General features: G+C 35.0%; 1 protein-coding gene across 1 annotated transcript; it reads left to right on the top strand.

The window, feature by feature from the left end:
• Positions 1-60,535: 60,535 nt before the first annotated feature.
• Rspo3 (R-spondin 3) lies at positions 60,536-138,559 on the top strand. Its single transcript, XM_027947406.2, has 5 exons — positions 60,536-60,784; positions 90,457-90,648; positions 92,378-92,524; positions 97,073-97,270; positions 138,284-138,559. The coding sequence occupies exons 1-5, from the start codon at positions 60,688-60,690 to the stop codon at positions 138,475-138,477; spliced, it is 828 nt and encodes a 275-aa protein (XP_027803207.1). The 5' UTR covers positions 60,536-60,687; the 3' UTR covers positions 138,478-138,559.
• The last annotated feature ends 5,620 nt before the right edge of the window (positions 138,560-144,179 follow it).

The raw sequence follows: 144,179 nt of genomic DNA, 5'->3' as shown, positions 1-144,179 counted from the left end.
TAATTTTTGCATGGCTGAATATTCAATCCATAAATTTAAATGGTGTCACTGGGGCCCTGTTTCTGCCCCCTCCACCTCTCAACAATTCACTTCTGCTTGGCCTCATTTTCTATTACCTCCTGAATACCACATATGTCAAACATTCTGCCTAATGTGTTATATCTGACTATGCATTTAACTAGCTTGTAGTTTGGCCCAATCAAGAACTCAGTGTAGTGTTGCATTTGATTGCCCTTATATCAGTAATGGGGAAAACCACCATTTTTTATTTATTTATTTTTTCTTTAGAGTTATATATAACACCAGGTTACACCGAGACATAATCACAAAATCATGGAACACAACAGGCTCCAATTCAGTCCTGGGCACTATACTTCCTCCACTCCACAGATCCCTCTTCGATCCATTTACAGTTTACATTTTTTTTAAATTAGTGTCCTGAGCATACACAAAATGCCAGGACCCACTGGGCCACATTCATGCATTCACTGAACAAAGATCAGAAAACCATCTCTTATTAATAACTAGAAGTGCTCTTATTTGGACCTATCTGTGTTCTTGTAAAATAATGTTTATGCTTAAATATACAAGTGGGAAATTGAATAAAACTACCGAATGTGTTCTTTTGAAATTATTTTGGCAGTAATTTACTAAAAATATAGTTTAAAAATATGCTTCTTTGAACAAATAACTGAAATAAGTGTTTTTGGAATAGTAAATCATCAAACAGAAAAATCACTTAAGATTTATCAATAGTCAAAGGCTCTGTTATACTAAATCCATTTAATATAAAAACTTGATATCTGGAGAATAATTTTGCCTTACATCAGAGCATTCATATATAACCTCAAGTAGGTTCCTTACCAGCCATAAGTGTTTCTTTTTCAGCTGAGGCTGGATCTCCTACAATCATCATTCCCTAATACTGTCTTAAGACATTTCTTGTCAAAAGCAATCCTGTGGTGTCTCACAAAAAATGAAAGAAACCTGTAGTTTCATATTTTCTGGTTTTTAAAAATAAAAATATACTTTATCAAAAAATCTATTTCTTACACAGATAACAATATTTCAGTTCTTTAAGGCAATTGTGCATGTAACACCAATCTTTACTAAACTAAAAAGAAGTTTGACATTTTATTAGTTTACTGATTGCTAATTACATATCCAGAATTTTATGTATATTAGAAGGTTTTAATACAGAAAGGAGGAAAAAAGAGACTTTCAATAGCCAAAACAGATTTCCAAAGTTCTTTGGAGGAACCATAATCTTCTAAAGAAATACATTTTAATCACTATTTTATATTTAAAAAAAAAAAAAAAAAAAAAAAAACCTCTATCAAGTTTGACTGTATTATCCTCTAAAATTTGTTTGGCTGTACAGTTCATGTTTACTACCTAGCAAAATACACCAAATAGAGAAGAATTAGAGAAAGAAATGGTAAAACTATACAATTTGGGATATATATTCTAAAACATGGCAGGTTATCACTGTTTAATATAAAGACAAAAATCCTTGAAGAATTGTAAGGAACATCAATTCATCACAATAGTTGATATACATTAAGGGCATCCCACAGCACTAAAGAAAAGTTAAATTGAACTTGATACACTTATTTTGGAACAGAGATAATTAAATATTTAGGAAAGATTCATGTAAAACTGTTTGACTTTGGAAAACATTTTGTTGCACCTCAGAAAATCAAATTTCAGAAATATTATCTTTTAAAGATTTTTCTGAAATACCTCAAATCCCAATTATTGAAAAATAGTTGAATGGGCTCAGATCCGAGAAGGAACTGAAGTTTGGTATCAGAAAGACCCAAGTTTGAGTTCTGGTTTTGCTCTAAGTGTGTGTCATTTTCTAATTGATGATAATTTTGGTCCACTCTTTTTAGGTTATTCATCTCATGTGTTTCCACTTCTGAGAAATACTTCTCATACTCTTACTTGTCTTTTTTTATTGACTTGTAAGAGTTCTTTGTATATTCTTGATACCAATCATTTGTCAATTGTGTACACTGGAACTTATAAATACGTCAGTATGGATTTATAGTTTCCCTTAAAGGACAATTATATCATCTATAAATATATACAATTTTATTTATTTTTTTTCAATCTGATACTTTTTATTTCCTTTTTTGCCTTATTCCAGTGGTTAACACTGATACTGCCATTTTGAATAAAAGTAGTTTAAACAGACACCCTGACCTTTTTCCTAATCAAATGTTTGGTAGGATTATCCTCTAAAATTTGTTTTACAGATTTTTTTTCTGAGGATTTTTAAAGTATGACTTCAGTTTATCTATGGCTCTGAGTCTGTTCAGGGTGTCCACTTCTCCTCAGATGAAAAGAAATGATTAATTTCCTCTAATTTCTTGAATTTTTAAGATTATGCCTTCCATATCCCCTCAATAACTGCTGAGTCTATGGTAATCATTTTACTTCTAATACTGGTGATTTGTGTCTTTTAATTTTTGTCATTCTTGCTAGAGGTTTATTGATTATATTGAGTTTTTTAAACAGTCAGCTCTTTGCTGCATCCATTTTTCTCCATTTTTAAAAAATTTTCATTATCAAAGCTTCTGCCCTTTTCTTTATTTCCTTCCTTCTGCTTTCTTGGAATATGCTTTTCTTTTCCTACTCTCTTCAGGAAAGAATTTAGAGTATTGATTAGTGGACTTTCCTCTTCTTTAATGCAACAGTTTCGTACTATGAATTTCACTTTTCATGCAGCTTTAGCTCTATCCCACATATTTGGACAGTATTTCACTTTCATTTAGTTGTCCATTTACTTCCTCTCCATTGAGACACTAGGCATGTGAAAGCAGGTTGTTAAATTTTTATTTTAATTTCACTATGGTCAAAAAACATCACTACATTCATATTTTAATTATAATTTATTTTATGTTAATACAATTTATTTGTATGCTTTAAATTGTCATTTGTTGAGGTTTTTAAAAAATTAATTAAGGATGTGGATATCTTGATGTATATTCCATGGAGAGTTCAGAAAGAATGAGTATTCAGCTTGCTGAGGCATTCTATGTGTGCCAATTGGATCCTAATAGATATAATAGATATATGTCACTAAGATTTTCTATATTCTCTCTGAATTTGTCTAGCATTTCTATCAGATGCCAAGAAGAAGGTGTTGAAGTTCCCAACGACCACTGTAGATTTGTCTGTTTCTTGCTTCAGTTCTTTCAGGTTTTTTTTTTTTTCTTTTCTTTTTTTTTTTAATGGATTTCGAGGCTCTGTTACTTGTTGACTACACAGAACCATTGTGTCTTTTTGGTGGATTGATCACTTTGTCATTATGTAATATACCTCTTGTCTTTAGTAACTTTCACTTTCTTTGCTTTCAAGTTTAATTTATCTGATACTAATCTAGCTACTCCTGAGTTTTTAAAGAATGAGTATTTTTATAATATGTATTTTTTATCCCTTTATATTCACTATACCTATAGCATTGAATTTGAAGTTTAAAAAAGCGTAAAATTGGGTTGTGATTTTTGGTTCTTGATAATATTTGTTCAGACAATATCTGACTTCTAATTGATGTATTTTCACCATTTTAATTTAAAGTAGTTATTCACATGATAGAGGTTAAGTGTGTATTGTATTTGACTCATGTTTGTTTCCTTGGGTTCTTATTCCTCACTTTCTCTTGTTTCAATCTTCCTATCAGTTACACTAATACTTTTAGGATTCCATTTTTATTGACTTATAGTATTTTTGAGTATGTATATATCTTTGTGTCTTTTTTATTGGTTGTTTTACTGGTATCAACATTATACCTTAGACTGAAATATGGAAACCCTATTTCCATCTAGTTGTTTTTACCCTTCCCTCTGTTGAATATCATTGTCTTGAGTATCAGAAGATGTTCTCATTATTTTCGATCATCAAAAACAATAAATATAATTCACAAGGAGAGGATTCTTTTTATGTCCAATATTGTTTGCTCTTTATTTTATGTTTTATTCCTTCTTAAGTTCTAATATTATTTCCTTTCTCATCTAATTTTTGTTACTCTTGCCATTATTTAAGGATAGGTATTTCAATGATACATTCTCAGTTCTCCTTTGTCTGAGAAGGCCCTGCGTAATCTTCAGGACTGTGGAGCTGATGAATTTTACTGCCATGACAGGTTATATGGTATGTTACACACTTAAATTTAAGAAGGAAAAATTTATCTAAGTAAACCTGATGTAATTCAACAATTGAAAATTTTCTTCAGCTGGTTATGGAGATTTGAAACTTGAGAATGATAAAAGACACAGCACTGTTGGCTTGGAGGAGGGAGCCAAGTGTCAGAAAATGTAGGTAGTCTATAATAGCTGAGTGTGGTCACTGGCTGACATGAGCCTGAAACACCAACTGCAGTCCTACAACTACAGGAAATTAAATTCTGCAAACAATGTGCTTGGAAGGAGATATTTCCTCAGGACTTCAGACAACACTCAGCTCAGAAACACTTTGATTTTGATACCCTATGTCAACACATTTTAACATCCTAAGCAGAGAACAAGTTTATTTCAGTCCCCAATTTTTGAGTGTTTTGTGAGGAATGAATGTTGAATTTTGTCAATTTTTTTTTTAAATCTCTTACATGATCACTTTTTCTCTTTCCGAAAGCTAAATAAATCAAAAGTTAAGCTGTCCTAAAACTAGAGTGAATTCTTCTTAGGTCTTCAAAAGTAAGAATGTCTAAACTAAGGCAAGGATCTCCTTATCTTTTACCATTTCCTCAAGTAGCTTAGAAACATACCCATAACCTCTTTTTTGGGCTTCTTTAAACACGTATGAGCATTTGACCCCCTGGCAAGGTAACACTGGTAGGCTTTAAAAGGGACTAGAAAGATAGAGGAGATGGTTCTAATTTAACTATCATCCTCCTTCAGCTTTAAAGCACTGTGATTTAATAAAACGAAAAGCATATGCTAATGAGATTCACAATGAAGTCTGTGAAATAGGCCAAGTAACGGACGTACCATCCCATATGATATGTTTAATGTCATCAACATGTTGCACAATCATGAGTCAAGTCTTGGTCTCTCTAAAATGGGTAAATGTTTTTGATGCTTTTGAAGGAAATGTTTTTAAAGGAATGTTTTTAAAGAGATGTTTTTAAAGGAATGATCAGAGAGCATGAGCTGCTTTATGAGTGAATTAGTTTTTCTGATGTGGTCTTCAGCAGTAAACTAACTATATATTGAAAATGTGAAACAAATCATCTTACAGAATGGAAAAATCTTACACAGCAGTTATCTTTGGTAGAGAATTAAATAAAAGATAAAATTAACTTAATGATGTATTTTAATCCTCCCACCCCAAATTATCAAATACAATTCAGTTGAAATTAATATTGTGAAATTTAGGTAGTTTTTAATCATAGTATCCTAATAATTATTTTTCATTATACCATATATATATATATATATATATATATATATATATATATATATACACCCTAGTATTCATTTGATTAATTTTACCCTAGTATTCATTTGATTAAGTTTGTCTTTGTCATAATGTGTTTGGGAGAGTTCCAGAGAAATTCTCGTAGAATATTGTAGCCTTATCTGCTCTCTTCATTAACGACTGAATTTTTGTTTTATACATAACTGCCAGCCTAGTCTATCTGAAATGCATCTGTTAAGTTATTGTTGTTTTCCTTGAATCTTTTCAATATGTCCCATTGGGCACAGGATAAAGGCCAGAATAGTTAGTTTTATATCCAAGGCTCTTGAGGATCTCTTACTAAGCTACATTTCCTATCTTAACTTTTCAAGTTTGTTTGTTTTCTTTTTTAATTAACAACTCAATTCTAGATAAATTGGAAGAGGCATTGCATCTTTTGAGAACCACATTTTTCACAGATTAGTGCCTTTGATCCACTGTTCTTTCTTCCTGGAGTTCATTTATTTTCCATCATTTTATGACAAAAATCTATCTAGACTGCAGATCCTAGTTCAAATGATATGTCCTTCAAACACTTCCTACACAGAACTGCCTAAATATTTATTGGATAATTCCCCATCAGCTCACTGGGGCAGAGAACATTTCTGATTTGTCTTCACATTCAGAAGAGAATCTAAAATGAAAATTGCAGGTTATTAAATCCAATCAATGCTGCTATAGGGATATGTGCTTGAATATCTAGTACAAGAATTTATGGATTTCTATCTCAATAAACTTATCTCTAGCAATAAATTTTATGAAACCTAAGAAAGACATGTAAAGGAAAATTATGAAATTCTATTAATAAATAATAAAGAAATTTCTAGTTCTCTGCTAGATGGCATAATAGGAATGAATCAGATTTAACCTACCACCTGAAACCACCTAAATGTGAGCAAAGTATATGAAATGATGTTTTAAATACACAGATATCAGGCAAAAGAATGATGAAAGGCCAATTTCCTTTTTATCTAAGTATTCCAGCTAGTAAAAACAACCTTATTAGAAAAATCACCATTTTGTGACCCCCCTTCCCCCCAGTGAATTAATGGAGTAAGAAGACAATGTGCTTCTCCATCAGGTCTGGTTCTCACAAAATCGATTGATAAATTGAATCTTAATCTCATCAGTCTTCTAAAAATAAAGTACAATTTACAGGAAACACAGAGTACAGAGGAGATGAGAATATAAAACTGTGCAACTAGAGTATAATCATCAAACTTCAGACGAGGAAACCCTGGAAGATACTTTCTTCAAGGTATAAATTGCAAGGTGGAAAAAGAGAAACAGGAAGGAATTAAATGTCAAGTAGGCAAATCAACTCATCAGAACTTATATGCATCTTATTTAACAAAACACTAAAAATTAAATGAGTTTTCTGAGACATTTGGACTTTTTATGAAAATATAATTTGTGTTTAGATATTACTATTGTGTCCATAGTTATTTTTGTGTGCATGTGTCCTTATCTCTTAATGATTCATAGTGATATTGTTATGAGTAGGAACTATGGATTTTTATTTTTAAATAGTAGAGAAAAGAAGAAAATGGGTAAGAGTATGAATAAAACAAGATTGAACTTTGCCTTAGTCCTTTTTCCATTGTGGTAACAAAATAACTGAGACTGGGAAATTTATAAAGAAAAAATTTATTTCTCATAGTTCTGGACACTGGGAAATCTAAAAGTATGGCACTGATATCTGGCAAGAGCCTTTATGCCATATCATATTATGGCAGAGACCATCAAATGACATTAGAAGCATTCAAACTCAGGTCTTTCTCCTCTTCTTAGTACCAAGAAGAGCAAAGTCTACTGAAGATAAAAGTATCTAACTGGGAGGCAGTTACACAGATACATTCCAGCTATACAATCATATCCATAAATGTAAAGCTCTCTCAGGGTCTATCCAAAACAAGTACAAATCATAAATCACAAAATGGTTTTGACAGGCTGTCCTCAAACAATTCATGAACCCATGGTTACAGAACATAATTTATTATTGGTTAATATATTCTTTAGTATTGCCCAAAGTTGATTACAATAATCCAGGCAGTTCTGGATATAAATATAAAATCAATCTAAACTTGCTGAAATTATCCCATTCTTTACACTATCTCAAAGAACTTTTGTGATGTTTGAAGAACTTACTATAAGTAAAGCCCTAAGAAATGTGCTAATTCCTCAATAAATACTAGCCATTTTACTTATATTTAAGATGTGATTCCCATAAGTATAAATAATTTTGTTCTTTTTATTCTGATATTATTTACCTTTAACTAAAAAGTTTGTTCCATTTATATTTATTGGGATGACTAAAAATTTATGGTTTATTTTAACATTGTTGTCCTTTTATATACTATTTTTTTCTTCTCATTATTACTCTCCTCTCATTATTGTTTGTATTAGTTATACATTTTCATTTCATTTCTGTACCCCCCAAAATTTTTAATGGTTACACTAATATTTAACATAAACACATTTGCTTTAGTAATGTCTGCTATTAGTAAATAAGTGTGGAAATAGAAAATTATAAGCCCAAATCTTGCAATTAGCATTAGTTAAAATTGTAGTCAATTGCATTGAGATTGACTGAAAAATAAGATAATTTTAGAGAATATTTCTGTACCGGTTCTCAGAAGGGTATTAAAACTAAAAAGCATTTTCCAGGCAATGTAAAGTTTCTAGTTGAATAAAATCTTTTTATGTTCTATTTTAATATCATAAAATTAAATTTCTAAGTTCTTTCTTAAATGAAAAAAGTAAGACATCTTACTATGTTTGCTTGCTATTAACTATAAAGATTTTATCATAATTTTATGAGAATCTCAGAATTGAAAATGTTATTTGTTTGAAAATCAACTTCATGTTGACATCATATGTGTTGGGATAAAGCCAACTCTCTTACTTTGGCCAATATGTGTGGCAATATCAAGTCTGGTGTTTTTTTGAGTCAAAAATATTACACCAATCTTAACACTAATTGTCATGACAAAATAAAAAATCCTATCTGACCTCATAAAACTCAGCTTCCCAAATGTTGCCTTTCTAAAACACGAAATAACAAGATGGGAAAAATCAAGTTTATTCTAGCTTGAAATTCAATTTTTTTTCCTCATTGATATCTTTGGCTAATGTAAGCTTTATGTATGGGTGTGTGTGTGTGTGTGTGTGTGTGTGTGTGTGTGTATATATATATATATATATATATATATATATATATATATATATGCAAAACTTAGACTATTAATGTGTTTTCTCATCATATAATATCTAATTTGCTGCTTTCTATATTTCTGTTATGAAATGGTTGTAATAATACAGGTTGTAACACCTGACTAGAGCTTCTATTTAGACATTTGATGCCTTTAATTCACATGAAATGAGGAACTACTAAATTTTTAAATAAGAATTACTAAATAAAAATCTTCAAATACATATGGCTCCAGAGTGATGTGTTAGTCAGGCATATTCAATTATAATTTGAGTTATTGTTACCAAAAATAAAGGAACAATACCCAATACATACTCTAATACTATGGGCATCTTTGATACAACCCTGCTATATTCTATGAAGCTATTGTATCTTGAAGCATAGTTAACAAAGTCCTTATGTAACTTTTGGTATATTCATACATAAACTTTTTATAATCTTTCTTTGATTAGGCTACATATGTTAACACACACAAACACTGCTTTGGAGCATTTCTCTTCAACTTTATATTAGGTATGAATCTCTGTCTAGGTAATTAGCAAATTAATAAATAGCCCTCCTTAACTGTTGATTGGTCACTTTATATTGTTATGTTCTCTCATTCTCTATCTCTCTGTATATCTCAGAGATAGTTCTTGGCACATGAAACATACTCAATAAATAGGAAATAAACGAATCTGTCCCTTAAATACTTGTTTTTCTTTTTTAAAAACAATTGCCTGTATCACCACTATTCAAAATAAATACCTAGTTTGGACACTGAAAACTTGTTCATTATCAGGAAACATTCCTAAGTTAATACCATTAATCACCACCTGCTCCACATAGTAGCCAAGGTGGAGAACTATCTGATTTTGTATATTACCTGGCACCTTTAAAGGTTTTGAATAGTTGGAAATAAAAGTTTTCAATAACAGCAGGAATGGTAAGTAAACCCCAGCAAAATCCAAACTAGGTCTTGGATATCTATACACCTGGACCCTCCTGTCCTGGGTTTAGATCATTCAATGGGTTTTTGAGATATTTGTCTACAGGAAAGAGGACACCAATATCAGAATTCCCAATCTTAAATCTCAAATCTCCCACTTACTATCTGAACAACTCTAGAAGTTATTTAGCCACCCTATGTCCTCTTTTTCTCTTCTACAAAATTGGAATGTCCTGTGTGGAACTTCCTAATTGTAATTTCGCACTGAAGATCTTGTGAGGAATAAACAAATCATGTGAAGATTATCACAGTATCTATTCCTTAATGGTAACTCAACCGCTGAGTTTTGCTGAGCTAGTTTGTCTTCCTGGCTGATTCCTGATGATACTGTTCATTCAGGCAATTTTTCTCCAGTTTAGGTCCTGCTTTCCAGTTTTTTGTTGTTGTTGTTTTTTAGTGTTTTGTTGTTGTTGTTTGTTTGTTTGGGGTTTTGTTTTATTTTTATTTTTTTGCTTTGCCTGATCTAGAGTCTGCCTCAGACCCAGCTGGCCCAGTTCCCTTTATAAGTGCAATTCCTGTCTGAGCATCTCTTCCCCAAAACCTACTTCTTTGCCTGAGATGATGTGGTCTGCAGCAAAGTTCTTAAATTTTAATTTTTATCAAAATATATTTGATTCTATATTGAATGCTATTTCTTGACTATAAATATACCACTTTACGATAAATATACCAATTCTCATTCTCGAATTGCATGTTGAGTTTCTTCAGAATAAAAGTTCTCAAGTCTTTCTCCTGTTCTTTTCTTCTGTTCTGTAGTTATGATTGATAAATAACTATGGGTCAGTAGAACATTGCTTATATGAGGAAAGAGAAAGTTTTAATATTTTAAATAAAATCAGTCCTAAATTCTATGAATGCTGTTTGTCTTTGAACACCTTGAAAATATCTATGAATCTATTAGCACCAAAACCTGCCAAACTTGCCATTTTTTAACTTCCTGTCTAAAGGCCATACTTGTTGCCAATCATAAACCTAATCATCACCTCATAGGATAAGGCAGTCAAATGAACTTATGATACATGACTCGCTTTTAATTCAGGAACAAATAGAAGAAGAATGAATATAATACTAAAACTGAATTATTTGGGTCTAGTTCTACCTGGTATGTCCTCTTTTTATCTCAGTTAGTGAGTAGCTCTTTGTCTTTTTCCCCCTTCCTGGTAAAAGAGCTTATGTCTTAAACTTTGGAATGATGACAATAGCAGACAATAGCAGAATAAGGTGCTTCTCACTCAGATTCCACTATACATATATATATTTAAATATGTATTTAAATATATATTTAATTTATATAAATATATATTTAAATATATTTATATCTTAATATATATTTAAATATATTATATATTTAAATATATTATATATATTTAAATATATTATATATATGGTTTACATTACATATATTACTTAGCAATGACAGTCTTTTGTTGATTGGGACATTCATTGTCAGATAATGAACAAATTCATTAACAGATGAATCAAAATGATTTTAACTACTTATTGGTTTTTCTTGTTATTCAAATATATATATTTATATATACATACAAATATTTAAAATTATAGGATACATTATAAATTATATAGGCTGGGCCAACTACATAATTTGTAGACAATCAAAATGAAATTCCTTGTTCATTGGGCACTTGAAATGTCATTCATGGAGATGTGTCACACTAACAGGTAAGGCTATGGGAATGCACTGATTTTTTACCCTCATTCAAGAAAGACAATTTGTCCTTCTATATGTGGATGAAGGTAGGTTCACTCTCTTCCTGTTAACTGCAGCTGGACCAACATATGATTTAAATGAGTTGGTTTGTTCCCAAATTGGACATTCTTTTATATACCATGGACCAAAATCTGAAGATGTGTAAGTACAGAAAAGAGTCCTATTTCTTTCTGATTTTGTTCACTGCCTTATCCTTTGAGGTGGTGATTAGGTTTATGACTGACAACAAGTACGGCCTTTAGACACAAAGTTATAAAATGGCAAAACTGTCTGCTAGCCTTGCTTTGGTCTTCTCAGAACGTACTGTCAACGCCTTCAGTACCAGCCACTGGGCAACCAGTTCAGGTCTTCCAAGATCGCAGTAGTTCAAGTGAGGCCTTTTTGTCTTGCAGGTCTTGCTTTAGAATATAATATAGAGTTTGGGAATATAGACTAATATAGTCTAATATGAACTATTAGAAATTAATATAGTCATAAAATTTTGTGGTGTTGGAGGTCTTTAAGTGTCAGCATTGTGTAGCCAAGGTCTCACACTGCACACATGAAAGATAGAACTTGAAACAAACTTTTAATGATACCTCTTTTAATATCTATGGCTAGGGTCCTATTGTGAGGTGCTCATATTTAGTATTCTGGGTTCCTCCAGGTTCTATTAGTTTACTACCTACAACTGGAATATGTTTTTAATTGTTCCATTTTTCTAAAATTACCAAAGGAAATTTGCACTTCTTCCTGGTGAGTTCTCACTACTTCAGGGAAAATTTTTTCCTTTAAATTAAGCCTTCTTTAGAAATGCTCAAATCCAAGTATTCGTAACACATATGCATTCACTCAAAGCATTTTTTTCTACATGTCACTCAAATTATGCAACTCTGAAATACAACCTGAGTCCCACTCTCAAAAAAGGAAGACAACACACAAACTCAATATGACTAGACAACAACGTTAAATCCACATAAATATAAAAATAAGATAATATGCTAAATCTGGAATCAAAACAGAGGATTCATTTTCAGGAAACAAACTGAAGAAGGAGTACTAAGTGTTGTACAGGTCAATATTGGATAATATGAGAATTCAAGCACTCTGGGGAAGGAATCTATAAAAGGAAGGCAATGAATTATTTGTCATTGCAACCAAGGAGTGAAATGCAGGCTTCCACTTTACACTTGAAAAAAAAAATGAAATATTTCATTCATTAATATAAAATTCACCCAAATCAAGTTTTTAAACTCAGAAAATTACCACTGGTTTCAGAGTAGCTAGTGATGGTATCATTATAAAACACTAGAGGAAATATTTCATTACTTGGATTGCTGTAGACTACTCAGTACAATCTAATATAGAAAGTAATTTTAATCTTGTGAATGTTCTGAAAGGTTTAGGTGGTTGCAGATTCTTTATTATGTTAAAATATAACACTAGAAAAAATTTAATTTGTATATGTAATCCTGGAAATTACATATTAAGTGATACAAAACTAAATGTAAGATAAATGTTCCAGGACATGAAACTTAGGCAAGAAAATGAAGCTTTGGGCCAATAATCAGCAGTATCAATCAAATAAACAGAAGGCCCACTGTGGTAAAGCATAACTACTACTATTTTTGTAGATATAGCAACATGAATTGATTAACCTACCATCAAATTACTTCTAAATAGCAGTACTAAATAGCAAATTATTTCTAATAGCAATAGATAATGTATAAGGACTGATTTTAAAAATAATTGATATTTGAAGAGTTTTCCAAGCAGAAGCTAGTTTAAGCTCTGTTTCAATCTAGAAAAGTAGAAATCCAGAGTTCTGATAAGAGCCTGGGGAGAGTTGACATATCTTTGGAAAGTTTGCTAGCCCTTACTTTGACCTACTTGATTTAAGGTGCTACTATTTGAGATATTGATTCCTCACATCCTACAAAAATTACTGCTTCCACATTCCTCTTAGTAGGTGGCTTTTTGAGGGCTTTCCACCTTAATTCCCATCATTCCTACTACCTACCACCCAAGGAATAATTACTTCATCTCTGCTCCCCCTTAAATCCATCTCTATCATAATAGTATCACACACCAATACATATTAACAGTGAATACATAATGTTGGCAATAGATTTTTGAGCAATGATCATTATATCTCTATTTAATCTTAAATAATGTCTAGCATCTACTAGCCATGCAAAAACCTATTAATAAAGGAAAAAGGAAGTTTAAAGTTACTCTTGAAGGAGTATTAACAGTTCACATACAGTTTATTGAGATTCTTCATAGCATCTTGGATCTTCCTTTTTGTCCCTTAACTCCCTAACACATTTGTCATTGAATATTTACCAGTGTAAGAATTTATTTAATGAGCATTTACCCACATACTGAGATGCATGGGAACCATGATGCTCTACCTTGTATACTGTTGTGAATCTCTAGTTTCTAGGTCCATTTAATAGAAGCCCAATAAATAAATGAATAAAAGAACAAATTCATTAACAGATGAATTAAAATGATTTTAACTACTTATTGGTTTTTCTTGGTATTCATATATATATATATATATATATATATATATATATATATATATATATATATATACAATTATTTAAAATTATAGGATTCATTATAAATTATGTAGGCTGGGCCAACTACATAATTTGTAGACAATGAAAATGAAGTTCCTTATTCATTGAGCAGGAAAAAATGTGCCATTAAAATTGCTAAAGTAGAAAGCTTTTTTCTTTATCAGTGGTTTCCTTCTAAAATGTTCATGGAGTTTTATTTACTATTCAATGTACCCCTGAATAGAGAAAAACTAAAATTTTGAATTATCAGCATAAATATTACTTTTCATTTTTATTTTGTACCATGCCAGTTTTAGTGCAAATATTAAAAAATCTATTTTGTTTGCAGAAACATTGAAATAACACCATTTTTATTTTGTAACTCACACATATGTAGGTGTTTTTTCTTCTTAGAACCATGTAAACTGCCCAAACTAATTAACAAATTATTATCATTATATTTCTTGATACACATGTTGTAACAGCACACTCTACCTTCAGCTTACCAGATAAGGAAGAAAAGGAAAAGAAACTATGGGTTGCCCTCTCCCTCCCTTTCCTTGCACTATCTCTGTCTTGTTGAACCCCTCACATGACATGAGTCCAATGCAATTCTGTATTAATAGGGCATCAAAAAGCAATGTCCAAGTGGAATGACAAGGACTATGGACACTCATGCTGCTCGTACCTTCTCTGTTCATGTGCACATACATGTTTGTGTTTCACCTACAAGACACAAATCTAAGATAAAATTATTGGGAATTTCAAGACATTCACATCAGAGCATAAAGCTAAGCATCGTGACTGAGAACATGTGTGACATGCACAGGTCATATGCCCATGAAACCAGCCCTGTAAGGGCTCCCAGTTGCCTGTCACACAACAACTCTATCAATGTAAATAAACCAAGAGATCAAACACAATTGTCTTATAAATGTCACCAGCATCAGAGGGCAAGTGACTTAAGTTTTGCCTCAACTTGGAACTTGATGACTTTGTTTTTACTTTTTATAAGACTTAATTAGTTTGTGTCCAAAAACAATGGTCTCTGGCAGACTGTGGATTCTTCGGCATTTTCCAAAAATCTTGTAAATATGAAGCTTATATATTATTTTTGTCTTAACAATCAGAAAATAGGTTCTGTTACATATACATTAAAACCTGAAGTAGAGAAAGTTTTTCTAGATTCAAGATGGCTTCTTTAGTGGATTTATTCATTCATTAGTAGATCTGAATATCCAATTATAAGGTTTTACCCAGTATTTTTTAAAATAATTAAACAGACTAAACAATAGTAGAAAAGATGAGAATATTTCGCATATAGAAAATATATGTATGATTTTGTAAAATTTCTGTTACATGTATACATATGCATATAATATATACATGTGTACACACCTATATGTACACATTCATGAATGAACATACTTGGTTGCAAATTAAAATGTTTTTCATATTGTGTCATCATTAAAAAAGTTACTGCCATAAAAATCTATATTCTTGACTAATGTCTATGGTTTTTAAACTGAGCAAACATCTTTCCACAAGATACACAAATTAATTTCAGAAAAGGAAGAACATATTTACATAAGTCATCCTGACATTTTTAACAAAATATTGCCTTTACAAAATTAGCTTTCTGCAGATGGTTCTATTCTCCATGATTTTTTTGATAATGTGTCCAGCATTTCTTAACAATTTCAACATCCACCAAAGACTGAACATTTATAAGCAAAAAAAAAAAGGAAATCACATTTATTTATTCATTTCTATTATGTGATTCAATTGTCAAAAGAGGTTCTTAAATTATTATAATCAGCCCTCTTCTATAGGTGAGGAAGCTGAAATTCAAAGAATTGAAGCAATTTTCAGAAAGTCACAGATCATATTAGTGGCAAAATAGGGACTGGAACCTATGTTGTTGCTATCAAAGCCCAGCATGTAAATCTCCTGAGGTGTTATAATCTTATAAAAAATGCTGAAAAGATTAAAATTAAAAAGGGAAATAACATAACTGGTGCACAAAAATCAAGGTTTGATTGTGTTACAGTCTAGTGAAATATAATTTAATTTTAGACTCTATTTTCCCACTGAACCATACCGTAACTAATAGGCAATATTCTTTTGTGAATCAGAGCCTCAGCATTTGCGTTTTCTTGTGGTTACATTATAAGAAATAATGTGCAATGTTTTGATTTCTCTGTACCCACAATCTAAGCCATTCAAAAACAACAAAATTCCACAAAAGAGGAGGCAAAAATAAATCTTGGAGAATTTTGGAAAGAACAGTATCAACTTTTTATAGCAATCATAAGAAAATCATCTACATTCGTATCAAATATCAGGTTTCCAGCACAGGAAAAGAAAACTGCAGTACCTGCCATTTTAAATTACTCCCTGTCATGTTTTTATTCCTCCTCCTCCCCTGGGATGTTAACGTCTTGAAGAAATATGTGTGCACTCTGAAAATATTTCCTGAAGTCAGTGGATTCCATATGTTCCTAGGGAAACAAATTATTCACTCCGTGGGTCATTCCTGGCGACATTTAGTTCTAATCAGTACATTTAGGCCCTATGCACTTTGGATTTTCAGAGCTCTCTTATGTAGTCCTAGACAGAACTCAGACATTTCATTGATTCAAACCCTCCTTTAACCTAAAAGAACACAAAGGAACCTACACATGCATACACTCCCCAACATACACATATGCACATACAAAACATAGACACACACATATATAGCCCTTGTATTTTATATTTTAACTACATTGGACATTGGTATAAGAAAGATAAAACAACTATTTAAAACTATGTAAATGACTGTTCTAAATTCAAAGGAAAAATTTTAAATGTAAAAGAAAATTCACTGCATAGCCTTAATTATAGTCAGAGATGGTTAGAAAGGGGAGGGATGGTTTTTGTGTTTGTTTGTTTGTCCTACAAAAATAAAAATGAAGGATTGGAGAATTTTGCTTTCCTTGAACAACAACCACCAAAAAATACAATAAGAAAAAACAAAAGTGGTTCTTATACTACTTCCTTTCTTAGATTGCACTATTCTCTTTCTGTTCTCTGAAATACCTTTTAATAATTCTATTTTCTTACTTGATGTTAGAATGTCCCCAGACCGTTTCATTGATATTCTTCTGTGTTATATTTAGAAATTTCACTGGTATCCTGAACTTTAATTGCTAACATTATGCTGTAAACTCCTAAATATAGATCTCATTCACTTATACAAATTTGTTGATCAGTAACTATGTGCCAGGAACTTATGTTATTTAGTTAGGACAAAATAGTCATGGTCATCACCATTTAACTCACACAGGCTTCCCAGAGCTATGTACTAAATATGCAAATACAACAAACAAGTTAAATAACCAAATGAATAAGAATTAAATATCAATAGAAATGGAAAGAAACAAGATAGGATAAAAAGTAAGAGAATAAGGTAGAAAAGTCCCTGAGGAAGTGACAAATATTTAAGTTGTGATCAAAAGTAAAAGAAAGACTCAGTGTAGCAAGCATTTAGGAGAACACTGTTCCAGTGTTTCTGGCTTGAACACTCTCACACCCTAATCTCTCCATGAGCTCTGAACACACTCCAACAATTGACCACTACACAATCCTTTTGCGTAGGCTCTAAATTTCTATAATCTTAAGAGGTATACAACAGAACTCTAATTTCTCACAAAAACACAACTGCTCTGCTTCTCCTCACTGTTGTTTGTCTTGATTAAAGGACACCACCATTCACCAAAGCTAAATATGTCAAAAGTCCTTGCAAGAGTCTTCCTTCTTCTTCACATCTTACATTATCCCTCACCAAAACCTGCACATCTCACTCTACGCTGCAAGTGCTTACTAAATATTTTTTAATTTGAGAATCAACAAACCAATGAGTGGAAATATCACTGGGTTTCTGACAATTGAGAAAAATTTCTGGGTGTCACCAACAAACCTTAATAATACACATGTTTTCCTCATTGAGAATGTTAACTTTGACTTTTAAAGGAAATTAACTACTTTTGTTGAATTCATCACAATATTGAAGAACTGTGAATAGAAACAAATTCTCTCGTACTTTCTCACCCAATCTTACTCAGTCTGAAATCGGGTCTTGCTAAAGGGGATTTGGTTCATTTTTAGTGTAAGAAATATTGTTCCTGGGAAAGAACATTTGAGAGGGAGAGAGAAAGCAAAAATGTTCTTGCCTCATCTTTTACTACCTAAACATAGACAACTCACAGTTTTATATTCCTGCTCATCTCTCTTCCCTGAAATATTAACTATAGACATATATGTTCAACTACCTACTCAATATTTCCACATAGATGTCTAATTAACTTCTTAAATATAAATATCCAGAATGAATTCCAAGCCCAGCTCCTCTGAAAGTCTACATCTATGCTGACAACAATTTTTACCATTATGGTTTCTCAGGACAAAAAATTTGGAGTCTCCTTTCTGGAGGCATCCTCCCCTCCCTCCACTCCCTCCCCTCTCCTCCCCTCCTTCTTCTCCCCTCCTTCCCCTCCTTCTCCTCCCCTCCCTTCCCCTTCCTTTCCATTCTCTTTCCTTCCCCTCCCCCTTCCCCTCCCCTCTCCCCCCCCCCATCCTTTAAATATAACTTTTCGCTCCTGAAAAAAAATTAAAACACATTGGAGTCACACTTTTCTCTTTTCCTTATATCCTACATCCAATCCTGTGGAAAATATTTCCAGAATCTGACCAATTATAACCATTCTTGGGCTGGGGATGTGGCTCAAGTGGTAGTGTGCTTGCCTGGCATGCCTGCGGCCCTGGTTCGAGCCTCAGCACCACATACAAAGATGTTGTGTCCGCCGAAAACTGAAAAAAATAAATATTAAAATTCTCTCTCTCTCTCTCTCTCTCTCTCTCTCTCTCTCTCTCTCTCTCTCTTTCTCTCTCTCTCTCTCTCTTTAAAAAAAAAATAACCATTCTCACCACCATCCCTTGATCTATCAATATTGTCTCACTCTATAATTATTGCAAAATCTTCCTAAATGTTCTCATTTCCACTTTTTCATCCTTATATTTCCTTGTCCAGGCAGAGAAATATTTTTTGTCTACCACTTTCCAATAGTTCCATCTCAACTGAAGTAATATCTTAAATCCATACAATGGCCTAATGATCCCTCTCTGACCTACCCAGTTACTGCCTGGTTACTGACTATGCATCAGTTGGATTTGTACCCCAATTTGGATCTGTACCTCTCCCAATCTAACTCAAGCCTCCATACTTTGTCAACACTCTCAACTTTTACACTACACTATCTGGAACTCACAACTTATTATCTCAATAAATCCAATATTCACCACCTCTTTTATATAAATCCAGCATATTTTGTATACCCTTTAGTTGATGGCCTTTTCTTCCACTAACAGAGAGGAGGTAGATATTCTCTCTGCCCTTTATTGCCTCTTCTAAATTCCTCCTTCACATCTATATCACATAGTTACTTTTAAGTACATGCAAACAGACTCTGCTATGTGATAACCTCACCTCCTCACAGCTGTTGTTATTATGATTATACTAAGTTCTTAAATGGCAAGGTTGCTTCTTACTCATGGCGACGTGACTTGATGAATCTAAAATAGTTTTTTTTTCCCTTAAGTAGGTGCTCAATAATTCTTGTTGAATTGAAGAATTGTAACTTCTTAGTATTTATAACTTTTGTTGAATAAATGAATTCTGTTTTTGTAAGTCAGAGTTTTCTATATCTAACACATTCAAAGCAAGACATGCCTAAGCAAGAGACAAACAACGTACAAAAATCTTTCAATTTTGAAATAAATGTATTTATACACACATACATGCATACACACGCACACACTCGACAGAGAGACATACCTATGCCCCACCCAAGAAACCCTACTTAGAATTTCTGGAAGACAATTTTGAAAACTGTTCTTGTAGGAGATGTGGCTGAGAATTTTCTCCACTTCTTACCAGTAGACACAATTTTTATACTCCATCCATAGAGAGATATATGTAGATAATATTTGTAATCTTCTGCTTGAATTAATATTTAGGAAATATAATTCAAGAAGTAGAATTGGAAAAGCCTGCAGATCAGTGATAATTATAGAAAAAAATGTTTAGTAAAATGTTTTAAAAGAATATAATTTAATATGGATCTACTTTATTTAAAATTGATTTATATCATATATTTAATGTGATTTGGATATATGAAAAAAAATTTCCAATATAGTATTTTTCCTAAGATTGCTGAATACAAAAAGACCAGGAAATATTAGTATGTATTTGATATTGTTAGTTCTTGGCCCATCACATATATTGTGTCATATGAGTAAGTGCCAGCCAAATAAAGATAACTTAACAATGTAAAAGTAATATTACAGCTCTAGAAAGATTATTTAAGGTCACAAAAGATGTTCAAAATGAATTTTTGTTTGTCAATCTTGGTGTTAATCACAGTGGAATAGCACTAGTTTTACTTAGCTAATCCATGTCTCTTCCATTTTCAGAGAAAACTAAGAAACCACACCTTGTTCTCAGAAAAGATTTAATAACCAAGAACTGAAAAGAGATTGAAATGTCAAGTAATATTTTTCATATTAAAATGAAAAGCACTGGACAAGAGGCAAAAATACTGAGCACTGCTGAATCAACTTATTTAAGTTCTTGTATTAATTTTACCACTAAATTGCTATAGGGAAAATAAAAACTGTCTTTGTAAATAAGCCTATTCTGAATTTTGACAGAATTATCCAGCCAAATAATAATTAATAATAATAATAATTAAAGATGAGTGAATCCTTGCTTTGAATGTGTTATACATAAGAACTCTGGCCTATAAAGACAAAAAATAATTCACTCATTCAGCAAAAATAATTTTAATATCAAAACACTGTAATAGGTATTCAAGACTACTACCTAACCCCCCACACCAAAAAAATTATGTCACTCTAGTCCATTGGATTTATGGTCTAATAGAGAAGGCATGAACATTCAGAAACAAAGTGAATATATTTATTAAACATATTTTGAGTAAATCTCCAAAATCTCTTTGGGATATTTCTCTGTGTTTTTTTTTTTTTTTTTTTTGTAACTATAAGAAACTTTAAAGAAGAGATAGAATCTAGCTGGGCTTGAACAATAAATAAAAAAATAATGAAGCACAAGAATCATTCTTAGAAGTGTTCTGAAGTGAACAAGATAGTGTTTTTTTTTATATCAACCACAAGATTTCATATCATTGCATGTCATGTGATCCATGCAATTTTTAATATATGTTTACCTCAAGCTTTCTGAGTGAGAAATGGGGAAAGTATGATCTTATCTATCTGTTATAATTATAGATATGATCATATAAAATAATAAAAAGTAATGCCTACAGAAGTACTCTGGAAACTGCAAAGAACCATGAATATTCTCCAGGCACTTTTAGTGTGGAAAAATGATGTAAGTTAAGGTCCAGAGGCACCCATGAGCCCAGTGTAAGGAAGGGGTAGTGCTGACAGTAAAAACTTGAATTTAATTGTTATTAGAGTAACGTGAAATCAAGTTAGATAGATCTAACTGGAGTCAAATGATTTTGTTTTCCATCTTGGAAAAACAGTTGGAGTTATTTTAATAAGTAATATAAAAGTATGCTAAGCAGTTGCCGTTGAGAAAAAAGAGACAAGTCAAAGAACAATGTTTTTCTGCTAAAAAATATGCAGCTTAATGAAGGCAAGAAGAGATTGAATAGTAAATACTGTAAGATTTCAAAAATGATTTGCTAAAGATCTGTGCTGAAATACAGTCTATAGTAATGGAAAGGAAGTAAATTTGAGAGGTTTGTGATAACAAGATTAACTTGGCTGAATAGCTGCACTAATAAGTTCATATATTCCAAGAGGATATCCAAAACATCATACTGTTTTTATGCACTCGAGAACAAAAAAAATTACTTGAAACTTTTAAGGGAGTTTTATTAGTACATCTTCCACTGCTATAATGAAATACCTGAAACTGGGTGTTTTAGTATTTAAAAGAGTCCAAAATTAGGCAACTGTTAGAGTCTGTAAACAAGTCAGGATGGCACCTGGCATTTTGCCAGAGAAATGTTAGAGTCTGTAAACAAGTCTGGATGGTGCCTGGCAAAATGCCAGAGGGAGTGGTTTATTAAGTAATGCCAGCGAGCCATTAAGTGTGGAGATTCCTTATTGGTTGACTGATGTATCTAGTTTATGCTAATTAAGATAAGCTGTGCAAAATGTATAAATACCTCTGTTGTCCTACAATAAACGGCTTCCACTCCTGCTGTATCAATGTACACAAGTTGCTCGTCACCCCCCGGTTACTTTGCTGCAGCCGGCCTGTGGCAGGCAACCCCATTGATTTGTCCTCTGGTGAGGGGCCTACTTGCCCCATCATAACATGGCAGATGGCATCCTGGCAAGGGTACCTGCAAAAGGGAGCAACCCCATGCTGAAGCAGAAAGCCCTCAGAGACCAGAAGGGGCAGGTTTGTTCTTTTTCTGACAGCACACTTTAATAGGAACTAACTCACTCCTCAAGACCAGCCTCAATTCTTTCCTAGGGCAGCCTCCCCAGTGACATAATAGCCTGCCTTCCACTCGGTCTCACTTCTTTAAGGTTTCACCACTTCCTTGCATTTCTGAACTAAGGACAAAGTTTCCAACACCTGAGTCCTCAAGGGAAAAAATACATCCAAAGGACATTAAGAGTAGAAAGCCTAAGGAGATAGAAAATGAGAAGAGGTCTCAAAATGACAAAATTTGTTTCATCGCATTGATATGCTTGGAAAAATGAAGATAAAGTTTGAGTAAAATAAGAATATTGAAGGAATGAACATAGCATTATAATGGAAATGTTAAGACACTGTGAATTATTTGTGTGAGAAACAGAGGGAAAGGTTATTCCTACATGTTAGAGAGTTATTCAGAATAACAATAAGAAATAAGTGAAGAATGAGAAAAGGGACAGTAAGCAAAGCTACTGCTTCTCCTCTTTCAGTTATTTTAGTAATTTTAAACTTGAAATAATAAGACTATTGAAATAGCAATGATTAATATAAGGAAACTTTTGAATGAATCTTCAAAAGTATTCAGATAACAAATGAGAGTACCAATGTCCAGTGAAATGGTAAGCAAAAGAAAAGGAATCAAGGAAGAATTCTTTAAAGAAAGAGGGACTGATAGAAGGAATGAGATCAGTATTTTCTTTTCGTATTTTTTAGGATATAAAACTTCCTCTCTCTCTCTTTTGTACTACATGATGCACTTTTTCTGTTTTTCAATGTGGCACATTGAGGCTCAAGGAGGTACTTGAGCACAAATGAATAAATAAGTAAATAAATCCAGGAATTGCAATTCTTCTTAGAGAATAGACCAAACCTCCAACAGGCACAGGCACCATTGCTTACTGTGGATGTCAGAAGACCTTAGGGAACTTGGTGAGATGGAATTGGACACTTTCAGGAAGGATCAGATATGTAAGTGGGAGGAAAATTAATATTTATTAAATGCTCATTAGACTCCCTCTAGTTACTTTGTGTCTATCTTACTGAGATATATAGTGTAAAAAGCGAATCCAAAAATGTTTCAAAATATAAAATCTTTTCAGGGTCTACATGATGCTACCAGTGGAAAATTCTACACCTGACCTCATGTGCTGGATCACAATCAAAATGCACAAAAATATTAAAATTATTTTTTATTAGAATTTCGTTAAGGCTATGTGTATAAGGAATAAGTGAATATTTTCTTTAGACTATATCCCATCTCCCAAGATATCTCATTATGTATATGTAAATATTCTAAAATCTAAAAATTCTGAAATCTGAAACAGTTCTGGTCCCAAGCATTTCAGATAAGAAATATTCAACTTATACAACTCTCACTTTTTTAAAGAGTCCCAAACAAATAATTTTCTAAAAGAAAATGCTAATGTAGCAATGTAGGTATTTATATTTGGATATGAGAAACTCCAAAGCCTATGATCTTTCCTATTACATTTTTAAAAATCCTTTTCTCTAAAATAGAGCTATGGGAATAGATGTTCTTTAAATTTTCTTCTAACTCTAACATTCTTCATTGAGTGAGTACTGTATTGGTGAACTAACTTACTCTTTCATTGCTGGTAAAGTAGGGTTTTTAAATGAGCCTTTAGACCAGTACTAGCAATACCTGCTATTCTCCAAGTTCCGCTGCTTTCTAAACTCCCAAATACCCTATCCTTGAATTACTGTAAAGGAGTATTCTTAATTTCATATGTTTGTCATATTTCATTTTGGAAAAAAAACATCTTCCTTGTCTGAATATTTACTCTTTCTCTGAACAGTAGTAGCAGAATTTAGGCCTTCAATAAGTAATGATCCAGAAAACAATAAATATGCTTTGCAAAATTCAGGCAATATGATTCCACTACAGAGGTAAAAAACACCCAAACTGCAGCTTCATGAGTTCTATATTATACAAAAATTTAAAAAAGAAAGAAAGAGAGAAAGAAAGAAAGAGAGAGAGAGAGAGAAAGAATCAAACTACAAAATGATAGGGTTTCAAAAGCCCTTTTTAAAATATTATTTATTTATTCTAATTTGTTATATATGACAGCAGCATGCAATTCAATACATATACAATTCAATACACATATAGAGCACAATTTTTCAAGTCTCTGGTTGTACACAAAGTAGAGTCACACCATTTGTGTCTTCATACATGTACTTAGGATAACAATGTCCATCTTATTCCACTATCTTTCCTGCCTCCATGCCCTCTCCTTTTGCCTCCCTCCCCTTTGCCCTATCTAAAATTCCTCCATTCCTCCCATGTTCCCCTCATTCCCATTATGCATCAGCATCCGCATATCAAAGAAAATATTTGGCCTTTGGTTTTTGGGGATTGGCTAACTTCATTTAGCATAATATTCTCCATCTACATCCATTTGCCTGCAAATGCCATGGTTTTATTCTCTTTTAATGCTGAGTAATATTCCATTGTGTAAATATACCAGTTTCCCTAATCATTCATCTATAGAAGGGCATCTGAGTTGGTTTTACAATTTAGCTATTGTGAATTGTTCTGCTATAAACACTGATGTGGCTGTGTCCCTGTAGTATGCTGTTTTTAAGTCCTTTGGATATAAACCGAGAGAGGGATAGCTGGGTCAAATGGTGGTTTCATTCCAAGTTTTCCAAGGAATCTCTATAGTGCTTTCCAGATTGATTGCACCAATTTGCAGTCCCACCAAAAATGTATGAGTGTGTCTTTCTCCCCACATCCTTGCCAACACTTATTGTTGTTTGTATTCTTAATAAATAGCTGTCATTCTGACTAAAGTGAGATGAAATCTTAGAGTAATTTTGATTTACATTTCTCTGATTTCTAGAGATGTTGAACATTTTTATATCCTCTTCTCAGAAGTATCTGTTCAGTTCCTTGGTCCATTTATTGATTGGGTTATTTGGATTGTTTTTGTTTGTTTGTTTTATGTTAAGATTTTTTGATTGTTGAAAATCCCTTTTTGAGAATACTCACCAACCCTTGGACTGAAGTAGCCAAGGTAGAGGAACATTAGTCAGAGGACTGAGTAAATGCATGAGTTTGGAAATGAGGCTATCAGGACAAAACCTTGGCTCTTAATATCAATAATTTCAGGTCTTATTCTGAGTCTTCTCATCTGTAAAATGGGGATAATTATAACACAGTTATTGAAAGGACTTAATAATTTAATGCATATAAAGCACTTACCATACTGTCTGGCCCAGAGTAATTACTCAATAAGATCTTGTTGCTACTGCTGTTATCTTCACCGTTGTCAGTATTTTCCACACCATCATTATTGTCCTTCTTGTTATTCAGGGTTAGTCTGCAGGAACACTGGAACCTGGGACTCATGAGTCCCAATTCAATATTCTTTCACTTTCATATCAGGCACTCCACAGAACTTCAAGTTAATGTCAGTGAACCGGAGTGCAACTCAAAAAATATTCTCTCATTTCTTGGGGATGTCCCTCAACACCGGAAATTCTCTTTCAGTAAAAACCATCATATATGTACTTACACATCATATATGTACTGACATATATGTACCATCATATATGTACTTACACAGCCCTTAGGACAGTATTAGGATGAATGCTCTGAAAGAGAAGCAGTCATTACACCGCACTACAGATAGCAGTGTCACAGTGTTGAGATAGTCAGATACACAATCTCTTGGAAGCAAATTGAAATTGATATTTTTTAATCAGTCCAATTGCTTGTGGCACCAACTCTTTTTCAATTCTCCCACATTCTTCAGATGGTAATAATGAAAGCCTCCATTTCTATAGCACTATATGGTTTACAGAAAAATCTTCATGTACATTTTTCCATTTGATTCTCGCAGATTACTATTCAGCAGGCAGAGTATTATTGTACTTACTCAAGTGGGGGATATTGAACCCAAGAAGTGTCTTAGAGCAGCTGAATCTATATTCAGACTCCAAATTCTGATTACAAAATTCTGGTTCTAAGTACATATGTGCTCTTCCTACTATAAAAAGCTCCCCTGAGCTTGATTTCGTACATACATAGACAATCCATTATGAAATAGTCAAAATGATTTTTATTTTCAGATCGGGTCCAAGTGTGAAAGATTTGCTAAGTGAAGTCTTAGAGTGACTGACACATGTTAGCATCCTGTGAAATAAGTTAATAGACATACAGAGATAATCAGTCTGGTCTTCCGGAGGTCATTTAGTTGCACTCCTGCCAGACAGAACTAAACACCTGGGAAGATAGAGCTAGGACTCTTTCCTCAAGTCCTGGCAGTATAGATAGTAAACTTTCTAGTAAAAAAGAAACCTGACAGAGCAAGCAAGCAGTGATCATCTTTTTAACTTTTTATCAAGACTTCTGTGCAACATCTGATTCTGCAATCTGTCATTACCCAAAGCCAAAAAAGGAAGAGACAGTGGGAGTCAAATCCCTTGTAGAAAGCAGTGGAGTTGTTGGGGGCTTTGTTCCCTTCTTTGTGCCAAATGGGATGGGACTCTGGCAGCAACACTTTGAATAAATCGTGAAAACAGTTCTAAGGGCCAAGAAATTACTTCATACGGGAGAGGGAGGAAGAGAAGGAGGCGCTGGATCCCTGGGGCAATCAATTTATGTGCTGTGGTATGAGATTTGATTATCTTTATCTGATTTGTATAACTTCAAATGCTATTGGTCACAAAACACCCTGAATTTTTAAGATCTGTGACTCACTTTTTAACCTGGTGACCTGTCTCTACATACTGGTTATGAGTTCAATTTCCTCAAGCAATTCAGCATGAATTAGCTCCATATTCCCTGAGAACATTATCTTGTCTTTTCCTAAGTATCATTGGTTTTCATTCCTGAGTTCTGCAACATTAACTCATTTTCAAACAAGCCAAAATAATAACAGCAGGTTATAGTATAAAAAATGTTGAATTTGATATAGTGGGATGTAAGTTGAGGTCCTGGTTTTGTCATTAACCAATTGTATGGCATTGATCATGTTATTTTCATCTCCCTGGTGCTCAGGTTTTTTTTTTCTTTGTTCAAAAATGTTTAATTTCTAAGTCTTTAATACATTTTGAGATTCTACAAATTTATGACTGCCAAACAATCCACAGGATTTCTCCTAGTGTCAAACTCTGAGGTACTATTTCTAAGAGATAGCTCTTTGCATTCTGATAAAAGAGTGAAAGAATCCAGACTCTCTGAGAAATATAGTTAAGGCTATATTCTCTTCCAAAGTGTTTCATCTCTGGTGAATTGAATAAAGAGAAAATCAGTGAATATTTTATGTTTTTGTACCAAACTTGCTTTAATTCACAACTTATAAGAATAAACAAAATCACATAGTAAAATTGAAATATCAAAAAATCAAAATAAGAAAATTATTAATAAAATAGAATATTAAGACCATACAGGGAAATAGAACAAAGACATGTATAGATTGAAAATTCTTATGCAATCACTCACATTTGACATCATGTCAGTCCTCAGACTATGCTTTCCCCAGGCTTAAATATCACAAATTGTTATATGGAGGTATTTTTATGGGTTTTGTTGTTGTTGTTGTTATTTTTATGGTTTTCAATGTCATATATTTTCAAATATAGGTGGTCTTTTATTATCAAATATCTATCTAACTCAAGAAAAGGTTTTCAAAAACCTTCCTATTTCTAAGAACCCAAATAATAGTTGAAGCACTTAGGGTTGGGCAATTTGCATGTCTTATGAAAATAATAAATGTTTCATACCTTTTAATGCATCTCATCCATTAGAAAAGTTTCAAATCTATGGCCTGGGTCTTGGTCAAAATTGTTTTCAAAAATACACTTCCCAAGTGTATATTACAATTCAATATTTGTCACTATACTGTCAAACCAGAAGATACAAATCAAGTAAAAGCTCAATGGCCATCTGTTAGGAATCTTTATAGAGGATGTTCATGCTTTGGGAAAAGTTTTACTTCTTTTCATAAAAGCTAGTGAAAACAGTGTGAACTTCAACCCTGTGGAGCAGTTTTCAGGCCTGAGATAGAATCCAGGAGCCTGGCTCTTTCAGATTTGTTTTGCAGAGCACCGAACAACAGATACAAGCCAAGCAGCAAAAACACATATAATCCTGGGATTATCAGTCACTATCTGAGGAATATTATTGGGCAGAAGATGCAAGAAACAAAAGTGAAGACATAGACAGGAAACGATACAAAAGGTCAGAAGCTGAAGAGATCATGAAGAGGTCAGAAACCAGAATAATGAGTAGTGTGCCATGAAATGTTTATGATAGTGCTATATTGTCTGTGAATGGATGAAGCAAGGCTGCTAGAACCATTTGGGGGTTTTTGAATGGTAGGTAGATTGGTCATGTTAGAAGAGTATTAGGCTGGATATTACTACCACAGGTATTCAACAGGGACAGGTAGAACCACTTACCAAGAGAAATATCAAACCCTAGGGCCTTAGGAGGCCACCATAGCACTGCTGTTCTGTCAGACTATGTAATAAGCTTCTCAGACCACTCGATGACCTAAGTGTAGGATATCTAGAGGACAGGCTTTTCTTTAGAGAGTATTGTTTTAATTTTTATTTCTTATATTATATTCATGTACTCTGAGGCATGCTGGAGAAAGTTCACACTGACTTGTAATAATCCATGATGTACATCCCTTCCCAACTTTGTGTCTAATGACATCACATTGGTAGTTGGATATTGACTATGTTAGACAAGGGATTTACACAATTACAAAAGTTGGCAAATGCCAAAAATCAGGGCTTCTCATTTTTAAAATCAGGGGTTTTTTATGTTTTACTTTTTAGAGAAACAGTTTTAAACTTCTGTCAGCACATCACTCATTAATGAAGAGTTAAATAATTTTTTATGCTCTTTAACCCATAAATAACAGTCTAAAAGTAAAGAAAACCATGTAACTTCCAGTTATGTATGATGGATAGAAAATATGTATTTATCTTTTCTCCTGTATAAAATCATGCACACACACACACACACACACCCCACAGTAAAGGAATAAAAAGGACAAAAGAAAGGGAATAATTAAAGCCATAAGGAAGATCTCAAAAAACTTCCAAAAATACAAAACAGATGGATGGTAGTAACCTTCCTAGCTGAGTGGAGATGGCAAACTCAACCACACTCAGTCTTCCAGGTTGGCATCATTCTGCCGCCTGGAGTCCTACTGATAGTACACTTAATTTAATTCCTTATGAGACAAATTGAACAGATTTGTCTCAGCTTCTGTTGATCAGATTGATCAGAGGGGCCATTCAAGTCGCCTACTCATGAGAAAATTAAACAGAAGCCAAACTGGTGTCAAAAACAGTGTTTATATTATTGGAAGATAATTCACAACTGAGTTTCTTCCATTTTTTCACATCTGTGAGCAGAGTAATTTTTACAGACTATGATTTAAAAGATATTTGTAAAACAGGGAGCATTGGTATAGACAAACAATGTTTCCTTCTGACCAAAGGAGAGGGCAAGTTTGGTTATTGTCCTGTATGGCTACCTTCACAGCAGCCATTGTAGTACAGGGGAATAATTACTGCATATGATAAAAGATTCAGGTTCCCTAATCTCAGGACCCTTACCTTTAAATGTGTCACTGTATGTACAGGTATTACCTAACTCCTATTTGCACTGTCTTCTCAGGATTGGGGCATGGGAAACCAGCATGAAAAAATAAATGTTGATAATCTGTCTATTGCTTTTGCTAATAATCCAGTCCTTTGTCTCTGAAACAGGAATCCTACGTCTTCTGCCTACATCCATGAAACTGGCAAATTAACTTGTTAGCTTCTAAGTAGGGCAAAAATCTCCACAAGGATTTTAAAAATAATCAAAAATAGATTGCTTATAAAAACTATCATAACAGACTCACCTCTGTTCTTCCAAGTACCTTCAGGAGCTAAGTGATACTTAGACTTACAATAGATGTGAGAGAACTTAAAAGGGCAAACTAATCTATACAAGTGCTACAGGTAATGTTTTTCTATTATATTTTAGATACCAAAACATTGGCTATCTATGACTACTTTCAAAAACTTCTGCATATCTACTAAAAATAAACTCAGTCATACCTAAAGATACATTGAATACATTAACTCTATCCTAAACCAGATTTCCCTAGTTGATAGAACTTGGGTTTAGAATTCCTATGCTTTGTCCCCTTTGACTCAGTTTCACATCAGTTATACTGGATCTCTATTCCAATTTGCACTTGGTTTTTATTAATGTCCTTGGGATGTTCAGCAGAGTTGCAAATCTCAAAAGGTAATGATGTAAATCGGGTTGTATGGACATGTTGCTTTTCACTTATCACATCAGCAATACTCAATTCATTTATCCCGGTTAGTACTGTAAGCCTTTTAAAATAAATGTAGAGGGGCTAAGGTTCTGGCTCAGCAGTAGAGCACTTGCCTCGCATGTGAGAGGCCCTGGGTTCAATCCTCAGCACCACATAAATAAATAAAAAATAGAGATATTGTGTTCAATTACAACTAAAAAATAAATATTTTAAAATAAAATAAAATAAAATAAATGTAGAGACCATGAACCATGCTTATATGGCATTCCTCAAAGGGGTTCTTTGAAATATTTTCAAATCCCTTTTTAAAAGGTTATCAGCATTAAAATTAGCTTGGGGCTGCCATGCCAGAATATAGATGAAGAAAGACGCAGGGAGAGATGATGAAGTATCCTAACACAAAAATATTAGAAAAGAAACTAAATGTAGGGACTCTAGTTAAATATCAGGCAAAGAGGAAAGGAAGCCAATAAATTCCAGAGTCTGTAAGAGAGGAGACTGAGAGGCAAAGAGGAACAGTGCATGTGGTAGACTGAGACAAGAACCCTAATATTCACCAAATTTAAAGTATTATGTTTTATCACTTTCGTGTTCAATCAACCTGATCAGTACAAATGCACCACTCTATTCGCTTCAGCAAATCTCCGCCAATACTCAGCAAGCTTCAGCTTAAACACATCACGGAGATGTTTACATTCAGTAGGGAAACTTGAGAGTTTTCATCAGGATATACAAAACTTGAGCCTGGAAGTCTGTGGTCTAACAAGTCCTCCCACTCAAAAGCAAAAGCATTATTGGGAAGAGGCTGCTTAAGCAGGGACAAAAAGAACTGAGACACTTCAGAGACAAAGGGAAATGGCACACTCATCCAAACCAATCTATGTAATGCATCAAACCATCCTCCCGGCCACACCAAATTAGCCAAGACCAGATTTATATACTCACTTGACTCAGTGTCACAGAAAAAAGGAAATTGTTTATTTCAACAACTACATACTAGAATCGTGGTCATGGTATTATTCCGGGCTTCAAAATAGTATGATTATTACTATCAATAGAATTTTTTTCCTAGAATTTATGATATTTTAAATTGTAATTTTCTTTTTAGTTTATAGTATTTCCTTCTGTATTGTTTATGCTAGGAAAGTCATTGATCATCTTCTATATTTAAATCAGTGTTCTCTGCACGGCATACAAAGAGAATGAGTAACATAAAATTTCTGCCCTAAAGGAGCTCAGAGTGGGCAGTTATCTTTGGAAACAGACCATCACAGAAGCAAATAGATATTACCACTCCAAAAAAAATATTTAGGTTGTTAGTTGGTTTAATTTGCCATATTTATTAAGTGATTTGACCAACCTATCAGCATAAACGACATTTTATAAATATGTATGTACATGTATGATAAGTATACAATTGCTACATGTATAGTAAGTATATAATTACTACTATTCTTTTACAAGGTTGAAAGTAAAGCAAAATTACAAGTGGCTAAATTCATTCCTGTCATTCACTGTTATTAAATTGTAAACTTACAGACATATAAGAACTAGACTGGATTAAAAATTAATAGTAATAATAACTTGTGGTTTTTCTATAACTACTATAATCCTCTTCTCCAGTCATGCATCTACTTGGTCACTCACTTCCACCTATGCAAAGAAGCTGCTAAGTCAATCTCATTGTGAATCCATTGTCATCGTGAGATTAGCATTTTTTTAAAAAGTCTATCCAAGTAAAATTTCAACAGTATGGCCAGTGTAAAAGGATAATAATAGATGTTGAAGACCTGTCCTTGCAGTCACCACAAAACATCTGACAGTCATGTGATTTCTTTATTGTTGGGGTGTATCCTTAAGATAGCCATCTCTGTTGCTCACTAGATGGTTATTATATTGAGATATCAGGCCATAGACAAACTATGACTAAGAAATATACATCAGAGCTATATAGGTAGTCTTAGCAACATGAATACAAGTGGAAAGATCTTATCTAGAAGGCAGTAGACTTTTTTTCAGACAGTAAAGCCACTTTATGTTCATTCATATATGATCTGTACTTAATATTGAGAGCAGTCTGAGATGGGAAAGCAATAAGTGAAATCTAAATACAAGCAACAAATTTTCATAAATATTGCAAATTTTATGATTTCCAAACTTATTTGACAAAAGCTAAGACACCCAGTCTTCAGTCAAATTAAGGTCACTGATCCCTTTTTAAGATCACTGATCCCTTTACCCATCTTTTCTTTCCTTGAATGTTAACAACCCCACCCCACATGCATTGTTTCAGTTGCTGCTCTGCATAGCCTACACCTCTGTAGTCCAACACTTTTGTTGTTTTTGACAATTCCAAGTACCTGGTCTTTTTGCAGTATCTATTTAGAAAACCTCCCATCTTGTTGAGAGAGAGAGAGAGAGAGAGAGAGAGAGAGAGAGAGAGAGAGACTCAATCATGTGCTATTTATATTTTGAAAGTTGTTACCCTACAAATTTATGAATTCTGGTTTCTTGTCTCAACTGTGCCTGGTTCTTGTCCCCCACCATCACCATCCTTTGCTCATGTTAGCCATTCCAAATCTTTGCAACTTGCCTTGAGCTATGTGTTCAGTCCCACCTGTCACTTTCCAGCAGATGATTCTTCCTAACTACGTCCCTACCTTATTTTTGTCTGTGCATACATAGCAAGCTTTCTGAAATGTGAATCTTCCCTCCAATTGGTTTGTTACTACTGCTCTGGAGTAGTCAGTGATCATTTCTTCTGGATTATTATAATTTTCTACTGATCCACCTACCTATATTCTTGCTTTTTCCTGGCATCTGTCCCTTCATATGCAACATATCCATTCATTATTGCTGGTAACTCCCAAATCCATATCTCTTACCCTGACTGCTCTTCTAAATTACAGGTCCTTCATTGTAGTTATCTCCTGAATATCTCCAAATGGACATGCTGCAGACTCCACATGTCCAATATATCAAAATCTGAAAATTTTAATTTCCTGCACTATAACCTACTCCACCACTGCACTAAGTTATTGAATCAATAGTGCAAATTGGAATCTGTTAGTCATTGTAGGCTTTTTCCTCTTATTCATCAATCTCTCCTAGACATCATGCATAATTACTAAGCACTCCTATTTTATTTCGCAAATATCTATTGAATATCCTATTCTCCTCCAAAATCTCCTCTTTCCAATGTCCAAATCTTCATCACTTTGGGTTAAGATTGTTAATAAAACCTACTACACATTATTACTTTCTCAAGCTCAGTGCCTATTGGTGTATCTTTCCTGGCAACACCAGAGCAATACTTCTGAAACATATATACATGACTCAGTTAAAAAAAAAAAAAAAGGCTGGAAGTCTCTGATAAATCTTCTTGCTGATCTTCGTCAATTTAAAACTGAAAAAATGGGACTGGTAATTAAGACTGGCAGGAAACTAACACCACAATTTAGAATACATTTAGAAATAATTCTCAATAATGCACTCAACTGTACTACCAGAGTCCAAAAACTCCTGACCACCAGAAAGAAAAGGCCAGGATATGCATTTGTTGAGTACTTAACACATGTCAAGGAATGTACATATTAGGTAGAAAATGAATTCATCATTATTGGATCAAAAATGAATGATTAAGAGGATCAAATTATTGGATCAAAAATGAATGATTAAGAGGGTAATATACTATATCCCTGGTGTCAGGTGCTGGTTTTGTGATCAGACTGAAGCTTTCTCTCACATTCACTTCTCAACCCCACCATTAGGACATTCCTGTCCATTTCTTGTCTAAGTCTGCAAACTGTTGCAAACAAGGTAGAAATAGAGTATGAATGATGAGGTCACATTTATTTCTAAAAGCTATGCTTCTTTCAAGTGAGTCATTAGAGTTATAGGTAGATACAAGGTTTGTGGAAGAAGGGAATATTGAAGATTGTAGTATTTAATGTACTCATGTGCTCAAAATTACTTACAGCAGGCAATGTCATGTAAGAGTAGATTACATCTTAAATAGTGACACTAAACAGCTGCAGACAGTAAATATTGGGGACAACTCTGCACCAACCAATGATTATAGTTATGAGTCTGGGAATTGGAATTAATCATCACTAAATGAAATAAATTCTGAAGGCAAAAGGAAACACATACAGACAGTGCATTGCCAAACATCAAAAGTAGATAAAAAGAAAAAGAAAAAAAATCTTGAGCTCTGAAAAAATAAGTGATGTCAATGTGAGGAATGTTACATCGAATTAAATGTCCAATGAAAGAGATAGAACTTTGAAAAAAAAAATGTTTCAAATGTAAATATTTGGTATCTTAATTAGGACACAAGAAGTTACAACATTTATGAAACAGAAGAGAAAGCCATAAAATGAGATGAAAATCCAGCAGAATCACCAAAAAGGAGATACAGACGAAATTACGGAGGATTTCTTTCTTAAGTTAAACTGCTTTAAAAGACTTAAAATACACATCAGAGAGCATAAATGACATCTGTAACCCTGGAGGAATTCAAACTAATGATGCAGTGGACATGACTTGAAATATTCTCACAAAATACTGTGGAAAAGAAAAGAAGTAAATGCTAGATATGTAGGAGTGGTAATGAAGATCTAATAAGCAATGATAGTTGACAGAGACATCTTTCAAAGAACATTACAAACATTTGCATGTTTGACTTCCTAGATAATGCATGCTTTTATTTACAGATATGGCAGCTGAGTAGAAAAAGGTACAATGAGTAGTAAACCCAAGGTCACAAAGCTGGTAGAGAAAGAGAAGATTGCAAACTAGGTCAGTGAACTTCACAGTCTGCTTCACCACTATGCTGTAATGTCCCTCACAAAGAACTTCTAGGGGAAAAAAAGGAAAAAAGGAGGGAGAGAGAGAGAGAGAGAGGATTTAACTGAAAGGATTTGAAAAGTAAAATCAAATCAAATATCAGAATAAATCCATAAAAATAAACAAAAAAAATAGATAAAATTTTTTACATGATGAAAATAAAGAATAGCTTACATAAGCTTTCTTTCTGCAGTAACAATTGGCAAAAGCAATTGAGAGAAACTTTTTGACCCAATAATTTAATATTCAGCCAAGTTATTATTCATCCATGAAGACAACTGAAAAACATTCTTAAATAGTCAAGGGCTCAGAAATATACCACACTGAAACATTTATGAAAAAAGAAATATACTCAAAAATGTTTGAATTATACAGTTAAGTGGGAAAGTAGGTTGTAAATTAATAAGTATTAAAATATTACATTTTACCCCATGAATATGTACAATTATCATTTGTCTCTTAAGAACTTAAAAAATAAAACAACAGGTAGTAAGATATTTTAAAAGTACATTTGTATACTATAAAAATATGCAGAGAAAATATCTATAAAGCTACATGCCAAAACATCATTAAGTATGAAAATTTCTGTTTTTGCTTTTCTAATTTGGCTTCTTTTGTTCTTATGTTTTTCTAGGAACTAAGAATTAGTCAAAGTAAGAAACAAAAATTATGATAAAGGTTGAACTCTACTAAGCATAGAACCAAATTGAAATACTCATTTGATAATAAAACTAAGTGAAAAAAAATAAAAATTATGGTTATTATGTGCTACAAATGACCTCATATAACAATAAATTTCCAAAAATCAGTACATCAAATAGTACAAAAGGCTAAAGAGAGTAAAATATGCTCATGCATTTTATCATTCATTCATGTGAGCCCAAAGGGAAAGAATAAAAATGGGTACTTTTAGATGTCTTAGTACTCAGTAAACTTAGAATGCTGTTTGTCCTTCTCAGTTAAGGAAATACAAATTAAAACAATAAATGAAATGTCATTTTCACAGATGAACTGAGATTTATAATATTCAGTGCTCCTAGAAGTGTAGCTGAAATTGATCACAGAAAAAAAATGTGGATTTATAAGATACAGAACTTGGGAGTTTCCAGTAAAACAAATGTTAACATTATTCTCAGCAATGTTATTCATAGTATTTCTGTCCCAGGAAATATTTAAACATAGGTACATGAAACATTTACAAAAATATTTATTGCAGCCTTATTTGTACTGCAAAATACTGAAAACACATATTTTAAAGGAAATGGATTAAATCAGTCTGGTACACCCTCATGGTACCATCTTGGTAATCCGTAGTGTGGAATGCTGTGTTTAGAAGCAGGAGAGCACTCTGTTGTTATAGGGCAGTCTCCAAAATCCATAGCTTCCTGAAGAAATCAAATTACATGAAAAGGTGTACATGGCTATTCCATTTATAGAAAAACTCCTCAAAGCAAAATGATATGTATTATTATCTCTTCTAAATATATGAGAACATATATTAAACATCTTGAGTAAGTGAATGGAGAAAAGACAAAAGGAGAGCTTTTTTTTTAATTCCTACATTCTTATAATTCTAAATGGGATTCATTTAAAGATAAATCAATATTTGTCAAATTTTAACTTTCCTAGAAGGCAGAAACTAAGGTAAAGCTTGTATCTTCATCCTTTAATACAGGGCGGTGGCAGGTTGGAAAGAGGATGTGCAGTACTAGTGCAGTAAGTAAAATAACAAACGAAAGCCAAGGAGAACAAAAACAACATGGAGTGGTATAGAATTGGCAAAGCTGTAGGTGGAAACATAGTGAGGGACATATCATAGCAGGTCAGAAGGAACATCTGCGATTTGGAACAGTTGGTCAGGTTTAGATGGAGAGCCGGCTAGAGAATCAGCTCTCTCTCATCTCAGATTCCTCATTGGTCAATTTATTTCTCACAAGTTAACTCCCTTGAACTTCTGGGTTGTGTTAATCATCCCCTCTGAATAGTATTTGGGAAAGGCATATCTCATGCCTGACATTCAGTGCTCATCTGAATGTACAACGAGTGGAAAGAGAATTTTCAGATTTTCAGATAAGTAGAGCCCAATTTAGATTATGCCACAAATCTCTCTTCACCAGCCCACCTCCTTGCCAGGCAGCCTGAGACAGAAAGTAATATTTGGGATAACTGCACAGTAATACAGGCAAAGATCTCCACTGAGCAAATGGCCAAAACCCGAGAAAGCAAGTGGGGCCAAATGAATTGAGGAAAATACATGAATGTTTAATTCTATAATGTGTTTATTAAATTATGTAAATGTAGTAATTGTAGAATTAAAAATGAAAAACCAAATGAGCAGAAGTTACTAATTTATATTCTCTGTTCAATAATAAGGGAAAAAAGAAACTAAATCTATTTTGAGAGGAGGGGTTGACAGGCACACTTGACCACTGAGCCACATCCCCAGCCCAATTTTGTATTTTATTTATAAACAGGGTCTCACTGAGTTGCTTAGTGCCTTGCTTTTGCTGAGGCAGGCTTTGAACTCTTGATCTTCCTACCTCAGCCTCCCAAGACCCTGGGATTACAGGCCAGGCCCAGCATTAAATCATTTGTGTGTGTGTTTGTGTGTGTGTGGTGCTGGAGATTGAACCCAGGGCCTTGTGCATGAAAGTCAGGCACTCTACCAACTGAGCTATATCCCCAGCCACTAAATCATTTTTTTATCACTAGTAGAATTCAAAAGAGATACTTTATTATCATATTCCTAGACAAGTTTAAGCTAAAATATAATTCCTAACAGAAATAAAGAGATGAAAAACAAACATAAAAATTAAGTATGAAACAAAGAACCAGAAAGAAAGATCACACATTTCCAATATGTCCAGTGGTTAACATCCCACGAGGAGACAAGAAGACATAGATAGTATTAAAACAAGATAAGACCCAAATAAGCAGTCCTCATCAATTCTTACTCATCTCAGTGCACAAAGATGTTACCCTTCATCTAAGGCAAGGTATCTCTAGCCATGAATAGAGAACCCCCAAATGCAAATTTGAATATGAATGAATATTCTTAGAGTCTATGTATAAAATCTGATGACAAGAGTTGAGCAATTTGGAAGCCTGAATTCAAAGGCCTCAAGAAATAATTTGTAATGCCACCCAAGTTATTCACAGTGGTAGAATGATTTATCTATTACTTTGATATCCAGCATAAAGAAATAAAAAATCACAGAGAGCACATATTTTTTGGTGCAGTAGAGAGAGGAAAAGTAGAGAAAGAATGCAAACCCTTATTTTTGTGAAAAAGATCCTTCTGAAACTTCAACTCTTTTTGTTTTTGCTTGTTTGTTGTTTATTTTGTTTTTTTGTTTTGTTTTATTCTGTTTTACATATCTTGGCACAGGACTGAACACAAATAAATATAAAGGCAACAAAAGAAAACTACCAATAATCATACAAGTAAAACTTAAGAGTATTTACTATGATAAATCCAAGTTCCTTATTTTCTATACCTCAATCGCCGATGTAGTAGTTTTTTCTTTTTCTCCAAATTTTTCCCCTCTATTTTGACATTACTATAAATGAAATGAGGTTTTCCTCTCTAGGTCAAGGAACTAGGATGAGTTTTCCAAAATTAATATTTAAATGTTTGAGATAATTATTGCAATATAGAAATATACATCTGCTCTCCACATCCATACCATTTAACCTTAAGAAATTTTTCAGTTAAAATAAGAGATATTTAATTTTTGGGTTTTTCTACTTCTATTCTTAGTAAGAATCATACCCGGGAACATACACAATATGAGGAACACAAACCATACTCTTGCCATAAAGATAGAAAATACTATTGGAAACATGTTTGAGGCTGTAAGTAGCCAACAGTTTGCTAAGAAGACTAATTTTATGGCACTAATTTTTCCTGCAGAAATGATATTAGTGCTACACTTACGTGTGTTTGTAAAAACATAGAGTAGCCATGGTATGTTCAGTTCTAGATTCTAAAAATAATTTTGTGACATAACCACCTCTCTTTGAAGATATTCAAGCATTAGCATTATTGGTTTTGATATTAGGAGCTCCAAAAAGGATTAGAGATCATCACAGACACACACATTAACTGGTCAGTTTTTCCATACTTTCCAGGCATTAAAAAGAAAAGATTGACAGAAGAGGGGCAGGAAGAAAGTAGGAAAGGATGGAAGAAGGAGAAAAGGGAAGGAAAGGAGGAGGGAAGAAAGAAAAAAAACGGAGGGGGACACAATCTTAAAATCCTGAAATCTAAGCTACCATGGTCTGAATGCCTGTGCTCCTCTAACATTCCTCTCTCAAACCTGCCCCTTAGGTCTTGTATCAGGAGGTGATTGAGTCACAAAGCCTTCACTCTCATGAGTGGGGTTAGGTCTCTTCTGAAACACACCTAAAGGAGCTTCTCTTTCCTTTAGCATGTGAGAACACAGCAAGAAGTCCCCAGCTATGATAGAGCCATCTTGATCTTAGACTTGTAGACACTGGGAAAAAAAAATTGTTTTTTTGTAAGTTAACCTATGCAAGGTATTTTGCTTTAGCAGCCCAAACAGACTCTACATTGAACATAGGTCAATTCTATGATAACGTCATAGGATCTGGCATTTCACTAATTTTGGCCATAGAGATGTTACATCTTACCATCACTTACATCATTTTTCAATAGCAAAAGCAACCAGCATGTAATTGAAGTTAACTCTAAAACCAAAGGAAAGGACTGATACCAACCATGTTATAAGGGCTGACAATACTCAAAATGTTTCTCCATAACTTAAAGGCACAACTCAAGCTATGAAAAGAAGACAAAAACACTAAGGCCACAAAATCAGAGACGATGCTAATTATTTTTATTTTGAAATTCTGTTCACTCTCTTATTATAGAGATAAAAATAGGTTTTGTTTTCTGACACATCTTTAATCTGATTTTATTTGGAAGCATCCTCATTCTACAACAGAGAACTAAAAATTAACCTAGCCAATTAGTGATTATAAAGTCTCTCCTATTTCTAGATACTGCACATCCCACACTGCTCAGTGTAATGCAACCCCCCAAATAGTATCTGAATATGTATCCAAGGGGCACAGCAAAAATGCAGGCTACCCTGACCCCCAATCCTAGGTCACTCTTGAACCTGACATTCATCCCTCTCTAATCCAGTATTTCTATCTGGCTTTTGACACCAATCTCCTCAATGTTTCAGACTCTGTGATTGGTCAGTAACCCTAGTCCTCAGTATTACCAGTAGGGTTTATTTTCAGATATATCTGTAGATGACAATTAAATGTGGCCACCCCAAGTTTTCCTACCCAGCAGCCCAGAAGAGGTACAAAGGCCTCAACACAAGAAAAGTAAGCAACACGAATGTAATTCAATTGTCAGCCTGGAGCTGAACTGAGAGGTAAGGAAGCCATACCTAAGTTGAAGAAATTCAGCATGAAGTAGGAGGGAAGAACTTGCCCACACCCATTAATGAAGCCATACACATTCATAACATGATACTATGTAGGGAATGACCTGTATAAAAGATTCAGCCATACCACTTGACATTTATCATTAGGGATTTAGGTTTTTACAGCCACTAGGAAAGTGGTTCCCAGAGTGTGGGATACCTTAGAGAAGAGAAATGGCAGCCAACTGGGAAAAAAAATGCAGAAGAGCGAAAATAAAGGATGAAGAGTTCAGGATGGAAGAGGCCTCTGAGAGAATATGTAACTGGAAGTTTAAAAACAACAATGAACTCCACATATGTCCACACATGTCACTTTTTTCCCTAGGTAAAATTTTATATGTTGGTTAAGGGAAAAAGAATAGTAAGAAAAAAATCAAATAAAATATGTATTGTGAACCTACTATATAAATCTGGGTAACTATGGGTTGTGAGGAAGGAACAAAAAGCATAAATGAAAGTAAGGAAGACAGAAAGAAGGAAAAATAACAAAATATACAACAATAACTAGGAAACTGTTGAACAAAATCCTAATACACATCTTATACCAATGAGGGCATGTCTGATTCCACATGCATCTTTATTTGGAGATTTCATTCTTTTTATGATACAAAAATAAATTAGTAGTTTATGGGAAAAAATGCTGACAACTCCTCACCTCCAAGGGTTACAGAAGATTAACTGTGTGAACATTTTATGCAAATCTTTTTTTTAAAGTATGCTCTCAAAATCTGCTTCTGATACATATCAACTTCCAGTCACCAAAGAACAGTGAAGCTATATGAGTTCTTAGAAATAAGCATGTAAACTACAATTAAAAAAAAAAAAAAAAACATATACCAAGTATTTTTTCCTCCTTCAATTCCTATGGAGAAAATTTCCTAAAACCAACTCCTCAGAAACTTAGGCACTATGGAGCCTGAAGAGTTGAAATTAGTGATCTAACTAAAACGAACTCTATGCCTACTTTAACAATTTTTCAAAAGTTATGTTTCTTTTTTTAAAAAAAAAAGTATCCTTTCATTCATTTTGTCAGCTTTTATGGCACATATTCTTGAGCACATCACATTACTTAAAATGAGAATATAAAGGTTAGATCACTTAATCCCTGGATTTAAGGAACTTGAACATTTGTTAAAAGATTAAGACATGTCAAAAAAAAACAAAAAACAAAAAAACAAAAAACCTGTAACACAAGGCAGGATTTGATAGTGTCAAAAAGAGAAAAATTTTGCTTGAGACTTTGGGTCCATTCCTGAGTATTAAAAAGAGAAAGACAAAAGGGAAAAAATACAAATTGAAGTGAAATTTAGAAGAAGCAGAAATCATGCCCATCATGTTGAGAAGGAACAATGATTTTTTTTTTTTCACAGAGCACATACACCTCAGTTGAGGAGCACGTAGGATTTCTACAAGTGTCAATAGAAGTTGAAGGAATTTCAAGTGAAAGAAGTAGTGCAATAAAAGAAATAAATATTGGAAATGCACAGGAGGTATTTGGGGAGAATACATGCAGTCCGGTTTTGCGTGTGTAGTGTTGGCACAAAGATATTAAGAATGAAATGACAGACAACCAAACTTTTTCTAAGAGATTCTGGTTCATACCCAGATTTTCAAGACATGTTTTTATACAAGTAAACAACTATCTGCTGTAAAAATAATATAAAATTTAGACCTGTGACCGTTTAACTCAACTTTTCATTTAAGCAGAATTGAAAAACTGAATTTCCAAGGGGTTAAGTGGTTTGTCTAAGTTCAAACAGCTACTTATTGACACCCCTAATTGACAATTCTATAATTGGAGTTTTTTATTCCTGTTGGGGAGGAAGGAATTTTCCTGGCCCTGAGTGTGCAACCTTTCCCTCTCTCCTCATTCATGCCAAATTGTGCACTGGTACATGTGCTGACCCTAGTGGGCTGTGACCAGAGAAGAGAGATTTTCTCTGTAAGATATTCACCCAGGAGCTCAGTGTCTTCCTTGGTCTCATTAGCTTCAGGTTCTAACCAAGGACTGGGGGTTTATTAACTAAGAGGGTCAAAACAGATTGCTACCAAGAAAAAGAACTCATAAAAATAACCAACAGTACTTGAAATGCATCAAACATAACTTTCTTAGATTTGACTCCCTCTAGAGTATGTTGAAGGAAAAGACTTGATCCAATAAATTCTTTTTCAATACACATTTTAAAACATGGAAAGTTCAATCTTCAAAGCAACCCGCCCCCTAAGAAATAACTATAAGAGAAAAAAAGTCAAAACAACTCAGAATATTTCCATGGATAGATCTCAAATGTTTCTGTTGCATAGACTACTGATTTATGTCTCTAACTTATTCAGTTACTGGTGCCAGAACCAAAGACCTCTAAGGTCAAGTCATTAAATACTGCCTCTATGATTTAAAGTGTTAAAATCCCAAATTCACAGTAATCGCTTTAGTACAAGGCAGATAGTTTCTTTTAATGAGCTTACATTTAATAAATGCTATCAAATCAAATCAACCAAACACTAAGCCTAAATTTCTATAATTTAATGTTCACTAAACCAATTCAATGAGATTCAGTCTTTCATACTTAAAATGAATAGATATTCATTTGCAAATGTTTAATGTTCCTTTAGGGCAAGATAAATATATATATATATATATATATATATATATATATATATATATATATATATATATATATTCCATATTGCAAAAAACAAAAAGAAAGAAAAAAGAAGAATATTAGGGTTTTATTTACTTCTAAAATTTTAACATTTGAACATATTTAAGAGCTATTTAATTTGTTTTGCATTTTTAATTTCAGGTAGACTTATTCAATATAAACATTTCCTCAATTTGTACCAATTATACAGAAGTAGTATGAAATCCTTCATTGAAATAACACTCACTCTGGGGTAATCAAGTTTCATCAGATCATTTTTAACTTCCCATTCTAGTAGGAAAACTATAGGTAGAAAAGAAAGTCAAAATAACTCATTATTTTTAATGGACATATTTTTATGAATAACAATATTTTATGTATATACTTATGGATATAGATATTTTAGTGAGTTCTGTTTGATGGGAATTGCCATCATATGTTGATAAATTCAAATATCCTGTTATTTTAGTACTGACAACCCCCAACTTTAAATACTTACATAAAGAAACTTGGAGATAATATAAGAAACCATCAAATTTTAATGTTAACAATATCTTAACATGTATCCGAATTTAGTCAGGAATTCTTCTACTATGTAGAAAACCACATTTCATTTTTGGCAAAATGACCACTTACGTCATTTTTTTCTCAGTAATGTTCCTCCCAGTAAAGAAAATTCTTGTTAGGCCTTGAGTCCCCCAGCTATTAGTTGATTAGCAAAATAATTTTACTTGTCTACAAATATTAATAATCAACTTGATTGATTCATATTCATTAAAGGAGTAAAGAAAAGTCATGCTGTGGGAAACTGTTAACGGATTGGTTATTTATTTGAACACCATTGTGTGTGAGGAGTTCATTTTGACTTCCTTGAATACTTAGACGCAGATAATTGCTCACCTTCTGTAGAAATGAGGGAAAATCTCCAGTTTTTCACAAGTTGCAAAATAGAATGACTAATCCTCATAATATTGTATTACACAGTCATGCAATGACTCCTGATATCAATAGACAGTTTCCCATTCCACAGACTGGACTCACTTGACTTACTGTTTATTTAAGTGACACTTGTTTAAAATGCTTGGTGCTTCTTATCCCTTTGAGTCACACACTAGTCTGGGAGCCTCTGCTCTGACACTTTTAGCACTTCATTAATTACTGACTGTAGCAAAGTCCTGCTGTTTTGCAACTCCCCTCCCTTTGTTGGGAAATCAAGACCCTTTGCTAGAAGGAGAAGGCAGACCAATGTTATCAGCCAAATGTCCAGTTTGGGTGTTCATTACAAAGGTGCTCATTATCTTAGGGTCTTGTAATTCCTCTAGATATTCACACAAGATAAGATAACTCATTGTGTTCCTGAAGTTCTCTTAAGTTCAGCAAGGGAAATTCAGGAAGAATTTTCTTTCTTTCTTTCTTTCTTTCTTTCTTTCTTTCTTTCTTTCTTTCTTTCTTTCTTTCTTTCTTTCTCTTTCTTTCTTTCTTTCTTTCTTTCTTTCTTTCTTTCTTTCTTTCTTTCTTTCTTTCTTTCTTTTTCCTATTGTATTTTCCTTCAACTAACTAATATTGAGAGAAAGTAAATAATCGTTAAAGTCCTATAGCACAAATTTGTGATGAAACAGAAAGTAGCCCCCTGTTACATGGCACTTTCCATGTAACATAGCATCCATAGGCAGCACAGCACTCTCAACTTCTTCAGTATGTCCTATCTAAATCCCTTATTTGGTTCTCAATCCATGCTTTGCTCCATTATTGTTCTTTTTTGTGCATACAAGTCCTGACCTCCAATCAACCACTCCCTAAATTTTTAAACCCTTTAGAAACAGGCACTGTATCCTCTAATATCTTCTCTTTGTAGCCCCTAACAGAATGTTCCACATACTTCTGATATGTAAATACTTAAGATACAGGGTATTTATCCTACTATAAATACAAAAAAATATATATACAAATAATTCTATACAGCAAAGTACAATTTTGAAAAGAAGACATTTTTAAACAAAATCTAACATAATCATTTGAAGAATCACTCTGTCAAACCAACCTGGTATTCTATGTTGAGATGGCCTTTATACAGATATAATAAATATAATCCTTGTAAGTCTTAGAAATGTATTATTGGCCTTTGTGTCATATATACCAATAAAAAATACACATTTTTGAAATAAGTATTCCTCAATCTGAGGATCACATAAAAATGTTAGGAATCCAAAACATAGCTTTGCACCAGTCTGAAGAACATGTTCTTATTCCCTTTGCACTGAATCATAAGACTATTAACTATTAATCATAAGACATTAACTATTCTGATGACTTTTCCCTCTTCCCCACAAACTCTGGTTATCTTCTCTGAAATGTACCCTTTCAGCACCAAACCTTTCCCAAACAGAGATTTAGAGTTGTTGAGAATCATTCACTGATCTAGGTAGGGCAACAGCTCTTGATAATGATAAAGTGGTGTCAGCTGATTGGAGACCCACCTCCACCTCTGCCCCATTCTATCGGATGTTTTGGGACTTATATCTCATCCCACATTCTCTCTTTTCCATGTTTGTCTCCCTGCTTTGTGAATCTACTTTCTCTTATCACCTGATGAAGGATGTAAGGATACAGACAAAAATTAGTTCCCCCAAGGTCACCAGATGAAAGGAATGGAATCTGAACCGTCTGTTAAATATGCAGAAGGACAACTCTCTCCTTTGAAAATTCTGATTTCTGATTCAGTAGACCCTATACCTAAAGTATGGAATATTAAAAAAAAAAAGGGGCTTTAGGTGATTCTTATCTTTAGGCCCATTTGGAATAGAGCAGCTAGTCTCAACCCAAGGGCACCCTAGAATCTCCTGGGCAGCGTTTAAATCATGATGATACCTTAATACCAGCTTTTGATTTAAATGTGTTGAAATTCAATCTATTCATTGGTATCTTTAAAGTCTCTCTCAGATGATTGTATCAGGAAGCAATTTTTCCAACCTTAATGTGCATACAAATCACTGGGAAAAATGTTAAAATGGTGGGGTAGATTGTGATTTAGAAGTTCTGGGATGAGGCATGAAAGTCTGCATTTCTAACAAGTTCCTAGGTGATGTTGGTGCTGTCGCTCTGAGGATACCCTAAGCACCAGGCCTATTGAGCTGAATATACTTGGGAATGAAACCAGAGCTACAGCTGGTATCCATTCACCCACCATGCTCAACACACACACACACACACACACACACACACCATTTATGTGTTTTAGATTCCAGTGATGAGTAAGATGCACAACATGGAAGAGAAGATTAAGAATAACTTCCAACCTACTCAGAGGGAAGAACAATTAGATATATGGATGCCAGGACATGCCTTAGTGTCTGAGCTCTCAGGAATTGCTGCAGAACATGAGGCTGAACATTCTGAAGGGACAGCTGACACTGGCCATTCGACTGGCCTTAGAGGAGGGAATATGAATTCCTACATAAGTTTTCCCTTGAACAGGAATATCTTCAACACTTGCACTGCTCAATTCCTATAACATCATGAGATTTAGACTTCATTTGCTTCAAAAGCTGGCTTAACACTCAAGTCTTCAAAAACCAGTATCTTATTGAAACTGGCCTCGTTCTTAGTTATCTATAGTCTAAGAGAGTGAATTTTTTTTCCAGTAATAAGAAAAGTTATTCTCACTACATTTAATACATCGTGCTTATTGTCCACAAAGTTGGCACTCAGCATGCTCACTGATTGGCAGCGAGGAAGTAGAATTAAAGCGACTTTTATACATTACAGCAATTTGAAAATAAATGAATGGATTTCAGCAGAACAAAAATAGAATAATAACATAAACACATGGCCTTATTTGAGGGGTTTATGTTTTCCTTAAGTATGACTGAAAAATAAAATTGGGATCAGTTTGTAGAGAAAATTCATATGGAATTCTTTAGTTATAAAAACAAATATGGGTTTCAGTTACAAAGTAAATGCAGAAATGTTAGGTCTTCTTTTTAGTATATTCAAAACTCACCTGACCATAGATTTTGAAAATAAGAAGTGTAGCTAAGTCAGTGAGAAATTATTAAAAGAACAAGAATTAAAATGTTTAACCAAAAGAAAATGGCTACATTTATAGTTGTTTAAAACTTTTTGAAGATTTCTTAGTTTGAAATAATGATGAAGGTGAATGACAAGGCCAAACAAAGGTACACACTAAAGGAATGTTAAATAAATGTGAATCAATGAATGGACTGATTAATAAAATAACTGTTTTCATTCAGGGATATGGACTGATGAAAAGGATTTCTAAAAAGATTGAGGGATAAAACTTTGAATGCTTAATGCAGAGTATTCAGAATTCTGGTGTGTTTAACAGTGTCCCAGCTGTACCAAGGAAAAAGTTTTAGCCTCAACCTTGCCAGGACAGCCTTGGCCACTTATTCTTTCACTTCTCAGTTTTCCATATTCAAAATAAAATAATCTACACTGGATGAGCTCTGCTAGTACTTCCAGTTCCAGAATTCTTGACTTCTGCAAATCCAACCAAACTAGAGCCTCCCTTAAACTTGAATGTTTTACCAGTTTCTAGGCAGATATTCCAGCTTGCTTGTGAAATTTTAGTTCAGTGCAGAAACCTTATGCTGTCCTGACTTGCCATTCGAGGACAATGAAATTTGCTTTCTATTTTTAAAAGCTTATGAAAAAGATTTGTAATTCCTTCTCTGCAAAGTCTTTAAGAACAGCATACACTTCTGTCTCTCAAGGATGCTTAAATGTTTTCTTACCTCAAGGTCAGGTGGAAAATAGGTTTCCCTATTGTGTTCCAGTTTCCATCCACTGGCGGGGACTGCATGAAACACTTGTAGGAATGATTTGAAAGCTCCTAGGATCTGCTGATGCAGAGTACCAAGACTGCATCAATAATGTGCACTACAGAAGGAGGGAATACAGCACCACACTCAAATATTGGCCAAGTATGAAAATTTTAATTAAAAGATCCAACAAGGACTCTTCAAGTTCTTTGAAATATATGTACCTCAACCTGGTTTTAAAGATAACTTCTGAGATTTGGATGTGCTCTGTGCCAGAAGACTTGTGTGTTAGAAGCTTGGTCCCTAGTATGGCAGGATTAGATGGCATAGAGCCTTTAAGAGGTGGGGCCTGGTGGGAGATCCTTAGGTCACTGAGAAAACTGACCTCAGAAGAGATTAAGGTACATTTTGTCTGCGCCCTGAGCTCCCTGTACAGTGACAGTGAATTATTTTAAAAAGCAAGCCTGGTTCATCAATGTGATCTTTCCCTCTTGTTCATTACTACCATGTACCATGAGGTCCTCACCAGAGCTGAGATTAAAAAAAAAAAAAAAAAACTCTTTTGTTTTTATAAAGGTGATTACCTAAGGTATTTATTTCATTATAGTAATGAAAAATGGACTAACATAGAAAAATCAATCTTGAACAAAGAACATAAAATGAAAGAATCCATTTAACTTTTAAATGCCTGTTAATTCAGCAACAGCAAATATATCATGTTTCAGTGGACTCAGCTGCTCCATCATTCAGTCATTTTTGCCCATTCTCAATGAGGTCCTTTTGAATTTATTCTGTAAATTATCCATTACTTGTCTCTTTGATACTTTGATAGAAATTATCTTATTTTTAATGTCTTGTTTATTCCCTTTCTGAACAAATGTCTTGATTTATACATGCTAGAAACTACTCTGACTGAAGGACTCAGAATCTGACTTAAGGGAGATCTCAGTTGCTCAATAACTACAAAGATGTGTTTCTCATTCACACTGTGACCCAGTACAGATCAGGAGGGGAGTGGGAATGAGAAATCTGTGCACTGTGGTTACTCAGGGACCTCAGGTAAAGGAGGTTTCATTCTGTCTTGTACTTCATTGGTCACAAATGCACTAGAAAGAGAATGCGGTGAATTCAAATCTGATTCTTCAAACTTTTATCTGGAAATGACTAGTACCATTTCTGCTCTCATTTCTCTCCATTTATATATACCAGGCCTAACTTTAAAAGGGGTGAGAAGGCACAGGAGATGCAATATCTACACGTGTCCAGAAAGCAGCATGAAGAGAGACAGAACTATGTGCTAAACAGCTCTGGGCTGCCACACAATGTCATGCCAGGGCCAGCATTGCAGGGAAACTCCTTTGGTTACTTTTCATTCATACTTAAGTGCTAAACAAAATGTCTCTGGTCTCCAAGAAAATTGACTCTTGAAAAAATTATATTTATTCCCACCAACAAAGGGATGAATTTATCTCATCCTCTGACCTTTGGTTCTTTATACACATTTTACACAATGCCCTAAATGTGTAAATCCCATCTCTTGTGTAATCCCATATGAATGTTCAGCCATCAAGAAATTAGAAGCCAGCAGGGTGGCACATGCCTCTAATCCCAGTGGCTCAGGAGGCTAAGACAGGAGAATCACGTGTTCAAATCGAGCCTCAGTAATGGCAAGGTGCTAAGCAACTCAGTGAGACCTTGTCTCTTATAGAATACAAAATAGGTCTGGAGATGTGACTCCATGGTCGAGTGCCCCTGAGTTCAATCCCTGGTACTAATAAATAAATAAATAAATAAATGAGAGAGAGAGAGAGAGAGAGAGAGAGAGAGATTGAGAGAAGGGAAGGGAAGGGAAGAGAAGAGAAGAGAAGAGAAGAGAAGAGAAGAGAAGAGAAGAGAAGAGAAGAGAGATTCTGCTAAATAAATGAGAGAGAGAGAGAGAGAGAGAGAGAGAGAGAGAGAGAAGGGGAGGGGAGGGGAGGGGAGGGGAGGGGAGGGGAGAGGAGAGGAGAGGAGAGGAGAAGAGAAGAGAGATTCTGCTTTCTTTGTCCTACATTCTCACTCTTCTCCCTCCAGAAGGGTTTTCCACTTCTTCTTCCTTAGGCAAGGATCTCTTTTAAATTTTGATTCCTAGATAACTGGTTTTCATTGAAACTGTATATTTGGACTCATAACTTTGCTAGTATATAAAAAGAAAATTTGACATTAAAAATATCTTACTTTTCTCAACAGATCCATTGCAACAATACTATTACTAGGGATTGAAGGAAGACAGCTTTGAGACTTCAAAGCAACACAATGAAATTGCAGTCTAAGATACCCTTTCCTCCAAAAATTAATGGCCTTAGTTCAATGGGTAATTATACACAATCTTTTTTTTTTTTTTCTGGGAATGAAAAACGCATCTGTTTAACATTTTGAAAACTACTATCTTCAAATTAAGCAATGTGGAATATTAAACTTCGGGGTATAAGTTAATATATTTTTCACTAGTTGGGGCAGTCCTTAAATTAGAATGTAACATACATACTAGCATCTGATCATATATTTCTCTATTGCCATTGAGAATCCCCCAAGGAAGCTGATCATGGCAGAGAAAATCTTTTCATATAATCATTACTACTAACTACCTATAACAGCATCAATTTTGATAATAATTACTTTAAAGCAGAAAATGGATGAAGAGCAAAAATGATATTCTGTGTTTTTCCTCACCTCCTTGTGTTCAAGTGTACTTATTTTCAATCATCACTGAATACTCTGGATAATTTTTCTTCATTTCTATCTTGTCGGGTATGTCAAAGCTCAGGTGAATCTCTCAGAGATTTTTAAATTATTTTTAGAATAATTCATTGTGTAATATTGTATACAATTTCCATCTATGTTTAAGAGATTGTAAAAAGGTGTTAAATTAAACTTTTTTGTTAATGCTTCCTAAGGCCATCTTTAAAACACTTGTTTCATCCTTGAAACAGTCACACCTTCTCTTGTGTTTCTGCTTTTTCTGGTAGCTTCTGTTTCTGCCCTCATCTTTGCATCTCCCATACTTACTCAGCATCCTTATTAGACACAGCTATTCCACACATTCACATTCAGGATACCCTGCACAGATCATGCCTTCTTCCCTTGCCAAATGTCAGAAATAAAGAAGAAAACAATCTATTAAAATAACTCACTAGCTCTTAAGTTTCTTAGTCCTATTTGTTTTAAAATAAACTTTGAGGGTTTTGAGGGTTTTGAGTGGTATACATACTGATATGAAAACATTCAGTAACTAGAACAAATAGGAGAAAGATGCCAATACACATGCACTCACAGAGACAGAAGAGAAAACCAAGCTGCATATTAGTATAATTATTTGATAGAGAAATCTTCAAGATATTACTTATTGGAATCTAGATTGAACCTCAATTTCTCAATATTACACTATGTCTCAGTCTATTCCTGCTGCTATAACAAGCTACTTTAGACTGGGTAACTTTGAAACAACAGAACGTTATTACATATAGTTCTGGAGGATGAGAAGTCCAAGATGAAAACACCAACTGAGTCAGTATCTGGTGAGGATTTGCTCTTTGCTTCAAAGTTGACACCATCTTGCTATACTCTCCCATAGTAGAGGGGCATGGGAATTTCTCAAAGCCTCTTTCATAAAGGAACTAATCAAATTTGTGAAGGCCATATCCTTATGACTTAATCACCTTCCAAAAGCCCCACTTCTTAGTACTATCACATTGGGGGTTCAGTTTCAATACAAAAATTTGGTGGGGACATGTTCAATCCATAGCATTGTGTGTCTTACTCCACAAAATGTCCAAGACTAGATAACTTATAAAGAAGAGAGATTTATTATGACTTATTGTCCTAGAGTTATAAGAGCATGGCCTTGACATCTTTCAGGCTTCTGCCGATGGCTCTATACTGCATCATATCAATCTTAACAGACAAAAAGAAGAATTCCTGGCAAAGAGGTATTTACACACAGTTCCTTTCAATGAGAAGAATTCTTAATTGTAGCTACAAACCTTGAGGAATGCTGCCTGAGTTCTTACCATAAGAGAAAGAAAGGAAATAACAAGTTAAAGTTACCTTTCTATGAGGGAAACCCTTGTGCTTTCCTCAAGATGAAAATGACACAAAGATCTTTTTTCTATAAGTTCCAAATCAAAATTGTTTTTACTTATGAACCTAAAGCCAAATTGTGTCCCAGAAGTGGCCTGGAGCATTATACTTTGATATTCTGAGGTTTTCAGTCTAGTATTGAAACCCAGTTCAGAGGAAGAACTAACTAATCTAGAACCAAACACTCTATAGGAGATCCAATAGGGTATATAATACCTCAGTTTTGCTTTCTTGTTTTAATTCAGTGTCAATTTACAACTGGTTGAAGGGCAATTCAAAATCTTGACTTCATACAGAAATCAGTAATCTACTCATTAGTTCTGTGGTATATTAAAAGTAGCCAACAATTCTTTGCAGCCCTTCCTATCAAAAGATGAGGTTTATTGGGTAAACCATGGAATCTGGACCAGCCCCATCACTTGCTTTGACCTACAAAATGCAGTATAAGTGATACTGGAGGACTTCCCAAATACTTCTCACTGAAGCAATCCTGCCTATAAATAAAGAACATTGAGCCAAAATATCAGGACCACCAGCCAATCAGAGCTTTTACTCTTCCTCGTGATGACTTGAAGTTCCCCACATGTGAGACATAACCTACAGTACAATATGAAATCAAAATGGGTTTTTAGAAAGAACAGACCCTATTGTGGAAGAGAAGGAAAGGAATTTGAACCAGCCCTTTGTCACTAATATGTGAACAAGGGTTAAGTTTCAGAGTAGGGAACTTTTAGGTGGGGAGGGCCAGTGTGACAAATGGATGAGACTCAGCAGGGGACTTCTGATAAGCTTGGATGCACAAAACCCCTCTGGGGAGAACATGTCCCCAAGGAACACAAGAAAGTATGGAGAGAGCTTTAGCAGGTGAGTGGGAATAGCCAGACCCCTGGGAAGGCCAGTCCTCATTTCTTTGTTAGTTACTCCAAATCTCTTCAAACACTTTCAAGAAATAGGAGAAACAAAATAGCATTTTTTCTCATATGAGAGGAATCTACCCACAGAGTAGCTACAGTAAAGTGGTCCAATCATTAACCTACACAGACCTCCACATGGGTGTCAGCCATTAACAACACTCCCACATGGTCAACACAGCCACAATGAACTGTTGGAAGGACAAGGAGGCTGATAATACTTCTGGGGTAGGGCTGCCTCCTAGCAAGCAGGCAGCCAGCTGCAACCAGCCACCTCCACCAAACACCACAAAAGAGGAGTTTCCCTCCACCTCTGAACCAGGGCCGCCTCTAGCACAGGAAGGAATCTGAACCCTTCCTTATCCACATGAGTACTCACCATTAGTACCTCAAACACTGCACATGTTAGACAAAAGTTCCCCTTTCCTCACCACCCCTCCCATATTGTCCCTCTTTCCTCTTCCTTTATCATCAGCATATCCCTTATCACATGGAAGTTTTAATGGTTTATGTGGAGAGAAGTTTTGTTGTCTTGGTTTTAAATGTGACTCTTGGAGAGAGAGTTCTTAAAACCTGTTGTTGAGCATGTCCTTATGTGCTTTTATATGTTATTTTATTTCCATCATAAGCAAAGTTTTCTTTGTTTGTTTGTTTGTTTTTGGTACCAGGAATTGAACAACCCTGATACCAAAAAAAGCAATATCCTAGCCCCTTTTTAATATTTCATTTAGAGACAGAGTCTCACTGAATTGCTTAGGACCTTGTTAAATTGCTGAGGCTGGTTTTGAACTCATGATCCTCCCACCTCAGCCTCCTGAGCCACTGGGATTATAGGTGTGCACTACCATGCCTGGCAAAGGCATGGCTTTTAATCCAAGCACCAATTCAATCCATAAAGTCATCCCCTCAATATTCTTGCCTTATAAGCTTTACACAAAACACTGCGTTTGTGTCTGTACTGGAGTCACCCATAGAAGACACTGTCAACAAATATTCATGGGGATAAATGGATGGCTGATTGACCTCAGATACCACTTTGTTCCCTTTCCAATGAGGTACCCTTACTAGCTTGCGGATTATGCAAGAATCATTTTAGACATAGCTGGAAAAAAATAGTGACCTAGTCAAAACATGCCTTAAAATCAACGTCCGCTTTCACTTTTGCTACTGCTGTTTCCTGACTACCTTGCTCTTTCTTTTCCTGTTTGTCTCCTTGTTTCTGATTGCCTGGCTGTAACTTTGAACTTTGCTTCATTTCTTGTCATTCTCATTCTAGTTCTTCACTCTGGTTTAACCAATGACCTGGCTCTGATGTCTGTTGTGTGTCTGCTTCCTTATTTTATAAGCCTTCTCGCCTGCCCAACCTGACCCCCAACTCACTTTTAATCAGCCAACTCACTTTTAATAAGCATGCATTCTGCTGAAAAGGAAGGATGACATGGTAGTAAAAGCACTAGCTTTAAATCAGACCACCTCATTTCAAGTTGCAACTGATGCTTCTGTGTACTTAGAGAAGCAGCAAATATTTTTGGAAGATACTTCTATAAAATGACTATTTTTAATGGTGCAGATAGGGTAAAAAAATCAATAGGAGGCATTGAGGCTTCTCTGGACTAGTTATAGTATGAAACTATTTTTATTGCTAGGCCCAAAGATTCGGGGAAGATGAATGATGGTATTGAAATCTATTTGAGAGCTAGAGCTATGGAAAGGGCATTGCTTCACACAGCCATAGTATCCCAGGGATACTGACACTTCCAGAATGATGCCAAAGCAGGAAGGGAGCAGCATCATTCTTTTCTCCCACGCTCTGATTTTCTGCATATACCCCCTCTGGCTGAACTTAACAGGAAACCAGAGGAAGGGAGCTCCAGTGACTTAGTCCATTGCAATCAACATCCTAAAGGACAAGGAAGGCAGAGAAAATACATCTTGGGGAATATAAACTATTCAGAATACTTACTACATAAGCTTAAGCAAGTGACTTTACCTTTCTGGCTTCAGCTATCCTATTGAAGACACAATGTGTTTTGAAGCTATTTTGAGGTAACACATGCAAATGAAAATGCCAAAATGGTTCATTAGTATTCTCTCAGTTGAACATTCTACATCATAAAATACTTCATTCCTTTGATAGTCATTCCTCAATCTGAAGATGTGACTACAGTCATTCCAGCTTTATTGCTGACCTTCAAAGGGTATCCTGGGACAAAAGAGACTGGATATAAATCCTTATAAATATGACATGAATAAGAAAAACAAAAAGTACTTTTATTTCTGAACTTTTATTCTGAAAAAGTAAAGAATACCATGAAATGAAAATAAAGGCCCTTACTCAATAAAGTTCATGTTCCTCCCTCACCTATGATTTCTGAAAACAAACTGAAATGAGTGGTATTTCCATAAGACATAGAAGTCCTTTACCCTACTTTCTCTAGGAGTCTGCCCAGAATCCAAGGATTAACATTTGTTCTTCCTTGTTATCCCAAAGTCTACAGACATCTAGATGGATTAAACTAGTCCTGGATTTATCTTTACTGGGCTAGAGTCATCTAGGATTCTTGTAATGGGTTAGGCATTTCCAGAAAATCAACGCATTTAAAAGGAAATTTCTAAATCTGGACCTATTCAATTAAACACAACTCTGTAAGTGAAAGCTGTGATGTCACACAACTAGAAATAGCTTTGACATTTACAATTACAAGTCTCTCTTTCTTTTTTGCAGATATTGCCATTACTTTCAGAGCTAACAGGGGCTTGGAAAATCACTTAGTTGAATTTGCTCATTTTTCAGATGGAGAAACCTGGTACACAATAATAATATAGAATGAGGACTCATCATGATCCCCAGATTCTTAATCCAGTGCCCTCTTACTGCAACACATATCCTCTAAACACTAAAGCTCTTTAATAATGCAAAACTTTCTGAGTTTAGATTTTTTTATAGTGAGTACTATTGAATATTCACTTTTTAAATGATCCCAGCAATTAACTGATTTGTGAAAGAAAGAAATTTTAAAACAGACATGCAATTCTGTAAATGCCCCATAACTTTATAAATGGGAGGAAGAACATTTTTCTTGTTTGAGAGAAAGTAATCTACCTTGGGTCTTGATCTTCTTGTTTTCTTAATGCTATGTAGATACTGAATCACTTTTAAATGGCTATAATCATTGTAACACCTTTCTTCTCTAAAAATATTAGTTGTCCTTTGTCTACTAATTTCAATAGCTTTGAAATACTGCTGTCTGCTCTGGGTTTCAGAGATGACTTCTAACTACAAAAGTAACAGAGCCAGCCAGCACCCTATTTGACTTACACACTCAAATGACTCCAGATCTGAGCAACTGGAGAGTTGAGCATTTTCAGAATGTGCATATTAGCTCTGTGGTATAATGACTGATGTCAGACCCAACTTTGCCAAACATCTCTCATCACTATTAGTTATATCCCATTCCAAACTATTGGGCTTGCTCTCTGTTTCTGGAGCTCAACCTCTTCTACATATTTGCTGTATGGATTCAACAATATGAGAATCATTTTTCTTTCCTTAAAGTGCCACTGCTGCAATGGATAAAAATAACTTGTTACTGTTGTCACTGCCTGTTGGGGGGAGGAGGTAGAAGAGATATGAGAAATTGTATTAATTAGTTTGCATATGTTTAACCCTCTATTTTTGTCCAAAACTGTATGATTCTCCTGGCCCGAGTCTCTTAGATTCTTGGGCATCAAAAATTTCTGGGACTTATTTTTTTAGAGAAAACTAAGAAGCAATTGTCTACCTCCATGCTTAGCCTATCGCTTTTAATTTGCTTTAGGTTTGAACTCTGAAATCCACTACCAGCCACAGGCTTTCCTGAGTGTTGTTGATTGAAGAAAAAAAATAGGTACTATGTTGGACAAAATAAACCATGGTATGCCTTATGTAAGATCTCAGAGCAGTTAAGGGAATGCAAGACAGCCAGACGAGTAAACACACTTTTAATAGTAAGGTAACATAGATCAGGCAAAAAGTTATTCTAAGGCAAAGCATCAAAAAAGAAAGAATACTGAAACATTTATTTAATGTTTTCCTTATGTTTCCTCTGAAGAGTGCTTACTCTTTGACAAGTTATTCCTGCCCATTGCATCTAGCACTTCTTTTCTGGGATGGCTCAAGAACTGGAGCTTCTCTCTGGGTTTGTTTATTTATTTGCACTGCCATTCCTGTTCTCATCCAAACTAACATATGTCTGCACAACACACAGTGAGAAGTGGCTTCATGGTTTTTTCCCTGAAGTTTTTCACTAAATTGCATTTTTACATCCCTTTTGCAATCTCATCCCTTCCGGCTCAAGTATCCAGGATTAGAAAGACCATCTCTGGAGTCTTTTTCAAAGGGAGCCTCCCATAGCCTTTAAATCCCCCACATTTTATGGTGTAGATATTCAAGATCTGAGGTATTAAGCAAGAAGGAAAGCAAAGCTGATGGGGACAGGCACAGAAAAATAGAGTGGCTTCTTTTCTAGATAATCATTATTGGGATTGTCTGGTTATCTGTAACTTTTCTGGTTCAAAGTGATAAACTCAGTCATTTACGACTAGACATTATGCAACAGATGGGGGTAGCTATGTGCATGTGTTCATGCTCACTGTGCATTCACAGGCTGTCCAGAAGACAGTTCCACCACAGAAAGAGGAATGTTGTACATGGAAGTTTTTCAAAATAAGGCAAAAATCATACCAATAGGGTTACTGCCCTCATAATACCAACCCTAAAGAAAATTATACCTACTTTTAGAATTCCAATACAAGTCTGCAAAATAATAAATGACATTCAAGTAAGGAATTCGCATCAAAAGGCCAGTCTAAGCTTCTAATTTTCATAACCTTAAAAAGAATGAATTATTTCCAGTTCCCTTCCATTTGCATCCAGGCCATTACCCCTCCTCAGTCCTCCTTTTGGGGTATTTAACAAATAACTACTAAAGCATTCCAGAGGCATAGAAAAACCCGGGAGCATTGCAAGTTTGCAAAATGGGACAGATATGGCTAATAACCTTTGTTTCTCCTCTGCAAATTGAAAGCAATCTTGCAAGTCTTGTTTGTTTTCCAGGAAGATTTGGGCGATTTTCAAAACCTAAATTATTCGAGCATAAGAATCTGTAAGGTATCTATGAATCGGGCGGATTTTTTTTTTTTTTTTTCCAGAGTGGCCTCCCAGAAGTTTGGTCCCCTCTAAAGCTGCAGCGCTAAAGACTGCAGTCCTTCAGGTATTCTATTACATATACATAGATCAGTTTTATATTAAAAAACGCTTTGGGGGTTGCGATCTTCAACTAAATACTTCTTCAGTAACTACCGAGAGCTCCTGGGCTTATGCTACTGGAGAAAAGAGATGGGAAGCTCAACGTTGACTAACAGCTAGGGTTCACACCGCCTAGAAGCGCCAGCCCTTGGTTCTCCCACCTTTCTGGGGGCCAGGCAACCTCGTTCTTTCCTGCCAGGAGCCCCCACTTGCGCTCGAATAGAAAGTCATGGAATTTTTCCTTCTCCCCTAAGACAGGGGAAATCTTTCCATATATTATTCCCGGTAACCCAGTTGAGAAACCGAAATGCCAACAGATCTCACAAGAACCTTGGGAGACAGAGGAAGGGAGGGAGAGAGAGAGAGGGAGCTAGACCCAGCGCGCGCCAGAGTCTAAAGAGGGCGAGCTGACTACTGAGGGAATTGCCTGAGGGGAGGAGGAATCTTCCAGAGCCACAGTAAAGGGTCGGTTTGGAAGAAAGCCGCAGCACAATAGCATTTCCAAACGGACGGTCCTGAGCGCGTACACCTCTGGGTTCTCCCCCTTCCGAGCAGGTAAACCACAGCCAAGCAGACCCGCAGAGCCCTTTGAGTTCCCTCCGGTCACTCGACAGACGTCCAACCGCAGCTACTTTTATTGAAAGAAAGGAAGGAAGGAAAGCAACTGAGGAGGAGAGGCTAAGGAGAACTGGGAAGGAGTCCGCAGCCAGAAACCCTCCAGCTATCTACCAAAGGGGCGAGGGGCGGGCCGCCAGGAAGCAGTCGAGGGTGAGGTGGGGGTTCAGTGGCGCAGGGGAGAATGGCCACCGAGAGCAGGGTTAGCCCAGCCTGAGGTCCCGAGACCTGCTGGACTGGGGAGGTGGGGGGTGGGGGACTCCCGCCCGCTGGACCCTCGGCATCAATACCCCCAGTGCCAGGGCTCCCACCTCTCCCTGCTGGAGCTGCCTTTCTGAAGGGCTCTTGTCCGCAAGCAGGGCCTCCCCCAAGTCCCTCCCCTATCCCATCCAGCCCGGGTTCTCCAGCCGTCTTTGCAGTGTCCAGAGATGCTCCTCCGCAGACCCAGGACCCCTTAGGCGCCTCTTCCCTTCCCTCTGCCAAATCGCAACGCCTGTACTTTTCCAGCTCCCTCTTTCCCTCTTGAAATTGAAAGTTATTGAGGTCGCTCAGGGTTGTTGCTCCAGCAGTTTCCTTCCCCGCCCCCGAGCTCCCCCCGCCCCCCCGCAGCCATCCCCCCCAGTCTCCCCTCCTACCCCCTCCTTCCCCTGCTGCCCCCTCCCTCCCCCTCTCCCCCCTCCCTTCCCCTCCTCCCCTATGGGGTGCTCCCCGGAGCCCAGCCCAACACTGGAGCGGCTCCTGCTCGGGAACGCCAGAAGCAGCTCGGGGTCTCTCCGCCGCCCCTTGGCCATGGCCGCGGTGCCGACGGCGTCCGCTCCCCTGCGTTCCCGGGGCCCCAGCCGCTGCCGCAGCCGCCGCAGCCTCTGAGCCCTAGGGGCCGCCTCCGCCGCCGCTGCTCGCCCGGATCCCGCCCGCGGCCGCAGCCGCCGCGCACCATGCTACCTGCGGCCGCCCGGGCGGCTCCTGGAACCTTCGCTTGCGGCGATGACAGCCACCCCAGCAGAGCCGTCAGTGTTCGGTGTTCGGACAATTTGAAAGTACAATAGTTGGTTTCCCTGTCCACCCGCCCCGCTTCGCTTGCCATCACAGCACGCCTTTTGGAACTGAGTGGAGAAGTCCCGCTGCTTGGGTTCTCGCTCGCTCGCTCTCCATATAGATACGCCTAACACCTACATGTACTTTTAAAACATTAAATATAATTAACAATCAAAGGAAAAAGGAAAAAGAAGGGAAACATTACTGGGTTACTATGCACTTGCGACTGATTTCTTGGTTTTTTATCATTTTGAACTTTATGGAATACATCGGCAGCCAAAACGCCTCCCGGGGAAGGCGCCAGCGAAGAAGTAAGTGCAGGGGTTTTTACGCATTTGCTCCCTTCTGCCGCGTTCACCTGTCGGGTCGCTTTGCCTGTCCTGAGTTCTGCTCCCAGAGTTAACAATTCTCCCACCATACACCCCACGCCTCCCAAAGGAGACGATAGTTTGGGCTCTGGGGACATTGAGGAAGCTCCTTTCTTAGCATCCTGGAAGATGCTGGAGTCGGGCAGACCGAGCGCTAGTGTGGCTCCCGCCCACTAACAACTTAAGATTCTGGGAAAGTTTCATCCTTCTTTAGACTGGCTCAAAGGATTTGTGTCTTATCTTATGAGGCTCCCATGGAGGCTTCGCGCCCCAAGCCTTTGGGAGCCTGGCCTGCAGAATACTCTTGGCAGCTGAACAAACGCCAGGAAAGGCGCGGAAAGGCGCGGCCGCGGCACCGGCTCACCTTGCATGGTCGCCTGGAGCGGGAAGACCTTGGCTGGGCCCTCAGGCTGCGCTCGGGTAGTGAAGCGCCCCCCAGGAAGGCCAGGAACTAGCTAGAGAGCGGCTGAGTTGCCGCTCTAGTGGAGCCGGCGTAGGGAGTTCGCGTGTTTATTTGCAGAAATGCCCGACGTCCCACGCCTGGGGGTCTGAACACAGGGCAACCCCAGAGATGCGGGTTTCCATTTACTCTCTTGTCACATGTGAGCGCTTTAGCCATCTCAGACTCTTTCATGTGGGTCCCCTGAGACAGAAACATGTTGAGGAATGGGGTTCCCCCTATAGACTCGAGCTCGCCTTCTCGCTGCCCCTTCTTCAGTTATTTAGGAACTGGTCTGTGACGGTTTCATAAAACAGTGCCCTAGGTGGGAATAAAAGGGTATCCCCCTAGGGCAGTTTCAACCAAGGTTGATCCTTCTGAAAGGTGGCGTCTTCCAGAGGTATGGACAGATGTGAGGATGAGCTTTGCATCTTACTCCTGGGGTCGGGGCCCGCGTGCGCGCTGTTCTGCTGTCTGTGCCCGCGTGGGGAGTGCCTTAGCAGATCAGTAGAGGCAAGGGCAACTTTGGCTCCATCATTGGGGGCGCTGGTGGGAAAAGGGAGGAAAGAAATTTGTCAGGGGGTTCTCGTGGCTCAGAGAGCGATGCTATTGCCTTGGCAGCTCGGACCTCCGCGGCTGCGCAGCCTAAGATCCGTGCGGTGCCTGGTTCCCCTGGGCGGATCCCTCCCCAGCGTCCAGCTGGTGAAGCTCCTTGGGGCAGACTTAGGGGCAGCGCGTTGGACACAACACCCGCTTGTGTGAGATGGAAATTTAGTAATCGCTTCTCGGCCGCTGTTTGTCTCTGCCCTGCCCATGGGCATGAGGGTCCCCTGAAAGCTCCCTTTGTACCACTAGCCTGGGCCAGACAAGGTTTGATTCACCTGAAAATTGCCTTTAAAAAACGTGGCTGGGCCCTAGCGCCCGGGGCTCCAGCCTGGCTTCATCGCCTCTAGGATCGCGAAGCAGGGTGCAGGAGGTTCTACACTAAGCAAGTCAGGGCATCCAATTTATTATTCTTGGCCTCTTAATGGTTTGTGTTCTTCGCAACTCTCCCATCCACTCTTTTTGCTCAGGCTGTGCAGCAGCCTCGCGGAAGGAGCCGCCCCGGGACTCAGTGGACCCCTTTTGGTCCTTGAACGGTCTCCCCACAGGGTCGTCTCAGGGAATTGAGTGGTACATTTAGTGGGGAAACTGAGAATGGACTGAAGCTCAGCTTTTCGCTTTCCATCCTTTCTTACAATAGGTGCCTATTGGGTACTCACAGCCTGTTCCCTCCTTCACCCCACGGGGGACGCCCTCCCCCCAAATCGGGAACTACACACTTGCTGGGGTAGGGCAAGGTCCTGTCAGTGTCACTGGCGTCTTCGTTTGCGGGTTTGGAGCCCGAGTTTCTGAAAGCTTGTTGTCCATTAGTCCCCATCTTCCCTAATGAGTACCACCACAGGGTAGGAATATGAGGAGGGGTGAGACAGTGCACCTTTAGGCTTGAACTAGGTGAAGATTGAGGAATCAAAGGCAAATTGATTTTCGACCCGCCTTAATCTTCTCAAGGCCGAGTCAAAACTCCCTCTGGTTATGTTGTGGAATGAAAGAGGGAATGGGTGGGTCTGGATTGAAATCTCAGTGATTTGTGGGAGTGGGTCTGCGAGAGAGCTCTGCAGGCGACGCTCCTTGCGCCTTCGCACTTGAGTCTGCGTTTGCGGCTTGGTTTGCTAGTGCAATGCTGGGAGAGGAGCGACCCCTTGCGTCCTCTGAGAAGACGGACGAGACTTTTGGCAGGTGCAGCAAAACTCAGAGAATGGGGAAGGAGTAGAGAATAGAAAGATCCTTGTTGAATGCCCAGAAACTCAAAGTCAAATTGCACATTCACAAACTCATGTGGATCAATTCTTTGGAAATCTCTCTTGTTGGGGGGGGGGATAAAAAATTTAATAAGAACTAGGAAGAGGTGTTTAAAATTAAAAACAAGTTGGTATCAAATCTATTTTCTATTTTTCTTCAACAGGACTAAAATACTAAAGTGGATATTTAAAGTATCCTTTTTTTGGCTTGTAGATGAATAGTTTCAGTTTCCTAAACTTCCTACTAATGGCTTAAAACCATTACTAAAAATAGAGATAGAAAATAAAGGTGTAATAATTGTTTTCCAAAGTTTTTTTTTTTTTTTAATGGTTTATTCATTGTTGGGTTAGCCGAGTTCTTGTAAGTAAAGACATTCCCTTGCAGTGTTAAATGCTGCAGGATCTAAAGAACCATGGGTTATCTCAGAAATAGCAGACAGAGCCATGTCAGCATTCTCCTGTTTCACTTAAACAACCCTCACTCAGTTATCTATACTTTGTTACAGACTAGTGATCCTAGTTGTTTCAAATAGTTTTTCCTCTTATAAAATAAACAGGTTTTAAAACAGGAGTCTTGTATCTTGAAAATATCTATGTAACTATGGTTAATAAATGAGCAATAACATTTTATCTATTTTGATTGATATATAGTTCCTAACTGAATTTATTCAAGATAAAAATTAAATGCAATTCCTATTCAAAAATCCCCTTATAGCAATGTTTTTAGAGATAAGTATTAGCTTTAAGTACAGGATGCTCAATCAAGAACCCTGAATTCAGCTTTTGACTCATTTCAAATTTAGCCTTTGCAGCTTGGTAGTGCCAACTTTGGAATTCCAGGTTGTGTGCTAAGAAAAATAAAAATAAAAAATATCTTTTCCATAATAATAATAATTGTAATCCCTTACTGTTACACCACATTTTCATTTGTATGATATGCTTGGGTTTCAGAATAGTCACTTGAAGTATAGAAGCAGGTTTTGATCTTCCTATTTTACAGAGAAAGCTCCTGAGAAACAGGAGCTAAGCAACCTCCACAAAGTCAGTAAGTAGAACTGCTTTCGGTCATGGGCCTCAGTTATTCATACATTTATACTATATGCTGATCCATGTCATGGAGAAGATATCAGGAATAAGTAAGATATTTGATTCTCTCCAGATTATCACTTTCCCAATATGTTTGAGAAATAAGCTGTTCAGCTTGATTGGAAATTTTTGAATTGATATTAATGTGTATTATACAAGGTGACCATTGTCAAAGAATTAACTATCTAAAGTGATAGTGAAATTTGCTAAATATAATATAATATAATTTACTTATCCAGAAGACATTGTGGGATATTGCTGGGCCAGAAGGCTATTGTTAGAAGCATCAGATACCATTTAATATCCATTTTATTTATTACCATTTATTCATTGGGTTTTAATTGTTCAGAGTCCAGATAAATGTAATTTTTGAAAAACCATTGTGTACATAATACAATACACCCTATTGCAGAGTCTATGAAACTTTTAATGTTTTTCATAAAGAAGACTGGAAAAAAAGAAACAAGAAAATAATATTAATAGTTATAAAATTTAAAAATGGACTTACTGGAATATACCGGTCATTGCTAATGACACTTTTTCAGATGCGAATTCATTCTTTGAGATTCTGATATGTGCTTAGTAATCATATTGCTAATCTTGGAAAATAACAAGTTATCTGATAAAACAAAAAAATCTTTCACTCTACTATATATTTTATAATATTAATATTAAATGAAAGTTTGGTTTGAATATTGACTATGAAAGTTCTTTTTCTACCTATCAACAATTTTCACCAGTCTAACCTGTTTTTGAGAAAAGGATTTACAGATAGAGACATGAACAAAATTTTCTGGAGAGAGTGTATTCTGTAACATATCATGTGGTATCCATTTAAATCAAAGACAAATTCAAATTCGCAAACAGTAGTGACAACATCTAAATACAAGCAAAAAACATTTATCTTTGTGAAACTAATTTGATCATCGTTACATTTTCCAGCTTGTTTCCTAAAATATCCTGTTGTTATATTATTTTAATTCATTGTTTATTACTTCAGTAAGATTTTTATTAAGTACATTAGAAACAGTAATTTTGAAATGCTGTCATTTTAGCCCCAAGTTGTTGAAATAATTAAGAATATAGGAATGGGTGTAAAAATGATTAACTGTGATTATTTCAATATTCCTTTAATCAAGAAATATGAACAGTATTTCAGCTTATAAGTAGACAAGCTTTGCTAAATCCTTTCTCCTTTAAAGATTTCCCTGGTATTTAATGTTCTACAAATTAGATCCCCAGAAAGCAATGAATAGAAATTACAACCTGTAGTAAAATTTGATTTTCAAGTTATTATAAGAAAACTCTTGCTATGCTACTACAAAATGAGTTTATTAGTCATTTTAGATTATTTGAATCTGGACAGAGTTCTCCAGATTGCTACTAAATATCTAAAATATTTTCTAGTTAAATGCCAGATCTTTTTTAGATGCAGTGGTTCTTTCAAATCCTAGATAATGTAGAGTTTTTAATATGTTGAGTTGAGATGGAAAGATTCCTTTGCAATTATCATAATGAACTACAAAAAATAAAACTACTATAGATATGATGATTTATTAAATAATCTTTTCCCTTTCATCTCTATCCAGAAGTTTCATTTTAGACTTAGTCATGGCCCTTCTCTTCTCAGTTCCTCATGATTTAATCACACATCACATCCCTACCTCCAAAAATATCCTTTTCCAAGTAGTGAATTCTTGAAATGCCAGGACAGTGGATATTGTATTTCATGAAATGTAAGAATCAACTTTGGTTACCATTAGGAAAACATCATTCAGTTTTGAGAGCATGGTAAGGATCAGGCAAGACAGTGTTGAAATTGTACTTTTGACTTGGTTGTGACTATTTATTCTTCTACTAGTACATTGTACACTGGCGTTCTTTCAAAAATGATAATTTGAAAAAATGTTATGTCATAAATTATATATTTGGGGGTATTGCTTTAGATTTTGAGAGGAAAATACAGATTTTTTTCTTTGTTGTGAATTTTTCTCAAGGATTAACATGATTGGGTTGTCTTAAAATTTACCATCTTTTGGGGAACCTGGTAAATTTGAAATGTTTTGCTATTATTTTTTAATAAAGGGCTGGGTATGTAGCTCAGATCACTTACCTGGTATGCACAAAACTCTGGGTTCAATCCCCAGTTCCACCAAATAAGTATATATAATACATGAACTATAAAATATACATTTGTGAAAAGTGCTGCCTATATTTTTCTATTTATTTAATTTATCCCTTTAGATCTTTTCATTCAGGAATATTACTAACATTCTAATGAAAGTTGTCACTCAAGCAATACTAAAAATAATGGAATGTTCCATTGTCAGGGATTGTGGGGTTACTGAAAATGCTAAATGCATAGGTGTCATTGAATGCTAAGAAATCCCATTCTCTGCTCCCAAAGTTTCAACAATGTGTAACTTTAAACAAAATACCTGTAGTATTTTCACATAAGTACAGTTTGATTAGTTTAAAATTTCATTTTTAAAAATATAGTTGCAGGTGTCTCTTATCTGATAAGAGCATTTCTGCCTTTGTAATCTTGGCAAGGGAGCTAGTTACCATCTGTTGGTACTAAAATTCTTTTGGAATTTTTTAAAGGAAAATTCAAAGGTACTAAAGAATATGATTGCTCAATTAAGTAGATTTAATAGTTTATAACTGTCTTTATATTTCATGCAAAAGTTCATCTACTCTCCAAGCATTGCCTTATTAGTGTTCAATCTGAATCAATAATTTCATGAATGGCAAGTATCCTATGTTCATGATAAAGACTGAGACCTGAGAAGGAGAATCTCCAGTTTAAGTGCGGAAGCAGAAACTGAAAAACTGAAGCCTGGGTTCTAGACCCAGCTCTGTTACCAATATTAGATAACACAGGCAAGTCCCATTACTACCCCAGATACATTTCTTCTATGGAAAAATGAGGAAGTTGGTAAAAAATTTAGATCTACAGCATCCACTAGTATTCTCAACTTTGAATCTTTTGGTATGAGAACATAAGTCATGACTAGTAAGCTAAATAATCTTTCTAAGCTTACTTGTTCTATTCAACTAAATTAAGCTAATAAAACTGTAAATATAAGCTATAATTTACTATTAGTAAATTTATCCCATAAGGTTTATCATGTAAATATTAACTAATGGGCAACTTTTTGAACTGAAGAATGCATTAATTATGATATGCCTCATCCATCAGTTTATACTGTCTGAAAACCATAGCTGACGCATCAGTCAGTAGTCTATGGCAGGTTCATAGACGTAGGATCATAGGGAGCTGATTTTAAATACCAACTAGAATAATGCTTCAGAGCTCCTGTACCATGGCAGGCTTTCAAAGGTAACCTATGTTGACAAGGGAGAGCTAATTCTGACAGTCCAGGTTTAAGGCAAAAAGTTCTATGCTGAGCGAGTAACTGAAGGTGAGAGTATATATAGCAGATAATTTATTTTGATCAAATCAATAGTTCTGGGCAATTAATTGGATGTGATGGGGAAAGAGATGGAAAGTCATATTTGGCTCTCCACATACCTTGGAATATAAAGACACAGGTGTTGGTTAATGGAAAAATGATAGACAAACACAAATACAGGCAAGTAGGGGAAGCAGATTTGACAGAAAACTTATTTTTCTTTTGAACTATCTTCACTTTAAGGAACCTATAAGACATTTAGGGAGTCTAAACCAGTCTCAGAGAGCATCAAGGGCTGAAGTCAAGAGCTTCAGAGTCATTCACATAAAGGGGATAGTTGGACATGTTAGATAAGATATCATGATGCCTTCTTTATTGTTATCAGAATGTTTGCATTGCTGATATTGAGACTTACTGTTCGTGGTTGTGTAAATTGATTACATTAAAGCACACTGTACAATTTAAATGGTTTAATACATTCTCAACTGCAATTCCTCATTTTCATAGTACTGTCTATATTATATAAGAGAATGGTCACTGGCATCATGAGCTGCAGTTGTCAGTGGCCAGATCTTGAACTTGAAGATTATACTTGGAAGCGCCATTACCTGAGGGACTATGTTACTTTGCCACAGAGCATCAGGAGACTTGGAAAACTTTATGGTAATAAAAGATAAGTTTCTGTAGGATGTAAAAATGATTTTAGAACCATTCCATTTGGACTTAGAATCTATTTATAACAGTAGCATTCTACTTTCAAGCAGATTTCTCTATGAAGTGTGCTGTTTTAAAAACAGAGAATGTCAGGATGGGATAAAACTTGCAGGAATCTAGTCCTTCTACACAGTGCAACATCCCCCACTGAGGAATCGTCCAGCCTCAGTAATAACCAGGCCTGGGCTTCCTTTTTCCTTCATTTCATTTCCAGGCTTCTGTATAGGAAGAAGTCTGTTCCCCTAGTCTTCCAAGTACCTAGCATGTCATGGACTAGGCTTACTTACTTTCCAACAGCTTTCTAAAATCTATACATAATAATGAAATATACTGTATTCACTACCAAAAATTGTCCCCATAAAACTAGCTGGTAAGCATATTTATAATTATACCCCAATACAAAGCACATTCCTGAAAGTAAGTGGTAAAACAACCCCCATTTTATAACCACATAACACAAACCACTACCACACAATGTAAAATAACAATTTGTGAACTGCTTATTTTAGAACACTGTTTTCTTAACATATGCTCAATAAGTCACTAAGAAAAATCATTAGTTTCTGACTAATTCTGTTCTTTATCATACAAAGCAACCTTAAAGGTACAAACACTGTCATCTTGTCAAAGCTGGCCTATAATCAGACAGAGTGTAAGTCACATTTGACCAATAAGCGACAAACTAATATGTCAAAACATGTTAAGTGCCTCATGGTAAACTATTGCTTCATAGCTCCCAGAATCAATGTTATATTCCTGTATGTTTTATCTTAATATACATGTATACTTTTTTAAAGTATTCTGACAACAATTTTTATTTAAAGAGCTTCCATGTTTTAATCACCTAAGAGGTGCTAACCATTTAGGTGATGTTTTTGAAAAAACGATCTTATTTAGTCTTCATACACACCCTGGAGGAATGTTTTTGAATGGTCTCACCTTAGTCCACTGTGCAATAAAGATGTGAGAATCTGGATTCTAGTCTAGTCTGGCTCCAAAGCCCACATCTGAATTGCCAACTCAACTTTTGGGGCAACCATAGGGCCTTTTCTCAAACCTGACGTTATTTTTCCTTTCTTTTACCCACTTTTCTTTGGTCATTGTCTCTTATTTCACACAAGACAAACCACAAATCTTTTTTAAACACTAATTGTGTGGGTGGCTTCTGGTATTCCAGTATTGTTCCCTACATCTCTTTATTTTCTCTACCCTTTATCCTCCTTTCCTTAAGCTTGCCCTGTAATGTTTTTAAGAATTAAAAAGTTGCTGGTCTTTTTCATAAGAAGCAATAGGATTGCACAGTTTATTTGAAATATTCTGAAATTATTCTTCCCAAGTATGATGTACATGTCCAACAGAAGATTACCCTAGGCATGAGGATGTGGGCAAAGTCTATAATTTTGCAGTTAAATATCAAAATCTTTACAACCACAAAAGATATTTCACTGCCTACATTTTGTTATCCAGAAAAGTTATATTTATGATGTTTTATAAAATGTGTTGTTATTATTCCTTTTACCACAAGCAGCATTAATAGTAACCTCCACTCTTTAATTTTTTTCTTTATGGGTCTTGGTCCAGTAAATTCTCAATGTTGAGTTCACATTAGAATCACCTAGAAATCTTTTTAAAAACAAACCAATACCCAGACTCCACCATTGATGAAATAAATCAATCCCTGGGAATGGGACTTAGATATCCTTATTTTTAAAAGTAGTTCTGGTGATACTAATGCAGAGCTGAGACTGGGAAATATCACCAGACCCTTAATTCAAGAATAACTACTGCAGTTGAGCAACTGTTGAAAACAATGCCAGTTTTATGAGGGCTTGACGGACAAAATAAACTTGTGCGGAGTGTGTGATAAGAAATGAGCTATGTATCATTTGAGCAAATGCTAGTTGGAAATATAAAGCAATCTGATAATACTCTATTTTTAATCAAGAGTATTGATAAACTTGAGGCACTGACTTGTGCAGATAGAACTACCTGATAGAGACTTATCTCAAAGAGTCTGAGTAAAGTGTGGGCAGTGACATGATAGTGCATTTCATAGGTATTGGCTTCCTGGAATACCAGCACTGGCTCATGGGTGAGTGCTTGCTGCTGGGCTCTGCTATGGTAGGGGAGGGAACAAAGAAGGCTACTGTACAAGATGGGTATCAGCCTTACAGCCATACTCAACCTTTTTTTTCGAAACTACACAATAAACAGCTGTTTTTTGTTTGTTTGTATGTTTGTTTTATGTCTAACCACTTGATTGGTCATGGGCCCTAGTATCCTCCTTGTTATTAGGAAAATCCTAATGGTTAGATGACTGCCTACCAAGAAATAACATCCTTTTCTTTTTTATGGTTTCTACAATTCCTGACTAACTTTAGATTGACTACTGGTGATCAGTAAAACTACTATAAATAGCATAGTTTTAAACTCTAACTTAATGGATAAAGCTTTGTGGTAGTAAAAAAAAAAAAAACTACTGTTTTTTACTTCACTCCTAATGTGCTCTTCTTTGAGTATTTATCTTCATTAAATCTTGTTGTTTATTCTTTTCTCGTCCATGAAAAATTTTCAAACCTTGCCATAAATCGGGGAAAGCTCCATGAAAAACTGAGGTGGAAGTCTGAGCTTCCTGTCAGATTTAATTCTGCTAGCTAAAGGGGCTCTTTGGGAAAATCTGGGTTCCAGTGAGTCACTAGGCCAAATCCCAATAACCACAATTGCCAAAAGTAATTAGAATGAGCAAAGCCAGGCTTCTTGGGAGGAGGGTCATCATAGCGTGCTTGAGCCATTGCTCCATGGTTAGAACTCCTTACTAGTCCCTAATGATTGGGAGAAATCATGAGTTACAGAGAGCAGGAAATCCACAAGAAAACAATGTTTTTTCACCTAGTTTTTTTTTCTCAATATGTCATTCATCCCATTAGTACATGCATAGTTCATGTCACCATCCTCTTCTAAACCACCTGTCTGCCTGCAGTAGTGCAAACCCCACAGTGAGAACTTGTGTCACCCTCACACATCCTCCTGCCTTCATGAGCAGATAGAAAGAACCCCAGGAATGTAGTCAAAGTCTTCCCCCAAAGCATTAACTGACAAGGAGAAAAAGGGAAGGGAACAGATCCTTATAAACATTCTCAGGTCAATTTAGATATAATTATGGAAGGAACTTGGCAATAAGAAGATGGCAGTGCATTATACTAAGGCAAGAGCTCTAAAGTCCCCAGAATGAAGGCCAAGAGTGAACTCACAATAAAACATTCTTAAAAATAAAAAAAAAAATTCTAAACTCACTTTCACTTCAAATAATACCTTTTAGAAGCATGGTACTGGAAGAGGCTAAGTAGAAATTATCAAAAAATAAGTGGAGTTACCATTTTAAACTTTCATTATGTGACAAAATTGGAAAACAGTTTACTCTTTTCATAGGAACATATTCAAAAAGCACATGTGTCTGTTGTGTAATAACCTCATTTGATAGATCTTCAATTAGCAAAGACACAAAGTTCCTGCTTGTCAATATCCTTAAAATTTCAAATTCCTTTATTATTCAGAATGACTTCCATATATTGTCATATTACTCAAGCTTAGACTACTAGTTCTATTTATAGACATGGATGAGTCATGTTGCTTAATTTAATATACAGAGTGTTATGGTTTAGCTATGAGGTGTCCCCCAAAATTTCATGTGCAAGACAATGTGAGAAAGTTTAGAGGTGAAATGATTGGGTTATGAGAGCCTTAACCCAATTAGTCCATTAATCCACAGATAAGGATTACCTGGGCAGTAACAGTAGGCAGGTAGGGTGTGACTGGAGGAGATAAGTCACTGGGGACATGCCTTTGGGGTCTATATTTTTGTCCCTGGTGAGCTGAGCTCTCTCTGCTTCCTGTTTTCCATGTCCTGAGCTAATAATTTTCTTCACTATGCCCTTCCGCCATGATGTTTTGCTTCACCTTGGGCCCGGAGCAGTGGGTTGGTCATCTGTGGACTAAGACCTCTGAAACCCCAAATGAGCTTTTCCTCCTTTACATTATTCACATCAGGTCTTTTGGTCACAGTGATGAAAAAGCTGACTAAAACAGAGAGGAAGTCAAAATCCTTTCCTGGCCAGCTTTTCCTGGCAACTAGCCATATCCATTATCATGTGGTAAATAAACCCTGACCTCATGCATTGTGCACAAACCTAATAGTTATAGCGATTTGCTTCTTATTATGATGGAGAGTACAGAAAAATAACACATTTGATTTCTTTAGTTTTGAGTTCAAAATAATATAAAAATAAAGCAGTGGCACATGCCAGTAATCCCAGCAACTCAGGAGGCTGGGGCAGGAGAATTGCAAGTATGGGGCTACCCTCAGCAACTCAGTGACACGCTGTCTGAAAAGACAAAATAATAAGGACTGGGGCTAGCTGTGCATTGTGGTGCAAACCTGTAATCCCAGTGGCTTGAGAGGCTGAGGCAGGAGGATTGCAAGTTCAAAGCCAGCCTCAGCAATTTAGTGAGGCTTAAGCAATGTAGAAACCTGTCTCTAATTCAGAAGTGAAAGGGCTGGGGATATGGCTCAGTAGTTAAGCAACCCCCTCAGTAAATCTCTGAGCAAAAATAAAAAAAAAAAAAAGGTACTGGGAATGTAACTCAGTGGTAAAGGACTCCTGGTTTCAATCCCTACTACAAATCATCATCATCATCATCATCATCATCATCATCATCATTATCATGAAATGGAAGAATCATTTTTTTTTTAATTTGGCTGTAACATTTTGACTTGTTTACTTGCACTCTTATCTTTTGGTGCTATATAGTTTCTGCCATTAAACAAAAGATACAGACAAAAGTTGCTTGGCTACAAACTAGTTGAGCACATATTAGGCAGCTGAATATTTCTTACAGAATATAGCTTTATTTCTCAATTTAAGATAATGTTTTTGATCCAGAATCTAAAAGGACTCTCATTACTTATTTGTTAAGAAGAAATGAGACCCAATATTGTATCCTTAGGCCCTTTGACCTGAATTCACAATTTCATGCCATCCTTAAATTGATAATTCTTATTAATACAAAGCCTGAATACAACTTAAAAGAGCTTTTTCACATAGGAAAAAAATGTCTCAATTGTATCCAGAGCTTGATGGAGATCCGAGTTTTATAAGAGATCAGTAGGATTTTCTCGGAGACCATTTAGGTTTACAGGATCATGTAGGTGCACACTTACCCCTAGAACAATTGCTAGCATTTGTCATTATACCCATTATCAAGCCTCAAGGACCCAGCCCCTGATTCATATGTATTTTCAGATCTGTGGGCATCATGTGCCCATATGTCAGTCTAATTTATAAAAAAGAAAGAGAGAATTCCAGTAAGAGGAGCTCCAAACCATTTCAGGCCACCACTACCATCTTCAAACATCCATGTGGACACCCAATGGGCAGTCCAGGAATTCATTTAAAACTGTCTATGTCTGAATTTAATATATTACTCATGCTATAAATGGATGTTTGCAATCCCAGAAACCTTCATGTAAAAATTTTTAGCCAAGCTACTTAATTCATAGACTGTTGGGCAGAAGCACTATATTCATGAGATAAGAGCATGTTTCAAATGAAAATTGCCAAGATTTTCCAGTGCAGGATATTTTCTTCATCCTTTCTAGCCCAAACTTACTTCCTCATCCACTCCCTAAATTCTCAACTACTGCTAAGATGAATTGAACAGTTTTAATTTTAGAATCCAAAGAAAAAATAAACACACAGACAGCTGAGTTAATTTATAAAACACTGCTGCATTTATCTGAGCATTTATCTTGGCAGATTTCAGTTCTCTCCCCAGTGTACAACTCTTGTATGCTGACTGCACTTAGCACTCAAAGAAGGAACAAGTCATTTCTATGTATTAAACACTTTGAGAGCCATCGCACAGAATAAGTTTGATGTTTCTTCACACTTTTGGTACAAGTTTTCTTTTTTTATTGATAATTTATTCACCGAGTCTCTGAAACTTGCATAATACCCTTTCTTTAAACCTGAAGCAAAGAGAGTCATTTTTACAAGAGCAATAAACTAAAGTGGCTGTTCAAATACTTTACTTGAATTGCACTGCACACTGAAGTACCTTTTTTGTTAATACAAACCTTTCATATTCTAACAGGCAGCTCCCTGAAATTCTAGGGCTGCTTAAAATTATATGACCAGAACCCCCGCCCCCCACCGCCCCTCCCACATACACCAGCCCTCTACTTCTGGGAGTAGGCCAGCAAATTTGCAGGATTCATTCTGACAACTGTTCTGGTGTAAATATTTAGAGAAACCCTTTCCATTAGAGATTAAACAAAGTGTAAGTAACTGTTTCTAAATGATAGATCTTATTAATGTTTGCAACAGCAGACCTTATGCTATCTGAGGCATAGACTTTGATACTGTACACTGGAGAAAAGATTAAAGGCAAAATAATTAAGACAGAAATTAGAATGGACTTATATAATTTGAATGGCAAAGTGTACAGAATGTAGAGAAAATGAATTCATTTATATTTAAAATAGGAAAACAGTAATTACTTGTGTTTAAAAGAGGGTGGGGTCAATTACAAATATTCTTATCACTCTGCAAGTTCAAATGCAGTCCTTATCTATTTTTCCATATGATCACCAAAGTAAAATCAATCACATATCTGAGATCTGATCTAAGTCCTGGTTTGTGTATTATTTAAGAACTATTAAAAGACACAATTATTAAGCTCTAATGTTGATATCAAATATCACTTGTTAAAACAATGTGGCGTCCTAGGCCTTGGGAAGTAAAAGCTTACCAATGTTCCCTTTCTATGTTTCCCATTTGCACAGCATTTTCAAGTGTTTATTATATAGAGTCATCCCTTCGTATCCACAGGGGATTGGTTCCAGGTCCCATCTCAGATGACACAATCCTCAAATGCTCAGATCCCTTATGTAGTATGGCATCACATTTCCATTTAACCTACTCACAGCCAACTGTATACTTAAATCATCTGTAGGTTACTTATACCTAATACTATGTAAATGTCATGTAAATAGTTATGCTATGGTTTTAGGGGAAAAACAAGTTTAGTACAACCACAAATTTAAAAACGTATATGTTTTTAAAAAAATGTATATGTTTTTAAATTTGTGTTTGTACTAAACTTGTTGAAGGCATGGATGTAGAACCCATGGATATAAAGAGCCAACTATACTAGGGGAAAACAGCAAAGCAATTTAAAGTGGCAGAAACTTCACTAACTGCATTTTATATTAATTCTACAATATTAACGATTCCTGGGATACCTGACTGGAAAAGGTATATATCCTTTACACAAGTTATTTTCTCCTTCCCTTGATGATCTAAGGCTACACAAAAGTATTAACAGTTATAAATTTATTTATTTATTTATTTATTTATTTATTTATTTATTTATTAGTAGTTGGGATTGAACTCAGGGGTGCTTTACCACTAAGCTAAGTCCCAGTCCTTTTTCGGGGGCGGAGGCAGGGGAATCTATCTAAGTTGCTGAGGCTGGCCTCAAATTTGTGATACTCTTGCTTTAGCCTCCCGAGTCACTGGGATTGTAGGCATTTGTCATAGCACCAGGCAAAAGCTATGAATTTTAATTCGACTTACTTGTTGACAGATCAAAATCTAAGATCCCTCATTGGTATCTATGGTGTTTTCTTCTTTATGAAGTAAGTTTTCTTTTTTAAACTTTGCATTAAGATTTAGGTTTTTTTTTTTCCTTTAAGAAAGCATTTTAGAAAAAAAAAAATAAAGCTGCTATGAAACACCTCAGTGGGATTTTACTCCTTGTTTTACCTCAGACATACCCAATATAATTCACTACTGAGTTTCCAATTGATTCCCACTCACATCCTGTATATATCATGATTCAACAAAGAAAACACTAAAGAGTGACCTTTGGGATAGAATGGAAATTTCATAAACTTCATTGCAGGAGACTCACATATTTTGAACTACCTTCTTGAGTTTAGACTATTGTGAGAGAAATCACACGTTAGAAGCCAGGGAGATTGATTTCTAGTTTATACCCTGCTGTGCACTTGAGGCAAACCATTTAGTCTGTGATTCTGTTGCATCCACTATCAAGTGGCAGGCCCACTCTTTAATTTATCTGAAGGCAGGAAAGTGACCTTGAGGTCCCTCCACCAGTAAGATCAACAGACTTTCTCTTTTCCTTCTTCGAACATGCTCTACCTTAAGTTGTCTGTCAAAACTTCAAGAATGTGGAGTTAGAGCTTGAGATCAAACATGTAAGTTTCCTTTGGTAGTTTCTCAGAATATTTAGACCATATTTAAGAAGCTAACAAGTGAAAAAGAAATCTTGTTGGGGGAAGAATTTGGGAAAAGAAATGGCAATTGAACTTAGGCCTGACTAAAACACCATAAATTTGTTAATTCATTGAACAGCTATTTTTATGTTATGGGATTATAAAAGTGAGAAAAAAAAAACCTGGAATCTGCCCATGTGACATTGCACAGTAGTTAAAATAGAAAAGATGAAGCCATAATTAAAAAGCAATATTTGGCTAAAGATAAATTAGAACACTTACATACGTTTTCTAAGCTATCAATACTTCCCTGTTAGATTTGTTCAAATAGAATTAGATATTCATTAAATAATTTACTATGAATCTAATTCATACTCACATTTTTTTCCCCTCTGGAAAACAAGGATACTAGAGACCATTGTGGGCAGGAAGCTGGAAAGTGAACGGAAGATCAACAGAAAACACTGAAATTTATTAGGCCTCCCAGTATTTTCTTGTCAAAAGATTTATGACCAATGAACAGGAGTCATCACTTAGCATGACGTTTGTGACAATCATAGGAAGTATGCTATGCGTACTGTAAACGTAGTTGGCATTGTTAGGTAAAGCTTGTAATGGAGTGGCATAGTTTGGCTGAGTGAATTTCCATTTTTGGCACATTGATTAATTTCTATAGCTGAACTTTCACACTAGTTCATTAACTGGAATTAGTTTTACCAAACAAACACTAAAATATTGTATGTTTAAAAATAGTGCATTTTTGTTCATCTCTCTGCCGCATTTCTCAAACCTTTTATGGTAACCCTTGACCACTACAGTCCAATCCACTTAAAGAATCAGTTTGGCAAACATATGTCAACAAGTTATTTGGATTTCTTTTGTTAGTTATTTGGATTTCTTTTGTTAGTCCGTTGAGGATCTTTTCTAACATTAGTTGAGAACTTAGAAGATGTCAGTGGCCCAAAATCCAGTGTCTTGAAAATAAGTTGATTCAATTTTTTTTTTTTTTTTTTTTTTTGGTATGTCATCACCAACTTGTGAAGGGATTTTTAGTAAAGAGAGGCAACCATTAGCAGTTTTTACAAGTGTTATTTCGAGTAACCCTCACAACAATTACTGTGATATATTGTTAGCCCTTTATTTTATACTTGAAGAAAATGGCTGAAAAGGGTTAAGGAACACATCAAAATGATATGACATTGATAGAATGGTAGACCTAAAACCTACACCCAGATCTTCTGACCGAACACAGAGCCCTTTCTGTGACACTACTTTTCACTCAGTCTGTGAAAGAAAATGCCTACAGGGTGTTTACATGAAGGAGATTTCTCTCTCTGCAGTAGAGATGGAACTATTACCTCATTGGACAAAAAGTGAGGTTGAGAGAAGGAGTAAACAAACTGTGCTAATTGACAGAGTAGTTATTTGGGAAGAGCAATGAGCTTTTAAACTGTTTTTAAAGCAGAAGCTCAATACGATCATCATTTGTTCCTAAAAGGCTCATCTGGTTGCTAAATGTTAAAGTACTAGTAGTAGTATAAGTAGATAGATATGAACTCTATTCAAAAAGGAGATAAAATCCATGGGAAAGGTTGATGGCAGATGGGGCTGAAGAGGGATTCTAGATTTTTGGCTTAATCAACTGGATGGTGCCATTTTTCTGAAACAAAATATTATGGAATACACTATAAATAGCAGCACTTATTTAAGATATACAATATGTTTTAATAGCTAGGAAGAGTTTTGGAAATGATGTCTGCAGCCTAAGCCCCTTGGATTATTAAAGCCAAACAAGAGAGGCCAAAGAGGTAAGTAACTTGGTTGATGTCACATTGCATCAGAGCCAAGAGTAGAAAAGAGTCTGTGGCCATTGTGTCTCACGTAAGGCCACACAGCAAATGGTTCCCAAAACAGACATTCCTGAGAAGTGTTCTGTGGGTTTTTTGGCAATCTGATTCTATGTTTGTTTAATTAATGAGTTTTTCAAAAAAAAATTATCTGTTCATTGGCTAAGGATTTATTTCACAATCTCTTTATTTCCTTACTGCAAGAGTTGTCAAGCCTTAAAAAGTTCCAGTAACCTGTTGTCCTAATAACCTCAGATGACTCATGAAAGGGCACCATTTTAAAAAACAAGCCAATTGTGTTGCTCTCATCAAATACCATTATTAGTTTTCTCTTCTTACTATTCTTAGGAAAAAGGGAGCTTCAGATCTGGCTCCAAGTAGTTACATAAAGTATCATTATGTCCATTATTAACAATAATCAATATAGTTTATATCAATATAGTTTTGTGCAGTATAGAGAGACATTCTCATTGTTCTCTTATTTAATTTTTTCAACACCTCTTTGAAATGAATAGAGTAACTTTTACTGTCATCATTTTATAGTTAAAGCTCTACGATATTATGTCATTTGTGTAGCATCAAAGACTAGTGGGTGGCAGAATACCCCCCTACAAGTCCTGGTAGGATGATATTTGTTTTGTTTTTCTATAAAGTCCGTGGTCTTTCCTGCACTGCCACAATCCACATGTATTTCCACTGAAGTGTCTATTGTTAGTAGAATTTCTTTGGATTTGACTGTGAAGGCTTGAAGGTTAGGGAAACTCTTTGTTGTGGATGAGAGTCTTACTGGCTGACAGCTGAGTTGGCAAATTCTTAAGGACCTGTCCCATTTCAGTTCCCCTGGAGCTCATCATGGGGAGGAAGTGAGGAGGCAAGAGCACCCAGCACTGTCGGACCAGCTGTTCTAAGGAAGAAGTGTTCCCTGTGGAACTAGAACTTCCTAAGAGGTTGAGTGTCTATATAAGGGGAATTTTTTAAAATAAATTATATGGATGTCTCCCAAATATCAGGATATTTGTTATTATAGACACAATCAAGTAGATGATTCTGGGGAATCAGTTTGAAGTAGATCCCTCCAAAGCTTTATAATTTTACCATATGAGCACTAATTAACTTCGGGTTCATATCTGAAAGCTGATAGGGTTAAGAAAGAGCAAGTTCCATGATTATATTCCCCATCCTCCCAAATATTATTTATGTATTCCTATCTAAAGAGTTTTATTCATAACACGTCACCTCTTTTCCCCTTTTCCTTTATATAAGTTCCTCTTTTCCCTTAAAGTCCCATAAACTATTCCTAATTGCTCTCTATAGTTTTCACATAACCATTGGTAATTGCTCCTACTTAAAAAAACAAACAAACAAAAATCTGTTTTATTAAATTTCTTGTCTATATATTTATGGTCTTTGGAATTTCAAAAGATTATTTTACTAACTCCATTGTAGGCTTCTTGAGTCAGAAACAATGTTTTGTTTCTCAGTATAATCAATCCCTAGAAGATTGCCTCCAGCAATCACTTTTTTATGAAGATGGTGATGATATGATGCTGAACGTGTGGTATTTATGTCACATGCATCAAATTCAAGTGGAGTGCTCCTTATAAGTATAGCTAAGTCTGCCATCTCCATTCCCAAATCAACATTCTTGGGAGTGGAACCTATGTGTGTGCATTTTGAATAAGTACTACAGGTCCTTCTTCCTTGCAGTGAAGTTCTGTAGCCACAAGCACAGACCTTTGGTCCTCTGCACTGTACTAGTAGCATTTCTATGTCACGTCTTTCAGTCTGTTTAAGTACATGTTTGTTTTCAGTAAGTTGCCAGAGTTCCTAAGACTTCTTACCCAGAATGTTGTGTGAGGTCACCAGGGATTCCCATTACAGTTTATATCTGTGGTCCTTGGAAAGTAGCTTCTTTCTCAGACTGTGAGTTTCTGGCTCTCCAAGTTATCAAATCTCCTATTGTACAAAGAAGCATCAGCACTTGCCCTCTTTCCAGTTTTCTTACTGAGTGGTTTCTCAGACTTATTATTGGTAAATCTGCCAGCTACCTTGAATATGGATGGAGGTAACACAGGATGTAGTTAATGCCTCTTGAGTAAAACGAAATTTCCTATACCTATTGATTTTGAATGCATATCTGTAAAGATGCTGGTGCTTTACAGAGTCTTCCTGGATCCACTTATTAATCCTCTATATTACCTAGATGCTCCCATGTTCGAAATGGGAAAGTCTTGCTTCAAAGAGGCTAAGCAACTTTTGTCTAAATAAATAAGCAGACTGTGAACACCTTGAAACAAATCATTAGAGGTGTTCATCTTTGTATGTTTACTAGCTGATGGTGTCTGGATGTTGAACAATTTAATTTTTTTAAACTAGTAGCTGGAAGAAGAGATAAACGTTGGCAATTTAACTAGATAAGTCTCAAAACTTGGATTCAAAACAGACTGTGCAAGAGTCCAGAGCCAGTGCCTCACCACCCTGTCCCTGTGCTCCTTTGAGAAGTGTGCAGGGCTCATTTCTGAACGAGGTGGCAGTGCAGCAAGCTGTGCACATATCATAAAAATTCATCAGACCCACAAAGGTGCATGTGTATTTCTCTTCTGTTAGTAATTTTATGAGAAAAAAATCACTATTTTCTCTGCTCAGGACTTTAGATGCAGCACATAAAGCTGGATTTTTTAAAACGGTATACCAACTATTTGTACATCTTCTTGTGCCTGTTAAAATACCGCAAGGCTTCTCCTGCTGTTTGCTTATGCTAAGGCTCCAGCCATCAGATATGCTACTTTAACATGCTATGTGGCAGGAAGATCCAAGTTTATTCACAATAAAACAAAGCAGAGTTTGTTTTTTAGCACAAACTGAAGTTTGTTTCACTTAAGAATGTGAAGTTAGTAGTTATGGACTCACCCACGCAGATTCATTACCATTAAACTATCACATTTTCTGTTTGTGTTGATTTCTAATTATTTCTCCCCTTAAAAAAAAAAAAAGGAATGGCTCTTTTAGCCAGACCAGAGCACATAATGATTCCCACTGTTGGATCTGTCTCATGAAAAACGCTGTTATTACCACCCACTAACTCATCAACAGGTCCTGGCTCTCTACAGAACTGGGTCTCCATTACCCCTCTCCACCCCCTCTTGTCCTCTATTCACCTCCACTTGGGAACATGACCACTTGGAGAAGGAGAAGCTTTCCCTGCCTTAGCAACAGCTAGAGATGCTGATTCAGTACCTTACATTTTAACACGTAGCAGAGTGCATTAACTTTATGATAGAGTTTCTATTTGTGGTTTGGGGGGGTACTTTATTTTTGATCCTGCAAAAGTTTTGTTCAGTCTTTATAGCAGTATCAACTATAGCTGCCTGGTTGGTTACAGGAAAACTAATTTGGGTTTTCACTACTTCTCAAGGGCCCATTTTGAAATTAGTCTGTGGATTATTAATTCATTTAATGAATAAAAGAACATAATGTTGAAATTGTTTTATTTAAAGATTATATTAAAAGTGAAAGCTATAACATTATTGCTCTATTATTGATATTTCATATGCATTGCTAATGGCAAGAGTTTAGAAAAATGCAAGAAAAGATGATGTGCAAGATTGTAATTTTTAAACTTTTTATCCTTTCTTTGTTCTCATGACTGCTTACATATTTCATAACTTTACCATTTCTCTTCCTCTATCCCACCCCTACATACCCTCCAATAAAAGAGCAGTGAAAATTTAAAACCCAGAGCAGACTAAAATTACTGCTGGTGGGAGATGGGGAGGGACAAAGGAGAAATGAACTATTCCCAAGAGCAAAGAGCATGTAGATGGATGCACAATCTCTTCAAAGGTTGGGATCTGAATGTAAATTCTCATGTTTGTTACTAATTAGAACATTCTCCTCTAATATAAAAATTAATAATAGAACATATTTTCATGGAATACAACATGCTGGTTCTGTTCTAAGACTCATGAAATTAACAAAAATTAAAGTGAATAACTGTATCAGGCCACATGGGTTCTTTTCCTTCCTTCTGAGATTTACTTAGAATTGCAGAGTGTAAATAGACTGAGACTCTTCACTTCCCTCTGGAAGAGCCTTTAGGATCAGGCTCTGCCCTTCTGTAACTTTATGTCATATCACTCACATCTCTACAGCCTCATGATTTCCTCATGATAGTGGTGATCCTCAGGCCTGGTTCTTTTCCACAGTCTTAAAAACCATTGCACTTGTTGGTTCTGCATCCATCTTCATCTTTTGTTTCTAGTCCTGATCCTACAGCATGTGATTAGGCAAAACAAAGCCCTTGCCCACCACATTCACATCTAGCTACCAAATATTCATCATATCTTAGATTTCAGGAATTCTACAGCTAACATCATTTACTAGGCATTTTTGCAATATTTTGAGCTGACTTGATTCAAGTAAAAAGAAAAGATAATTGCTATTTAATGTTAGGTTTGTCTTATTTCTGTGGTTTTATCTTAAAGTATTTATAGAATACAAATATTAGACTCCTTTAGGAAATTATTATTTAGTAAGTGAAAAGGAAAGGTTTACCAAGTTCTCAAAGAAATCACTTCCATTATAAACAATGTGTTTCCCCACATAATAATGGTGGAGCACCAACTGGACTGTATTCAGCAGCTGTTGAGTATGTTCCTCTCTAAGACTTAGGAATTGTAAGTTTCACTGGTGTAAGAACAAAATTTCAGATTAGAGATTGATTCAGTGGGACTAAAACATACAGCACAAACTATTATCCTGTTATAGTTCAATTAAAGTCTATACTATTGACTTTGATAAAAGGCCAAATAATATGCATAGGTGTATGTGTGCATGAGTGTGCATGAGCATGTCTGTTATGTATATGCTTCCATATCACATATATACAAACACATATGCATATATATGTCATGTAAATAATAGGTGAATTTTAATTCATTTAAAGATTAAGATATTGGTTTATTAAACCATTAAACCATCAAGCAATAAACAGTATTTCAAAAATAGCAAGATGTATATACGTTTAAATGTATAAACATATATCTCTTTCAAAAATTATTAATAGATAATAACTATGGAGGACTATGACTAAACCTCGATTCATGCAGTTTCATAGCTTGGGAATGCCAAAAGAGGACTGAATCCCAAAAAGTAATTATATTTATTCAGAAGACTCTTGTACATATCTTTCTTTCTATACTTAACTTCGCCTAATTGTTTAAATGGCTCTGGAGACCTGTCCATTGTCAGTTCTACTTTGAAAGCTTTTGAACTTATAAATAACTTTTTAAAAATTGATTTTCAATATTTTCTTATTTGACACAACAGAATCTGAAGGGGACTGCCAAGTAATTCAAATTTTTAACATAAGATTTTTCTAAAAGTGGATGTTGCCAAGCATTCCATAAGGACCATGAAACATCTCGACTGTAGCATTACACTAAACTTAAATATGGTTCAGTAACAATCAAGTTCTCAGATATGGTAGAAATGTGTTGTTCTAACTTGGGCAAGAAAATAATTCCCACATTTTCTCTAGGTCAATGGATTATTCAACTAAATGACCTTTAGAAAATTTTCATAATTTCATTTTGAATGATTTATTTCATAATTAAACATCTTCAAATTGTATGTGACTTGGAACTTGATTCTTTTACCAGAAGTCTATAGGCACAGCCCACATAAAATAAATTATTATAGATACTTTCTCTTAAGTATTTATTGACTTAGCATCTTTATTATTTTTAAAAAGCACAGATACCATATTTTACCACGTAATCATCACAGATTTTATACCAAATATTTTTGCAAAAAAGTGGAGTGCAACCATTATAGTAAACTTTTAAAATTTTGCTAGTATTGCTAAAATCATTTATTACTAAACTCTCCTTGGTACAGATTAAGGTGCACAGAATACTTGTGACTATATATTAAAACCAAATAGTCCAAATCATTTCTTCATGACAGTTTACTGAACATTTTTCTGCTCTGGGGGGGATAAAAAAGCTAATACGTTAGTAGTCATTGATTTGTGCATTATAATCAAAATAGTACACTTAAGAAAATTCACTTCTGTGCTGCAAAGTATGGACTTAGAAAATTTAACCTTTTGTATTAGAAGATTCTATACCGCTATTGCTATTATTGGTTTCCTTATCTGACAAACTAGCTGTGTCAGCTTTCAGAAATATACTGACAATGCATGAGTGCTGAGAGCTCTAGGCTTAAGCTTCCAAGAAGACAAAGCACTTCCATAGGCCACTGGTGAATTCATTGCTGCTATCTTTGCCTTTTAAGCCATGTGTTGAACAGAAATGTGCCATGGGACAATACCGTGATGCAAAGTTAAAGACCAATTTTTGGACTGATATAACAACTCTGGTGAAATACAGTAGCTTATTTTTTTCTAATTTTTAAATTTGTTGTTGTTGTTGTTGTAGATGGGCATGATACCTTTATTTTATTCAAACCCAGTGTCTCACACTTGAGAGGCAAGCACTCTGTCACCGACTTACCACCTCAGCCCTATTTTTTTCTATTTATTGCCTTCATTCATTAAAGATAGAGTGTCTCTGGTTTCAATATCCAGTAAAATAATAATAATAATAATAATAATAATTATTATTATTATTATTATTTATCAAGGACCTATTCAATAAATAGCCACTCTGTGTAGAAACTGGGAATCATCAGGAAACTTAACAGAAAATTATCAAAGCAATCATATTCCTGCCCTCAAGAAACTTATGTTCAATGTGAAGATCCTTGTAAAAGGAGAAGACCTGGAGAAAAGGACAAATGTAAAATATAACTGTGGAATTCCATTGCTATCTTTTCCCTACCCTGACTCATAAGGCTCCTGCACACAGGAAAGAAATTAGTAAATGTGAAAACAAGAATTCTTTCAGAAGACTTTGTATAAGTTTTATGCTGTTTTTGGTTTAAAATAACTTTTATCACATTTGTTATTATTAATTTTTAATTATATAAATTATGAAATCAATAAACCACTTCTTTATTTAGAACTTCCTTTGAATTCAATCAAACCTGTCTTATAAGCCTAAATTTTATCAAATTTGGTATTTTTTAAATTCTTTAGCCACAAATAAAATACCATCAGAGGTAACTGGCAGCATAAAATAATGGATTATTCCACATAGAAATATACAATAGATTTTCATTTTCAGTTGAGCTTTAGAAGGGCATTAGAGTAAGGCAAATCTTAGGAGCTTGCACTTAAATTATTAAAGAAGGAGAACTTAGTTTTCAATATTGTAATTGGTTTGATATATCATAAACACTGAAAATTAGTAACATGGTATATTTACCAAATGCCCTGGTACCCTCTAAAATTTTATGTTCTGGGGCTGGGGGTGTAGCTCAATGGTGGAATGCTTGCCTAACATGCATGAGGCTCTAGGTTCAATTCTCAGCATCAAACAACAAAACTGAAAACACTTGATGCTCTGAATATCACAGTTGAATTAACTCTCATGCCAATAGTAAGTTCCTTAGGAACTGTTTCATGAGTTATTTATCACAAGTTGAAGGTTATCAAGGAGATAGTAGGAAGGCTTGTTTAAAAGCTAGAGAAACTGAAGTCATTTAACTCAGGAGTGTTGACAATTCAGACACTGCAAATAGTTTTTAAATTATGCATTAATATATACCCTTTTCATACACTTAACCCTCATAAATAGGCTGAGAAAAGATATTTACCTCTTTCTTAACTTTAAGAAAGGCATGCTAATTTTACTATGTAAAATCTTAAGATCCCAATTTAAATTTCCTGTGAATTTTTCCATTTCCCACTCATATCTATCCCTGTTGCACATCTGAAGTTTATTTGTATTTAGAGAAATAAGTACCAGATATCAAAGATATGTGTTTTAGCCCTTGATCTAAACTCAATATTAATTCAGTGATTTGTAGTATTTCTTTTTTTTTTTTAAGAGAGAGAGAGAGAGAGAAAGAGAGAGAGAACTTTTAATATTTATTTTTTAGTTTTCGGCGGACACAACATCTTTGTTTGTATGCGGTGCTGAGGACTGAACCCGGGCCAGACGCATGCCAGGCGAGTGCGCTACCGCTTGAGCCACATCCCCAGCCCCGGATTTGTAGTATTTCTTTGAGTCCTATTTTAGGGTTTAAAAATAAGTAATTATGATAGCTCCAACTTACTTATATACATCATAGGACAGTTGCCACAGTTAACTTAGTTTTTTAATGAGATGCTTTTTTTGAAATTGGTATAGAAATGTAAAGTATTATTAAAATCTGTTTATAATACGTCTTTTCTCTTACCAAATGCTGTTTATTTGGAATTGTCTTTTTTTTTCCTACCATTTATCAATGTTCTCCACTTTCAGAACATCTTTAATTAAATAGCCAACACCAGACACTCCCATGTATGTCTCCAGTAACCACCCCAAAGTAAGCTCCATTCCTGAAAATTAGTGACTTTAAATGATATTTATATTTTCTGACCTCTTTATTCTACACATTGTGTCCTAATCCTCCCCATGCAGGCTTTATTCACCTGGTAGTTCCTCCCCTCTCTATTCACTGGTGAGAACTAGAAGCTTCCCAAATCCCCTTTCTTGTTCAGGCCACATTTATTTGGTTGCCATATTTGAATGATTCTATCTCCTAAATATCCTTAGAACATACATGCATCCCTTTCTCACCATATTATACTGTTTCAGCCATATAAGCTACTGTCTGTCTTTTACCCTGAACACTACATTATTCATATCCCAGTTTCCAGGACTCCCATGCTACTAGGAGAATTCCTTTGAACAGAAAACTGATGTATCACCCATTGGATTGAAACCCCTATGTCTACAGGATAATTTCTTTGGCACAGCCAACAAAGCATTCCATAATTTAGATCTACTCTCTACCAATCTTTCTGATAGTCCTCATTTTTCCATAACCCACTACTTATGCACCACTTGGATTGAACTCATGCCAGTCTCCTCAGTTTGGGTGGTGTTTCCTCCCCTGGCCCCACAGGACCATTTATGTACTGGTAAACTCCAACTCACTTTCTAAAATTGAGTTCAAGCATTAGATATTCCATGAAATCTCCCCTTGCTTTCCACTACCAAGATCTACATTGCTTATATAAAATACAGTAGAAAAATATTGCTTGGGAAAAGAAATTTACAAATAAAAATGAAGTTATTATTAGAATAGGAATTATGAAGAGGCACAACAAAGTAAAATTCTATTTTCCATTTTAGGATCACAAGATTTTATGGCTGAAAAAGCTGTTACAGTCAATCCAGACCAAAGTTTTCTGTGGTTTCCATATAAAAAGTAAAAGCTCTTGACTTAAGATGAAGTTTGGGAAATTTGTATCTAGTTGTGTAATACAGACTGTATAATTTGAGTGATCCTTATACAGCATTCAAGAAAGCAGTCACTACAGAATTCAACCATAAAAAAAATAGGATCATAGAATCTGGACTTCATAATCTCAATTTCTCTTATGTCCACAGCCAGCATTGAAGCTTTTTTGAAGAAATAAAGTTTGCCTTCATTTCATATTCAAAGTTCACTGCCCCGATTGAAAGTTCACTGACAAGAAATAAACAAAATTTCCTGGCAAGTTGGGACAACTGGGTCTTCCTTGATTTTTCAAAAGTATTTTTTCAAAAACCTTTGTCTTCATAGGCAAAATATTAAAAAGACAGGTGAAAAGATTTATTGTAGCACAGTGTCAACTGTGGTACATTTCATCAGTAAAAGGCTCAGTAAAAAAAGAGAATTGAGTGAAGTATTTTCAACATACCTCATAATTTCAATGGATACTGGTTTCAATCATGAGACCCATACAGAGCTCCTCCTAAGAACTTTCCAAACACCCCAAACCCAATTATTTTTTTAAACTGAAATTTATTTTAAGGAATCCCAGTATTTGAGGTTTTGATATGTAAACCATGCTGATACTGACAACTGATCTATTTAAATTTATACTATAATTGACAAACGTTTCAAGATATATAGATTTGCAAATGTGTTTTCTTTTAAGCAGCTGCATTTCAGAAATAAGGACATGCTGGCATGGACCAACCTGATCCATCTTCCCCTGAACCCAGAGCCACTTAGTGGCCTGGGAACTTGAGGCAATTCTATTTCAAGTGAAGTCCACTTTTCCATAAGCAATTCTTTTCGAAGAAGGGTTGCAGGTTTTTACTGACACCTCTCATTTCTTGAAATGAATTCTGATATATTCTGAACATAGAGCTCTCTTGACCCTTTCCTTTCTTAGGGTGTTTCCCTGCTTAAAATATGTACACATTTTCTGTAAGTCTCCAACGCTGAGTTACTGGCATGAAAAATGACCCTGTTACTTGGAAAACAGTTTTCACTTACAGGTCCCCGGGGCCCTATAATGTCTAAACCTCCTGTGCCACTTTATATGATTGCCCCACCCTGCAGAAGAGCATAGACAGGAAAAGCAGACTTCCCTCCCCCCCCCCCCCCACATTTCCTCAGTTTATTTACAAAACGTCTTGGAATAAGAATGAGCTGTTTGTGGTTCCTGTGGCTGATTCCAGGATGGCTTCTTACAGACAGAGGATGCTGGTCAACCAAATGACCTCTGTGTAGCTCACCCATGCACCCCTATGTAAGGCTCTTTGATCTTATGGGTACCCCTACTAGGTAACTCTGAAGGTAAGAAAGAACTTAGTAACCAAATATCACTGAATACAGTCTAACAACAGCATGGCCTATCAGAGCTATACCTTCCTTTTCCAACAAAGGAAGTCAGAAATATGTGGAGATACCTTCAATTCCTGTTCATCAACCTTTGTTTCTCAAAGGAACATTTTTTTTCCCTTCTAGCATTCTGAAATGAAAAAAAAAAATGCTATTCATCTTATATTTGAATAGAGAATATTTTAGCAGGGGAAATCATCCCAAACCCTGGTCACAAGGAAGACACCCCTTAGGCAGCAGTTTCTACCACATCACACACAGTTAATAGTCATAAGAAGGTTAAAGTGGGGATGACCTGAGGTAAACATCAATCTCCCCAGATGTGTATTCATATTTTCTCTAAATTGATAATTGACACTCTTACATGAGTGATTCTTTGAAACCTGGGAATACGTGTAGCCATATCCTTAGGACAGACTCGTCTATCCTCAGCATATAATATTTTTACTTCAGTAAGCAAAAAACGAGGGCACAGAAATTGTAAGACTGTCCCAAATATACAATACTGAGAATAAATTACCATAAGCACTTGCATATGGCCCTCATGGAAATACTAGTAATATTAAATTTACAGCATTGTATCAATTTGTGTTGGCAATTATTAAACCCACTTGAGAAGAAATATTTCAAGAAAGCGTTGGAGGGTGTTGAGTAGCTAACATAGTTTCAGAATCAATTTGCACTGAATCAAAGAGTAAAATTGTGTTCTCTAATATACCATAGTTGGAAATAAATATCTTAGAACTTAGTATCCTTTCTCAAACCCTAGTGTGTGTAATTATATTACTGAAGAAATTAAAGATATGTGCTTATCACCTACCACATAAATGAAAAACTAAAGCCATGTGTATTAATTTCAATTCACATGTGAGCATAAAATTGCCAGTCCCTAATTTCCAGAGAAGCTAATTCAGTAAGGATATTTTACATATAGTCCCTAATTTCCCAAGGAACTAATTAGTAAGGGTATTTTGCATATGTATTCTACAGATTGTTCAAGCCAAATGCATTGCTATTTTTCAAATGCACAAATTTTATGAACTTTGAAATTAAAGGCAACATATGTGTTAAAAGGAAATATCATATCACACTGAAAAAAAAAGGTCGGAAAAAAATTCTGCCTCATTCAACCATTACCACCAAATTGAAAGCTAGTGAAAGAAATGTAAACACTACCAGAAAATGTCATGCAACTTCTATGTTTATAAGTTAACCTTTGTTTTTGTCTTTCTTCATTTGTCTCCCCAGTGCATCCTAATGTCAGTCAAGGCTGCCAAGGAGGCTGTGCAACATGTTCAGATTACAATGGATGTTTGTCATGTAAGCCCAGACTATTTTTTGTTCTGGAAAGAATTGGCATGAAGCAGATAGGAGTGTGTCTCTCTTCATGTCCAAGTGGATATTATGGAACTCGATATCCAGATATAAATAAGTGTACAAGTAAGTGCCTACACAACATTATATTTTTATCTCATCCTTGGGGACTTTTTCAGATTGAAATCGCTTCTAATATATCTGTGATAGTGTTAAGTAAATAGTGTTTACCTGATGATTAGGCTAAACCATACTTAAATTTAGCAAGATAAAGCAAAAATCATGTGGTTTTCTTTTAATTGAAAAGCTAAGACTGAGAACATGTTTATTACTTATTGAACCTATGGAAAAGTACTGTAAGCATCAATATCATCTTAGTTCCCATGACCATCAAAAACTCCAAGTATTTAATTACTTGAATCATTGTAGCTTTTTAGGCTACCAAAGGATTTGAGTGTAGCAACTCAAACATTTATTTCATCCATTGGATATATTCTCTTCTGGACCCAGGGAGTCTGCACTCCACACTGAACCCAAGTGAACTTTCAAAACTGTAAATTAGGAAATACCATATAGCTCTCTATCTGTCCCTCCACGATCATCTCCTAGGACTCCCTCTCTACCATGTTGCACCAGCCTCAACTGGTCTCCTAACAAGGCCTTCCCACCTCCAGCCTTTGTAATTACTGTTGTATGCTGGCTCTTCTGGAAATTTGGAAAGATCTTTGCCTGCCTTTGCATGGCTAGCTCTCCCATTTCATCTGGGATTCTTCTCACATGTCAGAGCAGTGTTCCATGACCATCTTCCCAGAGAGGTATTCCATGACCATCTTATTCAAAATAATCAGCCTTTCCCTTTGTCAGTTATTTCCCAGTTCTTTTTCTTCCCTTTTCTTTTGTGGTTGTTTTGTTGTTTTTTTCAGAGTGCTTTTCACTGAAAAGTGAAATCAAACTGCCTGGTTTAGAAAACCAATTCACCTCTCTGGTTCTTAGCTAATTACCTAATCTTTTGAGCTTCAAGCACCTTATGTGTAAAATGGGAATCATCATAGGGACTTCCTTGTTGGGTTGTTTTAAAGTTTAACTAACTTAATATTATAAAATTCTTGTAATAATCCTGGCTTATAGGATTACTACAAGAAGGGTCAATTTGTTGTTTGTATTATATTTCCTCCTAGAATGCAAGCTTTGTGCAGTCTGAATCTTTTTTCTCATGTGAATTGCTATCAACCAATATCTAGAATAATCCCTGGCATATACTGCAAATCAAATATTTGTTGAGTGAATAAGAACAGTACAAGAGAGTATCCCAGTATAGTTTATAAAAGTTCTAATGAGACATCTTCACTATGATTTAATACAAATAGATACTTGTCCTGTAACCAGTTCTGGCAATATATATGTACAAGTTGAGTATCCCTTATCTGAGTTGCCTGGAACCAGAAGTGTTTCAGAATTTGAAGTTTTTTACATTTTAGAATATTTATGTAGTTTTTACTGGTTGAGCATCCCAAATTCAGACATTTGAAATCAGAAACATTTTGAGTGTCACATTGGTGTGGTGCTAAAAAAAAAAGTGTCCTATTTCAGAGCATTTGGGGTTTTAGACATTAGGAAAGGGAATACTCATCCTATATAATCAAAACATTTCATTAGGTAATTAGTACATGATATTAAATCAACAACTGATATACATCAACTAAATGACTATAGAGGAATCTTTAACTCATTTTAGCAAAATAAATTTGAACCCCAAGTGTGTGTTTGATACAAAATTGCCTGTGTATGGAAAAATGGTCCAACAATAGTTATGAAAAGATCATGAAAGCATATTTCTCTTTTTTTTCTTTTTCAGAGTGCAAGGCTGATTGTGATACGTGTTTCAACAAAAATTTCTGCACAAAGTGTAAAAGTGGATTTTACTTACACCTTGGAAAGTGCCTTGACAATTGCCCAGAAGGGTTGGAAGCCAACAACCATACCATGGAGTGCGTCAGTATTGGTGAGGAGGACTTCTGAAATTTAGAATGGATGAGAAACACCTCACATGATAGTCATTCTCCATGAAGGTGCTTCTCAAAGTCCAGTCTCACAAGAGCCTCAACAATTGTCTCTTAAGAGGCTCTCTCTATCCTTCTTTACAAAGATCCTATTCTAAAGATGCTCTCATAGCATTATCTAGCCTGTATCACAGTAACATTTTTCATCCAATGAGTGCTCCATTATTTCTTAAGGACTGTTTGTATGTTTCAACTATTCTGAACACTGTAGATTTATTTTGCATCATTACCTAATGAAGTTTTACTTAGAATTAGTCTCTGTATCTTGAAGTAATTAAAGCAATGATTTCACAAAACACCTAGGTCTAATCTCAACCAATAACCAAAGTTATTTTCCAAGGAGGGAATATTTTCTCTTGATAAGTCCATTAATGCTTCAATGTTCTACTTGCACAGGTATTCAGAAAGGAAAAAAAGAAATATTTTGGACTTACTCAAACTGACAAAAGGAGAGAGTCCCGGGATCTGATTAACTGCAGGCTGAGTTTTCTAGAGGGGAGGTCCCTGAGACAAGTTGTTTGTCTAAATAACAGATCACTGTCAGGCTATATTTTCCCTCTTTTCAATGTTGTGCAGCTACTTGAGCTATGATTTTGATGAACACTTGGGGAGCAGATGCTAAACCAAATGAGAAAACAGCATAGGAAAGCTCAAAATCCCCTGGGCAAGAACTGCAGGAACCTTTGATGCTGCACTGAGGTTGGCATGTGCACACAACAGCCCTCCTGATTCAGTACAAGATAGTCTCCAGGACAGCCCTGGGGCCACAGCACAGACCCTTCAGAATTTAAGTGTTGGAGCAGTAAATATAAGGTGGTGATTTAACCATTTCAGGATTTTATTTCTGAACAATGGTTTGGGTAGAATGAAACAAATAGATGATATTTTAAAGGTAACCTCAGAAGCATCTGGAAAATAACAGTCCTGAACCAGTTCATGACTCTTTATGATTAAGTTTTTTTCTTCTCAATAAAAACTCAGAAAAACAGCTTAGGAAAGGGTAAAAGGTACATGAGAAAGCACTTCAAGTTGATCTCTTTACAGGTCCTGAGGGCTGACGATTAGAGGTAATCAGTTCCAAACTTGGAATAAAAAAAAAAAAATGGGAACACGCTTGTGGAATATTCAAGGATAGAAATTCACGATGAATTACTGAGTTTGTGGGATTTATTTACCCAGAAAAAAGGACCCACATTGAAATTTTCTTAGTGATTGAAGGTGTAGCACTCTGTGTTCAGATGTTATTTATATTAAAGGCTTTCTTACCCGAAAGAGCATTTAACATTTGGTACTTTTGGGTTAGCCTTTAATGTTTCCTAGTTTTATGCTACCAGTAAAACTAGATTATTTTTTAACACAAATTTAGGAGGTTTATATTTTAAAATAGGTACTAGCAGTCTAAAGGCCACTTAACTTCATTTAGCTCATTTACTAGGTACAAAGGACCTAGGACACAATAGTAGTGCAAATCAGAGACTTTATTTCAGGGTTGACTCTTGTTTGTCCATAAGGGCTGTCTCCCATCAGGTGCCATCTGGCCTACCGGCGCCACACATATCACCTTGCCCCAGAATTTCAGGAAAGAAGATGACCTACTTCACCATGCAGAAGAATATGAAAGCCTATTCCCCTAACAACCATGAAAAATTGGACCCAGAGAGCTGAAATCTTAACCCCCAGGCCATATTGCATGTTGTCAGGGCTATACTTAGTACGTTAACCTTAGCTCCCCACTGGCTACCCAACAAAATATGTCTTTCCCTTTGCTAAAAATATAAAAACTGTATCTCTGGCTTCCTACCTAGATTTCAAATTGAGTGGAAAGGTCAAAATCAAAGAAAACACTGCCCTGATGTGGAACTGGAGTCTTTTGCCATCACATACGTATTCCCCGTGGTTTCAGGTCAAAATAAGCATAAACATCCACTGAACCCAATTTTATAAGAGGACATATTCTTTCCAGTTGGTGCTCAGTTATTAGCTTTCTTTCTTTACTGTCATTCTGTCATCCTCATTGGAGAAGTGGTCTTGCTCTAGTAGTCACAGATGGAAGAAGATGTCCTTGTTAGATTTTCTGGGGAACCATGTAGTTGATCAGCAAGAACTGAGCAAAATCAAAATGGTATTGCAAGACCAATAATGGTAGGACATCCAGTTAAATTTTCCTCCCCTTCACTGTTACCCAAGACTAATGGTCAATTTCAACATAACTAGTACCAGGGGAAGGCAACTCATTATTGTTTTTGAGATACTTGCTTCATTAGTGAATAGCTAGAGATTTCCAATGTTGAGGTTGTTCTTATTACAGAAGATAGAAGAAACACAGAAACCGAGTAATTCTGCTTTTTTTAAAAAAAACTATCTCTTAACCAAGTATTGCTCCAGTTCTCCATTGTTCATTTAGTAACCTGACTGTAATCTTTTTGTTATCTTTAGCATTTCCTCCAAAATTTCCATTTTTTCTGGATGCTAATATAGTTTATTCTACTATTTCTATGGGAACAAAAGTGATTCTCCTCTCCTGGCATTTTAACTCTCTTGTCTTATTAGAGCTTTTTAATACCTAACCTCATTAGTTTGAATGTACTTCTTCTTCCAATGTAATTGTCAAAGGGTGTCATTACAATTTCACTTTCAGCACCATTCACTTTCTGACTATAGACCAATACTTACCCATGTTGTAATTTTTTAAATCTGGTTTTCTGAAGGCTAAATACACATTTTTCTTTACCATTTTTCTACTATGAAAGAACACCCAGGTCTGGTCATTTCTGCATTAGACAATGTTTCCTAATATAGTCCTCTTAATTATGGCATTAAATGAATACTAGACAAAATTAGAGCTCACAATCTTTTCAATTATTTTTACTTTCATTTTGGACATATTTTTATTTTATGTATTAAAGATCTGCTACTTTTTCAATGGTTAAGTTTGAGATGGGATACTGGAAGATAATGTTCATAACTGGAAAATGATTATGATGTTGTTAATGGTTGTTCTATTCTTTAACCATAATTATGGTGGTTAACTGAGCATGAAGACTATTTTGAAAGTGGTTCACTAAAGCTCAAGATCACAGAAACTTAAATTCAAGTATCTAGTGTGTAATCACTTTTATTTAACTCTGTGTTACATTCAGGTATTGAAAGGGACTGAAAAAGCCTGAGAGAAATGTATGATGAATGGATTTAAATTTATAATATACTTAGGTTATGTTTCTTTTTGTATGTGTGTGTCTGTGTGTGTGTGCACCCATGCGTGTGTGCAATGCTGGGGCATTCTACTGCTGAACTATACCCCAGACCTGTTTTAAATTTTATTTTGAGACAGGGTCTTGTTAATTTGCCCAGACTGGCCTTGAACCTGAAACCCTCTTGCCTCAGCTTTCAAAGTAGTGTCACCATGCCCAACAAGGTTATGTGTCTTGAGGTTGTTATCAAAGAGCATTCTGCTCTAAAATAAGGATTCCTTAAGGCAGAAGAATTTTCTAGGAAACTTGGCATGGGTTGTATCATGGGAAAGTGTTGCTGTTGGAAGCTGTGTCACTTGTTATTAAGTTAGGAAGTTCAGTGGTTATAAATATAAGAAGAGAAGTTTTCAAATATTTCTTTTTGTTGGAAGTACAAATATCTGTTCTAAAACTTGGGAAAGTCATTATTGAAAAGACATGAATACTAAATACAGAAAAAGGAAACAAATCTAAAACCTTAAGAAAAGGTAACTCAATTTCTCCTAGGGATCATTCAGTCAAGTTCATTCTAGAAGCAGGTTATCAATTGAAATAATCCCAGAATTCCCTTATAATAGATGCTGCTATGCTGAACCATACCCAGTAATAAATGGCAATATTTAAGGGCTCTTCTGCACAGAAGTAAGAAAGGCTGTGAATGTAGGCCAAAGACCTGGATTCATTTGCTGTTCAATCATTCTATTGTATAGAAGTTTCCAAAGGCTATTCCTAGTATCTACAAATCAGCATCACCTGTATTGTTAGGAAAGCAAATTCACAGCCCCATGCTGGACAGCTGAATCAGAAACTCAAGCTGTGGGGTCCAGCATTCTGTGTTTTAGCAGACCCTCAGATAATTCTGATGCATACTGAAGTTTGAAAATCAATTCTCTAGCAAATAATGACATCTTCTCTCAAGTTCTGGTCAGAATCAATAGATAATTGTAGGGATTCTCTGGAAATTATAAAGCATTGATCAGTTGTGATGAACTGTATTACTGGCTGAGTTAATCAAATCTAGAGCAAAATGTAAATCCAATGTAAAAATGAATTTACCTAATAATTATGAAAAAACCTGAAAGCATTCTGTTTCTGCTTCTTCCATTCTCTGATTTATACTTAAGTCATCTTACCCAACTTTGATCTGCAGGTTTTATCCTCAAAATTTGGGCAAGTATTGAGGGAAGCAAATCTTTCTTATTTAACGATCATGACAGTGTTGTAAGCCAACTGAGACTGTTTTTTGCTGTTCTATTTCAGTGCACTGCGAGGCCAGTGAATGGAGCCCTTGGAGTCCATGCATGAAGAAAGGAAAAACATGTGGCTTCAAAAGAGGGACTGAAACACGGGTCCGAGAAATAATACAGCATCCTTCAGCCAAGGGTAACCTGTGTCCACCTACGAGTGAGACAAGAAAGTGTACAGTGCAAAGAAAGAAGTGTCAGAAGGGAGAACGAGGTACAGTCATACAAAATGTGCTTGTTTGAATTCTCATAATTTGATGCGTATCTTGCTTTATGCATTAAGTATTTCTTAGGAAATATTTGGCCACGTTACTCATGTCTAAAATCCTACAGTGTGTACAAGCAAATAATGTGTTTACCCCACATTATAGAATATAGGTGTGATAATTTTAAAAACTGGAGCCTAATCTCAGAACATTATGCTACTATAAAAGTGTGCTAACTGAATTGTGATGCATGAGTTTATATTATAAGCATCTGGGCGATTATTTTTTCTATGATCCACCTTCTTAGTGCCTAGAAGACTTTTGAAAAGTCTCATAACACAAGCTCTGATTCCATTTTGTGTAATACTATGGCAAAGAGACAACACCAACTTAGTCCTTTCCTCTTTGCATACAAATCAAAGTTGTGTAATTAGGTAGCAAATTTTTGTGACTAAACAAACATATATTTAGTTGTGGATAGACCTTTATTTTATTTATTTATATGTGGTGCTGAGACTCGAACACAGTGCCTCACACATGCTAGGCAAGCTCTCTACCACTGAGCTGCAACCCCAGCCCTAAATGCGTATATAAATATCATAAATATCATATATATATATATATATATATACACACACACACACACACACACACACTCACTCACATACAATTACCTCTGAATTAAATGACCAAGGCTGTATTTTATGAGTTTAGCACAACCGTTAATGATGCTCTATCCCTTGGGAGGGGCAGTTGGTTGTCTGTTTGATTTTTCCATGTTATACTAACTCTAATTACTAGATTATAAAATCTATTAAATATTTATTAACAATGCAAGGACTTGTTCTGAAATCTTATGAGTTCCAAGGAAAAATATACTATATATTATTATGCTTGAGAGTGAATAAACTTCCATTTAGAAGAACCACAATTGTTGACCTTTAAAATATCATTTTCCTGACTTTCTCACTCATGCACATAGCACCACTTCCTACAAATATGTTATGTAGCTTTGAGTAACTATTGGTAGTTATCTGGTGACCCTGTGAATGAGCCTCTCAAGTAATTGCTTCTTGTAAGGAGTAGTCTGCCTCTGATTGAACTTCCTAAGTTTTTTTCGTGCATTCTTTCAGCATATTTTATTAAATTCTCACTTCATGGCCATACATAGTACTAGCTGTAGGGATTCCTATCTAAACAGAATACTGTCAGAGCATTCTGTCTCTGAGAGTATACTCAAAGTCGTGTGAAGGGTTGAGATATTTGAACAGGTGATCACAAAACCATGTACTACAGGAATTTATATGTATGTGAACTAAGTTTAATGGAGCACAGTGGAGGACTCTGTGTACACATGAGCATTGTTCGTATAAAAAAAGATTTGGAGTCACCTGTGCATTTCAAAGCACCTTTCATTATACCAACACAAAATGGCCATCATCAGAATGTATAATCTATTGTTACCATTACATCAAGTAGTTAATGTGACAAAATTCTTGAACACAAGGGTTATTCTAAAAAGAACTTCAAACTTTTGTAAATTTGTAAGAAGTTTTGATTAAAATTTAGATTTGGGAATAGAAATTGGCTAGTGAGCTGCTGGGATTGTGGCTCAGTGGCAGAACACTTGCCTAGCATGTGTGAGGCACTGGGTTTGATCCTCAGCACCATACATAAATAAATAAAATAAGTAAATAAAGATACATCTACAACTAAAAAATATTTTTTAAAAAAAGAAGACAAAGAAGAAGAAATTGGCTAGTGAAAAAGGTCTTTCTGGCATTTGTTACCAATTAATCTAAAACATCTTAGATTTTAAAAGTTGGATTTGGAAATCAAATATTTCATCACTCTACTATGCGTATGCTCCCATAGCCCTATGTTTACTTATGTTTACTAAATTTTCTTGAAATTTAATGACTTACAGGTGGTCTTTGCTCATATCATTCTTTCCACAAAGACTCTACAGTACTAATCAGTATTAGTATACTTTACTTTTAAAATTTAAGGAAAGTTTATCCAATTGAAAAAAATTAAAGTAAGACACTAGGAACATTTTATTTCCTTTATTTAAGAATGTGGTCTTCTAATATATTTTGCTGGCACTTGATCTAAACATTAACATTGAAAATGTCAGTTCTTAAGATGAGTAACTGATAAGATAAATAATGCCACAAGGCATTTGAAATAGTAACCTGTGACATAAGACTTGGCTTAAAATTTCTCTCTGATTGCCTCTAAGGATACAGTGACATTTTATATTGACAAGATAATTTATACAATTAGAAAAAATTCAATCATTTTATTCCTTTTCAAATTTAATAATGCATAGACTATTCAGTAGAAAATGTGGATCACTTATAATTAAACTCTAGATCTAGCTTCACTTTTACTTACTCTTCATTCATCTTTCAATGTTTTCTTTAGAACTATTTCAAGTAGTTCAGGAACAAATCTGTTTCTCCCTTCATTCACTACTTCCCTAACCTTATACCTTTCTTTCCATGAGGTTTACTTATCAAATATCCTATATGAACACAGAGAAACCAGATAGATAAGTAATTATGACCTCTGGACATCCCACAATTTTAACTATATAAAGCATACCATCAAGACAAAAACAAACACAATCATGCAAGTCCTCATTTAGGGTTTGATATAAGTTTATGTTACATATACAATATAATAAAACACTTAGTTATTGTCTTGAATTTATCATCTTAGTGGTAAGAACCACAAATATGCATAGAAGGAAGAATATTATCAGACCAAATAAAGTAGAAGACTTTAATTTCTTTTTAATTTTTATACCATCTGATATTTCTTATTTTAATTAGAGTAAGCATTAGAAACCTTTAGGTAATTTAAAAGATAAACATAACAAAATAATAAAGACATGATCTCTCCTACCACTAAAATATCTTATTATTTGAATTCTCCTAAATACCAATAAGAGTCATAAAACAGGAACATTCGTTTAGTGAGTAAACTAAAAGGTAAGGTTTTTATTATAAAATTTAGCCTAAAATTTTAAACTTACCTCTATGATCCCTGCCCAAGAAGTTAACAATAGACAGAGGTAGATAACTCATTTGGACTAGGTATGGAGCATGTGTTCAGAATTTTTTCTGCAGTGTTGTAATTGCCAAAGGCAGAGTCCCTAGGGAAGAGTGATAAGAACCAGAAATGACTTTCCAAAATGTGCGCAAAGAAGTTGAATAGAAGAAAATAGTTTCTAGTAACAGAATGGCTTATCCTAGTCGTGAGATGTTTTTCAATTAATATGTGTTGTTGAAAAGATAAGTTGCAAAATCTTGTACGTAGTTTTCTTTCCTATCTCTCTTCTGTTGTTGAGGATAGATGTAGTAAGTGAATGCAAGGAGATAAATGTAATTTTCATAGTTCCAACTCAAAATTTTAATAAAAATAAAATACATAAATAAAATAAGTAAATAAGTGTACTGTTTTTAACATATTTAGATATATTTCCCCTTTACCTAACATGATATCTTTATCAGGCTTAGCTTATTCATCAATTACTAGCCCAAGTAAAAAGTTAAACTTACCTCAACTGAATTATGTTTGAAATACCAAAAATATGTGAGATGTATTTGAAGAGACTACATAAACCAACATGCAGACAAATACTATATAGACATTAAAATAATATATTGAAATGGAAGAAAAGAAGGAGAAAGTATACTTTCAATGGTTGTCAATTTATAATTATTGACTCTTTCAACATATGGGATATAACCATCACAGATAGAAGTGAAACCAGGAGGTGCGTGTGTTGCCTGCATTTGATACAAAAGTGTGTTTGTGTGTGTGATGGAGGTGGAAGGGGAGTTAGTATTTTTTAGCTTATTTTCTCATTACTCTAATTTACTGAAGAGAATTTCCTACAGATGATTTTTAGGGCAATTCACCAGAAATGAAAGAAATTCCATTCATGACTAACTCATGAAGAAGATCCTCATTAATTACAGGTAGTGGGTGATCTTGAAATTGAAAGAAGAGAGAAGAGTCATGGGAAAAATGCAGTTGGAATCTACCTTTTTGGTAAAAAATATGAGGTAGTTTTATTCCCATCTTAGTTAGAAAAGGAGTACATTAAAATAGAAGTAAATAAAATGTCCAAGGAAATAAGTACAGAAATTATTGTATAAATTTAATATACTATAGGTTGCTTTGTGTACCTCCCCAAAATTAAGTATAATAATTCTACTGGGTATTACATGAAAGAAAGGTCTTACATGGTAACTTATAATATCAGTATTATAAATATGCATTATTATGATGGTATATTTAAAATTACAACAATATCAGTTTTTAAAAATCTAACAAAAAACAACAGTGAATCTATTTTGTTTCTAGGTTTGCTTCTTTGTCATTTAGTTTGCTTCCTAAATTTTTATAACTACTCCAATGACTTATAGTTGAATTTACTACAGGAAGGAATTAGATTAACTAGTAATTCAATTCAAAACAAGGTACATGGCCAAGATTTCCAGAACAACTCATCAAAAGCCAAATAGATGGTTTTATTCATTGAAAACTGTAGGATGCCAACTGGTTTGAAGAATTTAGATTTTGCCCTTTACCAGTTCTCATGCTCATGGAAGGCCAACTGGACTAAAGACACTCATTCTGTTTAAGCACTGAAGGATGAAACTTTCTGCTCTTTCCTTACACCTGATATTAGACTGAAGCCTTGACACAGGGAAAACAAATGTCAATAAAATATAGAGCTCAGATAAAATGGCACTAGAGACTATGGTTCTCAACCAGGGATGACTTTGCTCTCAGGAAAAATCATTAACTGCTAAGAGTACCAAGAATAAGAAACTGTGGTGCAAACTCAACAATTTCTTTTCTATATTCCTTGGGTTGTGTGGATTCTGGAGAAGACCACTTGCCACCAATAAAAACCTGCACTTCATAGGAAGAGATGTTAACTAGGACAAAATGGTGGGACAGAGGCAGAAGTTTTGCTCCACAATATGAATATAATAATCAATTTTACTAAAGCTTAATAATATTTTAATTTAAAATATTCCTGTATTACATAAAAATATACAGCTATGCTTAAAACCCTCATAAAAGGCACTACATTCTAGTAAATAACAACCTTCATTCTTAGAGAACCATTCCTTAATGCAAATATATGTGTTACTTCTTAAAAACCAAGCCCAATTTTTCATTTAATGTCCTCAGTGGAGAGTACTCCTAGTTGTTTCATCCCTAGTAGCTTTCTCTTCACCGAAATTCATTATATAACTATAGCCATCTCTTGTTTCATAATTCTCTCTTATTGAGTACAACCATATGCAGCTGCCTCTTTTACTGAGACATAGTATTTGTACATCTTCATGGGGTTCATTATAATTTGATACATGTGTACATGGTATAAAGATTGAATCAGGTAATAAGCATGTCCATCTCTTTAAACATGAATCATTTTTACTTCTTGGGAATTTCATACTCTTCTGATCATTTTAGCATATCTATCATAAATTGTTTTAACCAATACTAATCCTACTGTGCTATAGAAAGTAAAACTAATTCCTCTGCTCTGTGTTTTGTTGCCTCTCATTTAACTTCCTTCTTCCCTCCTCCCCACTACCTTTCCCAGTCACTAGTTACCACTGTTCTATTAGATTGTTCTATAAGATTGACTTTATATGCAACTGACTTTTTGGGTAGGTCTTAAATGGTCTAAATATTAGCAGTTTTATATAATTCAACATAATACTTTAAAATTTTATCTCTAAATTTTTCAAATATGAGAACTAGACCTAGAGTATGCAGTTGGGATCTACCTTTTTGGTAAAAAATATGAGGTAGTTTTGTTCCCATCTTAGATTGTTACAGATTGAAAGATTACAGTTTATATGTGCTAAAACCTATTTTAAATATTAGATTTTTAATAATAACACAAGTGTCCTATTGTCTTTGAAAGAATGTAGGTATTACTGATCTGTAAACAGTCCCATAAAAAATCAACTTATCCTCGATCCTTTTCAGATATATTCACATCTGGCTCATTCTTTGTCTTACTTGAGTTTTTCTCCTTACCCATATTACACAACTCTTATTCCTTTTTCTTTCCTAACAACTCCAATTTAATCACTGAAACATTAAATCAGCTTAAAAACTTCCTGGATATGTATCAGAATTTAATATACATGTAGATAAAAGCATCTATAGTTTTAGCAATAGGCCCCAGCCTCTCATTGCTTCCTTTGATATTAGCATTTCTAAGGCAGGAACTATGTAAGGATTTTCTGGTGTCCGGTTGTGTGGGTTTGGTTGGTGAAGACCAAATCAAAATCCTTTAGATGTATATTTGTCATAATGAAGCAGAAGGACTGCAGTCAGTCATCCCTGGATGGATAATAAAAAAAAAAAAAAGTGAAATGACAGTAACTAGGTTTCCTGCCTCTAACATATTTTATAACCCCATTGTATATTATTAAACTTCTCAGTGTTATAGAAAAAAATCTCTGCAGAAAATAAGCAGCTTTTTATTTCACTCTTTGTAATCCTGTGTATGACTATCAATTTTTATATCTCAACCAGCAATTATTGCTTGTTTATAAGTAAGACCATGTTTGTATCATCCCATTTTATAGGCTCCCTAAGATTTGGGGGATATGACTAATGATGATCAGAATTCATGATGTCTGTTATTAGTGGTGGGAAATTCATGAGTGTTATTGTTACTCATATAATCCCTTCCTTCCTATGGTGGTAGAAAAATAATTTGTAGACTTCCCTACTATAATGGTATGTACCTCAGCATCCCTGTTCTGAATTAATCCTTATAATCAGAAATGATATTTGCAAATACCTATATTCTCTGAGATTTATTTTTGGATATTTATAGTCCATATGTTTTAACCAGTGTTTAACATAACACCCAGTGGTCAGGTTATTGAATAGAGGACTAGCTATACTATATGAAGCATCCGTTGGCCCCCAAACAACAATAATCTTACCATTGTTTAGATCTTGTGTGGGAAGGTTGTTTCCATTGCCTTTTGCTGTATAACAATTAAACTCAAAACACAGAAACTGGACTGGGGCTGGGTCTCAGCAGTAGTACACTTGCCTGGCATGTGTGAGGCACTGGGTTCAATTCTCAGCATCACATACAAATAAATAAAATAAAGATCTATCAACAACTAAAAGAATAAAAACATTAAAAAAATAAGGACTTAACAATCTGTGACTAGGCAAGCAAGGTAGGCTGAGATCCACAGAGCAATTCTGATCTCTGCTCCCTCGTGTGGTTGGATGACTGAGGACTGAGGAAGCTGGACCATGTTTCTATCAAGATGCTGAGAGGGTCTTCAGGGTTCTAAGTGGGAGAGCAGACGTGTTTTTTCTTGAGGCTAAACTTAGAACTGGCATGCTTTTACTTCACAGCCTTCTGTTAGCTTATGCCAGTGGCAAAGCCAGTCCTGATTCAGGAGGTGAAGAAATAGGTTGCACCTGTTGGCAGGAGAAGCAGGGACAGTATTTTCCAAGGTGCTAGGCATGCTCGGGAAACAGATGAGAATTGCATCCTTTTTGCAATCTACCATAAGGGTCTTTCTCTTGTTTGCAGTTTGATTAATATGATTGCTCAATCTTTCCACTATCTCTTACTTTTGGAGTTAAATGTTTCTTCCTTTGTAAACACACAGTCAGTGATTGATACAGAAGATGTATAGAATACCATTTCTATTGTATTTTCCAATTTGTAAAGGGCAGAATAAGAAGAAAACTAAAAATAAGAGACCAAGAGACATTCATCCACTCAACAAATATTTATTAAAGCACTAGTTGTGGGATAGCCGTTTTAGGTGCTGAAGAAGTAACAGAGAACAAGAAAGACAAAGCCCTCCTTCAGTATGGGTCTTATATTCTAGATGTTAGTACCATGGTTTATGTTATTCCACAAATTAATAACCACGGATGATCAGCTTGCTTGCAGCAACTACCTATATTGACAGATTTCATCTTCATGATTCAAGGTGGAAGTAGCTGTTGCCTTCATTAGAGTTTGCTGACACATTTACAAAGACATTTTTTTATGCTGGCAAAAGTAAAATATTTTTGCCTATGTTTTGTTTTGGTCTCAAGGAAAATATATGCATTTTTTCCTGTAACCACCATGTTGATGTGCTACAATGGGTTTGTAAGAGGCCTATGTGGGGTTAAAGGTACAGCCTGTGGCTCTGGAATAGAGCTGAGTTAACTGGACCTTTGGAGAAATGACCCCAAGACCTTGGCTTCATTTGCAGCCTGTTCTAGCCAACAGTGATCCCTGCCAATTAGGAGTGTTCCCTAGAGAGAGACTCCAGAGAGCTTCAGCATAAATTTAAATTCTGGACCCCCAAATATGGTTTCCAAAAGGGCCTTCTTGTGCTTTGCTAATTACAAAGTAAACATTTCTCAGCAAAAAGACACTTCCTTCTTTCATGCTCCTATCCTCCTTCCCACATCCCTAAGACAGTCACTCCTTGAAACTGCTGGTGTTGCTGAAACCTCTTTGGCAGAGGAGCCACCCCACATTTGACAACACAAAAGAATCATTTTTCCCGTAGATCATTATCTTGTTCTCTTTTCTTCTACTCCAGCAGCTTCGTGGAAGCCTTTACAGGCTAACTTTGTAGATGTTACTGTCTGAAAGAAAAGATTGGATACCTAGTTCTTGGGCTTCCCAGGAGGTGTGACCAGGCAAAAATGAAGGTTATAATGAAGTTCTGTGACATCATTGAAAGAATCATTCTCCTCATACTTGGTTATGTAAAAATCAATTGTTATCTTTTTGGACATTGCAAATGAGAATGTAGCCTTCAAATAGTTTAATTATTTTACATTGGTATCCAACTAAACTCCAAATAGTCCAAGTATGTGTTTTACTGGTGGACAGATTCAATTGTAGTTTCTAGCTATTTTTAATGTAACAAAATGTATATAGAAGGGGAATTTTTACTCCTCTATGTTCGCATTCTCTTCCACAAATACTTCTCTATCTCACTCCCTATTAGTCCCTTTTACCTTTTATTCAAAACACCCATTTCTCAAGGTTCTACATGGGAAATACTTTTCTCTATATTTTTCTTTGTGATTCTTAGTTTCTCTTAAAAAATTACATGATATCTGAAATAATTACCATAATAGAAAAATAATATTGTCAGTGTTTATACCCCATTGATAGTTCTTTTCATCAAGCTCAGATTGCTTTAAGTGCACAAAGAATTGGATCCATCTTCTCCTTTCTTTCTCACCATTTCAACACAGCCTGCCTCCTTTTCTCTTTGTTTATGTATCTGTTCTTCCCTGATGTAGGGCTTCTCTCCTATTAGGAGGAAACCTGACTCTGAGCACTCCAAGTCTATAACTATACTAATCTCAACTTAAAAGAGTAGTGTCCTCCCACTCTTTCAGTGTCCATTCATTCAATTGCTTGAAGATTCTAATTGACTGGTCTTGTATCACATGTTCACCCCTTGAACCTGTTGCTGGTGGGGAATTAGAGTACTGCAGTTAGTCTGCCTAGATTACATTCCTACAATTGAAACTTTGAGCAATTGTGATTGGTGGTTCTACTTAGAAATAAGGGTGTAGATGTCAAAGAAGAAGCTCTAAATTTACCCATTGTAGAAACAGGCTTTTCTGTAAGATAATCCTGTCCCATATTAATTATTAAAAATAATGTAAGTAAGGAAGAATATCCAAATGTTTTTCAATTTAATTTAGACTAGAACATACATGTCCAACATAATGTTAATAATACTTTAATTTAACTAATAAATTAATCTCTGAATTTTCTAGAAACTTTCTTATAGGAGTAGGAGTAAACTGGCTTTAACTGAAAATAAAAAGAATTCACTACTCCTGTGGCTTCTGGGACTAATTTGTGCAGGCTTAAGTAAAGTTATGACCATTTCCATTTGTAGCTGCTGAGTTCTGAGTGAAATGCACCAGTGTGGGTAATGACCTTTGACTTGATTATGCACTAGACCACTGGAACTTTAAGATTAACTCAAACCCAATTACTGAACTCTTGTGTTTATATTATGCATGCACCATCAGGTCATAACTCTGGTCTCTGTGAGCCCAGGCTGCCATCATTGAAACATATGTCTTACAAAGAGTTGTTTTGTTTATTTGTTTTTTTCTGCTAGAAGAGACTATTTTTCCTATTTTTGCAAAGAGTCAAATTTAGTGACTGGTTCAAGGGGTGGACATGTGACCCAAGCCCAATTACATTTTATGTGTCAAGATAGCACACACATTTTAAAATGAGATATTTCTTTTACATTTGTATTACATGAAATCTTACATCTGGAAACACAATGACACTTCACTTTTTTGAATAATATTGCATTTTAGATAAGAAAATAGTATACTAAACTCATACTTGGGAGATACAAATAATTGCTTATTTTGAAACTAAAGCAGATATAAAAAATGTGCTTACTTAGCATTAGAAGTTATTGTCAAATTAATTTAACTGTGAACAAAAAGTATTGTCTTATTTAACAAATAATAAGCTCATTTGTCATAATGAAATTAGTAGAATTTTAATTTTTTAAGTAATTATTTTATGAAATATGTATATATGATAGGGAAATATCCCTCAGATGTTTACATTTGCTGACTATGTATTCTCCAGCCCACACCAAAATTATACAGAGATTTTGTCTTATTTAAAATTTGATTCATTTCAACAGCCAAGATACAGTTTACAAAAGTATTACATGGGCAAGCCTGTAATAGACATTTGTGTTAAGTGTTTCTTTTAAATGTGTAAGAGAAGGGAGTTTTTATATTTAATTTTGCCCCTCAGCCCTATGGCTTCCTACCATGTTATATACCCCTAAGTTCCTCTTCTCTCACCCTGTATCCTTTCTCCCTCCTTGCATATTTCCTTAATTTTAAATAAGAATTACCTGTGTTCATAGAATCATAATTTCTTCTCACATCCACAATCTTCAAAAAATTATGTTTAATATTTTCAATGTCAGGCCTAGTGAACTTGAAGTAATTATAAATTCTAACTTCAAATGGGTCTCAAACTTTGAATGAATAAAGCAAAAGATATCAGTATTTTATTTTAATTTTTGATACTGGGGATTGAACCCAGAGATGCCTAGACCAGATGTCAACATTTTAAATATTAATGTATTCTGCCAGATTATTTTTCAAAAATGTTTAACAGTTAACACCTGACAAAAACAGAAACGTCTGGTTCCTTATATCCTTACTAGCACTGAATGTTATCAATCCTTTAAATTCTTGCCAATCTATCAGATTAACAAATTACATTCTATTGTTTTATTAATAGACATTTTCTTGATTATTAATAAGGTTAATTATGTGTCTGGTGGCTATTTGGATTTCCATAGATGCCTATGTATAAACAGTGCCCATTGTTTTGCCCTTTGTTCTAATTTTTGTAATGAGCAAACAGTTGTAGGAACTCTTTGTTATAGTAAGAACATTGATGTTGGGTCATGTGTACAGCAAACATTTTTCTTATTTTATTTAGCTACATTTATAATGGGTTTTATATACATTTTAAGTAATTGCATTTCCTAGGCAATGCTGATTTTTTAATTTACTAAATACTATAATCTTTTATGTATGGGTGCATGTTCAATCAGCAAACATTTCTTGAGCAGCAACAGTGTGTTAAACATAGTGCCAGGCACACTAGTGTAAATGGATTTGTCTATATATATGATGATCCATACACACTTATAAGGGATGTATGTCTTGCCCCATATCCCTCATAAATTCATTTCCGCCTCTGTTGCTGTAATTAAGAAGTCTTATGATATAGTTAATCTTATTCTATATTGGCTTCTTGTAGTAATAGCAACATTCAAGAAATGAGAGCAAGAGTTCAAAAGGTACCTTTTAAGACTCATTGGTCTTTTAAAATTTTATTTCTTTTTTATATTAAATGACACTGAAAAGTTTAAGTGATAGGCCAGGGTTGTGGCTCTGTGGTAGAGTGCTTGCCTAGCATGTGTGAGGTATTGGGTTTGATCCCCAGCACCACATAAAAATAAATAAAGGTATTATATCCATCTACAACTGAGAGAGAGAGAGAGAGAGAGAGGGATAAAGAGAGAGAGATACAGAGATCCATTTAAAAAAAGAGATAGTTTAAGTGACTTCTCAAATGACCTTATCACAAGGCTGGTAGCGACAGAGGAAGGAAGAAAAATTATCCTAGTACATTATAGTTTCCACTATAACATGCTGCTATATAGACACAGTATTTCATGTAGTCTTGTTTAATTTTTTGTATGAATTATGTTGATGTTGTTAATTGAATCTGTAGAGCTATTTAATTGGTAGAGATATTTAATAGCGTATCACTAAACCAACTTTTATGACTATATACTCGAAAGAATTGAAAGATATTTGTATACTCATCTTCATAGAAGTAGTATTCCCAATAGCCAAAAGTTGGAATCAACTCAAGTGTTCATTAATGGATGAGTAGATAAACAAATATTGAACATCATTATCTTAAAAATAAGGAAATTCTGACACATCTGAAAACATGAATAGAACTTAGACATTATTTTAAGTATAATAAGCCAATCCCCAAAAGACAAATATTGTATGATTCCACTTACATGAGGTACCAAGAGTAGCAAATTCATTGAAGCAGAATGTAAATTGGTGGCTACCAGGGATTAGGGAAAGGGAAACGAAAGTTCTTGTTTAATAGTTTCAATTTTATGAGATGAAGAGTTCTGAAAATGGATGGTGGTGATGGTGACATGACAGTGTGAATGTTTGTTTGTTTGTTTTTTGTACTAGGGATTAAACACATAGGCACTTGACCACTGAGCCACATCCCAACCCTATTTTGTATTTTATTTAGAGACAGGGTCTCACTGAGTTGGTCACCACCTTGCTTATGCTGAGGCTGGCTTTGAACTCTTGATCCTCCTGCCTTAGCCTTCTGAGTTGCTGGGATTACAGGCGTGTGCCACTATGCACAGCTAATGTGTATGTTCTTAATGCCACTAAACTGTATACTTAAAAATGGCTAAGACTGTTATATTCATTACTCCAATTAAGCAATAAAAGATAAAACAAGTGCTTATATAGAAGTAAGTTCTAACCAACCAACCAATAGCTCTATGTTGAAATAATATATTGAAAAACAATGAACAGTGTGGTTTCTAAATCTCTTTTGTTTTATTATATTTCTAGTAAAATCTGAATTTGACTTTCCTCTGGACCTATTGCTACAGAAAAGCAAAATATTTTTTCTTAGGAAAATTGCTTAAATCTTGGAAGGGAAAAATATGTCACTGTGCTTCCCAGGGCATTGAGCAGAGGTTATTTCAGATGTCTTAGAGTCCATTCTGCTGTAGCTGTAGTATGTTGTACAGTGGCAGGACGTGAGCAGCTGTGAAAAGTAGCTCTCTCAGGATAGGCTAATATTCTAGGCTTTGTGTTTATTTGGTTTTGGATCTTCTCCTCAAGTTTATATTCATTTATGCAAACTTGTAGGAAATGACCCTTCCACATTTTTCATCTAAAGCATGAAAACTATGGAAAACAGACGAAATTTTGTAACAGTCCTAACACATATATCAATCAATCACATGAACTTATCTTATAGTAATGTTTAATGTTTGGCTCTATATCATTTTGAGCATCTCATTATTTGTTCCATGGAATCTGCTGGCATTATGGTTTTTACAGAATTTCTGTCATCCGTCCCTCCTATTTTGATTGCTAAATACATAATCTAAAACATTAGGTTGCAAACTGGCCTTAAATTGCTTAGGGCCTTAGGAGAACTACTCTGAACACTTTTTACATAAATTCTAAGAAGGTCAGATTTAGAAAAATCTCAGCTGCTGGAGTTGGATCCCATGAGCTACTGACCATTTTTAATTAATATTAATAAATGGCAGATGACAGATGTTTATTGTTTAACTAAAAATGTGTGTGATACTAAAATTTTTTTAAAGTTAGTTTAATACCAAAGATGTGAATATATGTATTGCAATGTTGAAAAGAATAAAGCTGCCAGCATGTGAGACACAATCCTTTAACTGCAAACACGTAAATTTATAAAGGAAATATAGCAGTATTTTTATTTTATCATATTCAATAGTGGGTTGCCATAAAACTCTATTTCTTTAAACTAACATCCCTGTTTTAAAGTCTATATCTCTCTAGAGAAGAGGCTAATGAATCATTTTATAAATGTGTGTGTATTGTGTATCTGTTTTACACATATAAACACATTTGCAGCTGCTGAGTTCTGTGTAAAATGCCTATATTTGTACACATTTAGCTATTAATCTCAAAATATGAAACAAAACTGTTTAACATACACTTTTCAATAGAAACTTTAAAAAATAATATGCAATTGCTAAATTAGTTTTAAATCCTAAATGTTACCATTGATAGGCATTCATTCACCTCTGTACACTAAACAGTACACGGTAGTTCTGTTAGCTGGTTATATAATTCTGGGAACCTGATACGACATTTAAAGTAAAAATGAAATAGCTATTCCAGGGCATGTAAAATGGTTTCCCAGGGAAAATTCACATGGATTCAAAATCATGCAGAAAAATAAAAGGTGGGAAAATAATTTGCTGGTGTCATCATTGTTCAACCATATCCCTTAACTATAATCATATTCATTAACATAGATTCTTTCCAATTGCTTATTTAAGTCTTGGCAATTTGTGTAGTTATCTCAGTCTTTTAAATATTCCAGACATGTATGCATGACCATTATCAGTCCCCTTTCAAAGATGAGGAAATCGAAGCTTTGTGTATGAGTTGTTGACTTAAAAACACAAAGTTAGTGGTAGACACTGGACTAAAATCCAGACCTGACTCTGTCCGGTATGATTTCAAATAACTGTGGCTGAAAAGAAGACATAATATCTTATGAATGTCAGTGCGTAATTAGGCAAGGCAGATATAACTAGAACCTGGATCTCTTCCCACATGCTCAGGATTACCATTTATTTGCGTCTGTCTGCTCTTTTTGAACTATACCTATCATACATGCCAGTGAACATTAATCTTTATTTCTTATTGTTATTAGTGCTGATAAAATTGAAAACATTAAATTTCTACCACAAATTTGCTTAGTCTTTCTGTTTTACAACCAATCTGTTGTTCAAAAAAACAAACATGAACTTAATAAACAAATTAGCCAGTAATTCGCCTTTTGCCTTGAATCATGCTAGTGTTCAAAAGCCAGAGAATTTTCATAAATTACCAATATCATAGTCAAATGCAGTAAATGGTTGCATTGGCAATATCATGTTGTCTAAACAAAGACACTGTCAGTGACCTTCAGGCTGTAAATATTTTGTGCAATTTTCACAGAGCTTTGCTTAAATATAAGTCCTAATAAAAATCCGCATCTGCTGTTTTAAAAGGTTATGAAAGTTAATAATGCATCCAGCTACTATTAAGCAACATTGAAGAAATGAAGTAAAATTTACTAAAATGTGTATTCAAAAGTGGGAATTTTCTACTCAAATTAGAAGCATGTATGGACTCCTAAATGTTATGTGAATCAGTGGACATGCCAAACATGGAGCAAAGTTCTCACCCCAGGAGGCTTCTCAGCATGAAGTAAACCCTGAGTGGGTAGAGTTCCAAGAAAGAACACAATGTGCATGTGCAAATGGAGCAGATGCAGCATGACTTTTGGGTTGTTCTCTGGGAACACACCACTGTATGGAAAAATCACATGCTGCTCTCAATTGCTGTAGACATCTGCTCGAGGCACGAGAGATTGAGGCTTGGGAAATGATGCAAAATTTCTCCTAGAATATCATAGCTTAATGTTGGAAACAAGGGAAACTGGCATTGAGAGAGTAAGCTATTTATTTGCAAAAAATATATTTTCCTTTAGTTGTATTATTTATATTTATAGCCTTTAGGTTGTCAAACACCAGTTCATTTCTAATGCCATATATATTTGTGATATTTTGCTTTAGGTAAGGCTTACAAATTTAAAGAGCCTTTTAAATACTTTTTAGACATGAAATTGAGCTCAGAAAATAGGCTTAATAGCAAATTAGTCAGAAACACATGGATATGTTTCCTTTAAATTATATGCAGATTTTCAGAATTAAGATGTGGTAAAAACCTACTAGTGGTCTATTAAGCTTTCTAAACCACTTGAAATATAATTATAGATTTGCACATTCAAGCTTGGCCTAATAGAAATAAGAACAAAGTTGTGGTTGCTATTTCAACATTGCCTATGTATTTTTTCATAAACACTTCATTTAGTATAGTTTTAAAACAGTAGCTATGTTTCCATCAGAAGACCAAGAAGTGTGAAGAAATCATAAAAAAATGGAATGTGAGAAATTAGGGTAATAGATACATTTTTTAAAAAAACTAGGTTTTATTTTGTTGCCATGGTCTAATAGCAACAAAATAATACCTTTGGGGGTTAACCTCACTTCCACCATATTCTCTAGAGCCATTAGAAAAAAACTAATCTTGCTCCATTTTCCTCAGTTTAAGTATATAAGTCTGCACAGATATTTAATAAAATCAGTAGAAGTAGTATGCAGGGAGCCATAGAGCTGGAAACATAGTCACCAATGCTCAAAAACACTTGATGCTCACCTCATTCTTTCACATTGAATAATTCATTTGTCCTCCAACATATGCACTTCCCCAAAATAAGTTACTGATTTGTTAGGTGGGAGTGGGAGATATTCCTATATCTTCCCTTTAATCTCCCTTATCTTTGGTTTTCCCACTTGTTTTGCTTTGTTCATTTGTTTAACTTAGAACATAGACTTCCTTTATTGAAGACAGAGTCCCAACGCACATTATTTAGTTATTATTTTGAGAAGAGTATGTATGCATCTTCCTGACTATTACAAAACACAGAAAATGGGTAATTCCATTTTTTTAGGCTGAATTACATAAAATGTTTAAAAGACACACTTGTGGGACTGGGGTTGTGGCTCAATGGTAGAGTACTTGCCTAGCATGTGTGAGACACTGGGTTTGATCCTCAGCACCACATATAAATAAATAAAGGTCCATAAACAACTAATAAAATATTTTTTTTAAAAAAAAGACACACTTGTACCACTTTCTAGGAGTGCCTTTGGCAAGTCTTTCACTGCCAGGTGAAAGTTGGGTAGGTGACAGCTCCAGTTACCAAATAATACTATCTAGATAATATGATTTTTTTTTCAATAAGTACTAAAAAAATCATGTTTTTTAATCATTTAAGTACCCTTAAAACAATTATTTGTTTCAACTATAGTCTGTGTAACAAATTCTTTTTATTTCCTGACAGTCTTGCAAACATCAATTTTAGCACAATTGCCAGAGTCCCTTCTAAATCATCAATTCCAAATTCATGAACTTTAGCTAATTTTGTTATTATCCAGCCTGATTTCTGCATGTCTCAATCTGAAAGCAAGAAAGAATAGATCAAACTTGGATATAATACTGGTTTACCAAATTCCCAGTTTTGTAAGTGGAAGCATGGTAAGCTGTTTACTCATAAGCATTTAATATTCATCATAAAAATAATCTCTTATTATTTTAAAACACAAAGTACTCATCTGAACATGAGATGCTGTTGGATGCTCTGTAATGTTAAACAGATCCAGACATAAAGACAAAAGCAAATTCCAGAGTATTTTTGCAGCCATGAAACAACCATAAAAAGAGGTTTGTGACCCCAATTTTACCTTAACATTGTTTTTAGCATTTCATATTTAATTACAGTAGATTACTCACCAATAAAATAAATATAGATTTATGAGATACTTTTAATGTTCTTAAAACAAATGACAACCACCCAAGAGGAACCTCACCAAACCTGAGGTTGTCCAGATTGCATTGGCTAAGATTAAGTGGAAGATCATTCATCTCCAGGGTCAGGCAATTAATCTCAGAGTGGGAGTTACAGCAATGACTAAGCAGAAAAGGAAGTCCGAGTACTGGCCTGTAACAGAAGGGGTGGGAGCTCCAACATCAAGGAACTTGCTATTTCCTTTTTTGTGAATAGACCTAAAATACTCACTTCTTCTTATTGGCTCCTTTGGATCCTAAAATCCCATTTATAAACAGGTATGGAGAGTAACCTTTTAAAAGAGCCCCATGGGTTTTGATGTGGAGAAAGAAAAAAAAAAAAGGCACTTTATCTCAGGTGTCATCAGAAAGTAATTTAAGATCCATTTAGGATAATCCAGGGTTTGCACAATGAAAAAGCTCAAGATAAACTTTAAAGAAGAAATATTCTACTCTAGGGTTTGTGCATTTACTTAACTTCAAAATAAAAGTCAGAGTGCTCTTCATTTGACTCAGGTGGTACCTGCTCCAAACTACTGAAGAAAGGGTTGCCTGTCATTCCTTGTAGATTAAATTACACTCTTAATAGTCCTTATGATTCTGTGTGCAGAAAACTGATTTTCAATAAATACTATCTGTTTTTCCCCCACTATACTGAGATTCTCAAATCTTACATTTTAAGCCAAGAGTTCTTTTGAACTTGTTTCTTCCCTAGTGTTAGGTCTTCCTCTAACTTGAGAGATTCTGACCCAAGAATGGCCTGCCTTTGGGACTTTTATTGTAATGTGCCATGGCTGATGGCTCCTGAAAGTGACTGCTAAATCTAAAGCTCACCTCAAAGTTCCCAGTGGGCATTTTGCTCATTCCTTGGGAATTTAAAAGAATAACAACCAACAAATCATCAAAAACTATAACATGTTACCCAATTCTTGACAAAAAGCCAATGAGACTAAAATCTGCTTAAATGTCAGAAATGTGAATTCCTAGTCTTTTAAGTTACCAGAGTGTACCAAGCATTTGCCAGTTGCAATTCCATATCTCAGCTGTACAGAAGAGGCACATTTATCTGGTTGCCATCAACTGTGAGGTTCTGACTCCTGGAAACCAACTGGTCATCTACACAGGCAGGAGCTGCATATTTGACCCTCAGATAGCAGAGGGTGGTGCCCCGGTCGGAAAAAACATAGATTCAAGTGTAATCTGGAATAGATTTGAGGTTGGCACCAGATGTTCCAGGGCAGTAATAAGTGGTGATCACAAGAACTTCTTTCTGTGTTCAGAATTTGTAATAAGGTATAAGCACAGTGTGTCACGTACTATAGGGGTCAACAGTAAGAACAGAGAAACAAAGTTAAAATGGTGAAACAAGAATTGAAGTTTTGAAAAATGTCAATTGAAAAGATTTATGTCTACTTTCTCTCTTTTTATAGCATGAGTAAAAGAGTTGAAAGACAAAGGAGGAAAGGACTAGCAAGAAGCCAAACTTTTGTTTTACACATGTGTTTGTTTTTCCTCAAAAGTCAATTGTAAATGCTATCCAGAGAAGGGAGTCAAAGAGAGCCAAATAGTAGACTTACAAATTTTTCTCTTTTTTTATTTTTGGAGTTCTATTGTGATTTCAAAAAGAGAATGGCAAAATAACTTTTATCACATTAGTATTGGCCTTATAATCTGTGGGATATAGTCCTGCTTTGATTCATTTCTATTTTAGAAATGAGTGTGGAAATGAGCCTCATGTTCATTAAATACTAATAGGTATCCTTGGCTGCATGTCAGTGGCTGTGCATCCAACTGAAAGGATGATTGATTATAAAAAGTTAAAATATTGAAATGTTCTAATTATATTTCCTTGTGTATATTTTTAAATAATACGTTATGTATTGTAGTTGACAGGGGAAAACATCTTACATTTTTTGGGCTAGACAGCAACCAGTAACATCACAGACAACTCAGATTCTCTAAGCTCTACACACAAGCTTCCTAATTACTAAAACAGGATATACATTTTACAGCAGCTTTAACACCAGTTGTATTTTTTCATGTATTATAATCATGAAAATAAATGACAACTGAATGACTGAATTTGGGATGAAACAGTTTTAGGTACCTCTTCAAAGGTTTTCCTAAAATAATTGGGAGTCTGGCAAATAAAAATCTTCTTCGTGCTACAAATATGCTTGGTAATAAGTCAGGATACATAGTAGAATAAATATCAATTTTCAAAGAAAAACATGGTAGGCTAAGAACCATGATATAAATTTACTGCCTTATAGTGAACTTTTACAAATGAAATCAATAAAAAATATATGGATATTTAAAATACACATATATTCTTCTAGGTCTGTACTTAGCTTTTTATATTACACTTCAAAAGTATGAAAATATTGCTGAGAAAGGAGCATCTGTGTCTTTTCACGTATAACTTTTCTTGATTATTTCTAGGAAGGCAGACTAAACATGCAGCTCTGACATAGTGCAGCATCCCATGTTGATTCCTGGCTAACTCAGAAGCCTTCATCAGCTGAAAAAAGTCTCTGAAAAGGGCACAACTTTCTAATCTCAGGAGGTTCTGATAGGAAGAACTGAAGCAGTGAACACAGAGTAGTGAAAACTCTGGGATAAATTCCCCATAGTTCTGTAACCACACTGGTGTGGGCGATGGGGGAAGGCATAATTTCATTCTTAAGGAATCTCCCTGTTTTCACATTCTTTCATTTGTCTTAAAGCTGATCTTGCAGTTGATATAGTCCAGATGAATTTCTGCTTAATAGGAATTCTTGTTCACAAATTGACATGAACAGATATCCACCATATATGGAAAAATAAGGCAGAGAGTACCCAAGTGTGCTACACTAACTTGTTCACAATTTAATACTCAATCAGATCATTTTGCTTCTCCTAAAAATTAGATTGAGCATAGAGGTATGAACTGGTAATTATAAAAATCAGGATATTGTTTTTTTCTAATGTTTAGCTGCCTTTGATTTATGATTTTCCATTGGATCATCAATAAATTCCATTTCTCCAAATTTACTGGAACAAAGTTTGCAAAAAGGAAAGTAAGGCTCTTTTGTTCTAACAGTGTGTGTAGACAAGTTAGGTGGTGTTCGTCACCAAGATGATCTTATATAGTTTGCCCTCGAGCATGTGAGTAATGGGAAAGTTGTCTCTAAAACTACTTTTGGCATATCTGAACTGAAATATGAGAAACCCACCACAAAGTCGGGCTTGTGTTCATTTTCTACTGTAATCATAAGTGATCAAAAACATAGTATTTTAAACATCACAGATTTATTGTCTAACAGTTCTGTAGGCCAGGAGTCCCAACCAGATTTTACCAGGCTAAAATCAAGATGGCAGCAGGTTATGTTTCTGCAGGTTCTAGTGAGAAACTTGCTTTTTCCAGATTTAAAGATCTGCCCATATTTCTTGGTTCATGGTCCCCTCTTCCACCTTCAAAGCCAGACATAGTAGATTAACTCCTTTTCACATGGTACCTCTCTGAACCTCCCTTCTGCCTCCTCTCCTTTTGAAAACTTATCTAAATAAATAGATAATTCATTTCTGAATAATTTCAGATAACCTCTCCATTGCAAGATCAGCCTACTCTCCATTCTTAATTCCCTCTTGTCCTGTATTGTAACATATTCACAAGCTCCTGTGACTAAGGCATGGGTTGTTATTATTTTATGCTGAGAGCCATAGCCAAGTAGGAATGACATGGCATTTTTAATTGAAAGGTGACCCTGCTCAGGGATTAGGGTGGCTCCAGGTTTAGGGTGGATCCTGCTGGATTAGGGTGGCTCCAGGTTTAGGGTGGATCCTGCTGGGAATAGGGCGTATCCTGCTGCCTCAGGCGCCCGCTCCTTGAGTTCCCGTTGAGTTCTCACGGAGTTCTGAGAGAATTGGTACGCAGAGCCCTGTGGAGGGAGGTGTATTTTCCCAGAACGTGCGTGTAGAGTGCCGGTGACAGTCGGGAATAAAGAATTGCTGTTTGAATCTACAAGGCGGTGTGGTGGCTCGGTTATTTTGTGCCCAGCCAAGACTGCGGCATTTGGCAGCCCATACGGGAAACGCTTCAAGCTTAGAGGTAAGTGAAATTGCTCACCCCTGAAGGAGAGCGAGAGAATGGGTGACCATTTCAAAAAACAATGTGTTCTTGTTTTGATTTATTTTGTTTTTATTTCAAGTTGCCTGTCCCTAGAACTTTCTCAGGCAAACTGGGGAAAATGGTTGACTCAAGGTTTGAAGTTGTTCGCCTCCAAGGAAGAGAAATTGTTAGAGGAAGGAGGCACCCCAGTAAGACCAAGAACAGTTAGGGCATATGTTGATACAATACAAAAATGTAGCCCATGGCTTTTTAAAGAGGAGTTGTTAAATATATCAATGGGACCATCATGGTATCCTGTAGAAGGATTTTTCTTCAACAAGAAAGAGATGGCTAGTTCTGTTTACTACACTTGTCTAAGATTTTGGTTTTTACAGACATCTGATTAATTTACAAAGCTAAAGTGTTAAAATATCAACCACTAAATATAAAATCAAGTGTTCTTTACTTATTAAGTTCCATAAGGTAATATATTTAAACATTATGTGTGTTTTCATAAATTGGTGAATGGAAAAAAGTTTAATATTGCTTTGTGTCTGTGTCTTTGCTGAAACAAGGTTACTAAGAGTTAAGATTCTATCAGGTGTAATTTATATCCAAAGAGTATAAGAAGTTTCAGTTGGGTTTCAATTATAGTATTATAGTACCATAAAAAAATGAAAATATTTAGAGTAATTTATCTAAATTCAGAAATTTTATAAGGGTTGTTTCACAATGTAAATTTTTAAAAAGGGTTAACTGCTAGAAAAGAGATATAAAAAGATTCAAGATGTGGAAATATATTTTAATATAAAGGTTAAAAAAAAGAGAAATGTTTCTAGATGAGATAATCTCTGTGGTAAAGTAAAAAGTTGTAAAACGCCATTTAAAAAGATTTTGAGGAAACTAGACTTACTTTAAAAGCTTGAGAAGGGAAGAAAGAAGAAAAAGGTATTTGTACATGGCAGATTGAGACAAAGCTTCTCAATGGAGTAAAAAAAAAAAAAGAAAAGCCTTTGGTTGAAGGGCAGCCATGTAAACTAACATTGAAGTGATTTAAACAAAATCTAAGCCTCGTTTAAAAGAGTGAAGCTGTAGGTGATGAAAGGGGTATACTAAAAAAAAAAAAAAAAAAAAACATAAAAATGGAAAGATAATAGGATAAAAGCAATTTGGAGAAAGAATATTAGAAATTTGAAGTGAAAAACTTTGAAGACAGAAGTACAGGAAGGTAAAAAAAGACAGAAAAGATATAGGAAGATAGAGAAGATGTAGGAAGACAAGAATTTTAAACCCACAAAATAGAAAGCAAAAAAAAAACTAGGAGGAAAAAAAGCAACTAAAGGTGAATGTACAAACCTTAGAAAAAACTAGAAGATAGAAACAAGATAAAAATGGTTAAAAATGTCACATAAAGGTATTTCAGATAAAAAATACAAAAAGCTAAGACAACTATTAGATACAGACATTCAAGATACAAAAAGGTACAAGAGACAAGTTTACGGTCAAATATTGGATAAAATAGAAGTAAGGAGATTATTAGTAATTTTTTCAAAAAGCCCATCAACTTTAATTTCTGGTGGTACAGATATTAGAAGTCTCAGATGAAGGTGTTAAAATTTACAGACAAGAGCCAATTTAGAAAACGTTAAACTAGAAGGAAATTGGTTTAAAACCACATCAAAAAATTAAAAGGACTAAAGTAATTCTAAAAACTAAGGCAAAATGCTTTTGGAAGACTTAAATTTAAAAGGATCTTTAAATTTCCAAAGGATGCATATAGGATATTTTGGAACATCATCCCTGAAAAAAAATCAGTGAATGTTTTACTTAACAGGAATCCCATACAATCCACAGGGACAGAGGACTGTTTCAGAAAAAAAAGGTCATGTTTCTTAGAAATTTGAAGGGGTCTCAATTTGCATAATATTTTCTTAATGGACCCTGGGTAAGAATGGTTACCAAGACAAGGATAAACATTAACTGGCATTGCTCATATTTTTGAAGTGGATGCTTATAGTAATTTTCTTCTTGAGACTTGTTGATTGGGTCAACTGAATCTGACCAGCTCTTTTATTACTCTGTTTATTCTCTATTTTTCACTGACTTTAAAAGGAAAGTTAATTTTTCTTGTAACATAGTGTACAAAAATGTGACTAAATTTTACATTGCTGACTTATGCATAATGTTCCGTGCGTAATAGTCAGAAGTCAAACTGAAGCCTAGAAATTTTGGAAGCTAGATGTGATGGTACCATGAGTGAGCCTTCCAACCTCCTGCTCCCAGCTGGAATGATGCACTGATACCATACCTCATATAAAATCATTTCATTTACTGTATCATAACATAACTGAAAGCAAATATTCCCTTACCTCAAATGACATCAAGAGACAAAGAAATATAATTATATCAATGAGAAAGTAAAGCCCATTAAATGACTTGTACTACTAGAAAAGTTGTTTTTAATGAATAGAATGATTTAATTGTATTATTATTTAAACCTTCTGATACACCACTCATCTTGCTTTGCATGAGTCTGGTGTGGAACATTGTCTGTCCATTCTTTTATTTGATTTTTATGTATAGGAAACCACTCCATGCTAGATGTAGAGTAGCTACTATATGCCAGGAACTGTACTAGATACTAGAAGTGAAAACAAGGAAGATGTACCAATATGTGCAAGACTCATTTGGAAGTTCATAATTTCATGGGAAAGTTGAGTGTAGACAAAGGCAGAATAGATTAATGTGTCCTCAGGAGACAGAGGAGGTAAATTATTATTGGATCTTTAAGGCCAAGTAGAATTTTTCCAGCTAAAGAAGGGGAGAGGAACTTTCCATTGAGAATCATCATTCACCAAAGCATAAAAGCAGGAAAGAGCAAGATGAAATTAAATAATAGTGAGATATATAGTGTGGCTGAAGCAAAAATAAGTTGCTAAAAGAGATAATGCTCTGTAAAATAGGGTAGAAAATACTTGGAATCACACACAGGCACATACACATATACACACAAAACCAGTGATCTAGTTTTTGCAAAAATACAGTCTGGATATTAGAGATGCTTTAACTAAATGAGGACAGATGAAATGACTCATTTAAAAGAGATGCAAGAGGTAAAATGTTTTATAATTTCCTAAGGCAGGTAGACTTGAGTGGGCTCTTTTACCAGAAGTCTAAAGAGAATTAAATTATCCTGCTGAGATTTTACTGGAAGCAGATAAAGGCTGATGTCTTTTCAAAGGTGGCTTGCTTTATTCATTCAGCTGTTTTGTAGTTTCATAGAGACCAATATTAAATTAAATAATAATTTAAATAATTCTTTATATTTCCTAATACTTATATATCACTGGTTTCTAACACCTACTCCAAATTAAGAGAACAATAAGAATTTATCAATTCTATCTTACAGATGAGGCAACAGAAACACAAAGGGTGCTTTACTTAAGGTCAAATTACTGATAAAAACTAGTTTAAAATGCACAGTTCCTGATACCTCTTTCAGATTTTTTAAAATTTAATTCCATGCTTTTTAAAAAATATTTATTTTTTAGTTATAGGTGAACACAATATCTTTATTTTATTTTTATGTGGTGCTGAGGATCAAACCCAGAGACTCACGCATGGTAGGCGAGTGCTGTACCTCTGAGCCACAACCCCATCCCCAATGCCATGCTTTTTTAGGAACACATTTTAAAAGATGAAGTCTTGAGGGTTTAAGTAATATCCCCAAGGATAGATGATAACTAAATGGCTTGGCAGAAAATTAGATTCAGATCTTTCTAAATTTACAGTCCAGGGTTATAACAACTCTATTTTACTTTATCTCTCCTTACCTGCTGGAGAATGATTAGGGAAGATCTGATAAAGAGGCAGCCTTCAAAATGTACCTTAAAGGGGCAATTTTCAATAGCTAAAAGTAGTATAGTAAAATATATGAATCCTGTAACCCATGTATAAATAAAGTTAAATACATTAGCCTAGATAGATAAAGGATACAACTTCTTTCCAGCTGTTATAAGCAGTGGTGCAAAAATCAGAAGTCATTCAGTGATGTCTGAAATATTTGCTAATATTTTAGAAGCCACTGTATTATGTTCTGTTTATTATGGCAGACGCACACACCCACACCCAAACTATTCCTACTCAGCAGGTCTGCCCAGGAAACATTTTGTACTTAATTCCTCAAGTCTTCCGCAGCTTAAAACATTCTACAGAGTTTGTTGGGCCCAAAGATGTGTTTGGTTAAGTTTGGACAAGGTATAATGAAGAAGAAAGGATTATTTTTCCTTTCCCCCAAAACCCCAGCATTGCAGAGGACCAAGTCTGCAAATCTTACTTCCACTCTCCTTCAATAATTTTATTCCCTACTCTTTTAAATCATATCCTGACTAGTACCTTTTCTCACAAAAATTCTCTGCCATAAGGGATAGGCTTACATACGATCCTCTTTTCTACAATAACATGGTCTTAAGGCACAGATGGAAGCTGTTCACTTTGCTCAGAAAATAAAAACAAAAACTTGGCTTAACAAAACCTATTATCCTTTTAAAACTATACTTGTCTATTTTATTCAGCCCTCTTATTCCCAAGATCATTTTATTTGGTTCTTAGATACTTCAGTTAAAGAACAAATACTCCATTTTTTCTGGAGATCGCATAAGATGGGGTTTATTCCTTCAGATATTGTCACATTTTCTTTAGTTGTCAGCTTATTTGCTTCAGTTTTTCCCAGGACTTTCTCTCTCCCCATTGACTGCATTACACATGCCATCTGCTGCCCTTGCTGCATCCTCTACATGGAAGTTTCATCATACTATCCAATAGTCCTTCGTTTTGGGGGCATTCCACTGAAAGCAAAATTCAATGGATTACAGCAAAAGCCACAGTCATTCAAAACTCAAGGGGAAGTCAGGCTTCTGAGACTATGTAGTGCCACTTCAAAGGAGTATACAAAAGCCCCAAGATTGGGGCAAGATGGGCCAGGATCATATTTCAGGACTTTAAAAGAAGACTACATTCCCAACTCCACCAAATAAAGCATCATTTATGCTGCTATAGAAGATAATTCAAAAAAGAAAAAGTTGTTTTGGCATCTTTCAGCTTCTCACAATCACCCAAAGTCCCTGCCTCTCCTCCTCCCTTTCCCCTTTCTATTGCTCTGACTCTTTTTTTTTCCAAACCATCTCAGACACTTTTTTCTTAGGCCACTGTTTCCCAGCTCTTGGCTGGGAGATGGACTCTGGCCCATGCCCCCAACCTCAGGAACGTTGAGAGCTTTCAAATTCCTGAGTCTTCCCTTTCTCAGACTAGAAGAGAGTAGAATCCCCTATCACCTTTCTGTTGCAACCTGGACTCTAAGCCTCTTCTTGACACAGCCTTAGGGCACTTTAGGGTACTCTAGTTACTCATCGCTATCACTGACTTGGTCCCAAGATACTATACTAGATTATGACAGGCCAGAATGATTTACCTACGACTATATCTGGATTGGGCTGTAGCCACTTGAAGTCAATCTTGGAAAATAACTGGCTAACTGGCTGAAGACTTCATAATAATAAATGGGGCTTATTAAGACAAGTTATTTGGGACACTGGGTAATCAAAGAATATTTGCATAGGAAAGAGTAAGACCAAAACTTTCTATGCCTGTTTTTAACTCTCCCCCAAATTGAGTAGTAGCCATGACATCAAGAAAGGGGACATTATTTATCTTTTTCTTTAGTGTAGTCAACATATATTTATTGAGTAGCTATTGTATGAAGGTTTTTGCCAAATAGAAAATTGGAGCTACCATAAATTTTTGAGTCACAGTAGTAGTATGTACCAAGGAATCAAGCATATGTGCTTTATAAGCATCCCCTTGTGCATAAAATCATGCAAATAGGCCAGGAACCCACTCCACTGCCAGAAGCTGCAATTGCTGTACATCTATCCTACCCCTAAATGACCTGTCCTGTGACTTGTATTTTCTTTTTCAATATTTTAATAGATGACTTGTAATTAACGTTTAATTTCTATAAGGAGTAAGTCCATTGTATTTACAACTGTTATTTTATTATGCAGTAATTCATAATAATATGAAAATACAGGAAGTAAGTTTAATATCACCTTGACACATGACAAAAAATATAGATTTTAATTTAGCAAACACATATTGCAATTCACAGAGGTTGTCAAAACAATGGGAAATAGTTAGTCATAAGAAAGTACTAGGGAAATTGGACTCCTAAGGATAATGTCAATCAAGTTGGGAGGGAAAGGCCTCATATAGGTTGAGTATACAAAGAATGAAAGTAATTCCTTTATTTCTTTTGAATCAATCAGATGCTTATTGGAGGACAATATTTCATTTTCCTGAAATATTTTGAAGGTTTGTAGAGAAAAATAAAGAGAAGGGCTGGGGATATAGTTCATTTGGTAGAGTGCTTGCCTTGCATGCACAAGGCCCTGGGGTTCAATCCCTAGCACCGGAAAAAAAAAAAAAAAAAAAAAGAAAAGAAAAGAAAGAGGGTACATGTTAATTTAGTTTATGGAAAAAATGACTGATAAAAAGATAAAAGTCATATAACCTAGAGAAATCTCATCATTCAAATCCTCAAATTTCTGAAGCACTCTTTAAAAGAGGACACATTTCCTTTTAGGGTTATTAAAAATTAAATTGGAAAATAGTCTGTCTTGGAATTCATATTTTAAAATCCACACCAAAAATAAGAACAATTTTCCATCTGTGGTAAGAAAGGACCTATAAATAAATATGTGCAAATACACACACACACACACACACACACACACACATTTGTTGCACATGTGTCTATTCTTCCAACTCTCCCTCAATCCAACATTCATAAATACAGTGATAGACAAAGTATGGTGAAAACCTGTAAATGTGATATAGTAAAATCTTACTAATCTTCCTTAACTAAATGGGGGATATTTCTAAATCAGTGAACATCCAACTGCTAAAATATTTTAAAGAAATTGAGGCACTTGTGTTGCACTCAAGTATGTGTACCCCTATTGATGAAGAAATACAAGGAGCCCTCTTGCTGATATGGAAATGAATATGGGAAGTATTTATAATTTAGAGCATAGATTTGTCTCATCCCATAGAAAGGGAGAAACAATAGGGAAACTATCTGCATTATCTGTTATTGGTGAAATATACCCCTTATGACTTTATTTACATTAGGAATAAAACTAAAGTATTAAGAACTTTAATAGAGACTGAGTAAAGTTTTCTTGGTGGTTTGTTTGTCTGTGACGCTTGGGATTGAACTCAGGTCCTCGTGGAAGCCACACAGGTTTTCTATCACTGAGGTACATCCCCACTCATGTTTTTCAAGCTAGTTATAGTAATGGTTTGAAATGGTATGCAGTAAAGGAAAAGAAAAAAAAATACTGATGCAAAGCAAAAAGCATTTTAAATTGTATTGAAGGTACATTTATAAATTAGCTTCACATAGGTAGTCAATAAATAGCTAGAAACATTAAAAACAGCTACAAAAGTGTGGATATCTTTAGCTAAAATATCATAGAACAGCACACTAAATTAGATAATTGACTTAGTAATTGTTTCTCCCCTTGTGATTAGAGTTACATTATTTTTCCCCATAGAAGAATAAAATGCCCCAAAGAAAAGAGTGGGCTGTGGTCAAATGAGAATTTGACAGCAGAATCAACTAGTGCATAAAATGATGAAAGTAGAGTAACATCAAGGTTTCTTGTATGGTCAGTTATTGCAAGTGTGAGGCCAATCCCTCTTGTCAATACAACTGAGCAGATAATTTGGGTAAGGGAAGAAGTACAATACAGTCAAACATGGCTATCAACACTTTCTTTTCTGTCTCAGAAGACCAAAATTCTGAAACAAATTATTGGAGCAAATGGAAATTTATCCAAATGAAAATCAAATGATAAATGCCCAGAGAATATTCTTTCTTTGGAATTGTTTCAGTTCTTCAATTTACCCAGCTGGAATGAATTTTCAAGTAGCATTCTGTTCAGCCTTTTGAAATGAAGGCCTTTCCTGCTAATTGGAAAGCTATATTTCATCAAAGATGAAGACAATGCTCTTGGCTTAGTGATTCTCTTAAAAAAAAAAAAAAACAAAAAACAAAAAAACAATGAAAGAGCTTTTCTTTTGGTGGACATTAACCATGAGGATATTCCAGAACATCCATTTCAAGCAAAGAAAAATAGGGAAACTCAAATATCATTTTTACTCTAAACATTCCATGAAAACTCAATGTACTTCTTCATGAGAGGAACATGTACAGATAAAAGAAAAAAAAATTTAAAACACATTAACCTTTAGAATCAAATATTGATACAATTTCATTTTCTGATTTTCTGAGGTAAGTGCATTAGAAATGTCAACAAATTTAAGCACTTTTGTTTTCTTTTTGCAATATTAGAGATCGAACCTAGGGGAATTTTACCACTGAGCTATATTCCCCAGCTCCTTTTATTTTTTTAGTTTGAGAAAGGGTGTTGCTAAAGTGCTGAGGTTGGCCTTGAACTTGCCATCCTCTTGCCTCAGCCTCAGAACAACTGGAATTCCAGTGGTGTACCACTGAACCCCAGTTAATTTATGTGATATTTATTGTTACTTGAGTACAGTTATTGAATGTGAGCATGAGAGTCAACTCAGAAAAATTTAGAGCAAGAAAATTAAAATTCACAGTAGCAAATTCTTTAGAAAATTTATATTTTCAAAGCAATCTATACTGTAAGCAGCACTTTCAACTTAGTTGTTGTGTAGTGATATATTAAATAAAGTGGTTACATTTAAATTTTAAATCAAAACAACATTAAGCAAACTACTTCATCATAAAGAAAGTGAAAAGTTTTTTTAAAGTAATTAATTGTAGTCCATTAATAAAGAGAAAAATTTTCCAGATTTCTCAAAGGGATCACTGGTATGATTATTATGTATTCTGGTTTATAGGAAAACTCACAGGTGATAATATTTATGTACTTTCAGTCTGGCAATGTGTATGATAGGAATTTTCAAAGAGGTCCTTTCACTGGTTTTTGTTGTTTAACCTACCGAGAGAATTTTCTAAAGTGTAATATGAAAAAAAAAAAAAAAGATCGTCATGTTTCTGTATCCATAGTTCCACATTCAAGAGCTCAACCAACTTTGGGCTGAAAATATTGGGGAAAAAATTTTATTTCTACTGAACTATACAGACTTGTTTTCTTGCCATTATTCCTTAAATAATGTAGCATGCAAACTATTGACATGGCATTTGCATTGTATTAGGTATTATAGGTAATCTAGAGATGATGTAAAGAATATGGCAGGATGTGCATAGGTTATGTATAAATACTATGCCATTTTATATGAGACACTGGAACTTCCAGGGATTTTGGTGTTCATGGAGGTCCTGTAACCCACCCCCTGGACACCGAGAGACATTTGTATTTGTCATAAACATCCCATAGATTCACAGGTATTCTCTAGGTTGAGATACTAAGTGTAAGCTAAAGCCAGAATGGGTGGTGTGAAGGAGACTGAGTAGAATATGTGTGTTACAAAGAAAGATGAGCACATCTGTTCACTTTTGAGACAGTTACTAATACTTTGAGAAGATACAGTCCAAATGGGAAGTTTTTGTTTTGGTTTGGTTTTGATTTTTTTTTTTTTTTTTTTTTTTTTTTTTTTTTTTTTTTTTGCAGTATGAGGGATTGAATCCAGAGGTGTTTTACCACTGAGCTACATCCCAGCCCTTTTTATTTTCTATTTTGAGACAGGGTCATATTAAGCTGCCCAAGCTAGACTTGAATTTGTGAACCTCCTGCTTCAGCCTCCCTAGTCACTAGGAGGGCTCCAAATGAAAATTTTGAGTAGGACACTTGACAGTGTTCCCAAATACATTTTTAAGGCCTTTGAAATATTAGAACTCAGCCATAGCATTCTCTAAGTTTCTGAAGATAAGCAGTAAAATCCCCACATTTTAAGTTTATAAATAGTATGTGAAACAATCAAAATATTCTCTGCAGGGTCACTTTTTAGGGAATAATAATATTCACTTTATAAGGTATTCAGAATTTCATGGCAAAAGAACAAAAATTGGATTGTAACACACTCTTTTACATCAAGTGAGAATCAGAATAAATTTACATGTTTATCCAATAGATAGTATTGTTTGAGATCCAACATCTAGTTCAAAATGTGTTAAGCAAAAGTGCTTAGATCAAGAAATTTTCAACATGTAAATTAATGGGATTTCAATATGTAAATTAATCTGATTCTGTTTCCAAGTTGTTTGATCTAACCTAATTTGGTGGATAGAATTTAAAAGTTAAGAACTTTTACACCAAAAAAAGAAACATTGAAATTGCTTATTTTTAATCAACTTTTAAATGTAAAGCAGTTATTCAAGAGAAATAATCCCATATTAAAGAATGATAAATTTAAAATGTTTATTTAATATGAATTGCTATACTATTGTTGTGTTTTTAAAATGTTACACAATAAGTGCGAGATACCCTATAATTTTAAAATTAAGTACATTTTAAATATTGTAAATAGCTTTAAAAAATCTTTGGGAACTTTCTCCAGTATGTATTTTTAATTGTTTTTAAGACTGATTACTTACTAAAGGAACACATACTAGTATGCAGTATTCATTATCTTTAAAAGTTACTTCTGGACTCCAATGTCCCTTTTTAATGCAAACAATGATCCAGCCTTGGGTTCACAGCAGGGGAAGTCAAGAGGTGGGAGGGAGTTTATTGGGTGAAAGGGTCATAGAAACTTGTCAGTCCATAGAGCCAAAATTAAAAATTTCTGAGCACGGGGGTAAAAACTGCAAAAAAATCCCCCCCAAAAAAACAAAGCAAAACTATTGCTTAAAGCAGACAATAAAACTATAGATTCTAAAAAATTGTGATTTTATTAACATTTATGATGTTTGCTATAAGATGAAATGATTCATAATAGGACTATATTCAAAACTCAATGAGATTTTTAAAGCAAAGATCTGCATAGTTCCTTTCCTCATTTTTGGTATTAAGTATGACAGAATATAAAGACATTTGATAATTTCATTGGGGTTTCAAAAAATGCAATGATAGCTTAATGATAAAATAATGTTTCTAAATTAGATGTAAATGATATTTTATACAGTAGTCTCTCCTCTTATCCAAGGTTTCACTTCCTGTGGTGTTATCCACAGTCAATTACAATCCAAATATATTAAATGAAAAAGTCCAGAAGTAAACAAATTCTGGGCCATGCTAAGCAGCATGATGGAGTCTCACTGTGTCCTGCTCCAAACACTCAGGACATGAATCATCCTTTTGCCCAACATATTCATGTTTTTTAAGTTTCTTTTATCCACACCTGCCTGCCAGTCTGTTAAGCTACCCTCTCAGGGACCCTGGTATGCAGTGTTTGTGTTCCCATACCAGTCTCACAATGCATCAGGATACTGTCATTCACCTCACTCCATCTCTGGATACATCATCTTACATCACAAGGAGGGTTAGCACAATACAGTGAAACAACTGGAAGAAGAGACAGAGGCCACATTCATGAAACTTTGTTATTGTTATAACTCTTCTATTATTGTTAATCTGTGCTTAATTTACAAGTTAAACTTCCTCCTGGTAAGGTATACAGAAGAAAACCATGGTATTTGTAGGATTTTATATAGGGTTCAGTACATGGTTTCAGACATCCCCGGGGAGTCTCGAATCACATTCCCTGCAGAAAAGTAGAAACTGCTGTATTAATAAATTCAAAATTAAATTTATATCGTACCTCTATGTATTAGGAGGAATAAAAATACTAAAAAATAATTAGATTTGTAGCATTGAAAAATAAAAGGAAAGAGAGGGAGGTAACTAAATGAGGTAACAAAATATATTCCAAAATGCCCTCAGGTTCTGATAAGCAACTTGCTGCCTAGGAAATTCAAATTTTAAGAGGTTATATAAGTTGGCTGCAAACCCTGAATTTAAGAAAACTCTCTGTTTAAAAGTTAGTCCACTTGGGGCTGGGACTGTGGCTCAGTGGTAGAGTTCTCACCTAGCACATGTGAGGCCCTGGGTTCGATCCTCAGCACTACATTAAATAAATAAATAAATAAATAAATATATTGTGTCCATCTACAACTAAAAAATAAATATTAAAAAAAAGTCCACATCTGGACAATTGCCTTGCCTCACTTTTTCTACTCAGTGTAACTTGAGTGTGAAATAAAACAAGGATGAGTATCATATGCTCTGTTGAGAAATACCACAGAAGCAGAAGGGGATCATGGTTAAAAGCCCCAATTTCCTCATTGGCAAAATGGGGGTAAGATTAGAGCTTATAGACATAGCACTCTTACTTAGAAATGTGTCTGGCATATAGAAGTGTTCCATCAAAACTTAGTGATTATTATTCTTACTGTTTTAAAAAACAGACTACCAACGTCATCTTCACCTTGAGTAGTGCAGCAGTATCCTAATTGGGGGCTGAGTGCTCAGAAAAGAGAAGTGTAATAACCTAACCTAGAAAGACTTAGACCAAGGAAGGCTTCCTTGAAGAGGTGATGTGGCCAGAGAATTAAACACTGAGTCTGAGTTAGGACAAAGGATTCTAGAGACTATATTCTAATTAAATGTAGCAAATAGATATTATCAGTTGATATTGTGGTAGAGGAAGTGCAGGGAGCCTAGGAAGAGAAGTGTGATGGCAACAGAGTGGTTGAGGAAGCAAGTGGGTGACAGGTTACCCTGGACAAGAATCATGAAAGCCATGCTAAGAAGCTTAGGTTTAACTCTCTTCCTTCTAAAATGTACATTCAGTGTCTTATAATAAGTGTCCTCTCATTTCTGATTTCCCAGAATAACATGATATAAATAGATGGCATCTCTTAAATTGACTTTTTTCTCCAAATGGTGACAAAATACAACTCCAATCTTAACATATTTTAATGATCAGATCTATCTTTGCAAAAAATAAGTTCAAGATAATGTCCTAAATTAACAACTTGTAGGAGAGTATATAATAAGTTGAATATTTACTTTGTTTTTTTTTCTGGTACCAGGGATTGCACTCAGGGGACTTAACCACTGATTCACTTCCTCAGCACCCCCCCCCCCCCCACACACACACACACTTTTTAAAGACAGATTCTTGCTGAATTGCTCAGGGCCTCTCTAAATTGCTGAGATTGGCTTTGAACTTGCAATCCTGATGCCTCAACCTCCCAAGTAGCTGGGATTACAGGTGTGGACTACCACACCAGGAGAATTATTGTTCTTCGAATAATTAATCAAAAACATCTTAGAAGTTAAATAGAAAACAATAGAATTTAATCACATACAACGTAAGAGAACAAATAATTCAGGTAGCCATAAATTCCAATTGGGAGAAATGAAGTGTTTGCCTATTAAAAAAAAAGAAAAGAAAGAAAGAAAAAGGAGGAGAAGGAGACATCTAATCTTTGATATTTTTACTACATTTCTTAGAATTATGGCAAAGGGTGTATGTATTTTATTAAAAAAAAAGCAAACAGAAAAAGAGCAAAAAGTTTGGATATGTTTCTCAAGTCAAAATGCTTGGTAATAATATAACTGAGAAGGACATTTGGCCTTGATGACTTTCAGCTGTGTCTTTCACCACTGGGTCAGGCTGTCCTGTGTTTATATAGCCCACAGTTCAAAAACCTTTAAATATGTATCTACATAACAGATCATCATTGCTATTTTTTAAAAAATAATACTGTAGTAAATCCCTTCTCTTGCAACTTTTCTACAATGATATATTAATTAAAAAGAACGACTGTTCAAATTTTTATCCTGTCTATATAAAAACCAAGGCCAGCTCCATATTTAAAAGTCATCAGGTGAACCCCTTTCCCCACCATTTGTGCTTTTTGGAAGGCTGAAAGCCATGGATTTCCAATTGAAATTCATTTTACAAGTAAAGGACAGAAAGAAAATTTTTCTTTTAAATTGGATATTTATTTTAAAGGTTGGAGTCATAGAATCATTCAGTCTCAGTCTAGAATGTGGGATACATTTTTAGCTTTGGGGAAAAAATCATAACCTAGTTTATCTTGGGAAGTGTAACCGCTTAAAGCTCAACGGCTCCCCTTAGTGACACTTTGTAGGAACTTCACAAAGAAGCCCTTTAAAAAACTGGACAGATCATTTCTAAACATCACTAATTCACATTCATAATTTAAGTAATTCTTGATAAATTCTATGGAAGGCATCCCTTTTATTAGTAACCATGGTATGTTTAGAAGGATATTGAAAATTTTCTAAGGTTTGTATTTTCACTTGGAATTTAAATATATCTTGGGAAAAATAATTCAGGATCATTTTCTTATCTCTTTGTTATTTTTATATGTTTATTCTTTTCTGCTTATATTTGCATTTTAACAGAAAATTGGTAAAGAAAAATTCTGCAAGGATTTTCATATCATAACTGGGTGCCTATTCAAATGTACCTAATTAGAAAAGTTTCCCTAAAAATTAGTGAGGATAGTAAATCAAATTTACTATCCATTCGGAAAATATCCACTAGGAAAAGTAATTCAAATGAGTAACCATGTAATTTGAAATAAACTTTAATTGTATCTATTCAAGGAAAATGGGTATTCGTATTGTTCTACAAATATAGTTCTTAATGTGAATACAATCAGAACAAACTGAAACTTACAAATCACAATCTCCAAGGAATCTGTATTTTTAAGTCATATCTGTTTGGAGCCTGGTCTGTAAAAATCTTAGAAAGTGCTTACATAAAAGTTTGTATATTCTTGTATTAATACAATAATTTCAGGGGCTGGGGTTGTGGCTCAGTGGTAGAGTGGTTGCCTAGCATATGCGAGGCCCTGGGTTCAATCCTCAGCACCATATAAAATAAACAAATAAAATAAAGGTATTGTGGTTCAACTACAACTAAAAAAAATTTAAAAAATAGAATAATTTCAAAGGCTCAAAAATGTCTATTATCCATTCACTTATGTAATGGTAGTGTGCAACATAAATAATAATGGCGTCATTGTCTGCACAGAGATTTTAGCTGCTCTTTCAAAAGTTAAAGCTCAAATATAAATATCAGCCCCTGAAAATATTCCCTCAATGGATTCATATAACTTAGATCTGTTTTCTGTAAAGGAAACAAAGTCACATATTAGCATATCCCATTGGTCTTTTATAAACCAGTCACAGAACCACCAAAATTCTGTCCTGCTCTCAGATTCTGATATTTGCCCTTCTCCAGTGCCATTGGTTCTCAGGAAAGATTCCCAACTTGGCAATTGAGCCCTGTATATCTTTCCAGGCCTCTCAGTAATATCCTATATATAGACTCTGATCAAATGGAGGAAGTCTACTTCCAGTGCTCCAGAATACACTGTCCTTGCATGCCTTCATGCTGTTATATTGTTCACTGCCTGGATTGCCCTTCTACTTTATTAGTCTGAAAACTCATGACATGTTTTTAAAGCTCAACTGGAATATCATCTCACCCTTTTCAGTCTCTGTTGGAAGAGTTTAATGCTCTCCCTCCACCTTGTGTTCCAAATAGATATTTTGCCTGTCTCCATTTTGGCATTGGTGTGTGACTAATGTGTTGATCTCCATATCTCATTTGTATCTCCAGGTTTTAGCATATTTTTGCCATGAAGTAGGGGCTAAATTCATGTTTATATAATGAGTTAATAATTTCAGCTTTCATTTGTCTGATGATTAGTAGTTCAGGCACATATTAATCAACTGTTCTACAAACACCTCATTTAATTCTTACAAAGTTTAGCAGGTAATAATGATTATTCATAGTTGAAATATCAATTCATCCTGAGAAATATCAGAAACTTGCCAAAGGTCACCCAACTATTGGTGGCAGACTTAGAATTTGAACACAGTGTTTTTCTGACTCTAAAGACAGTGTTCTTAAATCTTATATCATAGTGTTTCCCTACAAGGACTGTCTTAGTCCATTTGCTGATGCTATAACAGAATATCATAGACTGGGTAAGTTATAAAGAATAGAAGATTACTTGATTCGTGGTTCTGGAGGTGGAGAAATCCAAGAGCATGGCACCAGCATCTGATGAAGATCTTCTTTTGGGAACTAGGAAACTACATCACAACATGATGGAAAGACAAAAGAGCATGTGTAAGAGGAAATTGGTGAAACTCATTTATCAGAAACTCATTCCTAAAAAACCCAGTCCCATAACAGTAGTAATCTATTCATGAGGACAGAGTCCTTGTCACCCTCATGACTAGAACACCAAGGAGAGATGAACATTCTGTTATGCATTGTACAACTGCACAATCCAGTTCAGGCACACATGTGTCTGTGCACACTACACACATAGTTTCAAAACACGTACATGGTGGATTTTTTATTACTGGAAGGCTTAATTTGCAGAAATGTTTTTTTTTTTAAGTCATAGAATAACTATTAACCACATCAATGAAAAGTCATCAAGTCACAAAAATAGAAAAAGAAGTCTCCTTTAATGAAAACCTTACAAAATCACCCTAAATCGCACATGATTTTTAATGGACTACAGTCACTCTTTTCCATTTCTATTTTATTTCTTGGATAGGAGGAAAATATATTATTTATGCAGAGGGGTAGTTAGCATTTCCAACCACTAACACATGGTCTGTAAAAAAAAATAATAATAATCCCATTTTTCTATTGCACAATCACCCTCTCTTGGGCAGCAAAAGTGTACAATGTGTTAGTTTCCTGTTACTTCACCAGATCCTCCCCTTTCACTCACTGCCCAGACTAAATAATTTTTCCTTGGGTAATAAAGCTATAATAGTGAGTTTCAAGATACTTCCAAAAATGTTTTTGCCTGTCTTAAGAAATAATCATATCAGCTTGCTAATAAACAGAAATGCTCTGCAAGTTGAGCATATTGTCAAGAGTGGCTAAAAAAACATATAAATCAATCTGTAACCAAGAAAGAAACAATATATTTCTTAAGTTTCTAAAACACTATGGTTAGGATCACAGCTGTAAGATGTTGGATCATCATCAAGAGAACAATGTCAAACACTGAACTTCTGGATAATTTCCATAAAAATAACATTTTGTTTAGGGTCAGTAATTTTTATGAAACTTTGGAATGATTTTCATTCACAGTTTTTTCAGAGCTGAACTTGAACACCTCCAAAATATGCTTCAAAATGGAAATATTATGTAATCCAACCTTTGCCGCATCTCCTTCTGAAAACCAAGTACCTCCTATGAAAACTAGCATTTCTCTTTTTCAGTTTGTGTAGCTTTATAAAGTTTAAATTATGCTGCATATTCAGGAAGTAATTTTACTTTAAATTTAGTCTCCAATTTTCTCTGTTTAGTTCAAGACCATGTTCAAGTCAAATATGTAGTCATTAAATCTAGCATAAAAAAGAGGCTCTGGATTCTGTTGATAGATAGAAATCTCAGCAACATAGCAATATTCTTTACAGTGAAAAGAATAATAGAAATGGCAAATTTGTGGATAAGTAGTTCCATTTAGAAGTGATAATTGCCTCTAGTATTTTTGTTGATCTCTATATACCTCAAATAATATTATTTTTGCTTTACCTCTATCTGAATTCTCATTTTTATTAACTATTCTGGAGTTCAAAATGTAGAGATGTGTTATGTTGAGCCCAACAAGAAAAGTTTTCATAAAAGTAATTGGAAGGTTTTGTAAATATAATCTCCTGACAAAGCTAGTTATGGTGTAAAATCATTAATCCAAGGAGACTATTGGCCTAGGATATGTATGCAATATTAATAATACTGCTCCCTAGGACTTGGTAACCAGAGCTCAGAAAAAGAAGGGCCAAACCACTGAATTCAATATTTGCAGTCTGTTTCAGAACATGAAAATTCTTTGGTTCCCATGAAAATATTTTTTCCAAAATAACTAGTCCAGAGTTACTTATTGTAGACAGACTGATTTTAAATTTTACATGTCCCAGTGTACAAGGCTACACATTCAGAATTTGTTGCACATTGAGGGATACTTGGTTCCTAGTTTTCATTTACTATGATACTGAATTGAATATAAGTAATTTCTCCTTGGTATATATGTGTTAGTGAATGTTACTAAAATCATTCCACTGTTGATTAAACATATAAAATGTTTGCATAATAGAACTTTAGTTAACTCACTTTTTAGAAAGAAATGAAAACAATTCATCTAATTTGGTGTCAGGCTCATATAATTTGATTAAATTGCTGTCTGTAAAATTCTCAGAGGTTTTATAATGTCAGTGGAATAAAATTCAGTTCTTCACCCTGGTGCCATGTTGGCTACAATATGCCTTCCCACATGAAAAAGGATTGTTTGTTCCTCTTGTGAAAAATACCTCACAATCTGAATCTGAATAAATAAATCTATGCTTCAAATCCAGTTCAACGTCCAGAGTCTCCATGGAATCCAGTATATATCCAATAAATACCTACTTATTTGGTCAATAGAAATAAAAAAATCCCTGCCCTTTTAGCCTATACCACAGGATTATTGAAAAGTTATCTATAGCACCCTAACACATAGAGAAATTGAAATATAAATTGATTTCAAAATACAGATATTTGTGTTAATAAAAAGTATAATTTATTCTGTACTCATCACGAATTATTTCCATATTTGTTATGATAATCAATTCTCTTCCTGGAGGGCTTGCAAATAGCTTGTCAGATTGCAAATATGTAAATGTTACTTGAAAAATTCTGAATACAAAATGATACCTTAAAGAGGAGGTAGATAAAATATTTATATTAGTAAATATTTTAGTATGGTAAGAAATATATTTGAAATTTTCTATTTATCAACTATACATTAGTAATCTGTTAAATAAACCTCAAAACTAGGAATAGAATTCTGTAGCGTTCAAACTAGTTGTGTCATTATATTGTATATGCATTTCATGTTTACATTGTTGGGAATATTGCAAGGACTTAAAAAAGTATTTGAATGAAGGATGTAAAGAATAGATATTTGCTATCAATGGGTATGATATGCCACGCTCAAGTGAAACATGAGACATTTTTAAAACTTAGAATAACCTAGTGGAACATAATTGAACATAATTTTTAAAGGAGTGTCCTTTCATTTCAGGGAAAAAAGGAAGAGAGAGGAAAAGGAAAAAACTTAATAAAGAAGAAAGTAAGGAAGCTCTCCCTGACAACAAAGGTCTAGAATCCAGTAGAGAAACCCCAGAACAACGAGAAAACAAAGACAAACCGCAGCAGAAGAAGCGAAAAGTTCAAGAAAAGACACAGAAATCGGTATCAGTCAGCACTGTACACTAGATGGTCCCATGAGATTATTGTAGACTCATGATGCTGCTATCTCAGCCAGATGCCCAGGACAGGTGTTCTAGCCATTAGAACAACAATGGACTACATATCTGTTATTGCTCTGTCTAAACAACATTGAAAATAGTTGCTATATTCTTCATATGAGCATAGTTAACAACAAAGAGCCAAAAGTTCAAAGAAGGGATACTTATGAATGGTTATCTTACGTGCTTCTAAGCATTTTTAAAACACAAGAAAATGTTGTACATTATTATCAATAAGTTATCATTAATGTAATGATGATATCTGGAGAAGAAGCCTCTTTTCCCTATAAAAATATTTTTGGAGCTATTGTTTTAAGAAGCAGAAGATAATTCTGAAAATTCAAAGATGCCATATCCCTTGAAAACAAAGAAAAGATCAGGGGGAGAAAAACAATGTTCTAAGACAATGTGGGTTTTTTGTTCAGGAAATCTAGAGAATGCTCACTCAGTATTAGGGCCTGGCATTTGGAATCATAGGATCTATCATCACAGAAACAACTGTTTTAAGATTACTTCTATTGTCCGCATCCTGTACTTCTGCAAGAAACATGAGAGTGCATAGCAGAGATAAATATACTGTATGGGATTGGAGGAAGGCAAAATGTGGAAGAAATATAGAACTGGAGATTACTTTTTTGCTCTCCCAAACTGTGAAGGGTTGTGATCTCCTGGAACAGGTCTCCAATCTGTGTCAGCACTGTGTGGTTTAGCCTCTGCTACCCCTTGGATTATATAAGTCTGTAAACATGTGCCTGTAACTTTCTTCCAAAAACAAAATCATACTTATTAGAAGAAAACTCTGATGTCATAGAAAACAAAAGAAATAGAGCAAGGAGAATATGACACGTTTGCAAAGTCATGTGTTTTCTTTCTCTCTCAATGAGGGAAAAAATGATTTTATTACCTGCTTAATGGTCCACCTGGAACTAAAAGGGATACTACTTTCTAACAAGGTGTATCTAGTAGGGGAGAAAGCCACCACAATAAATATATTTGTTCATAGTTTTTAAAGTTTAGTTCACTTTGTTTTATCGTTGGTTTTATTGAGTCGTTGTTACTCGTAGAGACTTGAGAATTCTGCCAAATCAGAGAAACTGTGACCTGCGTAATCCAAAACATATAATGTTTCTCAATGTTTTCTCTTTGCATCCATCTTTATCTGAGCCAGTGGAGACTTACTGACAGGGTATTAGGAGATACTTATTCAATTTTTCTTTCTTAATAAACCAACACAATTAGTTTTGGCCACATGAGCCTACCAAAATGGTCTCACTGCTCCCTCTTCTTTGCCTAGAAATGAGCATCTTTTCCTACATGTTGTTTCTCTCCTGCATCTTCAGTGTTTAACCTTTTCTTCTCCATATTTTCTCAGTCTGTGGATCTCTTTTGGGACTTGATTTCACCCTAGCTGAAGGCTTCACCAGTGTTTCACAGAGGACCAGCCAGGCCAGTCCAGGAGGAGGCCTCTGAGGGTATGCACCGCAGAATCTCATGACCCTTAGGCTTCCTGCTATAATGGAAGGACATACAGCTGCTCTGTCCACCATGCTTCCTAGCTCTCTCAAAGATGTCTACTTTCTGAAGAATTGCAGTGAATCTGCTTCTGTCTCTCTAACTCTGGGCTCTGTTCTCCATCAACTGCACTGCTCATGTGGACTGCTGGGCTTAATTGGTTTTCTGATTCTAAGATATAAAACTTGAAAATGATGTACTCCTGTTTCTTACTCTGGTCCTTCTTTCTTTGTCCACACAACATAATTATTTCAACTACTTTGAACTACTGTTTCCAATGTAAAAAGTAATTCTAATATTATCTTCAACTAAAGTTTAGGTTGCCAAGGGAAACAAACATTATCCTGCAGAATTATGTTAGGTTGAAGCTTTGTCTCCATGTTTTAAAACTTTTGGATGGTATCAAGCACCATCTTTGTGCTTGAGAATAAGCAGCCAGATTGCTTTTGCATCTCTTTCTGTGTTTCTTGTTGTCCTTATTCTTTCAACATGCACTTATTGGGAAGGTCTTTATCTGCATATGCAATCCTGGCGAAGGGGCAGATCAGGATATAATAATGGTGGCAAAGGACTAACATGACTTCCCATATGGTCCTCCAGACCATGAGAGATCTAAATTCTTCATACAAAACTTAAGTAAAAATACCAAGGAAAAAGAAATGAAAACTAACATTGATCTACATACACTGGGTGAAGACAAAGACAACGTTAATTTTAGCTATAATTCTCAATCTACCCTAATAGATCCTTAGGCACATGGAATCATATGATATTCAAATTAGAAACCCTCAAAACAGTAAAAACTCATTAGCAGCTTTCCGATAAAGTTCCCATACAAATCACATTTTTTATGAGAACACGTATTGGGTAAATTATTGATACAATGAGAAATGAGAGAAATCAGCAACATAAATTTATGAGTGTCTGATCCAGGCCCCTGACCTGGTTATCAAATTCTGCTTTGTAACCAGAGGGTGGCCTCTGTTCTACCACCAGAAGATTTATGTTGAAGTCCCAGGTGTGTAACCATTGGTAAGTCACATAACTTCTCTGGGTCTGCATTTCTCATGTGCAATATCAAAGAGTGGGGCAGGAAATGATCATTGTAGTCCCAGGGAAGGGAACATTTGACCTTTGTCATATTTCAGGTTAATGCCCCTCATAAGTCCTCAATAATAACAGTGTCCTTTGGAAATTCTCCTAACCCTACTTCTCAAAGTGGAAAGGTACAGACTGTCAGAGAATAAAGATTGAACACTGCTGCTCTGATGTTATCGAGTTATAAGTGGTTCATGTTAATGGTAATAAAAATATAGGAATAGAAAAACATAGGTAGGGAACAGTACACATAAATACAGCTAATGCCAAGAATAGGGGCAGATCCCCACAAATCAAGATGGTAAAGAAAATGAGAAGACTCAAGTTAAACAGTCTATGTGAATGCTAGAATAGTGCTACTAACCGGTTGTAATATGTGTGACCTTGGGCAAGTTGTGTGTCTCTCAGAGTCTCCTTCATCTGAAAAATGGAAGTGGTGATGCTTCTCACAAGGTTGTAATGAAAACTGAAAGTTTCATCATTCAATAGAATAACAACTATTCCACAGACAAATAAATAAAAAAGATGTAATGACTAATTCCACAAGTCATACATATAAATTAATTTTATTTCCTGAATAATGATATGTGATTATATCCATATAAGTGAACACCTGTGATTATTTCCAAGAACATAGATAAGAATCATGGAAATGAAATGAGTAATAGCAACTCACAGATAAATCCCAGTTTACAGTTTGTTTTGGATCTTCTTAAAATTAAAATATTACTTATTCTTAAGAATCTGCACTTTTATAAATGGACAGATAGATGCTCCATCTTTCCCATGGATATATTTTAATAGCAAATGAAATGACTAGATTCTTTCTCAACACAACTGTAACTGTTACTTCAAAATAGAGGGAAAGTCTTCTATCAAAGGCTAATTTGTAATTCAAAGGGAGTTTTTATCTGGAGTCTGATAGTCACTAAAATAAGAAGATTAAATAAACCTGATGGTCAGATCAATTGAGAATTTTCCCGTTTTGAGTATTTTATCTCACTAACTTAGTAGATCATAAACATTTAATTCCTAGGTATTTTAGTAAAAAGAGAAGCAAAACAAATGGCTAGATATCCTTTTATGCTAGCCAATCGCCCTTTTACCAAGCTTTGTTACATAATTACATCAAGAGCCATCTGAAGAGGTTACTGATATCCTTGTTTTATAAATGAGGAAACTGAGACACAGAGAAGTACCCAAAGTCACAACTACCAACCAGTGAGCCTGGAAGTCCCACTGAGTGCCGGCCAATTCCCAAGCCTGTGTTTCTTTCCAGTCATCATATCCCTTAAAATATGCATTGTTAGTTCAAAGATGACCTATGCCATTACATATTAAAGTGCTTTCCCATGATCTGGAATAATAACCTCATGAAGCAGGCTGAGAAAACAATCTCAGAGGCCTCAAACCAGGATAAGACTTAGCCCTGAACCTGAACCTGAAACATGCCCACTAATGTATTTGGGTATAGATCTGTGTAAGTGTATGGGTGACAGCTTCCAGGAGCCTGTGAATGAGTTGGAGCCCAGGATTGGAAGGGACACAAATGCATTGGTAGGTAAGAAGAATAAATAAGAAAAATGAGAATTGTGTGCCATTAGAGAAAAACCAAAGTTCACACCACGGAATCTAAACCCTTGGAAAATCTTGGATTTCTGTAGCCCTTTACAATTTTGGAAAAACCCTCAATTCAGTTTTCTTCCAGTATGCAAACAAGGTGTTCACCAGCACTGTCCCATTCAGAATTACAGTGATCTGAAAAGAAGCAGTAACACATCTCTTCACTTTTGGAATTGACTGAAGCTACTTCCTTCATACCATACCTCACTTTCTCACAGCTACTTTCAGTCATTTAATATCAGGACTTTAGTTGTTAACATTTTTGTTCACCCATCGTGTCTCTCAAATAACTCAGAGGCCAACATACACATCACATAAATAGTTAACAAAAAGGAAAGTGGAAAAAAAGGGAGGGAAGGAGAAAGGGAGGGAAGGAGAAAGGGAGGGAGGGAGAAAGAAAGGGGGAGGAGGGAGAAATGGAGGAAACAGGAAGGAAAACAGAGGAAAGGAGCAGGAGGGACAACCCCCCCCCCAAATAGTAATTACTTTTACATGAAAATACAATTGTAGAAGAAACTCCATGAGTAGCAATATTCCACTAACTGCAAAATCAACAAATGAAAATTTCAGGAGGCAAAATTATATGACTATAAAGTAACCTAACATATAAACAGTTTGCAAAATGCTTATACTGCCATTATCTATAGTTGTGTGGAATGAAAATTGTTCAAAACGATGTTGAAACAATCCAAGACTGAATCATCTACTAAAGATTAAGTTTTAAACACAGTGAATTGGAAAATACATATTAGAAAAGTTTTTAAACATATATGAATACTAATTTTAATTACCAAAATGTTCTGGAAAATTGAGGTTTAACTGAGGCATTAGCTTTTGCGCTTATTAATATCAGTTAAAATTTTAGCTAATAACTCCTTATGTCTGTCAAAAATAGATTCCAAGTAAGAGTTAGACTTTAAAACCAATGTAACAACTATTTAAGAATTTTAGAAACATCTATCTTCAGAATAAAATCTAAAATAACTCTGCATTAAAAATGCTTTGAAATTGCAGAGTATAATAAATACATAAGCTATTATTTTCACTATCCAGTTGCTATCTACTATAAGAAATTGTGTTTCTTTTCCCATTCCTCACACTGACTTTATTGGAGATTTTAGCCTTAGAGGAAATTATCCAAATCCTTCCCAAAAAGAAATCAATGGAAGTAGTAATACCTGTGGCAACCACATGTTTGTGCATGCAACCTTTCTTCTGGTATATTTCTTCTGTAGCTGCTGGCATTGGAGCTACATCAAAGATGCCCCTGAGAAAAAATTTCACCCTGTAAATATTACATATTTCATCTTGTATATTTACTTGGTAAATATACCCAAACATAATAAAATAAGCTACTACTAAATCTTGAGTCGTAATCTGGAGATATCTTTGTGTCAGTTAACGCTACCATCTATACCTGTTCCCCCTGAACCATGC

Source organism: Marmota flaviventris, chromosome 6 (assembly GCF_047511675.1).
Source record: "Marmota flaviventris isolate mMarFla1 chromosome 6, mMarFla1.hap1, whole genome shotgun sequence".
NCBI lineage: Eukaryota > Metazoa > Chordata > Mammalia > Rodentia > Sciuridae > Marmota > Marmota flaviventris.
The sequence above is the reverse complement of the archived record's forward strand: the minus strand, read 5'-3'. Positions and strand labels throughout refer to the sequence as shown.

Bases quoted from the DNA above. Each gene is read 5' to 3' on its own strand.
- Rspo3 (XM_027947406.2), top strand. From the start codon at position 60,688: ATGCACTTGCGACTGATTTCTTGGTTTTTTATCATTTTGAACTTTATG. The intron at 92,525-97,072 runs GTGAGGAGGACT...GTTCTATTTCAG, and splicing joins CATGGAGTGCGTCAGTATTG to TGCACTGCGAGGCCAGTGAA. The intron at 97,271-138,283 runs GTACAGTCATAC...CTTTCATTTCAG, and splicing joins GTGTCAGAAGGGAGAACGAG to GGAAAAAAGGAAGAGAGAGG.